The 127,539-nt window shown below is 40.5% G+C and overlaps 1 protein-coding gene across 5 annotated transcripts; it reads right to left on the bottom strand.

Annotated features, from left to right (window-relative positions):
* Nucleotides 1-12,355: 12,355 nt before the first annotated feature.
* Nucleotides 12,356-124,433, bottom strand: PTPN13 (protein tyrosine phosphatase non-receptor type 13). Of its 5 annotated transcripts, none has more exons than XM_084205011.1 (48): nucleotides 124,346-124,433; nucleotides 99,266-99,385; nucleotides 91,489-91,658; nucleotides 87,737-87,802; nucleotides 84,936-85,121; nucleotides 81,879-81,972; nucleotides 69,855-70,418; nucleotides 60,178-60,273; nucleotides 58,410-58,509; nucleotides 51,932-52,151; nucleotides 50,901-50,975; nucleotides 50,617-50,791; nucleotides 50,253-50,406; nucleotides 49,981-50,119; nucleotides 49,404-49,556; nucleotides 47,897-48,079; nucleotides 46,765-46,927; nucleotides 43,178-43,601; nucleotides 42,913-43,010; nucleotides 41,039-41,095; nucleotides 39,620-39,712; nucleotides 38,227-38,334; nucleotides 37,413-37,544; nucleotides 36,735-37,189; nucleotides 35,602-35,745; nucleotides 33,792-33,885; nucleotides 32,923-33,008; nucleotides 32,221-32,383; nucleotides 30,549-30,763; nucleotides 30,369-30,467; nucleotides 27,948-28,309; nucleotides 27,573-27,747; nucleotides 26,157-26,315; nucleotides 25,743-25,914; nucleotides 25,430-25,640; nucleotides 24,324-24,394; nucleotides 23,623-23,684; nucleotides 22,786-22,942; nucleotides 22,283-22,459; nucleotides 20,872-20,954; nucleotides 19,603-19,658; nucleotides 18,372-18,475; nucleotides 17,124-17,272; nucleotides 16,461-16,551; nucleotides 15,462-15,799; nucleotides 14,730-14,945; nucleotides 13,974-14,036; nucleotides 12,356-12,808 (listed from the first exon to the last, which is right to left on the bottom strand). In XM_084205011.1, exons 2-48 carry the CDS (start codon nucleotides 99,378-99,380, stop codon nucleotides 12,728-12,730), a joined length of 7,548 nt encoding a protein of 2,515 aa, XP_084061137.1. In that variant the 5' UTR covers nucleotides 99,381-99,385; nucleotides 124,346-124,433; the 3' UTR covers nucleotides 12,356-12,727. The 5 variants fall into 5 exon arrangements, with proteins under 5 accessions (XP_084061137.1, XP_084061139.1, XP_084061140.1 ...); XM_084205013.1 differs by having other exon boundaries at nucleotides 20,872-20,951; XM_084205014.1 differs by having other exon boundaries at nucleotides 35,617-35,745.
* Nucleotides 124,434-127,539: the final 3,106 nt, after the last annotated feature.

The following is a 127,539-nucleotide window of genomic DNA, read 5'->3' as shown; positions in this document are numbered from 1 at the left end:
GTCCAGTGGATATTGTCTTTCCCGGCCTGAGGGAGCCGTGGGTGGCCTTTCATTTGCAAAGGGCACTTCTGCACCGGGTCAGGAGGCAAGGACTGTGCTCCATAAAGCCTCTGCTGCCCCAGCCCGCTAGAACAATCCCTGACCCCTGAGCCCCTCTGGCTGTCAGTGCCCTTCTGCCTTGCATCCCCCTGCTGCCTCTACAGAGAGCCAGAGGCTGCACACCTGCGGAGTTGCGTGTGTTCTGGCAATCCCAAACCCTACACAAGCCTGCCAAGGGCTTGATTCTCTTGTGTCTTTCCCCACCGGTAGGCAAGGAGCCAGCCACACTACAGATGTGTGTGTTGGTGCTGTAAAGCAAGGGCTGCAACCGTAATGCACAGGGTTTCAAGAGTTCCACATATTTGGAGGAGTTTGTTAATCTCATCCTCAAACTCCTGCCTCCAAATTTGAGTTGGAAAGTGAGAAACACTCAGAAACCCATCCAGGCAAGCACACACAAAAACCAGTTCAACAAGGTAAATGAAGCTGTGAGAAATGATGAATCTGAAGAAGGCTGAGGCAGCAAAACTCTCTGTTAACCCTGATTCAGCAAAGCACTTCCCTCTAGACTTGTTTTATTGCACCTCCTTAACCTTAGCCCTTTCCAGAACCAAAGCTGACTGCCAGGAGCACATCCTCGCTGGGCAAATCCTGGAAAGCATTTACATTTCACTGGGTCTTACCCACACGGTGTAGCTGCAGTGAGGTTAGAGGAGCTGCAGGGCAAAGGAAAGAAACAGCTAAGCACAACGCTGAAAAAAGGGGCAGGGAAGAATACAACCAAAAGGATATGTTGACTTTAAGAAAGAAGGCTAACTTGGGTACAGTCTGTTATGCAAGTAATTGCTCTACAGATGTTAGGAATCAAACTTTTCTGAGAAGAGAGGAAAACAAGCCTTCATCTTTCAACATCTAAATTGAAGAAAACAGATTTTAAAAAGAAACCACCTTCTTACAGGCACCAGACTGTACTAGAGGCTACGCCCTACTAGCTTTTGGCAGCCAACAGGAGCAATTTCCATCATCTTACTTGGCATTACTCACTTATCACTCAGAATGCCTTAAAATGTTCCATAATGCCCATGAACTTTCACAAGTTAAGGTTCATTCCTTGCAGATGTATTGCCAAAAAAAAAAAGAAGTTAGATGTACTTTGGAGAGTGATAGCAGGTGGTATAAGTGGAGAGCACACTGGCAGCTGTTAAGATCTAAATGAGAAACAAATGGAAACTGCATAAAAATTATCCTTGAGAGGGTTGGACAGGGACAGAATAATAAATTTTGCAAGTTATATGTGTGTAAAACCTTCATTGTCCAAACTCCCAAAGAATTGTTCCTGCAAGTGCTGTACCCTAAGCATTACATCTGCCTGAGGATCCCTCTGAGACCCAGTGTCCAGCACCGGTAATTTCTCAACAGATTCAAATTACAAAAGGCATCAATTGTTTGGTAAAGGACAGCATGTTAGATTTAAACCTCTTTCCACTCAGTGGTTATGCTTCTTGCATTGAGGGGGAGATTATTTTGTTTAAACAATCTCAACATTTGTCACAGCACCTGGGAAGCCAAGATTTCAACAAATTAATTCCTAGTTATTGCCACTGTTCTGCATGTCTGTAAATTCCATTCTGAAGGCTCAATTTGGGTCAGCTTCTCTAGAAGAGAAAAAGCAGATATTCAACATCTCTTTTACAAAGGAGCAGCATTGTACACAATAGATGCCACCCAAGCTTTGCTTCAACAGTTAAAAATGTCAATGCAAAATGCTTTCTTGGAGTCAACAGTGGGAAAAAGGGAAAGTTAAGCAAGCAAACATGAAAAATCTTCAGTTTCCAAAGCAGCAAGTCATTCCAGTAATTGCCACAGCAAACAAAAAATGGTATCCAAACATTTATTTCCTCCCTCGATGTGTGCCTGTGGCACACACTCTGCATTTAGGTTTGAGTCTGTTACATCAGAAATTTCCATTTTAAATTAACTCTCCAAAACAATTTTGTACTGCAAAATTAAAACACAGAATACTCGCCCCAACACTCCCACAGAGATTTTCAGAGTTGTGTGAATCCCTAGATTCTCCCTAGCATTCTAAATCATCATTCAGTTGTGATTATGTTCAGTGAAATACTACTCAACAGGAAGGTTAGATGGCACCTAAAGAACAGATTGCTTACCTGAGGCAGCAAATAATTTGAATTTTTGATGTGTACTAGGTTGACAGCTTTTTCCACACATAATTCCCCATACTGATAGGCTGAAGCACAATTTTTGCATCAAACACACAGCTCGAGAAGCTGAGTTCAGGAAAAGCTTGTGAATGCTGGGAATACTCCTGTAAACACTCCTTTTGGTTTCAGAGAGACTTCTTAGAGCCACACACACTCGTCAGTAGATCATAACGAATGTTTGCAGAATTTTGCCTTAACTGTCAAGAAACAGCAAAACAGATTTAGCAATCGCCTCTCTAGAACTGCAAGGCAGTGGAAGCTGCCATATGATATTGGCTCTCATGGCAGGTTTTTCAAAGGACCAGCAGCTGCCAAAGCCAGCATCTCTGCTGAGCTCTTCAGAATTCCTCACAGGGAACCCAACTGCAACAGGATGAGGGACACTGGCTTGAGATCTTCAGGGACATGCTACACACACAGAGAGCCTGGAATGTCCAACTGGCAGTCACCAACAGTGCTCCTAAACATACAAGGCAAACACGTGCATCATATGTAGCTAAGAAAGGGAGAACCAAGAGATCCCTTCTTCCCTTCTCCCAGCAGTGATGCTGCATTTCAGGTCACCTCCTAAAGAGAACCTCAGGCTTGGCCAAGAGCATGACCAACAAGGCTACTGCTACGGCTCTAGGATGTTTTGCTCAACTTTAAAAATAAATGTGCTGTTAGGGCCCCCCCTTTAGACAACCAAATAGGCCTCCAATGAATGTCAACATTCATGACAAGGGGAGAAGAGAAAAAACAAACATTAAAAAGACAGCTATAGATTAAAAGGCAGCACTGGTTAAAAATTCAAAACAATGTTCAGGAAGCAAGGCGGAAAGAGAAGGGGAAGGATCAGGATTAAGCTCTTCATGTCACTGTAGGAGCAGTTCCACCTTGTAGGGTCCTCAGACACAGCTAAGTTTCAGTCGCTACAGAATTGGCACCATTTTGGCTCATCACAGTAAATTAAAAAAAAAAAAAAATTTCCCCTTGCTTTGGTCCATGCAAATAGGGTGAATTCACTCCTACAATGCTGTTCACTCACAATATCCACCACCTATTTCTCACCATCCTGTCTGCCCCAAACTCGTCTTTGGTTCCCAGAAGAGCAGAACTGATGGCATTAACATCATTGTCATGAGGTCTGGCCTGGCCCATGGGTGTGCCATGTTCTACAAAGACCTTGGAAGGGAATCCTGCCTGGAAACATGTTAAAGAAGCCTTGATTAATTAAGTTCAAGACCACCTCAGCAAAAGCAAAATCTCAAACAAGAAGAAATAGGACAGAAAATGTTTACATTTCATTTTGTGACATTCATTTGCAGCATGCCACGCTCCTGATGGAGTAAAACTACTTCTGGCAGGGGTCCAGGCTACAGGAGCTTTATGTGGAGCCTCATGAACCAACCCACTTAGAGCAACTGATATGAAACAGGAGCACAGGTGCTTTGATGATTAGATGAAGCAGCTGAGCTCTAGGTCATGGCCTTAACACAGGTGAGGGACTATCAGACAACCATTCTGCAAGCCACAGAAGGAGGGGTTTCCTCAGCTGAAGCACAGTCCTCACATTGTAACAACATGGGCAGATGGAAATGCACGCACACGTGACTGAACAGCATGTGGGGAAAGCCTGCTCTGCTGCCAACTCATCTAACACAGCTAGAAAGCATGTGAGCAGCCAGCAGTGAAATCTAGATTTCACTAAACAATCTACAAGTTTGACAAATGCTTTTGACAGGGTCAGGTTTTCAACCACACCGATGCCCCATGGATTTGTGGTTGTGTGGGCATCACTAACCTGACGTATTTCCCCAAGTTACAAATGCTTTTGCCACCAAGTTATGTTTCAGTTCCTGGGAGAGTTACTGAGAAGTCCTCCTAAGGCTACCACAAGAAAAATTAAGCAGGGGATTTGGAAAAGCCAGGGTGGATTCACCAAGGGCAAATCGTGCCTGACAGAGCTGATCACCTTCTCTGGCAAAGGAACTGCTCGGTCCAAGTGGGGAGGGTGGTTGGACGCTGTTTACCTGGATTTCTGCAGGGATTTCCATATGGTTTCCCACAGCCTCCTCCTCCTGGACAAACAGACACATTATGATCTAGACAAGTGGTGCTTGCAGTGGGTGGGGAACTGGCTGGCAGGAAGCGCCCAGGAGGTGCCGGTAAACAGCTCCTCTTCAGGCTGGTGACCTGTCACAAGTGGGGTCCAAACCATTTAATATCCTCACCAGTGACCGGCATGATGGGACCAAGTGCACCCTGGTGAGGTTTGCCAAATGGGGAAACAGGCACTTGGGAGGTAAGACTCACCCTGCAGGAAGACCTGCACAGGCTGGAAGAGTGGGTACTATGCGTAACCTGGGCTAACATGAGCCCCATGAAGTTCAACAAGGACAAGTGTAAGGTCACAGAACCTGCTTGAAAGACCAAGGTAAGAGCTAGACAGAGGATGTTTTTAAATAAATATTTCACTTTGACTAGACCCTTTGTAAGGGCTTTGTTAGAATTATGATTGCTCAGCACAGTTCCCTTTTGGATTCCTCTCCTGGATGAGCTGATTCATACACAGTGAGTGAGGCAACTTTATGTTCCAGAGGAAGGGGAACATTTTGAAATACCCTTTGTGGAAGTCACTTCTTTCCATTCACCTCTTTCAGCTATGCTGAGCTCCTTTGGACTCTAAGGTGAATTTTTATAAAAACTAACTGGAATGTAACATCATCTATTTCTCCACATACATAATATGAAAAACTTCTTATGTCAGGTGCTGATTTGTGTTCTTACCTAGGGCCAAGAACACGGGCAAACCTCAAAATATTAAGTGAATGAGACAACTGGACAACATGACACAGTCAGACTGCGCAATAAATTGTGCAAGGGAAGCCAGGAGGTCTTGAATGATAAGGTACCTACGTGCTTCCCTTGGTTGCACTTGTTTTCTTCCCAGTTCCATAACCTTGGAGTGCAGAAGAAGGTTATTGTATCTCCAGGAGCCTCTGATACCATGCCCAAAGTCAGAAAAGTTCTGAAAACTGCATTATCCCTATGTGCCATAAACCATCAAGTCACTGGTGATACAAGAGACATGTAAATAACGTCTCTCTCACAAGAGGGTAATAAAAAGAGAAAGAAAAAAGATAAAGTGATTTGGGGGTGAAGAAGGTAAGTGTTCTTGAGGTAAAAAAGGCAACCCTCCCTAGTAGTACACCCATGTGGCTGGACACAAAAATCCCACTTAGGCAAATATTTCTGTTGAATCCTGTGCTGAGAAAATGCTGATTTCTAAAGCAACCATCAACATGCCAGGGCTACACATCACTGGACAAGGAGTTTATATCCAAAGTCCCAGGACCAAAAGGCCCAAGACAAGTAGCCTGAGCTGCTGGGAGCACAAAGCAGTCATGGTAAGGACTTAACACAGCAGACAGAATTGCTGAATGCTTACAGCAATACAGGGATTTGAAACAAACAAAACAAAATTTAAGCTCTGCTGGGAAAAAAATGCAGCTGTGCATAAAAAAGCAGGTTACAAAAAAGGGATGAATGCAGAATAATTATCATATGAATGGAAAACCTTGCAGGGCTCACATAACTGCTGCCTAAATCTAACCTTGTTTGCTAGTGCTTTATGATTCCCTGAGAAAAGCAAAGCAGGTAGCTGTGCTTAGGGAGTTATTTCCAGTATGGGATTGGGTAGCATAAGCAGATTGTGCTGATGGGAAGACTGGCAGTGCTCTAGGAACACTACCATTGAGGAATGCCTTCTGATAACCTGTTATCTGTAGCATCAGCATGATTCTCTTTTCATAGAAGAACTGGGAACACAGCCTTTGTGTCATTATACCAAAACCCAGCTTTAGGGGAGCCAGGCAGTGTCACCTCTGCTTCAGAGCATTCAGCACCTGTTGAAGACATTGAGGGGATAAATGGACGTGACCTTACTTTATCATTTAATTTAGTGTAAATAAACATTTTTTCCTGGATGCATCAAGATGACCCAGACCAGTTATTTTAATTACCAGGTCAGAGGTCACTGCTCTTTGAGACATTACTATTCCTTGTTAGAAGAGCTAACTTTAAAAAAGCCTTGTCACATACTAGGACTGTACTGAACACTGCAGAATCTCAGGACAGATTTGAAAACAGGAAACCCACAACAGTGGGGACCATGCCTTATGGCATGTCTTCATTCTCTATCCAGCAGTAGGCTACATGCAGGAGATACAAGGAAATGCAAGGAAAGTTCTGCTGCACTACCCAGCACATTACCTCTCAAGGCCAGGGTATTTTTAAACCCACAAATGTTTGACAAGTGAAAATTTATTTCCTTGACAAGTGCTAAAGGAGCTGTGGAGAAAGTGACCCTGTTCTACAGTGCATGGCCAGGAACTCTCTTGCTTTATTTTCTAACCCTGTCCAGCTTCCAAAAGGCTACTGCAGACTTGCTCAGCACAACAAATTTGGCTTACCCACCTCAAGGAGACAGAGAGTTGTTACACACCAAATGCTCAGCACACTCCAATTGCAGTAGGCTTGATCTGGAAGCTCAGCAATGTTAGAGGTGGAACCAAAATCAAGTTTCTTTACTGAAGCTTAGAGTTCCACCTCTGTCAAGGCTTCAAGGAAAGGGGGTTTTAATGGGATATCTCCATGTATCTGTTTTTGAGGACAGTGCAGGAATATCCAATATGGCTTTAAAGAGAGCTGAGAAGGCAAAACAGACCATACAAAGCTCCTTGTTACTGGATACCAGGCTACATCTGTGACCAAGTAAACTTGTTTAGAGATAATAATTTGTTTGGGAATCTGGCTATTGTACAGTCAGAGAAAATTTTTGACTATGGAGGTCATCACAGTACAAGGAAGAAGAAATTAATTTCCTAGAACCCACTTGAGGAAATTAGCACTTAAATCTGTTCCCAGTCCAGTGATTTATCCTTCAAGTCACGTTCTCATAGCCAGCAAGACCTCTCCAGCACTTCAATAAAACAAAACCAACCACCCTTTTCCTAACATCTCATTAAGAAGCAAAGCTCCCTGCAGAGCCCACTGGGCTGGCCAACACAAAACACTAGGCATTAAGCCCAAGAAGGGATGCTTAAACTGAGGTCTGAATGTCAGCCACAGGACGTGGTGTTCTGCCTTTTTTTGTTGTTTGCTTACCCAAAGCAGCAGTGGAAATTCAGTCATCATGTCCACAGCAATACAAGATTTTCTTTCCATAATGGCTATTATTAATTTTATCAGAAGCTGACATGAACTGGATGAACCAAGATGTGTATCTGCAAGAGCTCTATATAGGCCAAAATTTCAGACACAAATGGTCCTTTTCATCCTCACTCCCTCATGGGAGAGGCTGGTGCGAAACATCCCACTCCACAAATTCTCCAATGCCCAGAAGATGGGACAGATTCACCACTGTCAAATATAACACCTTCATCAGTCAACACTCTACTGGACAGGTCACTTGAAATTGAATAGGAACTCCAGAAGGAATTGTCGGGGTCTCTAGCTTGTCAGAGTGACCCTGAGAAAAGTTGGAAAGTCTCTTTTCCCAGCCCAGTGCTTGAAGGAGTCAGGACTCTTCATTTCTCGGTCTCAAGGTTGTTTATTGTATCTTATCTATAAAATTCTTTCTCCTGTCGTGCTGAGGTCCACTCAGCAGGACAGTTCCGGGCACTCTGCCTGCCCCCAGGGTGGTGTTATCTTTATATACTAAAAACTGTGTGTAGCATGTTTACACTTATTTTCCAATACCTATCACCTATGTTAGACAGTGAGCTTCTACTCTAAACCACCCTAAAAGTGCCAACAGAACCAGTGAAGATGGAGGTAGAGAAGAAGAAAAAAAGCTAGACACACCCAAGTCCCTCATCTTGTCCCCAAAACCCTTATACTAAAAATCCCAAAACCTACATTTACAGCCTGTGATAACTGTTATTACACTGTTTAAATTGCTGTGGCTTTTAGATCTTCAGGTAAAGCTGGCAATTTGTTCCACGGCCCATAATCAAACCCACTGGTGTTCTGGGCTGTGTGCCAGGGTCTCTGAGCCCCCTGGCAGGGGTCCTGGCAACTCCAGACTCCCAAAGGGATGTCCTGAGTTCCAACAGGAATCTTCCAAAAAACAGAATCCAGAAGTTTAGTTTACCTCCAATTCCAACCCAGTGGCTGTGCTCCAGTTTGCAGCAATCACTACTCAGAACCATGTGCCATGGGAGCTTGTTATCTCATCATGTATGTGTAAGTCTGCTCTTCATTGTCTTTTCAGTATATCCAATAAAGCATTAATTTGTATTGGCTACTTTTTGTCAGCATTTTATTTCCCAGTGTTGAGTTGGCCTTTTCTTCTCTGCTGGCTTGTTCATTCATTTATTTGCCACTTTACCCAGCCAGGAGAATGTCATTCTCTGAATAAATATTTGGTGAATGAACGCTCTTAATATTCAGAGCCCTTGCTAACGGCCCTCTTGGAGCTGCTTAAATGCTGAGTAACGTTTCCCTGAGTTTACCCCTGAGATAACTGCACTGAGAAGGTAGCACAGGACAGATTCTCCACTTCAGCTGTGCCAATATCCACAAGCCACTTGATGTTTGCCCCAAGTCATTGCCCCAGTGACTTGCCTATCAGCAGATGTCACAAATTCAAACTTCCCCCCAAATAATGTTTTTTTTCCCCCCATGCAGGTAAGTTTTAGAAGGACTTCAGTTGTAAGGAAAGAAGCTGCTCAGAATCATTCAAGTAACAACAGCAATGAACCACCAAAACAGTTTCCAAGGAGCCACTGGAATCCCTCCTTTGTTGCCCTTCTCTGGCAGGCAAAGACCAGCAAGGAAAACTAAGATATGATAAACTACTAATGGCACAGGGCTGCTTGTGTGGCAAAGCATTTGTGCTTCTGTCAGCTAATTCTGGCTGGAAAAACAAAAGGATCCTTTCTCTCTTGGGTTAACACACAGGGTCAGTTCTTTAATTAGAACTATAATGGATTATATGTCAGTTTTTCCCCTAGTCTGGTACACTTCCTGCTAAAAATCAGATACCTATATAAAGGAAAATCCCTTTCAGCTGGAGCATGTCCTGGATGCTTACTCAGCAAGGCATCCCAGTTCTATATAAAAAAAGCCTCTCAAGATTTTTTGCCCCTGCAAATCATAGAGTCAGCATAGTAAGAAAACACACAGCAATTTTCCTTTCAAGAAACTAGGCTGCTTAATAATTTTATTTCTCATTTGTTCAAAGAGGGCATAATGATTTTAAGTAATCTTTGAAGAATAAGATTAACATATTTCCAACCAGATTTTCCACAGACATCCAGTTTAAGCCATCCCACAGCATAAGCACATCCATTTTTTTATAATGAGTTTTGAGCTGTGGGATCTGTTTCACCCAAAGTGACCATACCAGGTGTCACAGAGAAGTTCCACCTGCTTACCAGAAAACAGACAACCCTTCCAGTGTCCTCAGCAAGTGTCAGACCAGAGAGCATTCAATCTTTATTCAATATGCTATCCCTCAGCATTGAGACAGAAGCCCAAGTGTCTTGGTTTGGAAAGACAGGTGCCTGCTAAAGGAGACAGGAGCCTCCCCTGAAATGGAGAATGCAAACCCTCCCCACCCCTCCGAATTGCTATGAATTTTAAATAAGGGGTTCTGAGGCAAAAATATGGGAGCAGGAAATAACAGTTCTTTAATAGGGAAGGGAAAAAAACTAAAAGGATAAAATAAAACAATGTAATACACTAGAACAAGAACTCGACCTGACACGCTGTTGGTCAGGGTGTTGGTAGCAGTCCAGTTGGAAAAGGGGCTGCAGTCCTCCTGGAGTGTCAGGCGTGGTTCTGTTGGAGCAGGGGAGTCTTGTAGGAAAGGGGTGTATTCTTCCTCTGCAGATCCCTGGAAGTAGAAGCAGCTGCTGTTCCTCTGGGGAATCCAGTGGAGAAAAAGCTGTGTGGTGTGTCAGAATCTCCAGATTATATCTGGGTGGGAATGCTTGACTCCTCCCTCTGGGCGGAGCATCTCACAATGGGATGTTATAGTTCTTATCAGTCATGGGGTGACATTCAGTAGCCTGTTATCAGCAGGTGTCCCCTGTGAGGGAGGAGTGATTGTGATCACTCAGAGAGAGAGATAAGGAAAATTGCCCACTTGACAAAAGACAACTCCCATACAGGTGGTAATAGAATACATCTTGCCTTGCAATCTGGAACACCAAGGAAATTCAGAGTACTTCTCAAAAGAGGCCAACGCCACCTTTCACGATACGTGCATGATTTCTCAGCAACACCTGAATACTTTGTGTGTGCAAGTGTTTCTTTTCTTTTTTTTTGGTGCAGATCTCTCCTTTTTTTTTTATTTGTGTGTGTGTATTTGTCCTTTTTCTGAGGAAGGGGAGGTTAGGTCAAGTTAGTTATCCTCTGCTTTTTTGTGTATCCACCATTGAAAGGAAATTTGGTATAACACACCACAGATCATCATCATATCAGCGAGGACAAGCAGCAAAATCTGGAGTTGTTTACTGATCTGTGTTTCCCATAAACTGTAATCTGATGCAAGCTGTTTGAGCTGTACTTGCAGCACGCTATACAAAACCTGTTCCTGTTTCTACATTGTTTGGCATGTACCTGAAAACATTTAAAAGAAGAATTTAACTGCCTTAACCATGCTATCTGGTTACCATAACACCTTCTTTTGTTTTTAACACCCAGACATGCCCAAACCCTCTGAACTCACCATTTATGTTAAAGCAGCTGCAGTGTATTAACTAGCTGTGTTTACTTACTTTGCCTGTATACAACTGTTGTCTTGAAAAATCTTCTGTCTTCAATTTATAGCTCTTTCACATAGGTATACTGCCAACATGGCTAATCAATTTACCTCTGCTTCTATCTACACAGAATTGATTTTCCTTCCTCAAACTATGGTGCTCTGAAAAAATGCACAGTTTTGCTGTTATGCTGGAGGGAATAAAATACAGAGTATTACTGAAAAGTGAAAAGGCTCTTTCCTTTTTTAAGTCATGCTCTTGCAAGGCAGTGGTCACCTCAGTTTTGGGACACTGGAACACTACAGACTACCATTTTGAAGAGTCAAAACCTTGAATAATAACCAGCCTCTGAACTTACTTCTACCACTTCAATGCAGAATACAGTTAAATTAGCACTCTTACACCCTTCCTGACAGCACAAAAGCTTCAGTTTTGTCAAGCTTTATTAGGACAGGAATATTGCCCAAGCCCTCAAATGACCACTGGAGGCTGATGGCATTTATTCCCACAGACCTTAAAATGAAAATTTTCTATCAGAACAGTTTTGACTGTTTACAGTATCACTAAACCACAGAGCTACTTAGAATCTGGTATCTTGCCTCCAACCTCAAGCCTGGTGGCAGTAAGCAGGAGGTTACACTGTTGACAGAATGCTGCTGTAGCAGTCCAAACACACCCCCTAAAAAAGTGACAGGGTCTCAATGCTGAGGTGTGCTGAAAAACAAGGAGGGAGGGAAAAGAAATTCTTCACCATAGTGTGGAAACTCTCCAGAAAGGAGCCCACAGTTCTGCCAGATTTTTCAAACAGATACTTGAGAACAGTAGGACACTGAAAACTTAAAATGTGCACAGCCTTTATGTCTTAGGGGCAGCAACCACAAGGAATGATGCAGTGGAAGGCCAAGAAAAATCAGTCACAAGGACACAAAAATACCCAGACCAACTGATCAGTGTACATTAGGTATATTTTTATTTACAGAGCAGAGATGCCTAATCAATTATAAGGTTAGACACCCAATAATTCAGCTTTTTTTTGTGTAAAAGTATATAAATATATACATAAAATTTGATGAAGTAAACATTATTAACTGTGATACAGTAAACATTCACTACTATCCTTATGCTAACAGGCATCTCTTAAAGCTTAAACGCTGATTTCAAGATACCCTCTATAAAATACCTCTAATTGTACTAGAAGGGCAAAAATTCTGTGCCATGAACACACTTTCAAAAGAGACTAGTAAAAGGTCTTTGTAATAAAGTTTACAAGATAAAAATACTGTTTCATCCCTCCCGCTTCCCCACCCTGAAAGACACAAATACCCCAAAACAGTTGCAGAACTGCAGGAAGTAGTATAGGATTACTTTTTTCTTCTTCTTTACTTTTCTTTTTAAATTAAAATATTTTTATTTCTGTATTTTTTGACATATTAATGGAGCTGCAAAAAAAATGCAGCTTTGTTAAATATTGTTATACAAAAATCTCACATGTTCATCCATGGGGTTGAAGATAATAGTGGTATTGTATGAGCTATCCCTTTCCCTTAAAACTATATACCTTATTTGGAATGATGGAGAGATTTCATAGAAAAGGCATTGGACAGCAACTGAAGAAAGGGATTAGAAAACTATTGGCAAGACAAATAAAATGCTCCAAAGCCTCTCAATCTCCTTGCTTCCACATTTTAAATGCACTTGTGCTTCAGTTTTTTATTTGTCTCTCTGTTTTTCTTCCTCCTGGAGTTGGTTCAGGACATAAAGGACAACTTGATAGCAGAAAATGTACTGATCCTGTAAGGAAAAGGAAATTACAGAACATGTGAAAAATGCCTACACACCTAAGTGCTCTCACTTGCACTTCACAGTTGTACAGCACTTTTAATACTAATTATACTATTAAATAAAACCACCATCACCAAATCCCAAAGAAAACAAAAGACCCCAAAAACCAACAACAATAACAAACAAAACAAAAAAACCCAAAAAACAACAACAAAAAAACCCCCCAAAACCAACCAAAAAAAACCCCTAAAAAAACCCCAAAACAAACAAAAAAACACCAAAAAAACAAACCCACCAAAAAAAAACCCAAAAAAACCCCAACAAACCAACCAAAATAAAACCAAAACCCACCCCAAACAAACAAAAAGGCCACAGTGGAAAAATATGCAACTTCAACTTAAAGCACATACAGACACTCCTCAGCCACTAAAGATAATATTTCATATGGGACATTTACCTTTCTTTCCCACCAAAACTACCTAAAGGAAACTAGGCACTTTACATAAGCAGAAATGAAGACAGCATGTGAATTTCAAGGACTGCACCAATGCCACCTAATACAGAACTCAGAGGACAGTGGAACTTCTTAGCTTAATCTGAGTGATAGAGGTATGGGGGCTGATAGATGTTTTGGGGTGTGAGGTGGGGACAGGCTGATAGTTTACTTATTTGATTTCAGTTTTTTTTTTTTTAACTATGACTTCACAATTCTTTCCCATTCAAAGAAAAAGTTCAGATTTTAACAAGACCCTGAGATGACCATCTCTAAAGTTAATTAGCTCTAGATGCAGATTATTCCTAAAAGACTGAACTTCTGGATGAATATATTACCAAAAGAGATCTCAAGACATATCATTGATTCACGGCAGCTACAGTTAGACCTTCTCTTCAGTTTATAATGCAACTTCAAACCAAAAAAGCTTAGCTGACCTCCTCTATAAACACATGCTTTTGAAGATGAAAGCTCACTTTTTTAAAAAAACACAGATCAAAACAATACAGCATGTTAAAAACAGCTTGTGTTTATAAATGTTAAATACATCCTGCTACTCATCTGATCCAATTCTTGTGACACAAGTGTCACATTACAGTGCACAAAGACATTGCTGTGTGCATCACAAAGCTCTCTGGCACTTCAGGTGGTTCAGTGAATGCCTGGGGAATCCAGACCCACCTCTGTCTGAACCATTCCGTGTCTCTGCAGACGCATGGTGCGCACCAGGTCCGAGATGTCGAACTACCAAAACAAACAACAAGTTAAACACACAAAAAAGACAGACATGAAGAACAAAGGAACATCCCCAGCATCAAACCAGGGAATAGAATTAGGTACATCAGTAATGAAACAAATAATTCACTACAGCCCATGTTTATCTAGTAGACAACCAGTATGTGCTGTCTCTGGGCAATCTGGGTGTGGCCCTACATCTGACACTCCCCCCTTTTCTTGTGTCTTTTCTGGACACAGGTTCTCTTGTTTACTCTAAGCTAAGCCTGCAGAAAAGAGAGTTTCAGACATTCAGAGGGAGCTTAGAAACTCTGCTGAGCTAAGCATGACATAGCTCACCTTCCTTGGAAATTCACCAGTTTTGCTGCCCCAGGCCACTGAAGGGCATAAACATAAGGCAGCTAGCACCCTCCTGTGGATCACCCTAGAAAGCAATCCCTGGTTGTGCTGGAAAAGTCAGTTCACACACTCCTTCCACCAATTGCCCGAGCCATCATGGCAACACCATTTTTACCATGCCATGCGCCAGAAGTCCACTTTGGTAGAAGATGTCCTCGCAACATCAAGCGGCACCTGGCTGCTGAGGTTCCCTGAGCTAACCCACTGGATATCAGAGCTCTCCCTGCCTGGGATCAGGGGCAAAGAAACATAGTACTGCCTACAGTGGAACAGACCCCCTGGGCCATCCCCTGGGATACTCACCTCGAGGTCTCTGCTGATCAGCCCCAGGACCACGTCTATGCAGATGAGGGTGCCCGACCTGCCGATGCCCGCGCTGCAGTGGGTGACGATGGGGCCCGCCTTGTGCACGTGCCGCATGTAGGAGATGAAGGTGAGCAGCTCGTCCGGCTGCGAGGGCGTGTCGTGGTCAGGCCAGGCCACGAAGTTCAGGTGGGAAATGTGCCGCACTTCACCCGTCTGAGGTTCGGAAACGACACCACCATCGGGCACGTGGCAAGAATAAAAAGAAAAAAAAAATGGAGCTCCCAAAGAAAAGTCTCAGAACACAAAGAAAAGTCTCTTTTCTTCCAAAGAAAAGTCTCAATACAACAAGAGCTAAACTGGAAACAACTAGTAAGTAATTTACAAGTGTGACTGAGCTGATCACACAGAGGAGTCAAGCAGCCAGGCTGAATTATTAGTGAATTCATACCCCTACATTTGCTTCTGTGGCCAATGGGAGCCAAAATTTAGAGCCTCATTAGTGTAATGAAATCACAGCCTGGCCCAAATGCTTTCTCCTGTAAAGGTCACAAAGCAGCACAAGCTGCAGCAAGGAACAGCTGCCCAGTGATGATCGCTGGGCAAAGAGGAGAAGCCCTGGGTTGCCTCTTGATGCAGACAATGCAAGTGAAAGCAGGAAAGCCAGAAGTATAAAGATAAATATGGCAACAGAGAAAAAACTCTTAAGTGTGCAGAATTAGATTCACTCACCTGAATCTCTTTGAGCTCCAGCACTCTGATGATGAAGCCCTTCAGCTGCTGAAATCCCACAAGAGCGAGGCGCAGTCTGTCATTGATCATGGTGGTTTTATTGAGCACATCTGGCCAGTAACGCTGACACTTTATCTTTTCTCCCTCGACCTCCTGAGTCATCATGGCAATCACAGTACAGTTCTGTTCCCAAACCATTTGCCAGAAATCTGCTACAGTAGTAGGAAGGGGTCCTTGGCACGCAATGTAAACGAACTCCTCGTTCCCCACGGGCATGCGGATGAAGCTGGCATTGATGTACCCACCTTCCACCCCAAGAGGGACTCTGGTGGTGTCATCTGTCATCCCCACACAAGAGAGAGAGAGACCTCATGTTAGCTGTGCACCACATCATCTCACCTTCTCACAGTACAGGTGCTGAGCCTTACGCACTCACACAGCACTTCTCTCCACTGATGCTTCCACAGCTTGCTTTAGAAGAAATAAATCACTTAAATACTTAATTTAGGACACTAAACAGTGCCTTTAATAAAGAAAAACATGTCTGCAGGAGAAATATAAATCAGCAGACAGGTGAGATAAGCGATTTGAACTGCTGCAACGCTGAAAAACAAAGGTTGAGTTTTCCTCACATAGAACTAACCTCTCAGTTCTTACTTCTCAACACCTAAAACACAGAATTTTATGGCAGGACATTTACTGAGAATAGTACACGTCTGTTTTTCCAATCCTGTATGGGTAAAACTGAAAGAACCTTGTCCGCTTCCACATGTATACATCATTTAAGACATGGGATCTGCTCAAACAACTGAAAAATCTGTGAACATCCATCCCCACCTACCACAGCATAGTAGTATATTGCTCACTGATCTTAAACTGCTTCATAAATGCTTGCTTTATTTTCCTCCTTACTAGGATCAGGAATCAAACCATCCACCATCTTACCATACAGGGGGTAACAGAGTGTCAACTGTGAATTTCAAATGAGTTAGGACTTACAAGGAAGTATGTTTTTATATCTGTTCTTTCTCCTGTTCTCCTTTGCTTGTCCAATCAAACACTGATCCAGAGGTTTTAACTCCTGAAGGTTCTGAAAAGAAGCAATTACATGTGCATTAGGAAACACTGATTGGTAAATAACAGCAAGAGTGGTTATGTTATCAAGTCATTAACAAAAAGAATAATTAAAAATTAAATCCTAACGTGGATATGCAAAATAATGCAGTCACAGGAAGGAATCTTTTACACAGCCAAGAAAATGAAATGAACAAAAAAAAAAAAAATCAAACCCTATACACTACAGTATTTTACCTCATTCTCTCAAAAAAGAGATCATGTAACACGGCTGACTTAAGACTTTGAAAAAACTGATTTCACATTCAGCAGCTGGACTTTACAGCCTTTGTCTATGCCTGTTTACATTATATTCACTTGGTAATTTACCAGAAGCAAGAATGATGCAAAAAGCACCTATGAACTGAATTCAAACTGATCTCATCTCTCTCTTGTGGGAGAAGGGAGAGAAGTCTTTGGTGTCAAGTCTTTTCATCTCTTTTGAGCTTCCAATTAAAGAGCTGTGGAATTCAAGGCAGTGATGATCCAGCCATTCTATTTTTGTTTCATACTGGGAAAAAGGACTTTAAAGGACAAATAGTTACTCACTTCAATTTCTTTAGAAGGGACTCCCTGTTCCAGCAATCCACGCAACATCCTGATCACTGACTTCAATTTGGCTCCTGAATATTTGCCTCCAGGGAGCACATTCACAGTAGGGAGTGCAGAGATCTCTTCATTTGTCACTAGGGGGAAATCTAGCAAAAGATATAAATAAATAGCTAAAACCAGGGAAACATAAACTGAAGTTCACAGTTGGATTTGCATCTTGCTGTTCACTGCCTGTTTTCTCCTGAATGCGCCCATACACAGAGAGAACACACAGCTCTCCTCTTTAGTTTCACAGGCAAAACCAAATTAACTAGCAAAACCAGTAAGACAAAATCACCTCTGATGAATCCAGTGACTAAGGGGAGTATTTTCCTGAACTTCTAATAAATACATTGAAACAAACTTAAAGTACATTTTAAATTTAAGTTCTTCACACAATAACTTCACACAAAAACGGATGGACATGCACAGGGATAATTCAGAACTCTCTACATTACAGTCTGTGACTTGTTTTTAGCACTAATACTCAACATGTATACAGCACATCTTACAATTATCTCTTGGAAGGACTTTTTTTTCCAAAACAGCTTGCCTCCCATCAGGCCTTCAGTGCTTCTCTGAAGCACAACAAAGTTCATAAACCAAGAATCTCTCTGGTATTGCAATTAGAAGTGTCCTAAACCTACTGACTTAGTCTGAAGTATCACATGGATTATCCTTTCTGCTTTAAATGAAAGCAAAGGACTGTATACAAACTTCAGGAACTTACATTTCTAATGCTAGCTCAAAAAAAATGAAGACTAAATTCTGCCAAACACATCAAACTGTACAGATGCCACTCTGCCACATTGACCAGCACTGGAAGAATGACAGTCAAGATAAAAGTAGTGCCTAATCTGAGCATGGGGTAGCTGGGATGTGAAACACATGATGTATCAATCTAATCACAGTCAAACATATATTTATTGTTGCAGCTTTTGTGAGACAGATACTGAGGAAGGAAGTATCTCAGCTGGTCCCAGCTTTTTACAACTACAGACACATTGCCAATTCTTGTTCCTATTAACTCTCACACACTTACCACACAAAAATGTAGAGATCCTTCCCAGAGCATTGCTGAGCTGTTAGAATCCCCCTTCTACCTGTCATGACACCCCCAAAACATATCCAGGATGTCTCAAAATTCACTTCTGTTTATATAATGTGACCCTGAAGTTTCCCAGTGATGATGTAAAATGTCCTTGCCTTTATTCACACGTTCCTGGCCGACTGATTCAATCGGCAGCTCATCGCTTCCCCACGTGATCTCCTCCTCATCTGCCTGGCTCAAGGAAGGCTGTGGAGGGGATCTGTAAGAGGACAAGGTATGGAAGTAAGAAATAACACCTAGAACCAACACATTTGCAACCTAGTTAAAAAAATAAAAAAACAAACCCCACCAGAAAGTAATTTATAGCTACAACTATTTCTGGACGGGACCCCTATACCAGTGATCTCAAAAACCTAACTTTTTCGCCCCTCCCCGCCCCCCTCCCCCCCCGCCCCACCCTTTTTTTTTACATCCCCAAAGGGGATGTGAAAACGTAGCAGTGGAAAAAGAGCCAGGGATATACAAATCTAGTAAAAACTACCACTGCAATTATTTTTCAAAGGCTAAGCAATTAAATAGCATCCAACAGCAGATTTGTACCACTCACACAATTCGCTACACTTGAGTACCTATTTTCAATTGCAAGTTTTCTAGCTTTGTTGAAGATACTGATGAATGTATTAAGTATTTTAGGTCATAATGTCACCAAATCTCAACCCCAAACTTCCTACAAGTTTAACAACATAAAACCATATACATTTTCATTGAAATTTCACTTGGACTAAAATTATTTCACTAAGAAAAACAACCTTGGGAATATCTAAAGTTCAAAGTGGCTCAAAGGGATAGCTAGCTAGCAGCTTGGTCAGTCATATGCTTCATGCTCCATGGAAAGAACAGTAATCCCCAGGCATCCAAATGGGAGCTGATGGAGCAGAGGAACTCTACATTGGAGTTGCAGTGCTCTAAAATCAGAAGATGCAACACTAATAAAGGTTGTATAGATTTGAACTGAAGACAGCATTGACTGAATGTTGTCTTCACATTCAAGTACCCAGCTGTTAGCACAATGTAAATTATGTTATTTGGAGACATCTGAACACAGTCCAGTTACCTGCTACAACCACATATGAAAGCAACAGATAACAGTAGGGTGTAGTAAACCACATAAAGCTGACTAGTATTCAGGAAAATTACAACTTTTAAATAAGGAACAGACCAATAGAACAATTCAACAAGACATTGCACAGATATTTTATTTGGTTTGTTTTGGGGGTGGTTTCTTGTTTTTTTCGTTGTTGTTTTTCTCTCATTCCAACATACTACACTTCAGACTTCCAGACTTCATGGGTTTGCTTTCAAGCAACACTAGAAAAGAAATTTTACCTTTCTGGCACAGCTTTTACTTCACAATAGTCTTCACAACCATTTACATGCGTTGCCTAGAAGAAGAAGTATTTCAAAAACACATTAAAAGACATAGTTGCAACATTCACATACTGCAAATTTTAAAAAATTAACAATTACAGGGACTATTCCTGAAGGGTACTAAGTTCAAAGCAGCACATAATGGAAGGCTTTCCTCTTTCAGACATCTCATTAACCCAAAATAACAGAGGTTGAGAACACTGAGCACTTGGAAAGATACTCTACTGTAACAAGGCCAAAAAGCTCTATTAAAATCACTCCTGACTCTCAGCAGCAGTAGAGTCACCTAATCTTTCCCCAGCTGGCTTTTTTTTTGTTTCTAATACTTAGAAACCCTTTATGAGCTAAGCTTGATAGTGAAAACTTCTGCCTCAGAGCTGTCAAGCCACAGTTCCTACACTGTGGATATGGAACACACCTCTAAATGACACACACTCCCATTCACACCTTCCTCAGCAGACAGTGAAGACTGTGCAGCACAGAGGAAGGCATTTCCATCCTTCTTTCAAGAACAACTCTAGAAAATCATTTATACTTTTTAGGCCAACTTGCTTTTCCACTGCCATACCGGGACAATTTTACTCATGGCTCTCCCTAGAGCACATTGACACAGAGCCAGATTCCTGATTTGATTTTCAGCTCTACTAACTGGACAGAAAGCTGCAAGAGCCAGGACGTGCGGGAGAGACAGAGTTCTGCTGATTTAAAACAAGAGACAAAACCCAGGCATCCAGTGACTGATGTAAAACAGGACACACAATAACATAAGAGTAAACCACATATAGAAGTTATTCAAGCTAATGAATTTATCCTAGCAAAAAGCAGCAGGAGAAGAAATTTTCAACCCACATTTTGGACAGTAAGGTCTACACAGCATTCATTTTCACTGTGACTGCTTCCCTTCTTTGAGCAGGAATCACTGAAATCTTTTAGATTAAAAAGCTGAAGTAGCATTTACAAACTAGTTTTATTACCACTCTTTTTGAAAAAAAAAAAGCTGATGGACTTCATATGATAGTGTAAAATAACTTTAAGCTTTGTTCTCTTACATAGGTAATTTATGATAATCATATGCTATTTAAAAATAAATGTTTACACACCATTTGAAGTTACTACCTCTCTCCTTTATATGCTCTCATTTAAAGGACATGTAATGTTATTTCCACCAATTCTATGCCAATAAGGAAAAAAATTGAAAGAGCACTTGTCAGCTTCTTGCCATCCTACCTCTGAAAAATCTTCAGGTAAAGATGACCCATCACAGTCTGTGTCCTCAGACTTATCTTCTGTCACCCTTCCATTCATCTCTGCTGAACAGGAAAATCAGGAGATACAGCATAAACACACCAGAAAATGCCCAGGAGCACAGATGTGAATCCTGTTCCACCTGTCTGGCACCAGACAGGGAATACAGGCGCCAGAATAACCAAGAAACACTTTTGAGGCCCTTTGCTACCAGTGTGTTGGAAAATAGTTCTTACTGTATAGGATAAACAGACTTTAGGTCTCTTTATTTTATAACTAGAACAGCTGCCATGTTATGTGAGGTTGTTTGCACAGAGTATCTGTGTCACAGCATAACTGATGGACAGGCTGCAGCTACTGAGTTACCACATTCCCCCTGCCCGTGGTTTTTCTGCAATTCAGTGAGGTTTAGACCAGCAGTAGGTCCAAACCAGGATTCTACTCACTCTTTGCAATAACAAAATATAATTAGGACATGCCAGATAAAATCTGACTTGTATCTCTCTGCTGTGGAAGAACCCTGCTGCCATACCCTATGGATTCAATTCAGTCACAAAGGACAGTCTACAGGAAACTGGAAGTACTGGAGCTCCAATGATATTCCTCAGTTGAGATCCTGGCTCCAATGATATTCCTCAGTTGGGATCCTGGCATGGCCAGAACCTCAGTGATCCCTGACTTCTAATGCAATGACCAATGACAATAACCCAATGACCTTGTAGTCATGACCTGAAAGAATTACAATTTTGAAAGGTGTATATTGAGTTTTAGAAGGAATCTCTACAGAAGCAGCAAGCATCTTGCTTGAATTTTTGGAGCATGCATACAGAGTGTGACACTACAAAGGAACTACAAATCCTACTCCTCACTACATTTGAGTGAATAACAAGTAAAACTGAGGAGATGGAATGAAGCAAGAAAAAGGTGTACAGTCAGAAGAAGGTACTGAAAAAAGGCCAATCTTTCTAAAATAGACAAAGCAGGTTGGTGAATTGTTGGTTTTGAGAGATCTCAACACATTTCCAAGTTGTGCAATCTGAAGTCAATGAAATGCTGAAATGCTTCAGCACACCAACATGACTGCAACTGCAGGACCAGCTGCCCAAACAATAGGAATTTCACTCAAGAGACAACTCTAGAATAGGAAAAATTTTTTTCCAGATTACTTAAAGAAAAATTCAGATTTTTCAAACCAGAACCTCACTTAATACATTGCATCTCAAATTCAGGGTAATCAGCAACTATTTGCCTGTGTTCAGCTTGGGAAACTTCCAGTTCAGATATCAAATCAATGTCAATCAACTGCCCCTGTTGACAAATCAACTGCTTACTTGGCACCTTGTTTCAAAGTGATTTGCTGTCAGTGATGTTCTTTTCTAATGGCTCACATTACCTGGCAGGTGATTTTCTGATGCAGCCTTCTTGAGATGTAGAAGACTCTGAGCCTCTGAAGTTGCATTATTCTGATTTAAGAGGTTCTGGGCTTCCTCATCTACAACATCTAACAGATACTGGACAACTTCATTGTGATCATCCTCATCGTAATACTCATCATCTGGAACCTCTGTTCCTGAAGACAAATAGTTCAAAATGACAAATTTTCCCAGTACACAATGGTTTGCAAGAACTAATTTAAGGGGGCAGACACGTGGCACTATTTCTAGCTGTTACCATGGCCTTCCTTTATTTCTCTCTAACACAAAATCCAATTTCTATAAATCTGCGTTCAACATCAACTAACTCCCATAAAGCAAAGCACAAGACTTGGAAATGATATTCTAAAAGTGACTGCCAGCCTAACATTTGCTTATTTCAGCATATTCAACCATGTTGTGATTCTCTTGCACTGGTGCAATAAATGCAGAATGATGCAGTGCCTATCTCAACTCCTCTTACCTGATTTGTCAATGTGTTTAGGAAAATCTGACGTCTGGTTGGTAAATCCAAGGGAAGGTGCATCTTCTGCTCCTGAGAGGTTCATCAGTGCTTTCGTGTGATGGATACTGTTTTCTGTATTTCCCTGAGAAGGTCCCAGGATGCCATTGCCATTGAGCTGAGGAAGCAAAGAACAATTAACAAATTGTTACAAATTAACTCTTTAAGTGCCTGACAGTTTGTTGAAGCAGCAAACAACCACTAAAAAGTTCTCTCCTCAGCAACAAATAAAAACCTCTATACATATCATCTGAGGTATCTGAGTGATGGGTGGGAAGTTTCACATGACAAGAGCAAATAAAAAAAAATTAAAGCAACTAAGAAAAAAACCCCCACATGGTGATGAAGCAACAGCTTCTACAAGAGAACACGTGGTAGTACTTAACATTATTTTAATCCCTATAAAATGTATGCAAGCTTCAGTATTTTTGGTCCCACTACAACAGCATTTCTATGGAAAAACTAAGGGGGGAAAAAAGAAAGAAAACCACCTAGCAAATGTAATACAAAAACATCTGCAGAAACTGTGGGCTGAATGGAGTATTCTGGATGATAGCCTTACATCCTTCTCATAAGACAATTTGTCTTCCAACAAAGCAGTGTCAAAAGAAAGAGCAGATCAATTAAAAAAACTTGCATATTTATTATGATCACTGCTTATTCATGTCAATTGATAAGAGTGGGTTTGTATACTTTGATCAACAGATTGTTTCATTCATTTATTTAGTTTTAAAAGTGTTTGAAGTTTAGATTCTTTTGTCTGGTTAATGGTAACAGGCACAAGAGAGGAGTGTTTACCTTGGGTCCATAAGCATCAGTTGACTTCTCTGTTTTATCACAGGGATCACCATAGGAACAACCTAAACAAAAATGGGAAAAAAACAACTTCTTCTCTGAAATTAAATCAGCCCCCACTGATCATTTTTATAAAAGAAGCAAGTATTATTTAATACCACATTATGACATGACTGGTGACGTGATTTCTGTGAATTGCCAAACTTCTGTCTGAATGACTACGCTTCACATAATGGCTTTTTGAATGTTCTATTTAATGTGATCAGAAAGCATGAATGCTAATACAAATAACCAACTCAAATCAAAGAGAAATGCTGATAAATAATTTAACAACTTACAGTGGAAACGTGCACCTTTGACAACCTTGTTGATTCCCTTTTCCTCAAAATGTACAAGATACAGCCCCACAAACAACTGTCATTGACTGTTATTTTTTTAAAATGTCATCTGACACTTGAGTCCTTCTTCAAAGGAACCCTTCTGCTGTATATTAGAGAGAATTTCTAAATTACACAAGAAATAATATCATAAAGCACTATTGGTGAATCTCTTTTCATGGAGCTTTTAGAGGAAAGATCAAGCAAACTCCTGTAGGAGCTGGTCACAATAAGCTGGACTAGGATAGTATCTTATGGTCCATATCATTCCTTTATTTTTATAAACAGGTGAATTTCACTTGGTATGAGTAAGCACACAGATCTTACCATTAGCTTTCATTGGCCATGGACTTGAGTTCTCGGGGCTTTTGGATTTTGGGAACACCGCATTACCATCTCTGTGAAAAGAAATATTTACAGGAATATTTATTTAAAAAATAAGTAAATCACAGTAATTATTTGATATTGAAATAAACAGTACTACTGGTAAAACTGCTAATCATTCCCAACCAACTTGGTGTAATTGCAAACTGAGTGAGAACACATCCAATCCCCTCAGTAAAGAAATGGAACTGGACTGGCCCCAGTATGGAGCCTTGGGGAAACCCCACCAGCACCATTCACCATCACTCTCTCACCCCAGCCAGTTTTTAACCCAGTGAAGAGCATCTCTCCAAGCCATGGGCTGCCAGCTTCTCCAGGAGAATGCTGTGGGAGACAGCAGCAAAGACTTCACTCAATCCAGACACATCCCCAGGCTTTCTCTTATCCACCAGATGGGGAGCCCATCATGAAAGTAGATCAGGTGGCAAGGCAGGATCTGGCTTTTCTGAACCTCTGCTGGCTGTGGCTGATCCCCCTGTTCTGTACATGCTGTGTGGTCACACTCCAGGTGATCTGTTCTGTAACCTCCCCTAGCACTGAGGTCAGCCTGACAGGCCTGTAGCTCCCTGCATCCTCCCTGCAGCCTGCAGATGGGTGTCACACTGGTCAACCTGCAGTCACCTGGGACCTCCCTGGGGAGCCAGGACTGATGACAAATGATGGAAAGTGGCTTGGTGAGCTCTCCTGCCAGCTCCTTGCATATCCTTGGATGAATCCCATCCATCCTCACAGACCTGTGAGTGTCCAAGTGCCACAGCAGGTGTCTGACTAATTCCTCCTGGATTGCAAGGGGTCTATTTGAACACTTGGAGTTCATAGGTGGACACAGCCTAGCGTTCCCAAGACACACAAAGCACAGCAAGTACCAGGTACCCTTGTGCTCCACTGCAGCACAAAAGCTGTCAATTTACAGACCCTTCCTGTAGAGTCAGCCCTCAGTAAAATGTGGTGAATCTCCTGTCATACCAGGAACAGGTTTTACTCATACACTCATACAATCATGCAAGAAAAACAAAAAGTACAGGGAAGCATCTGCTTCCAGAACACACCTGGTTGCTTTGAGCACCACTGTTGGGAGGCACGTTTCCAGCATTCTTTTGGCTTCTTTCAGGGTCATTCCTTGTGTGCTTACTCCATTAATGTAATGGATAATATCTAGTACATGGAGACTCTCCTCTCTGGCAGCAACTGATCTGGGGAGAATGTCACTAATATACACAGCTTGATAAAGGCTGTCATGGCCCCCTGATAAGGACAAACCTTCGTGGGGAAAGAAGGGGAAAACAATAAAAATCGAGGTTTATTTGTAACTGAAGGGGAAGATTTTCCTTTAGGGCAAAAAGCAGGTTAATTCCATGTTACCTAGCTCCTCCTTATGGCACATCAGTGTAATGTCAGGCAGCAAATGAGGCAACACTGGCATCTTTGGTAACTCCAGAACACGCCCTAGCACTAATCTGACAGTCCTTGGGGCAGCTCGCAGAAAGTTGACAGCGTCAGTATGGCTCATGTTGGTGACATCGATGTCATTCACCTGCAAGGACCAAAGCAACACAGGTGTCCTGGTTAGGTCCCAAGTAAGACAGCGTTACTGAGGAAGAAGGAAGGAAGGAACATTGCTACTCTCGAGTGCTACTGAATCATGCCTCTCAGAAGGTGCATATCTTTATCCTTTAACCACATTTGACTTGGCCTACAACACAGTTCACTTTTTTTTTTGACTCAAAGTTGTCCTTTTTGTGCAAGCCCTGCAGATGAAAAGGTGAGTTCTCTCACTTTTATGAGTCGGTCTCCAGGCCGCAGTCTCCCATCGCTTTTGGCAGGATCCTGAACGATGTCATGAACGTAGCAGCCGACACTGTCGCTACCTTTGGTCACTGTGAAACCCAGACTGCCCTTGTCTGACTTTGTCAGAGTCACTTGGAGCTCCACCTCCTAGGGGGACAAAACAGCACTTTACAAACAGGCAATCAGAATTTATTGAATTTAAGACAACTGATTTACCTACTGATTTAAGTGTGACACAAGCCTGGAACAACATTTCTTATCAGGCTCAGCTTAAATGCTTCAAATAAGCATCTCTAATGAGTTCCAGACAGAACCAAATAATGTTTTACATGGAAATAACATGGGGCCAAAAGTCTATGAATTAAACAAAATTTTGAAGGGACACAATAAAACTCACACCTTATTTTACCCTAATCTAGCTGCCATATATAAGAAAGGCTCTGTATTTTTAAATATCTCAACGCATCCATAATTATTCAGAACAAAGTAAGTGAACATATTTTGCTACAGTGAGACACAATACCATAGAGCTTATCTGGAAACTGAATATATGCACGTGTTTTGCCCACTTTAATTTGCATTAATTTTGATTTGAAAGATATGGATCCGTCTCATTTGCATTAAAAAAATCACAGAGTACCAGGAAGGAGAAAAACTTCTGAAGAAGGGACTAAGAAAAATACAGTTTCTTGTCAAAATGGGATATTGGCTACCTATAACATGGAATACCCTCACAACCGGGATGTATCAAGACTCCATTTTAAATTTTTTCAATCTTTGAACAGATTATGTGGGGATATGGAAGTCCTTTCTGATGCACAAGACATTTCTGTGGTGTCAAAACCTTTCTCAGAAGAGCCTCAAAAATAGGCTCCATCTGGCAGCAGAACAGAAAGTCTTTGGTATTCATATTTATAAATGTAGCAAAGAACGGGGTCTCCTGATGCCCTTGACGCCTCAATTTATTCTCTGACTTCTGAACAACCACCTAAAACTAAAAGAGCAGAAGCAAGATATCTGCCATTTAAGCTTCCTCTGAGTACAAGGTTGAGAGGTGGATAAATATTTAATGCCAAGGCTTCCAGAAAGAAATGACCCATGAAATGGACATACACACATCCACCTATGTACACATGCATGCCTCCACATCCACAGAGGGATATGTATCAACTCTTCAAGAGCCACACAGAAAATACTGGCAGACACTGGTATGAGCAGCTGCCATTGATTACAACGGCAATGTATGTGCCATTTATTAGGCACACACCCAGAGCAGTGCAAGTAAAACCTACAGCTATCCCATTTGTAAAATAATGTGCCTAATTTCTATCCACTCTCAAAATCACGGCTAAAACAACCACAGCAGGACATTTATGCTCCTGAAAGACAGAAATAGTGCATTACTGGCTCATATTCTTCAGCATTTTTTTCCAGCTGGGTGAGTAATGAATCTATTTCTCCCAGGTGTGAAGTCAGCTCAGAGACAGGAGTAGCATAACAGTCATTTATTAACATGGATGTGGTAACATCAGGTACAGTTCTACAGGTTGGGATCACCGGCAAATCCAAAGGCAGATCACTACAGATAAAGCAGGAAAAAAAAAAGAAAAACAGGAATAAGTACAGTGTGGCTGTCATTCATAAATTAATATATGAACCAAGGCTGACTTTATGCAGCTCTAAAAAGCAAACCAAGAGAAGCATTTCTATGAATAGGTCCAATGAACTACTTCTATAAACATTTCTGCAGGATGATGAGGATCATTATCAGCAGCATACCTGTCCTCCAGCTCTGCCTTGCTGGGAGCCTCCTGATCAGGATACAGGATGGTGCGCACAGTGTCCCTCTGGCCAGGGTGTGCCTCGTACTGACCCTGTGCCCGCGCCTCAGCTTCACCTGAGCCCTGGTACAGCGCTGAGCTCCAGCCCAGGCCCACCTGGGCTGCTGACTCCATCACCTCCTCATCACCACTTCTGCTGCTGTCACTGTAGCTGTCTCTTCTGGAGGGAGATTTTAGCCTTTTCTTGCTCAGATTAGTAGTTTCATTTTCATCTGAGCTGTCACCTTGTTCTCTATTTGATGGACCAGAAACTTCTCTGCCGACCTCTGGAAAAACTTGTTGGGGCGAATGGATGGGGGTCTACAAAAGCAAAAGCATTTAATTCACAATAATCCAGTTCTGATGACAAAAGAAAGTTTCAAAGACTGCATAAAATTACCAAAAAAACAAGGAGTCAGTGGCTACTGACTGAACTGTTGAAACACATCACAGCAGGCTTTCAAAAAGTTCAACGCAACTTGGCCAAGACAAAGTGTGCAAAACTCTGAAACCTACACTCCTAAAAAATGTTGAATTCATTTAAGAAAAACAAAAATACTTTAGCTTCAGAAAGCCTACTGACAGATGCTTTTAAATGATGCCCAACAGTCTTCTATGCAACCCTTCCAACCAGAAGCTGAGGCTCACAGAGCTACTGAAGACAAACCAACCTCACAGAGGAGGGAAACAGAGAAGCTGTCAACCAAACAGCAACAGTAACAGACTACAAAAACTAAGATAATTTATGCCAAAGAGTGACTGTTAACCAAGTTATTAACCACCACCAGACTGAATAACAATTTTGCCAATTGTCACATATTCCCAAGAATTACGTCAGCCAGCAGACAGAAAAGATTTAAAAACTTCATTTATGCTTTCATGGTCAGATTCTTGTGTGTATGAACACATCAATCTGTGATAAAGAAAAATTTTGGTTTTCCTCTTCTTTTAATCTGCGTTTTATTAAAGTTCCTGTTAAAATTTGATAAAGTTCTAATATAGTTCCTGTTATTCCACATTACAAATAGGTCTATTATAGGAATAGTTATTTGTGTTATTAGTTTGCTCAGTTGATTATCTCTCACTCCAATCCTAACGTCACTTAAGTTTGTATTTGTCTATTTAAACTTGTCTCATCAGACTTGAATGATTTTATTGTTTGAAAATAATGTTGAAGTAACTCAGAACCACAGAATCAGAGTATCCTGAGATGGAAAAGACCCACAAGGATCATCCAAGCCCAATTCCTGGCCCTGCACAGGACAGCATCAGGAATCACACCTTGTCCCAGAGAGCCATGTCCAAATGCTTCTTGAACTCTGGCAGGCTTAGTGCTGTGATGAATTCCCTGGGGAACTTAAACTGAAGAGACCTGTCCCCATTAGTTTTACACTTTCCTGTACTATGGAAAGCCTAATTTTCAGGCAATTTGTCCTCTACACTCTCTTTTGCTGAAACACATTTCATTTCCACTTCTTCAAGTATCCTAAAATGGCCTTCTGTTCTTTCAATTTATTTACTGGAGCATGTTGAAAATATTCTTTGTGATACCTCTAATTTCCAGGAGGTAAATGTGACAACCTTTTCTCTGTTTTTACATACATCAACACCAAATTGGTGTTTTGCAGAATATCCTTCACAGAAATATCCAATTTCTATCAGATACCAACTTCAAAATATTGGGCTGCAAAGAAATTTCTGCTCCAGAAACACCAGAGTAAACCAATTTCTCATGCCTTAGTGTGGTGGTTTCTTCGTCACTCGGGGTCACCAATTGTGACAGTGTTTGCAGGGTCCCAGGATGAGGGAAGAGATGAGAATCCTGACTCCATGTTTCAAAAGGCTTGATTTATTATTTTATGATATATATTATATTAAAACTATACTAAAAGAATAGAAGAAAGGATTTCATCAGAAGGCTGGCTAAGAGTAGAAAAAGAATTAATAACAAAATGCTGTGTCTGCTCAGAGAGATACACAGCTGGGCTGTGATTGGCTATTAATTAAAAACAACTACATGAGACCAATCACAGGTCCACCTGTTGCATTCCACAGCAGCAGATACACATTGTTTACATTTTGTTCTAGAAGCTTCTCAGGAGAAAAAATCCTAAAGAAAGGATTTTTTCATAAAACATGTTGGTGACACCCTAGATCACAAAATGGAGGAAAAAAGCTTTTGAAGCCATACATTCTTTTAACATCTACACAAAACAGTGCACTTCTAAGGGATTCATTCCAAGAACCACACTTTTGTGAGCACTCTCCCCATTATTCCATGTGCATCTTGCATCTAACCAACCCACCCACCCACCAGATTGTATAAATGAACCTTAAATGGCAAATAATGTTTAAAAAAATCCCATGCCAGACACCTCACCAGCAAGGAAGGATCGATGTCCGGTAGTATTCCAGATGGTGGCCGGCAAAGGAGAAGAGAGACCTCTGGAGACGTTCCCCTCAGAGCAGAGATGACTTCCTGTGGCCACAGAGGGATTCACTGTCAGATGCAGACTTGCAGGACTACCCCAGTATCAGTTTCACTACCATAGGTACAAACCTGCTGGGACAAGCCCTTCAGGGAGGCGCCGTTCACCTTCAGGATGACGTCCCCGATCTCTATCTGCCCGCTCTCTGCGGCTGGCTGCCCAGGGAAGAGCTTCTTCACCCGCACAATCGTCGACCCCAGCTGCTCTGGGGTCAGGTTGTCCTCACGGCAGAAACTGAACCCGAGGCCTGAGCTGTTCTTCAGGAGCTTTACCTCAAATGTGTTCTCTGTAAAAGAAACATTAACTGTGGGTGCACCAGTTGAGGGTTTCTCTGGGTTGGATTGAAGGCACTTGAGATGGTAGCTCATGTTCGGATTCAAGTGTTTATTATTTCTTATCAGTAAAACTGTCTCACTACTGTGAGTTCGGCAGCTTTTCATTAGAAGGCACAAAATGGCTAACAATCTCCTGTTACAAGGTCTTTAGTTTAAGACTAAACTATCCAATTAAGAACTGACACCTAGATTATTTTCCCTTTTAACCCAATTACTGACCCCAAAGAGCCTGCAATGCAGACTTTTCCACTCAATTGCAAAATGCCACCCAAACCCAAGAAGAAGGAAGAAGCAGCAACCCAGGATGACACCCTGTGCCCTCCATCTTGCTTCCATCCACTACATACTAAAAATCCTTAAGTGATACACCTACACTACTCTCTACAATCTACTTCACACCCTAATGGATTCTAGTCTATTCTGGAGTTTAGGAAACCTTCTCCATGAATGAGGTCAAAGTCAGTGCTCCCCTGGGGGTCATGGCACCCCAGAGCAGACAGGGAAATATTTCCGGTGCCCTGGGTTTCCACAATTAACTTATTATTTCCTATAGTACATGGCCATGGAAAGAGCGTCCAGTGCTCATATTCCAGACATGACAATGTGCAATCTCCCCCTCACATGGTTCTTTCACTGAGTTGAACAGAAGTGTTACCCAGAAGATTCCTTCAGGTTAAAGAGGACAAAAAGCTGATGACGACTTCTCAGTCGGCTTGCTCGGCCTGACAACATCAGTATGCAGGAAGGCAGAGTGTCTCCAAAGGACTTATTCCCTAGGAAGACCATTAAGGAACCTTTTAAAGCACAGAGTGACACCACCTTTCCTGCCACTGATCAGGCATTAGGGAGAGCTGCAACTGGAGCTCCTGGCAGACAGGAAAGAGCCCATGCAAGAAGACCCAAAGGTATCTGCAGGAGTTCTGCCATCTGGGTAGGCTTCCCTTCTCTTGCACAAGTCACCAGCAAGAGAGGCTGAGTTATGTCAACCTCTAGTCAGGGGCACAAATCCTTCTCTCTTCATCTAGCTCTTGATGTGTTCTCTCTTCTAAGATAGGAGCTGCAGGACTCACAGAAGCACTCATTTATATATAAATATCTAAATTCCCACCAGATACAGCAGCAGCCCCTTAACTCCAAGCTTGCTACAGCCTTGGCACCTAAGGTGACACTGGGAAAGAACTTGAAACAGCGAGAGAGCAAAAAGTGAACAGCAGTTAAACAACGTAACCAAGATGGGAAAGGAAGTCTTAAAAAGAAACACAACAGCACAAAAAGAAAGAGACTGCATTACGTGCAAGGGCTTGGTATACATTCTTACCCACTCCATTTCCATCCTAAGAAGTAAAGAAAATATTATGAAACTACAGGATGCTGTGACAGTTAAGAAAATTGTTCTGTGGGACCTGACCTGCAGTGACAAAGCTGTAATCTTTGGCATTTGAAGATTCTGTTGCTGGCTTCTCCTGTGGCTCGCACTGCCCCACCTGATTTGGGAGTGTGCACTGTGGTGTCACTGGAGCATGAGCCTTGGCCCCTGAAAGCTGACCTTTTTCCAACAGCAGGTGCACCACCTAAAGAGATGAAACATTCTCCAGTCAACTGGCAACAGAGACAGCACAGTTTAGAGTATATGTTTCCTTCTAAGTTCTCAGGGTCCAAATTTTTACAGCAGCAAGTTATAGACACTTCCCTCCCTATATATGTCTTCCAATTATTCCTTATTTTTTAAGGGCTGTTAAATGACAACCTCCAAAATACACTAATGGACTTGCAAGACACTAGCCAACAGAGTAAGAAAGGGTGTTCTTCCTATAAAGTTGTGAGGGTGTTAAGAGATGTCAAAGATAGTGTCACTTGCACATTTGTACAGGGAATTAAGGTAAAAACATTTTATAAGGTGAACACAAATAGCAGTTCCCAGCAGTTCTGAATGTGTACACTCACTGCTATTTTCAGGTGTGCCAGGAAGCCAAGGAGTCCTAGAAAGCAAATCTAAAATAACCACGACAACACTATGGAGGATTCCAGTCTTGAGGTTCTTTCACCTCTTTTCTCTGATAGGGAACTGGTTTACCACAGTCAGGAGTAGAAGCAGCAGCCACTCACTCACCTGGCCTGTGTTTCTCAGGGTTTCAACAGCTTGCTTATGGGTAGCTCCTTCCAAACTGATCCCATTGACAGAGAGCACGCGGTCACCTACATTAACAATTTAAGAAAAAGTAGGCAAAGCATCACCTATAAAACATCTATGATGCAAAGAAACTTTTCAAGTCTGAGCTAACAAGGACAGTTATTTAAGGAAATTCTCCCTCCCCTCCATGTTCTGAGTCAAGAAGAGAACTTTGCAAATAAACTATATGGTTCAAATCAAAGGTCTTTTCCAATCTAATGATTCTGTGGGATAATCCCATGTCAAAACTAGTGTTAACCATCAGAGTGACAGCCTGCCAGAAAGCTCAGACTCTTTATTCAAAACAAATCTTAGTCCACAGCAGGAATGCACACTTCAGTGAAGAATGTGGCTGGGCTTACTAACAAGAAGAGCCATAACAATTACAGCATTTTCTGTATTGTGCTGCCAGGCGTGCCAAGCAAGAAGGCCACAAATAACACAAAGCCCTCTCTCTCTGTGCCTGGAACAGAGAAGCATTCTCCATTAACATAGACTGCTTTAGAGAACAAAAATCCCACAAGCTATCTCCTATTTTTCCCTTCCACAGCCTCAGCATTGCTGGTTCTGCAGTTGTTCTACATTGGTTTTTTAATCTTCACCTGCAAAATTAGCTATCAAGTCAATATTTAAAATGACAACTGCAACAGTTTGGAGAAATAGTTCTTCTTCCCAGGGAAAAAGGTGCAAGGACAGGAGGCAAACAGAGTGCTAGTTTCCAGGCCACAGGATAATGTCAAGTCCCCCACAGACAGTCCTCTGCCCTTTTTTCACATTAAGAGTCCCCACTGAAAGAATGGAAATCCTACCTTTTTCTATTCTGCCATCTGCTTCAGCTGCTCCCTTGGGAATAATTGCTTTCACATAAATACCACCATGCCTTATGCTAGTATTTACACCACCCTAAACAGAAAACAAAAATTGAATTGTTAGTCTTTTTGCAGTTAGAATACTTAGCCATTAAACACAGTGTCACACAAGGAAAATTGTTCTTAGGAAGCATTTGGGCTACTGGCATGTAGAAAAAACAGAGAAACTATCAAAACCAAAATGTTACATCAAGCATGTTCTGTGCAGTCATGCAATTTGCTATGAATGAAGTTGGGGTGGGAAGACTGTAAAAACACAATGCATCACAATGCAAATGCACAAAACACAAACAAATGTCCTTCAGCAGAAACATGTCTGCATTTTGTTGGACTTTACATGCTTGCATGCACACCAAAGCTCAGAGATGTGCAAGAGCACAGCATGCCAAAGCAGGAGATGCACAGGCATGCAGTGTCCTACTCCAGCACAACTTCTCTGATGTAACAGGAGATTAAGGAGCGCTGCTTTCTCTCAGTTCAGACAAGTTTGAAGGTCTAAGCTGCTCAAGCTGAACTGACATTGTTTTTGGAGGGCCTTGGCCTTTCTGCTGATTGCAGAGGGGGTAGGACTAGATGGTCTTCAATTGTCCCTTCCATCCTAAACCATTGTGTGATTCTGGCTCACTGTGCTCCACAGACTTGGAGGGAAGAGGAAGACCAACAGCGTGTTAATGTTCACTCCCAAAGCACCCAGGTAAGGCACAGGTAACTGCACACCTCTCCTCACCACCACTGCACAGAAAACCATGAAGGGGCAGAATGGGGGCTGGAAAGGCAAAGGGCAGTGAAGACACCACCTGGTCACCCCTCAAGGGAGATCTCTGCACTGGCTAGCATCTTCTAGCAGCTCTACAAAGCCAGTGCATGCACTCAGCAGGTCTAGTGCTACTCAGTAAGCAACTCCTGCTCAACCACTGTTCCTCCAACTCTCTCAAGCAATGGAACATGACTTTGAATAGACTGGGATGCCAAAACAACAGAATTTCCTTCTGCTCCTCTTACAGTCCTAGCCATATATATGGAAACAGCACTAGGCTTCCAAATCTTTCCTCCACCGATAAAAGGTGAATATTAAAATACAATAAAATGTATATTTTAATACAGGAACAGACACAGTGGAAAATGTATCTAAATTATTCTCTTCTTCCCTGACGTGCCACTGCAGTATGACAGGCCCTAAACATAAAACTACCTTCAAAATCTTATAGCCTGAAGAGAAATCAGTCTTAAAAAATATGGCTTTGCCTCATATTGCAAGAAAGCAGTGTCAGCCAGGTCTCAGTTGGGTTTATGTATTTTGCTTTCTGCCTTTTCTCCAGCAGAGGGAGAACACTGAACATGGTGAATATGACTGAGTGTGCACAGATACTCTTAAATAACACTACTGCTTCCACTGCCTGCCGTGCCAGTCTGGGAGGGTCTCCCTTCCTTCCTTGCAAATCTGCCACAAGATTAGGTAGCAAGGGACAAAGAAGACCATCTTGCCTTTTGTACTCACAAAGCAGCATCTGTGATAAGAGTATTAGGACTTTGGGGCTCCACCATAAAACAAAAAACAAGAATTACTTAAAGGGCAGATGACAAGAAAATGAATATAAACTAATAATATTACATTTCAGCTTTGGTAAGATTAACCACACATCAATAAATCTTTAAATTAAAGTGATTCCAGAAAATATTTTGCTTCCTTTTAATTTAGCAATTTAATGGGTTGCTGGGAGTAGAGAAAAAAGAGAAAACATCTAAAAACCTTGTCAAACAGTACCGTGACACTTATTCCCAAGCCGTTATCTTTTTTTGCTAGTTCAACCTCAAAGATATCTCCAGGTTTAAGAAGTGTTGTAGAAACCTTTTTAGAATTCACTTTGTTTGCTGTATTCGATGAGGAAGAATCCTTTATTTATTAAAAAAAAAAAAAAAAGAGAAAAGAGAGAGAGAGAAAGAAACAAACAAAACAAAAGAGACAATGATTTGCCTTTTGCCTTTGGAACAGATGCTTACAGCTAAGACCCTAAAGGATGGGGTTTTGAGTCAGACACAGCCAGCAGGAGTCCACCTGGTAAAGTACCAATTAATAAGACTCAATGCTCACTGGCTTCAACTCCCCCATTCCTGCCATTGAACAGGTTTAGCACACAAATATGCTTGGCCTTTAGCAGCCAAGTCTTTACTGTCCAAGTGAGCTGGTTACAGAACACAAACTTCAGTACTTCAGCAGTACAGCAGCCTTGAGTCTGTTGGATTAATTAGCAGGAGCTGCCACAATTTAATTGAATAACCTCCATCAGATGAGCAGAGAACACTGCAAGCTGGAAACAAATTTGCAGTACTTGTGATTGCGCCCTTTTGGAAAGGTGAAGCAGCAACTGTGTCTGCTCAAGAGCATGACTCACTGCTGAATTTTAATGCACAACAGCAGTTTTTCAAGGATTAGATCAATCCCAGAAGACAATGAGTTCTGCTGCTACCCACTCCAGATGTATCATTCCTATTTTCCTTGAGGAAAAACTTCATTTATCTGTCAAGTGAGTAAACTTACCTCTAGGAGTGGTCACTAGGTTAGGAACATATTGGACAAACACATAGAATTGAAAGGAGGTTTCCTACAGCCTCAGGAAGTGCACCGTAGGTTGATCCCAAAGCACAATCTGCCTCTAATAAGACACATCTTGTGACATTGGAAAGCTGGAAAGTTGTTCCAAGTTACAGAAGTGATTTTCTTCATTTATTTTGAACAAAATCACCATGCTAATAAAAACCAGCTACGGGCATTAGCTGCAGGCTAAGCCAGGCTGCTCTTCCCTCACATCCTGACACCCAGAGACAGCTATCTCAATCCCACTATCACACTGATGGGAAATATTCATATGAAATCCACTGTGCCTTTTTAGCTGGCTGCTGCTCCTGACTGCCAGAGTAAGTTGCTTCATCCATGTCGGAATCCCCTCGGTCAGAATACTCCACAGGCTCCACGACCCCGGGCCTTTTATTTTTCACTCGAGCACCATCCGACGAGGATCTTCTCTTCTCCAGGGCTTTCGAGGCCCCAGCCTGGGACTCGCTGCAGTGCTGAGCATCCTGCTGGGCTCTGCCACTGGCATGTTTGCCCAGGGTGGGCTGCCCTTGGGACAGGCTGGCGCTCTCGGTCCTGGAATCCTGGGAGCTCAGGCTTCCATCCCGCTTGGACAGCCCGGAGAGGCTCCCCGAAACGGGCCCCTGGTGAGCACGGCGCCGGCCGAGCTCTTCCGAAGAGGACTCTGCCTCGTTGTCCTGCACTGAGGAGGGCCTCCTCAAGTAACCCCTGGCTCCATTACTGATATGAGCAGTGTTAGACGATGCTGCAAACCAGGAGACAAGACAGCCATCAGCTTATCTGCAGCACGACACCCTTTGCTCAGCTTACAACCCAGGAAGGCTTCGCCCGCCCGGATATTCCGCAGAAAGCTCGCCGCTCACACTGCACCCCCTCAGTGGTCACCCTCACAGACCCCTCTGCCTCCTGTCCCTGAACACAATTCCAGCTAGCTGGGGCTGCTCACAGGGCAGACTGCAGATCCCTACCTTTGGACAGCTTGTCCTTGGGCTGGGAAATGACCAGTGTCACATCCTCGGGAGCGTTCTCCAGGATTTCCAAGGCTGCGTGCTGGCTGACGCCTTCCAGGCTCGTGCTGTTTATGGATATGAGGCGGTGCCCTGCACAAAAGGGGTTGCTCAGACACAGCCCAACACCTACATTTTTATCCATCAGTGACAATGTGGGTCTGACAACCTCTGCACGATGCACAGATTAAAAATTACTAAACTTCAAGTGATGCTGGAATAGGCAACTCCAATAATGAAAAAAAAAAGCCAAACCCCAAACCACACCACAAAACCTGCTTATATTTCCTCTTTTTAAACCTGCCAAATCTTTACATATTCTGATTTCTACCCTTTCTTTTACTGTAAAAGAAAAAAGAAAATGCAGAAATCAGAAGTTAAATGAGCAATATGCAGTTCAGTTTAAGACACAAACTAAGATGAGAAGAAAAAAATAAATACATTTTTCTTCTCCCCCCCACTATAGTTATGGTTATAGTATTCCATTTCACTTTTTAAAAACTTAAAGTAGGGATACTGAGTTTTAAAAGCTTTAAATTACAATGCATCTGCAAGACAGACAATGGAAAATAAAGCCCTTATCTTTATGTCTAACTTCAACTTTCGGCTACTTCAAGCTTTATCATTTTTACATTGATTTGTAAGATTGTTGTTTTTGCATAGTATAAGAATGAAGCATCACTAGTTTTCAGAAACTGTCTGGAAGGTGACTGAAGGTCACCATTGTAAGGAACTGTGATACCCAGAGCCATAGATGGAATTTTATGCTATTCACCTGGTTTTAGAGTCCCTTCCAAATCAGCTGGCCCTCCAGGAATAACTGAATGAATAAAAATTCCCAGATCAAGTTTCCCTGTCTTCTCTCCACCGACTATTTGAAAGCCTAGGAAGAAAAGGCCCAAAACAGGCAAAAATGTCAGTGATCACTGTGTAACTTAACACAAGTCCATCTGCTAGAATAAACAGAAACTTAGTCATTCTAATAAATGTGAAGTAAAAAACCCCCGACATCTCAAATTTAAATCTGCATGGAAACAGACAGCAAAGCTTTTAAGCTTTATTGTATACTCTTGTTTTAAGCAATTGATTTAGACTTTGTCTGTCTGTCTGTTCAGGACACTCCAGCAAAGGCTACAGAACACAACTCAGGCAAGAGAAACACACAAACAGATGACATTAAATGTACATTTGCTGAGCAGATAAAAATTTCTGGTTTTCTCCATTGTTTGATGTTTCACATAGAAGTTTGACCCTGGTCTTAAGATCTGAGTTTTCAATGTCCCTGTTTTATTTTGAAGCTTCTAATCTAATTCTGTTCATCCTACCACATAAACCCAGGACAAATGTTCCAGAGGGGGGAAAAAAAAAGTAGAAGATATCAGGTCTTCTCCATTCCAGCTGAAACAGCAAACTAACATAAATTGCATGGGGAAGAAAGAGGAGAAATAATACATTGGTTCTAATGGTTTTTTTTCCTTTCTGCCTAACTTATACATTACTGTGCAGTGTAAACACTAAGTATGACTCTCTTGTAGGTTTTTTCCCCCTCTCAAATTTACACTCCAATCTGATTTTGAATGACAGAACAATGTCCTTAAGGATACTTTAGAGAGTCTTCCTAAAGCACAACACTGACGTCAAATTTTTCATTACTCATACAGGGAAAAATTAGGTGGGTTTAAGCAAAAACCTCAGTGGCAGAGGAAGGAATGTAATGCAAATATCTCATCTCCCAGGCTCATTAAACATCAAATCAGTGTTCCCTCTGATATTACAGGAATAAGGAAAACACTCCACAATTAGCACATAATGCTTTTGGTGTGTCTTTTTTTTTAAAAAAAGCATTCATTTAAAGCACTTGTCACAGCTCAAAGCTGTGAGATTCCACAGAGACAAAATTCTATACTGAGCACAAAGATAAACTTAAAGGGCCAACTTCAAGGATGACTAGTTCACAATATTAATATTGTCCTACACTTATATGGAAAAACTGAAAAACAGACTTGCTTAACATCACAGAAACTGCATTTCAAAAACCTTCAAAATCCAGCTACTGCCTGCACTGCTTTGCTCAGTTCTACAATAAGTGCTTAAACACAGACCAGAAAACTTTATTTTGTTTTTAGCTTCTAGAAATACATGTCAACAGCAATTTTAAAGCCACTTACCTAAGCCAAACTTTTCATCCTTTTTCAAGCTCACCAAAGTGATCTCTCTCTCTGGTGTGGCAACTCTGTTCTGTGTTGTTTGAAGAGAGTCAACTGTAAAGCCAACATCTCATGATCAGACACTACCTCAACACTTCCCTTCAGGTTTACTTTAAAGTTCTTTTCCATTAAAAAATATTACTTGTCTGATAACTTGAAAAGCTGTTTTGATCTAGTTGGTTCAACTTTCATCTTCTAAGCCATGGCCAAACACAGAAAAAAACCTCTAATAACCCTTCTAACCCACTTCCATCTTCAGCAGTTAAAAATCTTTTATTCCTCCTAAGAAAAGCAGCTGGCACAGTCTTGTGGAGGGACAACATAATTGAGTCCTAGAATCTTCAATTTCATTAGTCCCAATTCAGGAAGATGTTTAGATCTGTGTTTATGTGCTCTGCTCAGAGGTAGGGAGGATGCAAACACATTGGTAAAACTGAAACTGAGGGTCATAATATGGAATTACTGAAAGGTTACTCAATGAGTTCTCTTAATGGTGTCTCTTCATTAAAAAGCAACCAAAATTAGAAACATCTACTAAAACTTCTCTTGCTTCAATTTACTTCCTCATTTGCAACTCTACAGGCTGCTGTTCCACCTCTAAAATTTGAGCATCTTCACAATACAACTCTGACTCCTGAGGTTTCCCATCAGGCTGAAGCAGACCCAGGCATTTAAGAGACCCAAGGAGAATAATTTGATGAAGAAAAAAAAAGCCCCACAAACAAACACCAACCAAAAAACCCCACCAGACAAACAAACAAAACAAAATACAAACAAATAAACAAGCACAATCTCCTGAAACTTCAGGAAACCCAAATATACTGCAAGTCTGAACTTAGGGATTCGCTTCCTAGAGAAGACATTCACTTGGTCCAGGAGTGCCTGGGATACTTTTGCCCTAAGTGGAAAAGGCAATCCACAGCTGCAGAAACCAATGAGCTCCATCCACACACTGGTACAAGCACAGAACAAGTGATGCAGGAGACTGCAGCAGACTGCACATCACCCTGAAAAGGAGCTTTTTCCTCCCTCAAAACCACATCAAGCCTGAAGAGTGAAAGAACTAAAAAGAAAACACAGAAGCAGTAACCTCCTAAGTAAGGGAAATGAGCTTTCAAGAGCATGATTCTGGTAGGAAAGAGCACTCTTCAAGTGCTCCACCCTTCAAGACACTATTCATATCTGAAAAATATTACACACAGATGTCTAAACCTCCCCCAAGAAGCAATCCAAAATAAATACTAGGAAGGGAAATACTAGGAAAAGGTCCTATCTAGCTAACTGGCAGACACACTCAAGAATACCAAAGGCACAGGACAGGTGGAACAGTGAAACATTTGCAAGTGACAAACTGACTGAATTAATTACTTATCAACTTACCACTCTCTTTTAGTGCTGCTGATGACAGAAGATTTTCTGAAGTATTCATGCTAACACCTGTGACATGCATGGAAGTATTAGACACTGCTATCAATTTGTTTTAAATACAAAAGCTACCAAGAATTATTTCAGTCTTTACACTAGTTCCCATGAGCTCATTTACAATATCAAACTACTTCTTTTAAAAATGAATAAAAACTAGCTTTGTGTTAGCAAATCCAAATTACTCATGTACTCCAGTTCAAGGCTCAGATAGATGGTAGCTCATGCAAAGGCAGTGAATTAAAGGAAGGACAGAGGTTTGGCCTTTATGACCATGCTTAACTTCAGATAAAAGTAATGGATCTTGAGCAATGAAGTCAAAATTTTCTAACAATGCTGGATATTGAACATGCTGAACCTAATAAACCAACACACCAGGACTCTTGTAAGATTTTGTAAAGGAACAAATAAGCTGCTGCAGTAACAAGCAATTTGAACTACTTCTACTTAAAATCGTTTGCATGTAGAATCATGTTTTCTTTGAAATTAACAGAGCCAAGCAAATGTGGCCCTACTTTAAAAAGGATAAAATAATAAATTTACCAATATATGAAAGTAAATGAGGGAAGAAAATTCAAGCTTCTTAAAAAGGCAACCCTGGCCTTCTCCAAACCTATGAACCCCCAAAGTTGCACCTGATGTGTTTCACCATGCAAAGAACCTATGTCCCTCAGCACAGGCAGTGTGATTCAGCAGGACTTTCTGACATGTGGCTAAGACCCTCACCAGAACCTTCTGCTGCCCACAAGATTATGGGCAAGCACATGATCGTATTAATCACAAAACTTAAGCTACAGAGTAAATGGCTGCAATCAGTCACTACAGAACCTGCACACCTCATCTCACTGCTCAGCATTTATGCTCTCAGCACTGAAAATGCATCATTCCCAAGTCAGTCCTGGTTCCACATGCACTGGGGGCAGACAGGGATGTCATATACTGCTTTGTTTGCCTTTTTAAAGTTTGTTTATAATGACCCCATCCCCAAAAACGTAACCATCTTCCACTTTTTCTGATGTCCTGTAACTACAGGAAAGCTAACCAGCAGCTAAGGCTGCAAATATTCTAGTTGTAGTTTCTATTGCTATAACAGGGAACCTTCAAGAACCAGAAACTAGTAACAAACAGATATTAAACATTCACTTTTAATAACCCAATGTTAGTTTAAGTCTATTTAGCTGCTCTGAATGTTTGGGGTTTTTTTAATGTGAGCTCTCTCTTTTAGTTAATAGTAAGACTACTTGTGTGAACTCCAATCCTTGCCAAGAAAATGGAGTAAATGCATCTGGCTTACCTCACTACAAAAGTGCTTTTGTAAAACACCCAGTGTACTGCAAAAAACATATTTAACTAATTTATTACATCTGAAAAAACCCCCAAAAATAGAAGAAAAAACTCCAAAGTGTGGAGGTACTGCACAGAGGCACTGGTCAATACCCAGCTGATGCAGAACAGTCAATTCCAAAAAAACACTCCCTACATCCTTTCCAAAGAAAACACTAAAGAAGTTCAGCCTTCACAAACAGACTGTGAAGACTAGCAAATTATTAAAAGATCCATACAACCCAATGGCACCCTGAAGTGATAACCTGAAAGCTGTTTTCTGCTACAGCTTTTACTTTACACCCCTGTGCACAGACTGGAGCCGACCAAAGGAGGATTTGTTTGGATTCACTGCAATAATGGCCTGGATTGCTTTAACAGCTGATACTCTGCTCCCACTTTCAAATCAAAATATTACCATCAGTTAATAAATATATCAAAGCATTACACCCCAAACAATTTTAGAAGTTTGTTAGTAAATACAGTAATATTATTTTTTGCATGCTGACCTACAACATAGGCTTGACCGGTATCTTCAATGGATGATGAGTCTGATTCATTTTTCTTTCTTTCAGGGCTTCTACTTAAACCTGCATGAGATTTTGAACTTAAAGGGGAGAAGGAGAGAAGGGGAACCAGACAGAGGGAAGAGGAAGTTGGGAGAGGGAAGGATCAATGTAATAAAATAATGGCATGAATAATAAATCAAAACTGATGCAAAATGTACATTGACTGTACACAAAGATACTGCAGGGTGGTCAGAGAGACTCTTACTTGCTCGGTTTTAATGCTCCCGTTGCTGATCCAGTATCAAATTTTGGCATTTGCTGAAAGACCCTTCCCATTATATCTTCTATTTTTTTGGGGGAAGAGTCCAAAGCAGTAATAACATTCTTCCTTGGGGGGTAAACAGAGATGTGACTCTGACTCAGATCGTGAAATGACTTGCTCATAACTCTGGGTCTTTCCTCCCATGGACTCTTCTCGTTCTTGTCCCTTGCAGAGCCAGGAAGTGGCTGGAAGAGTGAGAGCTCAGAGCAGGACAGTCTCTTTAGGATCTCTGCCTGGACAGACAGGGGTCGGACAGCGAGTCTGTTCAGAGTGCTGCTGGCCAGGCTGCCAGTGCTGATGGCTCGGCCCATGTTGAAGCCTTTGACAGAATCTGCATGAAGGTTCAGGCTCCTAAATGAAGCTCTTTCTGTGGAAATTTAAAAAAACAACAAACCAACAAAACCCAAACAATTAGTTATTCGGTAGAGCTAGTGTGGCCACCTTGTGCAAAGCATGCTTTTCAAACAACCAACTCACACAAAATGTATTTTCTCAAGATGCTTAGCAGAGATATATAATCACCCACCATGGGGTTTGCTCAGGAAGCACAGTTTGGAGTTCACGACACTGCACTAAGCTGAAGCCCAAAATCACAGAATATTTATTCTCTTATTAGCATGGGGACTCATATTCCCTCTCAGGCTGCTGTGCCTTATACACAGACACATCATCTCCTTCTGCAAAACAAATAATATCCTCAAGCCAAGTGACCTGGAACACTGCATCTTCCTTTAATTTGCTCATAAAAACCTTTTCCAGGATTTGAACAAATAGGTCTCCCTTATGTACACACTATCAGATGCTACCAACCTTCCGTCCATCTATTGCTTAGTTTTCTTTGCCTGAGCACCTCCACATTTACAGTACAGCTGCAAGGCCATGAGGGCTTGGCAGCATCTCTGCCCAGTTACAGAGCACCGTCCACTCAGGTGCACTTAAGGACCTCCCCTGCCACAAACATCCTAGCAGGAAACAGAAAGTGTTGACAGGGGTTTGCCAGCATTTTTGACTCATTAGCAAGGACTCCCTTAAGCAGCAGTGAGAAACAGGTCCTGGGCTGTAATTAAATTACTGTCAGCTGAGTCGTGGGAACTGTCTGAGCGGCTGTTCTTAGCTGAAAGCAAATTCATGATAATACATCTTAGTCTAAACCCCTCTTAATTCGCAGCAAAGCTGAGCAGGGCTCCTTTCTATTACCTTAACTGCCTCCTAAGGCTAGCAGGCTGTGGCTTGGCTCTCACACAGAAGCCTGATAAGCTGTGGCAACTTGTTGGCTCTTTAGAGACTTTAAAGGAAATCAGGCCACCTGGACCCTTCATAAACTTCACTGATGTCTTGGAGTCAGTTCACAGGGAAGTCTCAGGAAAAGCAATCCTCAACTGCATATATATTTCTGATTTAGGGTTAACCAGTGGGGGGGTTTTAATCCTATATACAAGCTGCTTTAGGAAGCTGCACTATAAGTCAAAGGGAAAATGATACTTTTTTGGTACATATCACCCATTAGGTTTAATGGTAAATACTCTGGCATTTAGAAAAGAGTGTATTTGACAAATGCAGCCTCAGTCCTACCATTCCAAAAGACTTTACTGCCTCCAATACCTCAGGCAGGAATTAACTGCCACAGTAACTCAAGCTTCCTCTGTAACAGGCATAGAGATGGTGACGATTTAGTTGTGGAAGGTATGTTTTTATGTCCTTTCATCAGGTGAATTAGAATACAACCACCACTTCCTTACCCACACCTCTTATAGCCACAGCCACCAGACTAGATAAGCTACAGAATGATTTTGCCCAATCAGACCAGAAATCCACAAATCCCAATTTCCTGACTCTGACAGAAGGCATCAATGACAGCTGCACTTGCTGTGTTGCCATCATGGGGAAGAGTACCGTAATAAAATGTGCTGAGATCTCTTCTCTTGACATCATATTTACCCTCTGAGAACATCAAACAGAATTTCTATGGATTTCAGATTAATACTTTCACACCATTAACTATATTATATAGGCATTAGGCTTTTCAAACCTTCTGCCAATCCCAAAACTGAGAATTCTCATGTGCTCAAAACTCATCATCTCTAAGGCTGACTTAACCCTCACTTCTTTTTATTTGTTTTTCCATATGCCCTTTCTGGAATCCAGAATGCCCTTTTCTTTACTGTTATATATGTCCTTTTCTTTACTATTTTGCTGAGTGCTTCCAACTACCAGTTTTTACTGACATATTAAGGGTTCGATTTAGATTTAGCAAAGCTACGACAACAGCAATTTTTTTGCTTTATTTGTTTTTACTTTTAATAATCAGCATTATGGTTAACTCCATGTGCTGGAGTTAACCATAATGCTGCTTTGTTTGCTTCTGATTACAAGGGATTGGTGGAATCTGGGACCTCTGATTTCCAAGTGATCTGCACTGTACAGAAGCAAACTATTGTTTTCCAGACTCCTGCAGCACAATACATTCTCCATCTATTAAGAGCAACCAAGTTTGCCCAGCCAAGAAAGCCTTTCCTGTATTGCTTTTCTCTAAAATTCAGGATAAGCAAACCCTAAATCAGAGAACAGTAAAAAGGCTTTGAGTCACTTGGTCTTATTTCTTTGCCTGAAGTCAGCTGAGCCCAACAGAACAGAAAAAAGGCTGGATAGTTGCCACATGCCTTTTTCTACTCCCACCCCTCCTCTTTTCTTTTTATTTTAAACTAGAGATCACAATGTCCATAGCAATGTGGTCAAACTTCATCCCAGCTACACTGGTGGAAGTCTGGATTAACAGCAACTGGAATGCAGACAGATAACAGGAACAAAGAAAGCATGAGCAGGCAGACTGACCAAAACAGCACTTCCAGACCACACTGAAGGCCAGTTAGCCAAGTGAACTCCAAACAGTGAAGAAATTCATGCAGAGGATTTTTTTCACTGATTACATTATCCAATTAATATTTTCAATCTAAAAAGAATGCCTTTACATTTTTCTGTTATGCACACAAGTTATGAAGGAAATGGGAATTATGAAGGAAAGATTAGTATCCATGTTGTTCCTTACCAGGTCCACCCAAGATTAAGCAAAATAAAGACAGCTGTACCCAAAGCTTAAAGATGGAGCATCATGGAATGTCCCCTACTTTACCTGCACTCCCATGATCACAACATTAATTCCACATTATCAAACATTAAGCAAAAGGTAAAAGTCCCGTTATTGAAATACTTTCAAGATACTTTTGAAACAAAAGGCAAAAGCCTTTAATTAAAGAGGGAAGTACTATTAGTGACCTGTTTTTATATTCCTTTTAGTTTAGAGGAGTTGCTGTGTGCCAGCTTTTCTGTGTTCTCCTAACTGCTTTCCCACCCCTTAAACAAAATCTAAACAAGCTTAGCTAGTAGAGTTTCCTCAGAGTATAAACCCTCCAAATGTAGATCTACACATACACAGCATTCAGCACAATTACTGAAGCTGCAGTTCAGTTTTCCTTCTTACAAAAATTCACACAGATCACTAATACAAACTAACACAGCATCACAGCCCTTACCAATGTCCTGAGTGTCTTGGTTGCTCTGTCTGGTTCTCATCTGTAGCTGGAACTTATGCTGGGAAGAGCAGAGATGCAAAAGGTACTGGCAAGTCTTACTATTGTCAGTCTGAAAGGCATGCTTGATGCCATCTGATGTGTTCTGCAAAGTTATTTTCTTCTTCTACACAATGGAGAAAGAAAAAAAGTCGAAGAAAAATTATTCCTTTTAGCCTACAAAGAATTCTGTGTTTGCTTGTGCACAGTTACAGCATTCAAACTTTCCTGAAGCAAAAAGCACTGATGAGAGAGATTTCTATTAAAATAGGAGTCAAAGGTAATGTGAGATTTATAAAGTAGCTCTTTAAAGCTACTCCTGGGCTAGATGAGAAGGTGCTTTATTATTATTTAATCTGTCTCTGTTACTGTTAGTGCTGAGAAATGACAACCAGAACTATTACATTTTGCAAGATGGGATTTTCAAACACCCAAGGAAGTCACAAGGGATGCTGCCATTTAAGAGAAAAATAACTAAATGCTGATCTAATTACCAAATCTCTCAGTTAATGTTCCAGGTCTTGAACTTTTCTTTTCAGTAATTTTTAAACTTGAATTTATCCATTCTAGTTAAAACCCCATCTCACAGATGAAACAGGCTGTAGCTTTTCAATAAGGTATCAGACAGAACTAGAAGTGCTGTTTTCAGTACCTGTATAAAGGTAAGCATTTGAAGCTCAATGCTTCATTAAAAACTGACACATGATCACCAGATTACGGTGCACCCACTCAGGTTGGCTGGTGGTGTCCAGATCAAGTGTCAGCCTGTTATCTTTTATCATTTAACTTAACTACTCTTGGAAATATAACTTGAAAGCAACATAAGTGCATCTCCTAATTATACTGAGTGCTGGCATTTGCCTGTACCCACTCCTCTAATGCAGGATTCTCAGTCTGGTACTCCTTTACTTTGCCTGTCCATGCAAGCTAAGGAAAATAATAAAACCTTTAAAACATGAACCATAATATGACAGCCACACAAAACACAGTCAGACTATGCTGTAAAGCAGCAGCTTAATTTGCAAAAATAACCAACAAAAAACTCAGTGACTGGAGACACAGATGTGTACACACAGAGGAAAAGAGAGCAACTCACACTAAAGGATATTTTCTTTGTCTCTCTCCACGGGAAGCGCAGCACAGGTGTACGGGCACCATTGTGAACTTCAAAAATGACAACTCCTTTGCAGCACACTCCCAGAAGGATTCCTGTTTGGGATCTCTTCTCAGGCAGCACGTGATGAAGGTGAACCCCATATTCTGTGAGCCTCTGACACAACTGCACAGATCAATGCAATGAAACTTCTGTGAGTACGAATTAGGACCATTACAAGCTTCCATAGCACTATATGAATATTATATATCTCCCTATAAATGTTCCCAAGTGTGCATATAAATTTATGGATTTTAGCAAAAATAATTGTTTTTGCCTGGTGATTCCACTTATAGCTTACAGCTATTATTACAGACACACATCAGCTGAGGGTTTTAAGACTTGGTGGTACCTCTTGACCTGCCAGACTACAGCAAATGAACCCAATGTTTATTAAGGGAAAGCACAAACAGAGAACACATGTGAGTAAATCAAACTTGCACAAAGCAGTTGTTAGCAAGGAACTGAAACTAGACAGATGCACTTGTTCTTCACATATTTTTTACAGCAGAATTAACGCTGCAATTCTGTGACCATATTAAGGTACTATATGCACTTTGCACTCCCACTTATTCACCCCTGTTGTCTCTTCAGTACTGGTGTAAGAGAATGATAGAATTAATCAAACAAGGGAATCTAACTGCTGGCCCCACCACACCCCCTGCCAGGCTAGGTTTTAGCCAGGATCATGTCCCCTGCTTTGTTCTCTGTGGCTAAGTAACAAGAACACTCTATAAAACGAGCAACAGACTTGGAATGGACAAAGTCAGTTGAGGGCCTCTTCCATCACATACTCAGAGATGATGGAACTGTAGTGTGGCTGTGGAACTACAGTGCAATGATTATTTGGTGTTTCAACAGCAATCCTTCGCTCCCTGAAATCATTTTGATCAAGGGAGAACCTGATTATTATCCCACGAACAAACACCATAATTAGATTTCTCAGTGGGTCCCTTTAGAATAATCCAAATATATCTGTGGATAATGGCTTTCCTATCATCTTACATAGAACCTGCACAAAGAATTCCCCTTGGCAGTACTTCTGGCTTGCTTCATACCAAGGATCACACAAAGTACTAGCTGTAACAAATCTTTTCGTAATTTACAAGCTTCTTCCCCTCTACATAAACAAAAAGACATGGGGAATACAGGATGTGCTGCCTCATAAACACTGCTTCCTTTAGAGCAAACAGAGGATCAGTAGTTGCTTTTAGCTAGCTTGAGCTAAGACTACTGACTGGAAAAAAGAGAGAGAACTTCCCATCTGTTACAATTTTGGCTTGTTATGATGTGTCCTTTTGACAAAAATCTTTTCAGCTTTCTTCCTTTCAGTGTTATTCAGAGCCTCAGTTGTTTTACTTGTGTGCTTTCACTTGAAGTCCATGCACCCACATTCCAACAAGGGAATTTTTAAGCCACAGCTGAAGGAAGCTAACTGCTGCCCACTTACCTTCAGAAATTCTAGCTCTGTCTCTTTTTCAGAGGCACCCACGTAAGTGCTGTGCAGTTTTGGCAGCTCTTCCTTGATGTAGGACAGATCCAGTTTCTCCATCACTCTTGCTGGGACATAGTGTTCTAGTCTGAAATAGGACAAGCCGTGCACCTGCAACACAAAACATTTTAGTGATGGCACCTCCACATACCTCCATACCCTATGAGCACATCTGAAGCCCAAACACTCATTTTTACAAACAACTGTACATTACAACTCAGAGAATCATAAGATTATGAGTAAGGGGAGGGAACCACAATCTCCATCTTGACCCATAGCCTAATTTTATATCAGTTTCTCCATATTCAAGTGTGACTCTAGTTCCACTGGGAAAAAAAAGGCTTTAACACACAGATCTTGCACTGAATTCTGCAACTAACTGTGTTAGACTTTAGCAAGACCTGCTCACAGTAGAACCTGCCAAGAGCATTTCAGCTGAGCTTCCAGTGTGGGGCAGAGCTGCAGAGCACGTGTGGCAGAGCATAGTCCAGTCTTTAATGAAGCAACAAGATCAAAGGTGAAAATGATGATGTACCTCTGCCTGGTAATCTCCATACTCAGCTTGGAGAGCTAGGGATGCTAATAATAAGGCTGTCTCATCATCACAGTGCATCCTGTCTTCTAGGATGTCCTTCCTCAACTGCAGGTAGTACTGGTGACATGTCAGCGTGTGCCTAGAACAGGAACACAGAACAAAACCATGAAACAAACCCACACACCACCTTTGGTACTCCAGGACAGATTAATACTCAATTTCTGTCCATAAATTTAGGGCCTAAGGGGCTATAAAAAATTTCATACACTCACTGTATGAGACTGACATCATCCACGAAAAACTTTATGCGAAAAAACAGAGTGAAGTTGACAGGAGGCTTGTTCTTCTTCTTTGGTTCTTCTTTCCATCCTTCTGGAGCTACTTTACTTAGCTTTATGTCAGGATCCACAAAGAAAAACTCATTGTCTGCCACAAAGAACAAAGAGAAGCACAAGGTTAAAAGCATGAGAACCAAGTATTTGCACCAGATGGAGGATAAAGACCAGATTTATAACTCTGAAACTGGGCATTGAAAAGAGAAGTCTTCCATTGACTAACAACGACTTAATAAGCACAATATCTCTTAAAGGGAATATTGAATAAGAGCAGAAGAAATAATTTAGCAGTTATTCTTACCTCTTAAAGTAGCCAATCCAAAGAAGTGATGCTCCACCAAGCCAATATGGGCAACAACCATATCAAAGACATCTTTACATATCGTTTTGGTATCACAGGTCAGCTCCAGCTTCTGCCCACTCAGAAGCATCACATTTACTTTTCTCCTGGTGTCATCACTCTTGCCTTTCTTGGTCTGCATTTTGTGAAATGAAATCTCTCAACATTCACACTTGTGATAAAAATACATTTGTTGGTTTAACACACTTCCCCTGCCACAGATGGCTCATCAGCCCCTTTCTTACCAGGATAGACTTTGGCAGATCCAAGGAGATGAATGGCTCAATCGTCATTTTCACAAACTCTGGGCCAAAGAAATTCTGCAAATCACAAAAGAGCATGAATGAACATTGTCCTGCTGGGACAACAGGGTGGGGCACAGTTAACTCCCACCCTGCAAATGCAAAAGAGGGAACATAGGCTAAAATTTGGCAATTGCCTGCCACCTAGTCTGTATTGTATGCAAAACATCTTCACAAACACCTCTTAAGGGTGGGGGACAGAGAGGGAAACCAACATGGTTAGTTAAAGCCTACATGAGCTAACTCATCTTAATGTGATGGACTGGAGACAGATACAGGAGTTATTACCCTGCATTAGGGCCACCAGTTCCTGAGTCTTGCTGCAAGTTTTCCCATTCTTACTTAAAAAAATTAAAAATATCCAGTTCATGGAAAGCAGCAGCAGAGGGCATCAAGCCATCATCTATTTCACACATCAGACACTCTGTTTACCTCAGTAAATATACCTATATACCTCTGTCTCCCTCTTTGTGTGTAATTCCCTATTTCATCCACATACCAAGACAGCTGGGAAAGCAAAGGGGATTTGCACAGGGTGAACTTAGGAGCCAAATGAATGCTCTCTCTCTTTACCTTCCCAGCTTGTTCATTTAATAACCTGATGCTGGCAGGGCACATCCACATTCCATGAAGAGAAATGCAAATGAAGTGGGGCTGAAAACACCACAGAACAGAGGAGAAAACCTACGCCTTACCTTTGTTAGGATGCTATACAGTTTAATTGATGCAATTGTCGAGCCTTGCTGTCTGTTTTAGCATCTCTCGATGCCACTTCAGGCTCTGTAGCCACTAATGCCACAAAATCTCAGAAGTTTTACCCTGTGAAACTAGGCCAACACCACACACCTGGTGTTTCATCTCCTGATGCCTGTTTATTACAGGACCCGGTTTATGAATCCCACATAAGAGAGTTTCAGTCAAGACACCGCCGTGTTTCAATGAAAACAAGAGTTCACCTGAGCTCAGGGCATTACCCTCAGTTTCCTTTGTGTCATGGCTGTTTCCAGGGCTATTTCCCTCAGTGGGTCTCTGGTGATGTCAAGCATGGAGGATCTAATTGCATCCCCTGGGTAGAGGTTAGGCCGGGACTGCCTCAGAGCCATCCTAGCTTGCAGTTGCATCATTTCTTCTTCCTGCCGCTTCAGCATCACCTCTTGACTTATTAGCTTGCCTTCAAATGGTGCTTCATGCTGCCTGCAGGAAGGTCAGAGGGGATGACACATCAGCAGGTATGCCTAAGACATTCTGCTGCTTGAAGCACATCCCCAGGTGGGAACACAGAGCAGCAAATGCTACCTTGAACACATTTATTTGGCAGCCAGGAGGTTGCCTCTGTGCAGAAATCCATCACTGCAGAAAATAACACACCAGGTTTCTGCAGCTGCCTGCAGAACTTCCTCATTTACTCACATGAAAAGAAAGGCTCAGCTGCAGTCTGAAAAAATAGTCAGCACTACAAACCCAGTGAATCACTGCAAAATTAGTAGATGCACAAGAAGAAGAGAAGTATTAATGCTTTGCAAATGTCTTAATTTCTGCGTTCATGTGGGGACTGTGAAAAAGGCATGCTCAAAAACATGCCATTAAAGAAAAAATTGACATAATAGTGTACTTTCTCTAAGTAAATATTGCTTCAACACTTTCTGCTTGCATGGGCCTGCTATTTATTCCCTGATTTCTCCTGAGAAGTAGTACAGCTTGAAATATTTACAGAAAAATGTTTATGTCATAACATCCTATATACTAAAGTATTCTAAATATCATACACTAATCTTTCCATAATCTTATTTTGCTGAAAATAGTCCCTTTTTTTTCAATTCCCAAGAATGGCCTGGCTGATATACAGTCACCCCAATTACTAAATTAAGAGTCTAAATTTATATTCTGAAGGAAAAATGAGAAAAACAAACAAAAAATGTATCACTATTAAACAAAAAAACAACACAGCAACATGTCTGCAATTTAATTTCTGCAAGAATTGATCCCAAACATACTATCAGTCTCATTCTTTACATATGGAAAGAAATTCACACCCTGTCTGGGTAAACAAAAGCCATTTTTTATTTGAAAAATAAAATACCTAGTTAGGAAATGTGAACAAGTGAGAAACAAAAAGAAAAAAAAAATCTCCCCAAAAAACCCCACCAACTTCCACTCCCCTTCTCTCTGTCTCACACATACAGAAAAACACCTTCAAACCCCAAACTAAACAAAAATCAATTGTGCCTTCTCTAGAAATCCTAAACCAAGAAAAAGCAATGTTCTCCCTGTTAACATAAACTATACAGAGGCAATTCTTAAACAAAAATGGACAGGGGAAACTAAGGTGGCTTTCATGAAATAGTCAATTTTTTTGCAATTCTGGACTGAGTGTTAAGCATAGCACTGAAACTGAGTAATGAAAAACATACAAAAGCAAAGAAAATGTTTAAAAGACTGCGTATCATTGCAGTCAGGTTTAGAAATATACAAAAATAGAGAGCAATTGTGCGCTGAGTGACACAGGACCCTTTGAAATAAGGTACCATATAGACTTCTAAAAACACATTACATTTATATACCTACTTCCTAGGAGAACCTAAAGATATGTTTGATGAGTGACAATCTGTTAACAAGCTAAGAGAAAAATGCACCTGTCCCAGACAGTACACTTGCTAAACTGGATGTGATTTCAAATATTATTTTCATCTTTTTACAACATTAGCAGCTAATACCAATACTTTTTAATACTAAAGTGTCATTGGTTAGCTTACAAAACCAGCCTTAGAATAAGAAGAGTTAAATATAAGAGAACAATGCTAACATTCCTCAAAGAGAATTTCAGGGAAGACACAGAGTAGTTATGGAATAAAGGATAATGGAAGCCCATTATCCTTTCCCCAGTGCAGGGCTTTAACAGCATTTATTTCCCATCTCCCTCCTCTGTTTTTTTTCTACAAAAGCCTGAATAATATGCACCCAAAGGGACAAAGAAATGAGAAAAGGCCTCAGACCTGCCAACACATGTGCACATGCTCAGCTTTTCACCGTGAGGAAACTTGTTAGGATTGACATATATGGGAATATTGACAAAACCCTAAGTTAAATACACCCACAAGCACCCTTCAGATCAAGGTCTAGGATGGGCTCTGAAATAAAACAAAAACAAACACTTTCTGAACATAAATATCTATGAATTATCAAAGACATTTTAAAAAGACATGTTGCAACTGGCTCTATCTAAAAACTTGCTACTGTGAAAACACCTACTGCAGAAAAATATCTCATCTTTTTAAAAACATACAGCCCTGTGTAAGAGCAGCAATGAGAAGTTTTTATCACTAGGTTGGTTTTATCATCTCTGTTGACATTCATTTCTTTGAAAATTGGGGTGGGTGTGGGGTGTCCCTGGAGGAAGCTCAAAAACCTAAGGGTTTACAAATTTTCCTGTCTTAGTACATGAGCACTATCACCTAACATAAATCTGCACATTTCAGCACCCTGGGTCAGTAAAATGAACTCTGGCTTGGTCAGGCTGCCAGTTTTCATGGGGAGAAACATGATTCAGTCTTTAGGTTCCAAGACAAGGAATGCATCTCTCCTACAGAAAAGGAAATATGTTGAAATGAGGAGAGCTCATTCCTGAAGTTCTGAATATGCAAATGTTATTACTGGAAGAATGAAGGAAAAAAAAAAAAAGTCAAGAGTCTAAACTACATTCCTAACAGATAGCATCACAGAAGTGTGTTTTGTGTGGTGCTTCATCAGACAAGTACTTGGCTACTACTCTGTATTTTCATCAGTGTCTGACTGCAAACCAGAACCTCACAGCTGCTTATTGACCTGCAGATGGTAGGGGAGCACCAACCTGGAAGGCTGACACTTGAAAAAAAAGGGAAGTGAATTCTCTCTTCACCTGGTGTACTTACCAAGAAATTAGCAGGTATTGGATCAGAGAAGGAAGTTGGAAGAAGGGAAGCAGGTAGGCATTCCCTAATGATTAGTGCAGTGGGAAGGTCAGGAATAGACTGAGAAAGATGGATGCCTTTTGGTAAGGCAGGAAGGGTATGAAAACGAAATCTACTGGAAGGAAAAGGCAACAGAAGGAAGAGATCCATGTCAGCTGCTGCTCCTAGAGAGAAAAAGGAAGAAATAGTAAAGGAAGAAAAAGAAACCAGAAGTAAAAAAGGAAAAAAACCCAAGGACTACAAGCAGAGAGGAAACAAGACACAAGCCATTGCCACAAGGAATGCATTCCAAGAAGCTTAAAGGATAACAACAGTCACAGACCACAAGAAGGGTAATACTGAATGTCTATGGCTTCTGCTAATTTAACATCAGGGCATGCCCACCCAAACAGCACAAGCTGCATCTTCTGATAACTCTGAGCAGCTTTGCCGCTTCTCTTAAAAGAAACCTCCCTCAAACACAAATCCTCCTATTTGATTTACAACTCAATTTTATCAGGATAATTCTGTGGATAATTAAACAGACTGGCTCTAAGAACATGCCACAGGAGCAGTAAAATTAATATGTACTGAAGTGCAGTTGGTGTCTCTTGAATGCAAGAGAGACACTGAAACACGCTCCCCGGTGCTGATGGAATTTAAGTCAAGGATTAAGTTGCATATACTTCCCCAAACTGTGGAATCAAATGGCCAGCCAAAGCATGTCAACTCTGAGATCCTGCTCCTTGGAACTACTTGTTATCACCAGTTTTACTTTGAGACCTGAGGTTTCTGAGTCTATAACACACCTGTATGGTGTGTTGCAACACAGGACATCTTAAAGCAGCAACATGCAATGTCCTGCATAAAATTATTAAGTTATTTTCTTAGAAATCCCCCATTTAACTAACTACCATATTGGATGGAATTCCTTTTACATGTGTTAGCACTGGAATATTTTAGGAGCTGCTGTAGTAACACAGAGAGAGCACACTGTTTGCTATTCAGCCCACATTAGTAATGGAGGTATAACATAAGTATTAGTACAGGGACTGAATTCTGCTTGTGGCTGCTGTCCTGTTTCTCAGCAGGTTTGCAAAAAAAACTAGTAAAACTAGCTGTCAGTCTTATTTTTTTCATCTTGGATACATGTACTGTCTGGTAGTTAGATTATGAAAAAAACCCAAAATTCTTCACCTATAAAAATGGGCGAACAATTATGAAAATCAGTAAATAACTACCTGTGGTACCCTACCATGATATTTTTGTGCAAGTGCAGTGGTATCACAGTGGAGGTCAAGGATACAGGAGATTTAAAAAATACTAAAAAATACTGTATAGTTACATGCATGTAAAATTCATTCCATTGCTAAGTACAACAGGTAAGTCTGTGCTGTGCTTGCAAAACATATTTTCCTTCTCTACAAATTACATCCATTAAAGGTACCAGTCTTGAAAGAGGAATATAAAATAATGTGAAACAAACCATGAGAAACTATGTGCTGCTTCACCTCAGCATTTTCCCTTGCATAATAAGCCTGATTCATTACAACAATGACTCACTCACAATGTGACTCATTTACATACCACATACTACTTTCTGTTTCTGAAATACTTTGTAAATAGAAACAAAAGTTCTCTATCAGCATCCGCAAATTGCTGCCGGTTTATTTGGAAGCATAACTACGGTGCTGAATGGGCAATTTCCTGGGTTCCAGGCAAAGCAGAAGGAAGGATGACTTAGCAGTTTTCAACAAAGGGGAAAAAAAAAAAGCAAAGTAAGTTAAGAAATCTATATATTGTTTCTGTACATACAGTGGCAATAATCTGATTTGCCTTTTTAGTGTGGTGCTAAAGCAGCATGAAACACAAAGTAAAAATGTAACACCCGTTCTTTATCAGGGTTACATGGAATATAAACCAGTAACCCTTAGAAGTCTGCCATAAAAGCACATACATTATGTGAAGACAGGCTGGATTCCCATGACTGCTTGGACACCACTAACACACACAGCATTACACAGATATCACATTCCTGACAACAAAACTGTGTGGACTCAGTTAAGCTGCACCCAAATACTTCTTCCCTGCCCGAAATGCCAATATATAGGTTTTTAGATGACTCTGCATTTCCCAGGGAAAGTGCAGGTAGTAAGGAAACCCATTTATCAAACGAGGTAACCAAAAGCTGTATGACCTCCAAGGAACTCTCCTGGTGCTCACCTGCCCTGAGATGCAGTTCAACCTGCCCTGAGATGCAGTTCATTTGAGACCCTGCCTTACCCAGATCCACTTCTGGCACACAATACAGTGCAAGGAGCAGACTCTCACTTATTTTCATCCTCATGTTCAAAGCATGGCTCTAAGCCCTATTTACCCTTTGCTTTAAGGACACATTCACCAGCAGTGTCACATCACCCAAGACAGGCCCAATCTACACACATTTCCAGGTTTCCTTAATAGGATAGAGCAGGGTTCTCCTCCAACATATGCCAAAAACATATAAATATCCTATAATATTGAGCACAGCAGCAATATTGCTCCTGATCTAAGCATACAAAGCAAAAAGCTGCCAAGGGAAGGCTTTGTTGCTGTGATGTGATGAGGGAAGAGGGCAAGAAGGAGATGTGCCTTTATTTTTTACCCCTTGCTACAAAAATTATCTGCATAATTTTGATAAAATCTTCCAAGGTGATTAGCTATTTGTCAGAGACCAGAAGAAACTTTTAAATCCAAAAGGTCAATGTCAATAAAACTAGTCAAACCTTTAGAGTGGAACCATTCTCAAAACGTAACAGATATGGCAAGATATGCTCCTGCTGTACTAAAAAGATGCTGTATCAAAGGTGATGTTCAAAGTTTCAAAGAATCTATTTTTTAAAGCTGTACTGGTGAATGGCATTTGGAAAAATGAAACTCATACAGGTGCTTTATTTGAATATGCTACACAGCAAAGTAATTTTCAAAAAGCATAAACTGTTACTGAATTGGCCTGCTTAATAAGTGCTGAGGTATTAAAAAAAATTAATCCAAACACAAAAACATGAACTAAAGATTTTGCCAAAACAATCAAACCAAATGTATTGCTTTTGACATATTTCAAGGAAATAAGCATGCTTCCATTTCCTTATTAAAAGAAAAAAACCCCACAAATAAATCTGTATTAATATCAGTAATTTCAAAAACTTTGTTCTGGAAAAGTATGATTAAAAAATAATTAAATATTTCCAAGTAGAACGCAGCCTCTGACCTTCTGACAGTTATAACAACCCTGACTTCAACCCAGTCTCCATTAAACATGGGAACTGAATGTGGACACCCAACTTACCTCTACATTACAGTGCATCATGAGACTTTTACTTCAGAAAGCAATATATAATTCTGAAATGCTATTTTCATTCAAGTATTACATGCCTTGCTTTTTTAATCTTAACCAGAAGCAGGGATGGGAGTGAAAAACTTCACTTGCAGATTTAGAATACATTCTTTGATAAAGAAAAAGCCATATTGTTTTCAAAGGGTTTACCTTGTTCTCTGAGAATTAGCTTGACTTGATGTGGAGATATCATCAGCACCTGATAACACACCACTGGCATCATCTCTCTTGAAAACTTCATTTCTTCTCGCTAGCAAACCAAAAGACAAATTAATACCTTGGGCAACAAAGCACACAGAGTAATCCCATCTAAACCTCAAGGATTTATCAGTCATATGAGATTACTCAGAAGGAATCAAATTGATGTGTTCTGCACAATGGCACTACAGTATCAAACAAAGTAACATTATGATGTTGATTTCAGTTTTCAGAGCTACCTCACAGTTTTACCCCAACAAAAATAGCTGATAGTCCCTTGAAGAAGAATACTAAGGAAGGCCTAAAAGAAATCACAATAAAACTCCACACAATTTCATAGACCCATTCCCAAGGTAACAAATATTTTTGGTCAGCCATGAGTTGAGACAAACATGGCAGAGACATCACACAAAACTACTCCAGACCAGAGAGCAGCCAGTTAACTATGCATCCAGTACACAAAAAAAGGAGTTAAGAAAGCAATATCTAAACTCCTAATCATTATCTCTGGAATCTGACTCCTCATTATAATTTATAGGCATTTTTTTTCCTTTTGGCAATACATTAACCTGTGATTCTCTTTGTAAAATTACAGCTTTTGCTGGGGGATCTTCCTGTGGCAGCATCTGAGATGCAACACTTCAAGCTTGATTTTGCACAGCACTTCACTTCCCCCTCTTACCATAGCCTCAGCAAACAGAGCTGAGGAGAGCTCTTGCAGAACACACTAAAGCCACATTAATTTAGAAATAGGTGGTGTTTTTTACAGTCATTTCACTGAGCCCAGATATACTTCTACTAGAAGGCAGCAGGAGGCAGCTCTATCTTGCCTGCTCAAACTTAGGAGTTGTTGACTTTGGACCAGAACACACATAAACAATCTGTTCCAAACTACAAGCAAGCAAAGGGAAATTACAGGAGCCTCAGTATTTGTTACTGCTCCTCAGGCTTCTGGCTCAGTAAGCACAAGGACAGACAATGACAAAGAAGGTTGAGAGGGCAGTGAGTACAAGGGAGGCTGGGCTGGAATTCTGTGCATACAGAATACATATACTGCAGCTATATTCCAGCTTCCTAACTATTGTTTTCTTTCCTAATTTTCACCAAATGATTTGTCTCCATTTTTTATAATGATTCTGCAAAGATGATTCTTCCTGCCATACATCAGCAAACAATCTTTCATATCATCCCCTGCTTTTTCAAGCGATTGGTTAAATATAAACTACTTAAATTTATCTTACTAACAGCCTGTACTATGTAGTACTTTAGCATAACACTGAAATCCATGGCATATAAATTATAAACCACTTAACCCTCATAATAAAACCCACTGATATAATTATTCTATGGAGGTCCCACACGAAGCTTTTGTAATTCACTGTTACTGTGCACTAACAACAACTCCATCATTTTTCTGCAGCATTTTCTATTATTTAAAAAAAAAAACAAAAACACTTCAAGTAAAAAGTTAACTATTTCCAGCTTTTCCTACCAAGTTTCCTCCCAAAGTGCTAAATGTCAAACTCATTTCTGAACAGACTGCACATTATGCTGATCTGTACATCATAATTTCATCATCTTAGAACTTTGCATCAGGACAATTAAGAAGACTCCTAGTAAAGGCTTTTGTGGTCTGGTTTTCATCTCAAACTTTTTCCTTTAGGTTTTTTGTTTCTTTGTGTTTTTGGTTGGTTGGTTGGTTTTTAAACACAGGTCTTACCTTGCCTGAAATCTGGTTCTGAAGAAATAACAGATGGACTTTCACTCGAAGTACTATAAACATCGCTGTGATAAGATTTGTACCTTCTCAAAGGCTCTGAAAGTTTAAACCAAGGTATCAGAAGTAGAAAGCAACAGTCATAATGTAAAAATCAAATACAAACATTTGAATTTGTAAAAAACATTTTCAAACCATCTAAAAATGCCTGTGGCTATGGAGTCTAAAAGCAAACACCCAGGGGATGCTGGGCAGTCCCATTCTGTTCCCATGGCCTGTGGTCAGGGTTCTGTGGTCAGCCTGGCCGCTCCTGGATACCCCAATGCAGCCACCTCCTCTGAACTCCCCTCAACATCACTTCCAAGTTAAAACTGGTATTAAAAAAACCCCATTGAGACCCAAGACAAAAACAGATCCCTCCTGCAAACAAACCAGGTGCAAACATTTGGTGTGTACCTCATGCATGTAAAAAGCAATCACCAGAACTCAGTCCCTGGCTCCTTTATGATGTAAAAAGAAAAATATCCAGAGAGACAAAGCAAGCACTGGAAAATTATAATTCAGCTCATCTTTGACATCCACAAAATATGATTAACAATCAATTAGTAAGCCCCTAGAGGATATTTAATTAACCAGAACAGCTAAACTGATGTGATGAGAAATCAATGCAACAGTCTCAGTTCCTACTCTCAGGGGATTACATAAATAACATACTGGAGCAGAGGACTCCACAGAAGGGGGTATGTACTTGACATTTGCAACCATCTCCCAGAACTTTCCTAAGCACAAGCCAACAACCATACACAGAATGTACATAAAAGCAGAAAACACACACACACACAAAAAGAGTCTCTTCATCTTGGGAATACCAATGCTTCACTGTCAAAATGAGACAAAAAACCTCAGGTGTCCTCATTTGCAGAAGGTTGTTTCTGGTCTGACTATGGTTAATGTTCTTGAAAACAAAAGCAGTGCTATAGAAAAAACACACACGTGTTTGTAACTTCTGTGAAAACAAGTGTCAGTCACTACAGCAAGGGACATGCAATGCAAGAATACAAAATGGAGAACACATGAGCAGATGCTTCTGGAGGCTGCAACAAGGAAATCAGAAGTTCCAACTTTTCACAGCCAGAAAACAAAACATGGTGAAAAATGGAGGGACCAATAAGCCTTCTGCATAACTTCTGTTAGGTCAGATGACAGGTTAGTCAACAACATTACTCATACAGAATTCCTACAGAAGTAGGAAAAATTCCAAATAGGAAAGAAGCATGGAAAGAAGTAAGATAATGCAGTACTCCAAGAACTAAAGACTAGTTCATGTTCACTTTGGACTGTTTCCAAAACCCTCCTCTTTAAAAGCCTTTATTCCCCCCATTTTTACCCAGCTCACTTGCTCACTTGAGCTGCGTCAGGAATCTTTAAGAAAACTGGGAAAAGTAAGCAAAGCTACAAATCAACTCATGAAACCAACAGGTCTCACCAGCCCATTGTGCAGTTTAGCAGGATAAAACCCAACTTATCCAAAGAACATTTTACCATTTGACTCTTAGAAAGGAACAGTATGGACCTACAGCAAGATGAAAAGAATCCACTGGGGCTGTGTGGGAGCAGTGAGGTTGCTTCAATCTTCCACAGTGGCTACTTTCGACGTTGTGGATTTTACAACAAAGAAATCTGCCCCCAGTCTAGCAATTACTTGCCTACCATGGGAAATAAAAACCAAATTCAGTGGGTAGCTTTTGGAGATGTGTTTTCAAAATGCTCCTAGCCCTTAAGTGAGGCATCAATCCACACACAACACTGGAGCTACAGCACTGAAATGCTTAACTAAAACCAGACCTCGTTTCCCAGTAGTTTTATTAGCTGTAGGTTTTTCAAGTCTGCTGAACTGACTTTGAAGCAAGATGATGGAGAGGGAACAATAAAAAATGACGTGAGATTTTAAACAGACTTATTTTTTTCCACTTAGTCAGCAGCCAGGGCTTCTCAAATTGCACACAAATTATGGCTCCATTCTGGTTCTTTGAGACATTAAATTTTGAAAAGACCAAACCCGTGGTAAAACAGAAATATGCAGTCAGACCACGAGACAAGTGTTTGTAGGTGGTGGCATGCTATGGGACTCTGCAGGGTGTTTGATTTCTCCTGACTCATCCTGTTAGCAGGGGCTGGTGCCATGCTGTGGGACAAGAAGTCCATGAACCAAGAAACAAAAAGCAAAATTTCCACACACTGTTTATCTCAATGTTGTCACAGACCCTCGCATAAGGCCCAACAAGGCTCAAACCTGTTCACAAGTAGAGCTGTAGATAGGACCACACTCCTGTCTTGCCACATCCTTCCCCCTAATCAAGACCACACAACTTAACCCAAGAACACAAGGAAATGTATTCTCATCTGCTGGAAGCATTCAACAACCTTTCCATGCTGGGCTATCAGGCAAAGTTTCAAGGCAATTAAGAAGCTACAACCTGAAATTTCATGTAAGTCCTCTAGATTTATATCCATTTTCCTCAGTTTAGAGAAAACACATACAGATATGGAACTGTTTGCTGCTGGGGCATCTTCCTTCCAGTTCTCTGCTGGCCCACACAAACATCTGTGTACACCCCCTACATCCCCCCAGCACTGCAACCCCTCTTAACCAAGTGCCTTCCTTCCTGGGCACAGACAGAATATTCACTGCAGACCTGCAAATACTCCATTAAATGTAAATATTGAGAATATTCTATCTATAATTCCTGCATAGTCATCCAAATAATTTATGCTCTCTCCTCTCCTCCAGCAAGTTCTCCTCAATTCTAATGTATCATATTAGGATTTAACTTCAAAGAAGGCACTTGGATCATGTCCAAGCTAAGCTTCTAATTAAGAATTGCCTTCCAAAGGTCACAAAGTCCCAGTTCTGGGATCAAATTAAAGTTTAGTTTTTCATATAGAAGTTCCAAAAGTAAGGGCAAAATTCTAGACAAACTGGCTGGCTGGGAAGGAGCTGAAAAACGACAACAAAAGCAAAGACTACAATAAAACAACTTATCTCCCATATTTACAATGCTCCCTGGGAATTCTAAATGGCCTTGGGTTTGCTGTCTTAGTTTCTTGGGTTTTTTTGGTTTATTTTAAAAAAAATTTTTGGTGACTGAAGAGAGACTTCAGAACTGATCTAACTTCTATAAACACCAAGCACATTGTAGCAAAAATAATGGCATCAGTTACCTTCCTTAACATTTCACTGTTTAGATTACATCTTTTACGAGAACACTTTGAATGATTTCATTCCTCAATAGAAAAAACCCATGAGTTTAAGCATGTTTTAAGATTGTGTAACTAAAATTAATATATAGAATTTGTACTAATAAGCAAAATAAGCACGTGGTAGCTCCATGATGCAAAGGTAGACGATGCATTACAAGTTGGAGAGTCTGTCTTTGTGCTGCTTAGTGCTCCAGTGGTGCTTTTACAAGTTCCCTATCAAAACCAGCAGAGCACAACCTCCCAGGCACATCACGCAGCATGAAATAACAAAACATGCTATTTACGCAAGGCGAGACCTGCAAGCCCAGACAAGTCATTTACAGAGAGCCTCACCTCAGCCAACTTCAACAGAAATCAGAGAACCACATTCAGCTTGGAATTTCATTATCCTGAACACCAGTCACATCAGATACCCAGGCTTTCAAATACACATCATTACAGAATTATTTCTGGCGGCACAGAGAAGGCGGAGGAATTGAACCGACGGTTTCGTGACAGGGAGAGAGCTCTCGTTTGCCCTTTGAAGTTCGCTGGTGGGTGCCTATTACAGGAGAGTGGTACTATAATACCACTTAAAACACATTAACTGTCCTTCAGGAGAAGCTGGCACTCACTTCTTTCCCATGAGTTAAATTATGAGATTAGATTCATATTTGCTTTTCCTTTTTTCCTTTTCAGCTAAGAAAACTTGAACTGTCTTATGCAAGCCAGTATAGGTTTAACAGGAAGGACACTGAGATCCAGTTCAAATTCCTGGTAGGGATTCACATCCAACAACTGAAAAAGGAAGCTATCCTATTCAGACTTCCAGGGGAGCAGGCTCATTTTAACTTGCAAGATTTCCACCACTCACATTCCACATGAGAAAGCTGTACTGCACATGCAGTCCAAGTCACCAGCTATCCAGGCAACCCCCAGGGAGCCCCATCTGGTGCAGAGGGTCTGGCAGGACCTAATGTACCTTAGATTAGATGTAATCTAATGTAGAAAAATGTAGCCTTGGAAAATTGCACATCTCTAGTGCTAGGCTGGAAAGGAAAACAGAGAGATTAACAATAACAACGCCAGGGTCTGGTAGGAACTCAAGAGTCCTGTATTTAGAAAGACATCCCTGTTTTCTGGATCTGGATCATGCCATCTGGGATAAGGTATGTAAACTAACACAGGCCCAGACAGAGTTTGTCTAACAAAGTTGTTTGCCTGTTTCAATTTAAATGTTTTATCCAACTGAGAATGCAATGTATTGACCAGAAATTGATAATCTCAGTTTGTGTGAGCTGCTGAAAGCTCGACAGACGAGATAAAGCAGATGCCATTCTGCTGTGCAATTATGCAATTGTTAGAGCTGGTTTACTACCCAATGTCTAGCTGTGACACTCAGCACAAAGTAACACTTGCTGATGCCATAGTACTTGTATTTTACAGATATCCCACAAATACCTTCTTCCTTGAAAAGCCAGCATCTCTTGTCTCAGTAAAATCAACAGCTGGAGTTCTCTAACTAAAATAGCATCAGTCCCTTATCCTACCTCTCAGATTCATTAAAATTATTTCTGAGTATTGTTCTAACGGACAGACCAACTACATGAGAATCTATTTAGCCACAAATGAATTTAAATCACACTGCAGCACCACAGAGACATGTGCAAACTGCCCCTTCCTTTGCTTTCACATGCAAACAGATGTGCCATTGTGTGTGACTGGAATGGCCCACAGTGGACTCAGAAACCCAGAACACAGAATTCAAGAGAAAAAGGAAGTATGTGCACTTCGATGATTTCACAGTGCTAAGTTAGTAAAGCAACTATTCACCTTTTCACCCCCTAAAAAACTATTCAACTATTCACCCCTTAAAAAAATCTCCCATTTAACCTACGTCTACAGAAGCTCCCAAATTCAAACCTCTGGGGCTTAAATCTGCTGGGATAAATTTGCTACCAACAGCTGCCTGATTACCTGCAAAAATTTTCCCTTATTCAAAAATGCACCTTTAAACTAAGAGAGGACCTAAAATCCAGGCATTTACAGTATCCCTAACTGTAATCTTTAACTGCAACCTTCCCAGCTAAACACAGGCTGTCATAACAGGGAAATTTCATAAATGGGGTCCAAATGAGCCTTCAAGGTAGCTAATGAGAAGTTTCATGAGATAAACACATGGAAGAAGACTTAGGAGGAAAAGACTCTTGTCTAGAAATATAGACTATTGCTGCCTCTTCCTGCTGACTCTATGAAGCAAGAGCAATAATTGGACAAAAACCATAAAATCTGAGGACATAATAATCTGGGGTTTTTGTTGGAAAAAAAGTAAAGGTAGAAATAGAGAGGAATAAACACAACTTGTGGGTCTGGAATTCACATGGTTCCCAACTGCAAAAACATTAAGCAAAGGCTTGAGAATATTCCCAAACCACCCCCACTTCCCCACCCCTGGATTCAGCATTCCAGAGCTTCAGCAAGATCAACTTTTTCAGTATTCTCCCATCTTTGTTTGCCCTGTAAGCTATTTCAACCCACAGCCAGCTATATTACTACTCTCATACCTGGATTTGTCCTCCTGTATTCCACAAGGACATGGGCAAGCTTTATGCTCCCTCATGTATCTCACTTACAACATCCTCATAAACCACACTGCATTTAAAAAAAACATTTAAAAGGATACTCATTCACTCAAGTAACACATAAATTCTTTCACTTTGAATTACACATTCACTCAAAACAAAGAGTGGGGGGAGGAGCTGCCCAAGTAAAAGGAGAGGTTCAGACAAGGCTACCATTACCATCTCACAGCCTTGTGCCTTGCTACTGAGCCCTTTGAAGGCAGGCCTGGGATAGGAACACTTGAGCATGTGTACACTTCACAAGTGTCAGGAGATACAATCAGTTTGGTGTGAGAGAAGGCAAAAAAAAAACCTGGAGCACGGGAGAAAACAGTTGACACCTTCACACTCTTGAGCTGCAATGCAAGATTGCAAAATGTAAAAGAATATTATTTTCTCTCTGAAAGAAATGGGACACTAGCAGCAGGTGTCAGGCAACAATTTCTAAGTTTCAAAAGAACACCAAAACCAAAAGCTGCTCTCTGGGTACAGGTAAGATGTTTGGGTTTAACACCCAACAACTTCTTAACTCTAATAAATTCTAAGGTCACAAAACCTCCATAACAAAACAAGAATGAAGAAAAGGGCAAAGGCGAAGAACTTTCGTGGTAAAATTAACACATACTTTTGGAGTCTCTTATTAGTGATCAGAAGTGGCTACACCATAAGTCAAATAGCAGACTCTTGGCCTTGCCCCCATCTGCCTAAATGGCACCTAATCATAAACAATCATCTTCAGTATAGAAGAGATAAACAACCTCAACCCTGAAACTTACAGCAGATTAACATGAGCCAGCAAGTTCAAGAGCAAGGCGGTCACAAGGACACGGTCCTTGGAAGCCTTTTGAGGCTAAATCTGAGATGTTCTAACAGTGCATTATAGTGCAATTTAGATGCTCTGCAGCTCTCTACAAAGTACTACAGCACAGCTGTAATTAAAGCTCTGTCATTCTTTCCACTATAAACTCTGCTTTTCATGAGTTTATAATTTAGATTGTAAAAATCTGTTCTGAGTGAAAGCTTGGCAAACCAGAGCCCGAGCATAAGAACATTTTCTTTTTCCAAGGCAGTCAGCTCCTTAAGGTTTTATGAATAACAGAAAAGTTTTTCAGCTTATAAAAAGTTAAAGAAAAATAAGCCATATGTCACTTAAATTCCTTTGTAGTTTGATGAGGGAAGTTTTATCTCGCCAAGTTCAACTCACAGAGAGTCCAATGTCACTTCACAATTCAAAAATGGAAAAACAATGTATACAGCCAAAAGCAGAGGCTTAATACAATTTACACAGGCTTAGCTGTAACCTAGACCTGGGCTCAACTGATCTGAAAATATCCCCAGACCTACCAAAGAGAAGGCAGATTGTCTCTCCTCTGCTACCCAACCATAACCCTGTTTCCCGTGACTCCTTGCCCATTCCTCCCCCTCCAAACTCAACTGAACCCTTATTCCAAACTGCATGAACTTTTGAAGTAAGTTATTCTCCTTCTCTATTTTTCACTCATGCCTCTCAGCTGCACTGGTCAGAAGAGTAATTCCACACACACTTGACACTTGATAGTGTTGGATGTGGAAATATCTGTCCACCCACTAAGTACTTCAAAATTACATACAACAGTAACACAGAAAACTCAAGACTGTATTTTTCATTTCTTTGACAGATGAAACTGGCAATAGACTCTTTACAAAAGATCTCAAGAGACATGTCTTGTGTAAAAAAATGTAAGATGAGGATCAGTAAGGAACAAAAAAAGGAAAAGGGAAAGAAGTCTTAAAGAACTAGCAGACTTTATGTTTTAAGACTTTCGTGAATCTGCTTACTAAACCAGAATAGACACTTCCAGTCGGGCTTCTCAATCCCTAAAAGACATAATAGCAACTAACTCCTATGTGAAAAAGCATTCATCATCCATCTTACTAGAATACTCCTTTAAACTGGCTCATTAAAAATCCACATTCACAACTAGTTTCTGGTCCAAAAGATTTGCTTTAAGTACTTAACTGACCGAAGAAAGAGAGCCTAAAATATAACAGTAAAGCACACACTCCGACCTTCAAGAGTGAAACACACCTTGGTTGAAAATAGAAAACTTGGAAACTCGGCTACCTGTTGAATAAGTGTCTTTACTTTTTCCCTAGCAAGTAATTCAGAAGGATGGGCAGTGAGTCACTGGCTATTGCCTCAGTCTTCCCTGTACAGGTTTGTCACTCCGCCTCTGTGACTATTAAGGCCCAGTCCCCAGTTTACTTTGACTGCACTTTCACCCATTCCCCTTGTGAACTGAGTAGTTTCACACATCTGACCGATCTCAGTTTGCAAGGCACGGGCATGTTTTGTTTTCTGCCATCTCCCAATCTGCCTGAATGAGAATGATAAAGCCATTGCTCATCAATGGGTTTGGCCATGCTTTTGGTTTTGCTCTTACACAACACAAACCTGCACAAAGCTGCACTCCTGAACAACAAGGCTACTGAGCTTTCCCAATGCTGGGAGTGGCCTCCTCTTAAATTCTGTCAGCTGCTTATCCCCAGCCATCCCAGTTGACTCATATACTTGAGATAGACCCTGTTGATTTCAGACTCTTAAACCAAAAGCCAACCAAGCTTCCCTGGACCTCATCAAACATCCTGGTAGATAACAACAGATAATAAACCTCTATAGAGATAAACAATGGTAACTCCACAGTGCTGCTTTCATCTATGTTCATTTCTTCAGCGATAACGTGACCCTCATCCCCTCATTGGAAGATGCTGATCTGATAGCACAAGAGAACTCCAGCTGTACAGAAATCACAGCAGCTTTTTAACCTGCCTATGCCATTTCAGTAACACTCCTCCTTTCTGGAACAAAAGGCTCACATGACAGGAGAAGATCAGCTTCCTGTGCTAATTGCAATACAAGCATCTCCCAGGATTGCTACAAAGGGCATGAGCAGGCATTTTCAGAAATTCAGCCTTGACAAAAGGCTTTATCATCTCTCCATAGTATGGAGATGTTTACATCTCAGGCAGAAGAAGGAAGTCAAGGTAGGGTGTGTTTTCACAGTTACTTCTGTCACACAACAGGCAGGGTAACTCACAAGTCTTTGAGTGCACCTGAGTATTGCTTGAGCTCTATACATACAGCTCTTGCACCTTACACCTTGGATGACCAAGCAATGCTTTCTGGCCCAGCACAAGCAGGATCCAGCTCTGCTCTCAGTTTCTATCCAACTGCCTCAAACTTACAGACCCTGAAAATCACCCCACAAACAAACAAAAAAACCCCATGCAGTTCCAGTTACAGGGCTCTGCATCAAGATAATTTTATAACTTTCCCTACAACAATTACGAAGACTTGTTTTTCCCCCATGCGTTTTCTTAATGAACTGATGGAACTTGTGTGAAGTGTTCCCACTGAAGTAAAGATCTGAACATGAGGCCAAAAAAAATTCATATTTAAGGGCTTAAGTCCAGAGTTATACAGCACAAAAGCAGAGATCTAGAGACGAAATTCTGCCTTTCCTCAGGGTCATAAATCCATCTCTAATAGCTGGAGATGAGAATCTTCCCTTGAGAAAAATTGCTTGACAATTGGCTGTTACCTGCTTTTTTTTTTCTAATTGTAATTGATGAGCTTGAAACTGGTTAGAGATCAACTATTCAGAGTGAGCAATCTGGACAAGCAATTTGTCTTCATTGACAACAGACTTTATGTAAAAAAAAGATGAAGAAAAGCTCTCCGCTGTTTCAAGAGCTGCTACAAGAGAACTCAAATTTATAATAATGAGAAATCTTTGTTTGACGAGTGGAATACTGAGAAAATCAAAAAGCTTCACTAACCTTCTACATTCATAGCTTCCCTCAGAAGCTGCAACTTCTTCTGTCTCTCTCTTATCCTGTCAAAGGCACTTGATATTGCTGCAGAAGTTGATGTCTCAGGCATGTGGCGTGTTTGGTCCAGTTTTTGTGGTCCGAAGACATCCAGTGCTATGCTCCCATCAGAGTATCTTGCTTCCTTGTTCCTGGCAGCAGTAGAAGTCCGTACTGTAAATGTTTCACACTGATGGCTGTGCCTGTGAGGGCCTCCAGCATGGTCCCTCTCAGCTGCCTTGTCAGTAGTGCAAAGCAAATCTGTGGAAGAAGCCCATATTTTCCGTTTGGGAGGGACATCTGTGTGAAGGTGACCTTTTTTCTCAAGCTCACTGGTTTTACACCTATGAGGACAGAAAACATCTTCCTGACCCGAACTGTAATCTGCAGAAATGCCCTGGAAAAACTCTTCCTCGTCTCGTGTTCCTCTGATGGATAGAAATCCCATAGACTTGCTAAGTCCTTTGTTAAGGGTGGTCTGTTGAGAGAAGTGAGCTCTGGGTCCATCAGGCGCATCAACCGTCAGTGTTTTTCCTGGAATAAGGAGACATTTCATACATGTGATTTTCTACCTAATACACAGGAGTCCAACACAAATTGGTCAAAGGGTATGATGAACACACACTTGGGCACTGGTTTTACCACACAAAGCATTGAGAAGGCTGCTCTAAGAAGGGCTCCCTCAGACAACAAAGACAGAAATACAACTGCTTCATACATGATGACCATTCTATTTCTTTTATTTCTAAAAAGCTCAAGAAAAAAAACCCCTATACTATAATTCTGCATTAACAGTAAAAACCCCCAAACTATCTTGTAACTGCTGAAAGCTGTTTTCTCATTAGTTTCATTTTCAAAATAGCCTGGACTATCACCAAAAATACTACTTAATAATCAATCTGAAATCAGCCATTCCTCTCACACCCAAATACACCGCCTACAGGTTTTAATAACAAGTCCAGGTTTGTTCTACAGATTCACAGATGCCCTGCAATAGTCAGCAATAAGAAAAGAATGACTGTGTACTTAGGAATTATAAAAATCCTGGATCTTCCTCTAATTACTAATTTTGGTGACTACAGTATCTCCTGGTAAAGACTACTCTGAAACAAAACCAACAAAGGTTAAAATGATTCTATGAGTATGCACCCCTTGAGGTTCACTAATACATGGACCTGCCAGTACTTAGGAAGTTTCTCTTCTCCCTCCCTTCTCATGAAATTACTTCCAGAATAAAAGAAACTGCCAGAGGTGGAACCATATCAATGAAACATGTGGTCTCTGAAGAATATCATATCACAGTGACCAAGAAGCTTTTACCCAGGTGGAGTCAGCATGGCATGTGACTGATGCCTTCCTTAGAGCTAGCTCCATCTTTATGGTGATATTCCCATGTACATTCTTTAAGAAGGAGCAGCCTTGAAGATTTCACTGCAAAAGCAAGCAGTCATGAGTTCAAAGTAATCATGGTGCTGTATCTACTGCTCTTAAAGAATGCAACACAGTCCTGCCTCCATCGATTGAAATTAATTGCCCCACTTGCACAGCAGGCTCCTGATGATCTTTATCTAGAGTGTTATCCTTCCAAACAGAATTTCACAGAATGCTTTAGGGATGTTTGGAAATGTAGCCACTAATGCTTTAAAAGCTTATGGCTTTTAAAGGTGCAAACACCTTTCAACTCTGATATTCTTCTTCAAGAAGCGCTGTGCTTTTAGTTTGTAGTTTTTGTTTCTGTAATATTTAACTAACAATCAAAATCAGCAAGACTCAAGCCAAATGCAACCAAGTAGCCCCTTGCTTCCTACCACCATGCAAACACATGATGACAAAATGTTAGGGTTTGGATTGTCTAAAAGGTGTCTTGTAAGAAATCCCAAACAATTCCCACATGTCCTAGCCAAGAAAATAAAAAACACTTTTGCCAGTAAGAACAAACTAATCTTCTAAAAGGATCTGATGCCTCATTTCGTATTTTACAAAGATAGCTTTAAAATTAAACTAAACATAATTATCTTTGTGGTCAAGTAAATATTACATTATTACCTTATTCTCAGACTATACATCATCCAAAGGCTGGTGAACTACGTATAATTCACACACAAAAAAGCCTTTTAAAAGTAAGTGCTCACTGTGAAGTTCCCACTATCCATCTAAAGAGGTGGGATGATATCCACTCTGCAAACACATACTTCACAGTCATGTACATGCACCAAGGACAAACATTCCTGAACAGGATTTTAAGTCAGTCATTTGTGAGACAAAAAACTAAACACTGCAGTTGGCTTTTTAAGATGGCCAACAGAAACACAAATCAAAAGGAGCTCTGAGAATCCTCCCCAGTAATGAGAGTTCCAGGATAATTTTAGGCCAGAAAAAACCAAAACAACCTCCTCTACACACTTTAAAAAAAAAAAAACCCAAACACCCACTTCTTTAACACTGAAAGCATTTACATGCAGGGTCCTTACTGAACAAAACAAAGACAGACAAAGCAGAAAAAGCAGAAGCAGGCAGCTGCAACTCCCATACACTACCACAGCTATGCACACAGGATTACTTGCTACGGCATTGGTCATGACTCAGAAGAACATTCCTGCTTCATTTAGGTCTCTGCACACTGATCCAGCTGCAGGATCACATGCAACAGGAGTCACAGGTACTTTCAGCATCTGTGGGTATCCTCACCACAGCACTCCAGAGACACAACCCTCTCTTGCTGTGGGCTGGTGAGAACTGCAGCTAAAGAGCCCTGTCAGTGAAAGAGTGCTGGGGGCAAGGAGCATCCTCCTCTCCAAAGCTGCGCTTCCTGCGGACCTGGATATACCAGAAGCTACTTCCTGGCTGCACAGGAGCACTGAAGACCCAAGCTCCTTTGCCTGAGCACACAAGAGATGCTCTCTACTCCCCACATCAGCCATCCACTGGGCCTCCCCTAACAAGAGAGGTGAAGGCCATGAGCACTGTCTCATGGGCAGTGGCCAGGGAAGCGCTCATGGCTACAGCTTTGCCACTCAGCCAGCCAAGGGCATGATGAGACAGGAGATGAGCTGTCCTGCCAGGAAGCAGTGCAGGAGGCGTTCCACTTCCACACTGATCTTCACTCTACACGTCTAACTCAGATCCACATTGACTTCTGCAGTCAGCGAGAGATTTCTACATAGTACCAAAATGGATCTACAGCTGGCCTCAGTATTCAGGCTTGAGACTGCAAACTCTCTTGGAAGTCTTTCATCTGTCCTTTATTACTCTTCCTATTCCCACTTCTGCTTTTCGTCAGCCTTGCCAATTCTTCCCACCTCTGCAAAACCCATCCCTCTCTACAGGACATTATTTCAACAAGCTCTGCCCAAACTGACTGACATTGCAAACATGAGCTGATTAAAAATCATCCTCAGAGAAGTGGAAAAAATCACACTTTGGGGCAAGGAGTGCACAGCCTGTGTATCTTGAGAGGGCAAACTGAAACAAAGCAGCAATAGAGAACTTTCAGACCTGTAGTTTATCCCACTGCATGCTGCTTTTAGCATCAGAGCACAGAGACCACGGATAAAGGGCAAGACTTCTCAATACAGAAGTAACTAAAGCGCAAACACCAGTAGTAAAATTGGATTAGGCAACCAGCAATCAGTCCAAGCCAGTATTTCTGTTTTTAACGAGATAAATCTGTCCTCATTCCTTCTTCCTTTTTTGCAATACTATTAGAGACTTGGTAAGTCACACGAACAACTGTTAAGGTATTTTCACTTTTTTAATCCTGGACTTCCTCCACTACTTCAGCACTACTTGGATCAAGAGTCTTAAATGACTGCAGGAAGTCTCTTTCAGCACAAGGCTCATGCATGCAGATTCCAAAGAATGGTAAAAACAGTACCCTTCCAAAACAGAGCAGACTGGAATAATCTTCCTTCTTAAACACATGGGTTTTCAGTTGAATGGCATGCTCAAGTCGAAATTCATTAAGTCAGTATGTGGTTTATTCTTCAGCTTTACCCCAACCCCCCAACACATTTTATAATGAAATGTGTTGAAAAATGAGGAAAAGCACTACTAGCAAAAATCTCTATATATGGAATAATAATTAATGATCAAAAGGAACCTGCATAAGGGAACTATGTCTTTATAATAATAATAAAAATAATAACCTGCATAAGGGAACTATGTCTTTATAATGCAAGACTCATTCTACGACCTTCCCCTTTAAAAAAAAAAAAAGTTTGTATTTGTAGTGGAAACTCTGGAGACCTATCCCAAGTATCTTGGCTCGACTGAAGACATTAATTACACCACCTGAGACCACACAGAGCTACTGCAGGCTTCAGTTACCCAGGTGTGTAACAGGACAGAGCAGTGCCTCCCTGTTTGTCAGTGAGGGTGACAGAACAAGCCATTAGCAATTAAGATGCTGCAGCATGTAAGCAAATTCAAAAGGAATACTCTCCCCTTCCCCAGTTACTTCTCTGTTGCACTAAACTCTCCTCCTTGCTCATCTGAAGAGTGTATGGGTTCTTGATTCCTCATATCGCCCTTGGGTGTTTATCCTCCACTGTTGTTACATTAGTGCAATTATTTATAATTACTGTAAATAATTCAAATGCAATTACAGTAACTGTATGATTCCAGTGTATAATATATAGTGAGGGAATAAATACAATAAAAATAGCAATTAATCACCAGGCGTTCCCGATTAAATTCCCTTGTGGTGCTAAAATGAAACTCCAGTTTTCCACACACACCTTCAACTGCCAGATTTTACATTTGCTAAATAACCATAGATCTGCTTCCTTCTTCCTTTGTTATTTTCAGCTCTGAATGCAACTACACCCTTTTACACCAGTGTCATTCACTGACCATCTTTCTCTCAGGCTGACAGTAATCTGGCTGATTTTCCTCTGAGAGAGAGCTGTTGTCTAACTAAATCCAGTCTGTCTGATTACTTGTGGACCAGCTTGATCATCCAGGGAATTAATCCAAAGTTAAGTAAGCACAAACACTGTTGGTATTACCACATACTGTATCTGTTTTTGCTGCTTAAACTCAACTCAATTTTCTTTAAAGTCTTTCTGCCTGCCCCTTCCTTTAGTTTGCATGAAACAGAACACCTTTTTCAACACTGTTATGGATTTTGACTTGTGGATGTATGTCGATGCACACATATGGGAGTGGGGAGTGGTTAGGAAGAGGGTCTGGGGGGAGCAGGGAAAGACTGCCCACATGTGCATGAGAAGACACACCATCTCTGCCAGATTGGAAGGTCTCAAGAGAGGAAATTATTATACAGGAGTTTAAAAAACATCTCCCACGCCATCTTTGTGCAGAAAACAAAGCAGTAGAAAAAACCTCTTTCTCCCCAGACAATGCGGTTAGTTTCTAAAATACGAGTGGGTAGCTGATGGAGGAGTTGGGTTTGCAATCCCTTTGGGGGAGGCTAAAAGCCAAACAGAAGGCAACAGAGCCAGATGGAGCCTGTGGGTTGACTGCTAGGAATGGCACCCCCTCTTTTCTTTTCCTTTATAAATTGCTGAGAAAAATCCAAGTTTCAGACGGAAATACTCCTAAACAATGCATTCTCTGTGAAGGAAGAACTGAACTGGACACAAGTTGAAAGCACTATATGTAATGGCCAAATTATAAATCCTGTATAAAAATCTGCATTCTGCTTTCGACTGACAGCTCTTCTATCAAAAAACACCAAACAGCTCAAAAAAACAGGCATCTTGTTCAGAACAGTGGTAGTGAGCCTTGCCAAGCAGCACTTCATATTTCATAAATGCAACATTTTACCTCTTCCCTTCCTCTGCAAGAAAAGGCAACCATTGCTCTTTCCCACTCAGCTTTATGGGCAGATTTTTTGTGGTACCTTTCTCAACCAAGCAGACAAAAGATCCACCTAGCTACTCCCTTCCTGGATTTTTGTGTATCCCAGGAGAAGCTCAGTGATACAGCTGCTTTTCTGCAGAGAGACAGCATTTGGCATCTCTAGATTGGTTTCCTCACTGATCTTTGTGTCCATTCTTGTTTTAGCTACAGAGTTCTGAGTTTGTCCTCAGCACTGCTCTGGAAGCATTTCCAATAGCACCAGGCTGGAAGCTCACTATACCTGGAGAAACTATACCTAAATTTAGAAGATCTCCACCAATTCCAGCCACCAGTACTACTAGATGAAAACAGGAACACTTATTGGAAGAAAACAGGCATGGCTTTTGGAGTGAAAAAGAATAAAATATTTTCTTTTTTTTTCTTTCAACAAGAAATCTTCATCTGGCTTTCATTTGGTTTTGCTGAACTCTGGAAGTTATTCTCCACCTACTCAGTACTTTTTTTCTGGAACTGAGGAGCCAGGGGAAATAAAACGAAAAAAGTAAAAAAAAGTATATTTAGCAGATTTACAGATGACAGACTTTCAAGCAAATGGAAACAAGCTTGTGCTGCAGTTTTTGATAATTTAAGTCTATGTGTTTACATTTATCAAGATAATGTTTAAGCTACTTCAGTTATCACATGGAGATAATCAGTATAAACCATTTCTTTATGAAAAAAAGTGGTGTTTTCACCCAGATCAGGAAAGAAAACATAATGCACAGTCAACTTCCCAGGATCAAGAGAAAAAAGGGCATATTTTCATTTATTTGACTTTTTTGTTGATATTATGGAGAGTGGTAATTGAACAGTGGAATATTGTTAAAATTAAAAGTTGCACTTAGCATTTTTCATTCAGTTTACAACACCTACTATTTTTGTTACACCTGATAGTGCATGCAGTCTAATTAAACAGCGAGTTGACCAACCTCCACAATTTTGATCGCTATTTCCAAATATTTCCTATTGTGTACAGTTAAGGTGAATCTAAATGATCTTTTAAATTAATTTCAAGCCTTCATTCATGTGGCACATATTTCTGGCAGAGAAAAAGGTCAGAATACAACTGTAATATTGTTATATATTAGTTGGACTTGTGACAGTCTACCACATTGTAAAAGTCAAGTAAAAATACAGGATCCTCATGGCAGGAAAGCCAAGACACCTCTTAGCTGCATCTCTTTAGAAGATGAAACATCTCCAGCAAAGGTTTGTCCTTGGTGGTCATGGATCATCAACTTAAATTGGAACTTTGGAAACAAACACACAAGGTGCAGGATTTCAGGTATTAGATGGTTGGGAAGAAGGTTTCCAAGCAAGTACAAGTTAGGGAGATTTCAACTGAGCATTCAATAGCCCACATATCCTTTTCAAAGATAAATTATGGCAAAGAATAACCAAGTGAAATAATTCTTGCTTTATGCTTATGGAAGAGTTTGACAGCTATTTAATCTTTTGTCACACCAAAAGAACTTTATGAAGCCAATTAAGTAACTTTCACCTATAATTCTTGATGTAAGAACTCTTTTAAGGTCTAAGGTGTTTTTAAGTACAAAAATTAAGTAACTCACTGGTTCAGATGACTCATGACAGGTCTTACTGCTTTTATTTCTGCTGGCTAAGTCAGTTCCCAAACACTGTGTTCCGAATATGACTTGACTAAAACCAAACATTCTGTAATATTAATTTACAATAAATCACTTCTGCAGCCAACCCTGCTGCAAAACTCATTCACCAAGATAGCCACAGAAAGTGAGTCACAAAAGAGACAAAACAAAATTTAACTGGGGAGAATATTAATACAAAGCTATTTATAAATTTAATAATTATCTTGAAGACAAAGATGGAAATGAATAACTGAAAATATCTAAGCTGGTTACATAAGGTGAGCAAAATATTTGATTTAAGCATGTGAGGTGAAAAAATTTCAAAACATTTATCCTAAGTCAACAATAAAGTCCTGGCAATTATAATTGTGGATTAACATGGTATGGAAAACTGATCCTAATAATAATGAAATTCAAATAAAGGACAAATCTTATAATTTTAAAAGACTGCAAATATCTAAGGCATTAGTTGCCTACTCTCCAGTTAGAAGCACATCTCTCTTACTGAACCATCTCTTGTATTCATGAACTTAGCAGGACTTAGCAGCACGATTTATTTTAAGTTACATGCTCCAAATAACTTTCCAGTACTCTCAAGTTCACAATAAATGCCATACCCTTTATGCTGCTTTTTGTCCACATGACAGCTATTCTATTCAACATGAATTCTAAGATTTTCACAACTCAACAGAACTTCATCTCAGTGAGCATCAGACAAGTCCTCTGTCCTTTCCAGCAAAGTTTGCTGCTCACTGTATTTACATATAATGCACTAGAGAAGTGACTAGGAAAGTTAAACACATTCTTATGTGCACCCACCTTGCACCCTCCAATCATCCCCACGCTAAACTTGACCCAAAATGTGTTCTCAGAGGCAGTTAAACCCAAGAAAAGAGTAAAAAATGACTCACAGAACTTCTAACTCATTAGAAAGATGAAGGTTCAAAATGATAATTGTCTCTTAGTAGCTTACTGACCTATTAAATGTTTGCCAACTTTCAACTGGAATAAGAGGCATTTATTTCAGCAACAAACAGCAACAGAACAGCACAGTGACAAATCAGGGAAAAAGGACTTTGTGCCTTCCTGAGCTGTTCTGGTTTTGTTGGCTTTTTTTTTAATTTTAACATTTTTCTTAAACCTTCATCTGGCCTTCTACCTGTGGCTCCTCAATCTATGAGATTATCAACCAATGTAATCACTACATTCTATAGCTCACTTTCCCTGAAATTTACAGCTGCAGCTGCTCTGTGCTGTTATTGACTGAATTTGCACCAGCAAACCAGCACAGCATAACAGAAAAAGAAATAACAAGCACTGAATTTCCCTGAATCAAATGCAAGCTGTTGCCCATTACTATCAAACACCCATTTCACTGGGTCCTCACTGACTTCCAAACACATGACTCAGTGTACTTAACATCAGTGTAAAAACAGAACTGAAAACAGCAAGAACTGGTTTGGTTATTTGGGGGGTTCTGTTTTGTATATTACCATTCCCTGAGGTCTCAGCAAAATGAAGATCAAGCAATGGATCAAAGATCAAAATAAAGAGAAGATGGTGCTATTAAGGCATACTTGGAAAACTGATAACATAAGCAGAATTGGGAAAGGTTTTGGAGAAGCTAAAAAGGTAGAAAAGCTTCTAAGGAAAAGGTGAAATAATAAATAAATAATGTGATACAGAAAATTTGGAAATGTTTAGGTGGAAGCAGGTCAGGCAACACATAAAACAAATGAACAAGTGATTTCCCTTTTTTAAAAATGAAAATAGACTCTCAAATGTCAGAAAACATGACAAATATTTTCTACTTCTGGGGATGAGGGGAAGACAGAACCATAATATCAAAATATCATCAACCCTACAAGGTAAGTGAAAAGCAGTTGTGCTCATTGACAGTTCACCTTAAAAAGAATAGAAAAAAATCAACTATTCAAGAGCATCTCATTAATAACTTGTACCTTTCAGACCAGGCTTGGAATTATGCAGACAATATAAAGTTTGCACTGGAAGAGTGAAGCACAAACATTTATTCCCTAGGCTGCCACACATTTTCTGTAACACTCTACACATGCAAGCACTTCCAATGAGCTTCACAGGAACAGGTGCTAAGGGATGAGGACTATTCAGCCAGCTTTGCAGTCTGGGGGTCATCAGGCTCCCTCATTTCACAAGTATTGTTTGAGTAAAGATTCTATTAGAATCTTTACTCAATAGAATCTATTAGAACTCTTCAGATAGTATGAAGTTCCCTAAAAATAGAACTTGACTTTCAGAAAGTAATTTTGACTGAGGCTGCTTAAAACTCTCAGTTAAACTTACTGGTTGATAGCAGCTGAGCCAGGTGGAGTCAGTCTCCAAGAAGAAGAGGAAAAAACCACTCTACCCATGACATTTTTTTCAAGTTAGAGAATACAGTGAAAAACAGCAATTGGATCATCTAGTCTACTTCCTCTGAGTTAAAGACAGAGTCCTCAGAGGAAGTTTCAGACATTACATCTTATTCAGCCTGTTGCTGACCCAGAAAGCCATGAAGATATTGGCTGGAGCTAATACAGCGACCTCCAAAATTTAGCACAACCTAAAACAAAAGGATTTTTGTTAAGATATGATGAAGACACTGGGGACAAGCATTACTTCAGGAGAAAGAAAAATCTGCCAAAATGTTTAAATGAAGTTGTGGGAAGGAAAACAAATGGACAGAGAAACAAAACTCCTCAAACCACAAACATTTAAAAAGAGCTAAAGATTTGCTAAGAAAATGAATAACAAAACAGCAAAAGACTGGTCAGTCGTATTGGAGAACAGAAAACTAAAACAACAAAGAAAAGAATAATCATAGTTTGCAAATGCAGTGAGAACAGATTTGAAAGACAGACCTGCTATGTCCCCAAAACTTTAGAAATATTTTGATCATTACCAAAACACAGTTAACTATGGTTAAAGAACAAAAAGTAGAATAGGGGATGGAAGGAGGGTGAAAAACTTGAAGTAGTAAGGCATTGTGCTTAAATAAAGTTCTTGAAAAAAATACAGAAAAGCATACTACTGGCAAAAGGACAAAGGTGTATAAAGAAACAGTGTTGTTTATTGGACAACACTGGAAACTGGGAAGCATAGAATTAAAGAATAAAAAAATTAACAACCAGAAAAAAAAGGCTCAGGTTCAGACCTTAAAATTAGTGGGAACTAGGGAAAGAATTCATTTTAAGAAAGCTCTTAAGAAATTCACATAAGGCAGACACGACACAGTTTATTAATTCAGTCAACTAGATTGATCCAGTCCCAAACCCTATATTTCTAAAAGATCTCCCAGTAGGGGATCTTTCTGGGGGAAAAAAAAAAAAAAAGGGGAAGAACCAGTAAGAAAACAAAGCCCCTGAGAAAGCAGTCAGAACAGTGAATTCATGCCAGAAAATAAGAAACAGCTTGTACCAGAAACTGTTCCTAAACACATAGTGCTGTAAGGGAAGGGCTGACAACCACTGCCATAAGTGTGTTATACCAAACAGTAGCATAATCTAGCCTCATCTTAAAAAAAATAAATTTCTATCTATCTATAGATCTCAATAAATGAAGACCACCAATCCCCTGCCAGACTAATTTCTGCAGTTCATATTGTCACTGACAACTTCATGGGTTATTTCAGTTCCTGCTTTTCACTGCACTGTTGCTTGACACAAAGCCAAAGAACAGCGGAGCACCTTGAGCACATCTGCAACATAATCTTTGTTGCAATGACTTAGACTGGTCCAAGCTGATGCCTTATGAAATGTTCCTGCTCAGCTCCACAATTCTTCCAGAAAAATTAGAGACCAGCCTTTTGGAAGAATATGTCCTCTTGTTTGAAAAGCCCAGCACAGAGCTGGTGCTGCTGATGCTGCCAATGACCTTAAACATCATCTGTGATCTTAAAGAATAAAAAGTCATGGCAAACATCAGCATTCAACCTACATCACTTTATCCTTTTTCCTCCAACAGCAACCACCTGTCTCCTCCCTGGTCTCCCAGTTTCCTCTTTCCTTACTTCCCTGAAGTAAAGTACAACCCTACCTGGCTTCCATATCTACCTCACACTATCAAAGCATAGCAGAACTGTGATAGAATATATACCACTTCTCTTCAGAAAAAAAAAAAACCAAAAGGCAGCAGAAGAGCTTTGTGTGCAGGGAAAAGAGTCCAGGGCTCCTTGGGATGCTGGAGATGTTTTGTGCAATTAGAGCTACGATGAGAGAGCAGAGTCCACAGGAAAGAGGGAACAAAGGAAAGCTGCTTCCTGTTCCTCTCGCTGACCAACCTAAAAATCTCCTTTCTCCAGAAACAAAACATTTGGCTGAGAACCTTTAAAACCCGTTCCTACCATAAGGACTGAACTGAAAAACAAATATTTTCTTGAAACCATCACCAACTTTTAGCTATTCACTGAACTATCAGAGTTCTGAGAATGTAAGCAAGTCCTCTATTTGATTTCTTTGCTTGCAAAATCTACCCAAACCTGGCCTTCCCCAGGCTGCAGTGAAGCACTTACCTGTGGGAAGCCCTTTTCCCCTCAGCCTCTCCCGAATAGCCTGGCTCCTGTCTGGCTGCAATTTTCTATCTCCATTACAAGACAGCTGATCCATCTGCAAAAGAAGGCAGTAACAAAGTCAAAAGGTAGAAAGAACTCATATTAGTATCAAACAAGCATTGTTTTTATGGAAATGCACAATATTAGTCAGTGACAAAGAGTTAAGTGCAGAATGGGAGCTCAAACTTTTTAATAAAGAACTGATTAATCAGTGAGAATATCCCTGGAATTATCCATATTTGAACAGTGTGACCTTTATTTAACTATACATTTGGTCTACCTCTTTTCCACTAAGAATAAATTAAGTTCACAATTTAAACACATTCCACCCCTACAGCAAGCTGAAGGGACAGCAGCACTCCAAAACCATCTCCCATGATTACAGCATGACTAGAACTTGCCTAGTTCTACTTAAGACTTTTCTGCATAACAGGAAGAACTGTCTTGTACCCTCACAGGACTGACTGCACATGTCAAACCACATGCAGCATTTGTGAGCAGCCTCTTCAGCCCCTCAGGCACATTCCTTTCACGTGTCATTCCTTTTACTCCCACTAACTTTTCACTTAACCTTATTTTTTTTAAATCACTACTTCCCTAGGAAAAAAACTTTCACACGTACAATCATTCAAAGAAGAGTTTATTTTCTACAACAAAACATTCTCAGTGAGATCTTTCCATATAGTGGGAGTGTAACCTGGACAGCAGGAGGGAAGGAGAAATCAAGCAGGCTTCACAGTTAAAATACAACTCAGTTAACATGAAAGAGCCTGAATCAGCCTGGGGCTATATTGCCTTTCACAAAGGACATTAACATGGCAAATGAAAACATTCAAATGGGACCTCTCAGCTGAGTTTCAGACACCACCAAATGACCAGTTACAGAGATAAGAGCCCTGGAGCCTTTGATGAGGCCCATCAAGATTAGAGCATGCCAACCTTGGAATAATAAGTTGCACTCTGACTCTGAAAAAACAAAATTTATACATTTTTATTGTTAACTTACAAAATTCCAACACACATACACAGCACTGAACATTAAAACCAGCAGGGCTGGCTGGCTAAGGTGCACAAAAACCGAGCAGCACAGCTATGCTGCCATTGCTCAGTTTACTCTTGGTTCTATTCAGCTAGTTTTTTTTGTCTTCTTGCAAAGCCAATGCAGTGACACGTTCAGAATTTCAAAGGTCGCTGGCAGAGGAAATGAGCAAGGCTTCAGCTCTTGACAACTGCTGGCCTCACTCCTTCATTAACAACATGGACAGGGGACTGGCAGCACGCTTGCTGGATTCAGGTCTGCACTGCATTTCAGAACAAGTACTTGGGAGCACTGTCACTGTCTTGGGCAGGCTGCTTGAGATCAGTCTGCCACACTAACCCCAGACTCCCTGGAAGCCTGCTGACAAGAACAAGAGGAGGGAAAACAGAAAACTTGTTACCCTGAAATGGCCATTAACAACTTGGAGAATAATGACTCACTTTCCAGAGTGGCTGTTTCTGTAGATTGTGGCCTGGTGTAAAATTTGGATCTTTATTTTAACAGCACCACTGATGAAGGCCCTGTAGCCTTTCATTTCACTGAACCACAGACTAGTTCCACTTGGCAACTACACAAGACTTCAGACACTACAGTGAGGAGCGCTGGACTGACAGACATGCCTCACACTGACAATGCTTTGTGGAGCTCAGGCTCAGCACCATTTCTGGAGGCCTGGCATAATCAGCTGCAGTCAAATATTAGACAAATGCCGGGACCTCTTGCTTTCTGCAAGCATTTCCAAACCAGATATATGAAGAAACTATCTAACAACTAGATAGTACCTTTTTATAAAAAAAAATAATAAGGGAAGCATCAGCAAATAAACATTTTTATGCAATTACAGTGCTGTCTCTCTAGACAGCAATTTTTAATGTACATGAACCTGCTGCAGAGAGTCCAGAGAAAGGACACCAAGTTGCTTAGAGGGGTGGAGCACCTCTCCTACAAGGAAAAGCTGAGAGAATTGGGGTTGCTCAGGCTGGAGAAGAAAAGGCTTGAGGTGACCTAATCATGACCTTGCAGTACCTGAAGGGACCCTACAAGAAAGATGGAAAGGAACTATTTACAAGGGCATGTAGTGACAGGGCAAAGGAAAATGGCTTCAAACTGAGAGCAGATTTAGATGAGCTATTAGGAAGAAGTTCTTTACTGTGAGGGTGGTGAGGCACGGACACAGGTTGCCCAGAGAAGTTGTGAATGCCATTTTCCTGGAAGTGTCCAAGACCAGGCTGGATGGAGCTCTGAGCAATGTGGTCTTGCAAAAGGTATCCCTGACCATGGCAGGGAGGTTGCATCTAGCTTTAAGGTCTCTTTTAACCCAAACCATTCTATGATTCTATGACAATTTATGGTCCTCCTTGATTTAGTTAAAATAAACTATTCTGAAGTTATGCTGTAATGGTTTAGGTGAGGAGAGAAGTTGCCCATCAGGAATAGTAACTTTGCAAGATGAGCTCATGTTAATTTCTTTCACTTCTAAAAACAGTTTGGTCATTATTAGACAATAAAATCCTACACAATTCTCATATTCAAGAGCTGAGCAGAAGTGCAAAGAATTGGCACACTGCCTAAAGAGTCCTCCTTTTTGTTAATAAGCAACTTTCCAAAAGTCAAGCATAACTTCAAGTTAAAGTAAACTCACAGCAATAATTTCTGAAGCATTTCAAGTAGCAACAAGTCTAAGCCTTGCCCTACAGTTCATCACCTTATTCTGTTTCTCCCTAGTTTTTTTTTTTTCAATGAAGACAGTTCATGAAATGACCTCAGAAACTCATGAATGCATGTTCCAGGAGGAGCTGTCAAGTGCACAAACTGCTGCACAGGGACAGAAGCTGTTCTCTCCTTTCATCACTCACCCTCCTCAAAATTGCAACATACCAAAACAAGAGGAAGAAAGACTGCAGAGTGACTCTGAATTAGCACTTTTGCTCTCTTCCTGCTCACCTCTATTGTTTCCTCAAATGCTGACACAGACTTACCCCAGACAGGCTTCCCAGAACCAGTCTGACCAACTGCTTCACATATGAGAAAGAAGGGGCACAGTTGCTGTTCCTGATGTGGGCACTGCAGGCGTCCAGAACAGTCCGTACAGACACGCGGGCATAGATGACATCCTCGCACATGCCCAGGAGGATGCTGTTGAGGTGGTCTCCAAGCTTGATGGGCTAGTGACAAACAAGAACAGGAGACAGGAGAATCAATTTTAACAGTGACTTGGGGAACACTCAGAAAAGACACTCAACAAAGCACAATAACTATTCATGAGATTTGTTGCCTACATTATCTGAGGGCCAGTTTGAAAGTCACCATCTAGGAGGCGAAAACATAGTGGCTGTAGAACCAGGAGAGAGGCATTCAGCCTCTGGATTCAACCCCTACTCTACAACAACCTGGTATAAACAAGCTGCCTGATCTTCAAGGTCAGGACACCAAAGACTTTCTCAAACATTTAATGAATAAGTGAAAATAAAGTAAAAGGAAAAAGGTTCAGAGGAAGTTTTAATCCTTAATTTTGACCATTCTGCCACTAACAAATATAAAATTCAAACCTCATCACAATAATTTTGTACAATCCTCTGTGCTCATTTTCTGCAGTTGCTCACCTCACCAATATTTTGTAGCATTAAATTCCAGTGATATCACCAAACAGTATCAACAAAAAAGGAAGGAATAAAACAACCAAGCCACTGCTTAACGAAGCAGAGCTTCATAACTGCAGGACAACATACATACAATCTAAAAAAACCATAAATCCAGATGTCTTTCTGCTCTCCCTGTTCAGTGAATGCAGCACACCGAACTGGAATATCCCTCCCCAGGGTATGCAGCAGTCAGTGATAACACTTGTTCTCAGGTGCCACAGGCACTTGGGACCTGAGCTTTCTGATCTGCAGCTCTCCCAAAGTGGGTGGTTACCCACAAAGTACAAACACTGTCAAGCTTTTTGCATCACAGAGTGCTTCAAACAATTGCAATCTTTCAATCTTCCCTGTGTGAGCACTCTTAAGGTGAACCATAAAAAAGGCATTCTGGACCACCCCAATTTAATTAATGTAGGCTTTCCCCATCTATCTGTTTATCACCTCTAACTAATAATAAAAATCATGTATGTGAATAAGATATGAATCTCCTGTTCAGCCACACTCCCAGCAGAGAAGCAGCTCATTAACCAACACAGGCAGACAAATACAGAAAACGTTTTAAAAGAGGGGAAAAATCTGCACATGCAAATTAACACACAAAAGTAATGCCATACACAAGGTTGTCCTTTTGCCAACACCAACTCCACAGGACACAGGATCCACATGACAATGTCCCAAAGGCAAATTCCTTCCAGGCTTACCCTCACCACATTGTCTTTGGGAAAATACTCTTTTATTAGCAGGTAGAGCATGCCTTCCCACTACATTACTGAGAAACTGTTGCCGCACTCTTGACACCAAAGAAAGAAACAAAGAAAACAGGGACTAAAATTTATGCCTACATTCCTCTCAACACCTACCTTCTTTAAGTCACCTACTTTAAGGCACTCTCCTATTACTGTTGAATACTGCTCCTTTCATCTCCTACAAGACAGGAGAGTAAAGAAAGAGAAAAGCCCTAGTGTCTAAAAAAACTCTAAGGATTTTGGGCAGGCACAGTAGGCATTACGAACAGGTAGCCCTAAATAGTCAGAGCTGCTAAGTTTTTAACCTCACTTAGCTGCATTCAGGCAGATACTTCCGAATAAGTACAGCTGAGATCCCAACTACCACTCTGTTAAAGAAAATATCAGGAACTGAACACCTAAAATGCTGAAGTCTTTCAAAATTTTCTTCCTTAGTCTTATATACAACATTTACTAGTAGGAACAAACCTAAACCTGAACCACAAATTGCTTCACGCACAGCTGCAAGTCCATCTGAAAAAGCATTTCACCTTATTTCCAGTATTCTAGATATTTACTTCTTAAAGTTTAACTGGGGGCAGTGAAGGAGCACTGAAGAAGATAATGAATCACATTTATCTTCAGTTATTTTTGGCAGGACAGTCTAAGAGTTCTGCTGGGTGTGTGAAATAACCACATTGAGCAATAACACTCAGCTCTAAGCAGTCTGCAACTGTGTCTGCATTGACTGACAAATCAATAGCAAGAGTCTACTCCCTGTTCCACACAATTAATACACTTTTTTGGCCATTGTGAAAGGAAGTATCTATATGTGCCAAATCCAGACTCACAGAATCTACAGCAGCATGGAGAACAAGTTTATTTTGTGTAAAACAACCACGTTACTTCAATATTTATTTTTATATAAGCCTAAACAAAACCAAATTATTTTCTCCTTCATCAGCAGCTTAAACCACTGTCTTTCAGCCTGTGGCATTACAGGATAGACCAGCTCAGATGTATCTTCATGGAAACTAACACAAATGTGCTATCAGCTCCTTCTCCCTGCAAGACAGCACTACACTTCACAAGAAAAAGCTCCAAGTATGGGAAATGAAACTTCTGTACTGGGCAGTGACTGGAACAGACTGCCCAGAGAAGCTGTGGAGTCTCCCTCACTGAATCATCTGGATGCAATCCTGTGCCATGTGCTCTGGGAAGACCCTGCTTGGGCAGGGAGGCTGGACCCACTGTGGTCCTTTCCAGCCTGATCCACTCTGTAAAATTCTGGGAAAGGCATGTTACTCCTCAGTGTCTCAGTATGAAACCCTGCCATGCAAACTCAAATGCAGAGTCAGTCAAACAACATCAAGTCTGAAGTTGCAATATCAAACAAAACCAATCTAAACTTACCTGACTTTGAGGAACTTCATGGTCAGCTCCCCAAAAGAGCGCCATACCAAGAGAATAGATATGGACCTGCCATAAGACACAAGATATCTGTCAACTCATTGAACAAGACTGGAAATGCAAAGCAGATTTCTTAAAGGAGAGCAACTAATTTAACATCATTTTGCTTAGAAATACATTTCTAGTATTGAAGCTCAGCTGTCTTTCACATCCCACCTCCCCTTTGCACGAGGTTCAGAGGAACAAATCCTAGTGCTACAAAACATACAGCATCCAACCAGTGCCCCCATCTTCTCTGCTCAGTTTTAAGCTTTCATCTCATACTGATGCCAGAAACTCATGTAATCCATACAATCAGCCTAGTGTGGGGTAAAGACTGCATGGTTGTGTCCAAGGATCCTTAAAACTTGTGTCTGAAGGCAAGGCAGACCTTAGCACGACTCAGGCAGGGGGCTATCCTAATGAGAGCACAAAGATTGAGATCAAAGGAAAAAGAAGGAATGAACAAAAGAATATGAACATTGAAAGCAGTACCTTAATCTATAAATAATTGATATTTGAAGGTACAAGTACATTAACCATTACACATATAATTAACAATTAATGTATCTTCAACATAATACACCCATCAGCACAGGGAATAAAACCTTTAAATACTGCAGAATTAAGAGCACACCTACTGAGCCAGCATGTGCTTGACTGTCAAAAGAAAACAGATGAGTGAAGAAAGAAAGCACAGTTTTTCTAAACTGTGTAAGTAATATACACTAGTCATGGGTCTTTATACCATATTATTAGTAATATTTATGGTACTTAAAGCAACAAATATATTGAAAAATTCTGAAGGCAATGAACAACAATTACAAGGACAGCAATAAATTAAAAGCTCACATAAGTCAGCTTCTTCACCAACTAAGCAAAACATCTTACTTTAATTCTAGATATATAAATTGACAAAAATCTGAACAGATTAGGACAGTAGTCAGAAAAATGCATCAAGAGTTCTAAGTCAATACCACTGCCCTATCCAATCAGAAACATTATTTTTCAAATACTGAGAAAATTGCTCTCTATCTGGTTTATTATCCATTACCCTTCCAAGTGAAAAGCTACAAAGTCTTCCTTACATATCAAGATATACCACAGCTACACAGAAAAAGGTGAATATGCTTTCATGGCAATAATGAATGCAAAAAAACTTTTTCAGAAAAAGCCAACAATACACAAAAGACACAAAAGCAATCCAGAAAAAGCCTCAACTAAACAAAAACTGAAGTTCCCCAACTCTTTCAGTCCCCCCATAATGCAAGAACAGCAATTTAAAAGACTATTATAAAATTAGTTAATTCTAATTAGAGACACTGTCATAGTCCTAAGCCTGTCAGTGTTCAAGAAAAATTAGGACAATGGTCAGATACATTTCTGGGTTACCCTCTTTGGAATATGGAGCTGGACTTGATGATCCTTGAGGATCCCTTTCAATTCAGGGAATTCCATCATTCTATGATTCTGAGCTTCAAAATACCCAAATATATTTCCAAACATGAGATGTGCAATCAGTCCTCTTAACTAAAACTTGCTACTCTACTAATACATCTGAAAACAGCTTTCAAAATAAAAGCATTTATTCAAAAATTCTAATTAATGCTTGCACTGTACTTAAAATATGTCCCACAATATATAAATCAACATGAAATTAATTTCCCAAATCAATCTCCATTCTAATTTGGAATGGTTTGGTTACTCTATTTCCAATAAACCTCAGACATATTTTGGATTCAAACTGACTGTGTCTTGGAATAAAAGGGGCACTCATTTCTTGACTATAATTTATTTTTAGTATTTCTCCTTGAATACACTGTTAATTTGTATTAGCAAGTACAATCATAACTGAAAAGACAAAGGTAATTCTGTCACTGTCTGACATAAGGCCTTAAAAAACAAGGTGTTTTTCTTCTGCCTTCAGCAGCTTTTAGTAGAACAATCAAAATGGAAAACACCAACAATTTCCAGAAAATTAATTCAGTGAATTACAGCTAGTTGTGACAGAAGAAAAAAAAGTTTAAATGTGTCAAAAGCTACCACAGTCAGCAAAGCAAGATTGGATTCTGTGATGTAAGAAGCACAAAGTCAACATATTCCTTACAAAGAACCAATGTTCACTTGATCCAGAGTTTAATAGGAATGCAAAGGGAAGCAGTCAAGAAAAGAGAGGTGCACATATAAGCTATTTATCACCCTTACCAACTACAACTAATAAAGCCATAAAAGGACACCAGTTTTTGTACAAAGCTAGGTTTCAGGGAGCTTTCTTTTTCCACATCAGCAGCTAAGTGGATCACCTTCCACCCAGCAAGCAAGGCTATGCTGACACCAGGGCAGAAACTCACACAGCCCAAATGAGCAAGGATTCATGAGCACTGCACATGTACAGAGTGTACATTTGGCCATGGCCTATTGACATGCTCTGTGTTGGCATTTACAGGCCACAGAGGACCCTCTGAGTGCTTCCTTCCCAAAGACTAAGAAACATCACAGCATGGCTTTTCACAGTAACAGTCCTCCATTTATTTCAAAAAGAGAAAAAGCAGCATATTGAATGCTGGCAGAGAACAAAGAATGCAATCAGTTCTGACCCCAGTCACAAGCTTGTCATTTCAGAACTATTTTTTCTGCCATTTTTAAAGGCCAGTTTTGTACATTAACTTCAGAATTGGCACTAGAGGTAACGTTATTGTCTTCAAAAGTGTAGTCCCTCTTGAAAGCAAACAAACAATTCCAAGAGTATGACTACAGGATTTGCCAGCTGCATCCTACATAACTGAACCTAAGTCTTCATTGATGTCAGTGTTATTTTTACTTCTCCATTAACTTTCAGCTTAGGTTTCTAATTGCTTATAGCTTTGCCATAGACAAAACTGTAAACATATTTTATTACACCATTAATTTTGACAATATGCAGGGCAAGAAGGATGTCTAAATGGCTTGGGAGTAACTGAGGATTTTCAGTAGGTGTTCAGTGATACAGCCCTGAAGAAAACTGACTATATACAAAAAGCTTCTAAAACAAAACATTCAACACAGAAACACATGTTTTAATGGTCCTTGTGCACACAACAGCAAATGATGCCAACACCACTTTCCTCTGATGTAAGAGCTGTTTCTTCCTGGAGGAACACTGCCAAGTGTCATAACTGTTCCCAGATTACAACACTGTCTGTGGCTAGCTTCCCTCCAAGGATTATTGATCCAGGGAAGCCAAGGACATAGTAACACCTCAGCTTCCTTTTCACTCCCACTGCTAAATATCTTTGGCTAAGCCAAGGGAACATTTCCTGAGGAAAGTGTTACCATTTACAACAAATTCTTGTCAAGAAGACAGCTGAGAAGATAATCATTCTGACTGTACCTGTCAGTGACCTGGAGGACACCCCGTATACAAACCTCACCTGTCTGAACATTTACTCTTGTGAGAGAGTTAAAAAGGAGAAGTTAAAAAGAAATTCTGTGCAGCCATTGTCCAAGTATGTACGTGGCCAGGGCTTGTACAGACTCTTCCTCACAACTGCATACAACTATAATCACTATTCCACTTCAACCAGAAAAAACAAAGTAGGAGGATCCCTCTCCCACCTCACAAAAGAAATTACATGAATCACAAACCATGGGGAGACAAAAAGGACAATTTAAAGCTGTTTTGTGAAGGGATCAACAACAAAACACCAGAGCTGTCTGCCAAGGAAGAGGCACTGTACCTTTTCAACATCTGACAGGGATGACAGCGAGTGGTTCTGCAGAACCTCCGGTGCTGTGAACGCTCGCAGGTCTTGCTGGGACACATTCTCATCAGTAAATGACACACTGCCAGATGGAAGCAACAGCAGAGACCACGGAGAAATGATGAATCCCAGAGCAGCAGGATCAGCTGGAATTGAAAAGGGAAAGAAAAACAAAAACCACCCTGAAAATGAAGCAATGTTGTTTGATGCCCTTGCTGGATGTTAGTTTATTATCAGCCTACATACTATTAGTGGAATAGATTCATGCTTCCTTTTCCACCTGTGGTGTTTCATAACCACAACAACAACCTCAATTTTAATCACACTGGGGAGTAACACCTATCTTTTATGATTATTCTTCGCTATTATTCACAGCAGCGAGCTCAGGAAGAGCCTGCTAAAATACTCACAATCCCCTGTCCTGAAGTTTTTTCATTTATGTTACAGTTGACATATAAAATGTTCCCTTTCTGCAGTGCACATGTCATTAAGGCTAATTCCTACAACAGGAATTCCATTCCAAACTCCATTCCTACAATGGAGTTTGCTCCTATCCTAACACAGCACTACTGCAGCAGCAATGCTTGGAAGAGAGTAGACAAAGTTAGTGGGGAAGGAAAATACTCATTAGAGCAGCTAATAGAAGGGGACAAAATAAAAGAGTTTTGGGGCACAGAAGTCCTTTTTAGTCTAAAGTGAAAAAATATTACAAATACCTGAACATTTCAAAACAAGCACTGAAATTGCAGAACCAAAAGTAACCAAGATATGCAATTTGCCAGCTAGGTTTTTGATATCTGATGATACTGCTGTCAAACTAACTAAAAAAATCCCAAACAAACAAAAAACCCCAAAAAACAAAACAAAAAAAGAAGGTCATTTTCTTAAGTCAAAATATTTTACATGAATCAACCCAGTTTCACTGAAGGGGGCATGTGGTTTCACTAAGTAAAACTAAATGTAACTTTTATTTTTTCATAAGGAAAAAGGCAATAGCTCTGCCTTCTGCTATACAATATATCAAAGACCTGAGGAAACACATTTGAATGATGTCCTTTTCCCTTGACATAGTAAGCCAAACCAGCAGAATAATAATTTCCTCCATTAGCACCACCACTAACATTTTCCATTCTCCAGCTCAGGATATTCCTACAGTGCTGGTTCCTAGACTGATGAACTATCTTGTAATCTAGATTATTTCTAATCTCCTAGGAAATGTATTAAATTACTGCTTGCAGGTATCAGGTGTAAAAGGATCTCCCAAGTAAGTCCTTCAATTTTCTAACCCCATTCCTCTGAAACAAACAGAACAAGTACTGGTTGCTGTTGTGGCAGCAAGTTCAGATGTTAAAAAAAAGAAATATAAAGTTGGACAGCCCATTCCTATTATATGTAACAAGAAAATACCACATTATACAGCAAAGTTTCCAAAAACATTTTCAGGAAGACTACCTTAGTTGGCCTTTGACTTTCAAAAATTATCCTGTGGGTAACTACTGGATTCTGCACCACTTCTGTGTGTATTCACTACTGATATAAAAACCCCAAACAACCAACTCCTTATAATATTTTAAGATTTCACCTTATGAGTCCCAACTCGGGAACCTTAAGAAACGTTGAGGCTTTAATCTTAATTTAACATGTTATATAACAAATACTTGAAATACATAAAAACTCTTCATATTCTGAAACATACTAAGACAAAAAATTGATTTAGTTTTGAGAATTAACCCCCCCAAATTAGTCTGAAGTCTTCCCAATATTAATATCAACAAACTTTAGAGCATTTGTCCTCTCTACATATAGAGTCTGAATTTATTGATCCACCTCCACTCAAGAATCTTCATGACCTGAAGCAATGTAAAATTAATGTGAAAAATGGGAAGTTTAGAAAAAGGACTGATTTTGCCAGGCTCAGTTTACTGACATTTTCTCAGATTCCTCCTTCAGTAGCTTATAATTTATGTAGCAGATCATAGTGCCTACATCACAACTCCAGGGAGCCTCATCTATTGTTATGAAGGATGAGGATAAAACAACTAATTCTCCAGTTTCTTCCTTAAGGCATGCATCATAAACCAAAATAACTATCTCAAAGCTCCAACCAGGTAGATATACCTGAGGAAATACTTCTTAGTAACACTACTCTAAAGCGTTTGCACCATGGATAAAAAAGTAGCAAAGATGCAATGCATCAAACAGCCAGCAACTACAGGAAAACAAAATAAACTATTTTCCAGTGATAATATTCATGCCATCTTCTGTTTAGGCTTTCAGAATCATTTGCAAGAGCAGTAAGGGTAATATACTCCTGAAAATACTGAGGAAAATGACAAAAAAAAAAAAAAAAGGGGGTTTCAACCCCTTTTTTAAAGCCACTGGAATTCAGGATATGGCTCCTGGTCAATTTTCTATCCATTGGGCTTTCAACTGTGCTAGAGCTGCCAGCCTTCTGAGTTAACTCCAGAACTATGCAACTGGGTAACAAAACACTTGTGAGAGCACAGCATTTCAAGCAGTGCCAAGACAGAGATAAATAGCATGGTCTTACTTAAAGTGAGAGAGTGAACTGGCTTTAAACACAATAAAACAGAAATAATCTTCAGCTAGAGAGCACCTGCCAAACAAATGAGAGAGGAAAAAAAAACCTTTATGTGCTTCAACAGCATAGAAATAGCCTAAGATAAAAAAGACCCACCACATTCTAAGAAACATGAAGACAAATATTTGAAATGGATCTACTTTACATTATTGATGGCAGGTAATTTTGAATTCCCAAGTTACAGTCAAGTCAGTCCTTTAGGATCTTTTCCCCCCACTTCTCTCTTAAGCCACAGCCATCAGAACAGAACACACAGACACACACACACATTCTGAAAAGCACAGAACAACCCCAAAATACACACAAGGCTTTCAACACACGTCTTTGTTTCCCCTCCATAGCCCTCACTGAGACAAGTAATCTGAAAATTTGTATGCTCAGGCCAGAATGGAGGCAGCCAGACCAGTGACTCCCCTGCAGCCTGGCCAGGAATGCTGCAGGATTATGCCAGCACATGGGACCACTTCTGCTGGAAATGCTCTCATCCTTGGGCTGGTGCAGCGTGTCCCTGCACGCCTGCTGCACAGGGCAGGCAGCACTGCAGCGTCTCTGCCTCCTCTCCCTCTGGCACAAAGGGCTAGGAGAGCTCTGATGGGACACTGAACCCCTTGGAAAACTCTTTCCTGAGGGTACTGGAGCAGGGAAGAGAGTGAACAATTAGTTTCTGAGATCAGTTTCTGTTCCTGAGCTGCCCCACAATCAAACACCACACACAACACTTCCCTGTCATGCTGACTACATCCAGCAGAGCTCTGCCAAGAGTGCAGAGTCACTGAGGCTCTGGTGTGAGTAGGGTGGGTGGAGGAAGGGATGAGGAATAGAAACTAAAACATTTTTAAAACCTCAATAAAATTACAAAAACTCAATCTCTCTCCTTCTCAGCAACCAAAAGATCAAATGTCACCAGATGATGAAAAAAGGAAAATCATACCCCAACAGTTACTGGCAAAGGGAAAAAGCAATCATTTATCACCTGCCAACAAGGGTGAGCTAGGAAATGAGGATTTGGGGTTTTACCCCTTCCTATTGAATTTTTCTTCTTGTCAACTAAACCAATCCATTTCCTGTTCCATCCCACCTAGGTCTGTGATTACTCTGGACTCACCACTAGTCCCCATCAACACATTTCACACTTTGCCTTCCTTTTTTTCATTACACTTACTAAAGCAAAGCAGCTCCAGTAGTTTGACTGTCAACAAGATTTACAGGTCCCTGAAAACCATAATCTTCCTTCTTCACATCCACTTTCAGATGACATAACTTTTCTTTACATAAATAATTTCCCATATGCAAATTTTCAAGACAGCCAACTTGCAAAGACTTTCTTTCTTTGCTCAACCCGTATTTTTAATATCAGACTCCCTTTCCCCCTTCTCTTCCCCTTCCTTTAGGTACATGTCTCCAAACTTAAGGTCCAATTATTTTCAGAATCCTCAACGCACACTTTAGAACAGGAGTGGCCTAAGTGACATATGAAGGCTTTCCCAGTTTCCAGTTTAGATAAATCTTTTCCAGTTAAACCTAGCAAATTAGAGGGACGCCTGTTTTATAATTCTCAGCAGCAGCGAGCACAGCATTCTCCTTATGCTTGTAGACTCACATTTGAGATTACTTCAAAGACTTGTTTCTTTGACCTCACGGAGTTGTGAGTGCAAGATACAGCACGTCTGAAACAGCTGATACACCCTTTCAACAACAAAATAGTTATTGCAGATAATTAAACAGATGTAAGAGAAGGGCAGGTCTGGTATCGGCCTTTTCAAATCTCCAGATTAATCTCAACATTGCCAGTGCAACTGATGTCAGATCTGCAACTGAGTCCCAGATTGCCTTTCTCCTTCATTTAACAGCTTATAACGTGCTGACAAGACAGCTACCAGAGCTGATCTTCTAAACTGCTGATTAGCAACTGGGCTCTTCAATCTGAGCTTTCGCTTTTTATAATGATAGAAATAAATGTGTGAAGTATTTTTAAGGAGTTCAACCTCTGTTAGAACTGTAAATACAAAGAGGGATAAAAATTTGCACATTTCTGTATCTATTGCTGAATAAGGCATGATGTGATATGCAATTAACCATGAAGACACTGGATCTCCATCCTGTGCTTCTCTTATTCAGTGCTTTGATGGATAAGAAGATAGACTCACTAAAATACATGCACAACTTCAATATATCAAGAAGCCCTCAAATCTGTAACAGAAGCTTGTTCTGGACTTTCTTTCTAATTTCCAGAAACTAGCTTAAGTAAGAAATTAATTGAAAAACAGGTTCTCAGTTGACTGAGTGATAGCAAGATTCCCAACTTGAAACAAACTACCAAAACTCTACCAAGATCACATATATAAATAATTACTTGGGCTGGTAATTCCTTTAAGTGTCTGTGGTTCCTGGGGTGGTGTGGGGAGGCTGCCAACAGATGGCAATTTAAAATTTGGCTATTTCCACAGCCTTTTTTATCCCCCTCATTTCAAAACAGCTGGTGCACAGACCATTGAACAATATGCCTAATTTATTTTTTTTTTAATAAAAATTTACAAAACACTCAGCAAAGCTTATATTTTGTTGCAGAGCAGTGTGTTCAGGGACTGCAGGACTCTGTACAGGGAGGAAGAACACTTCTGAGAGCTGGTCAAAGCTGAACATGCTGTCATCTTGTAGAAGCTAAAAGCTTGCCCTATCTCCCTCTGCCCAGGAGTGATCAGTCAGTTCTGAAGAATTCTGGAAACACACCCTCTGACATAAAATAGCTCTTCCACACCAAATGCAAGAAAGAAGTGGGCCTGAAATGACCAAGGAAAACAAGATTCCCTGTTTGCTACAAGCCCTCCACAAATAAAGAGCAAAATTGAGTCAGACAAGCCTAGAGGAACCTCCACATTTTCTATTCCTGCACGTCAACACCACCTTCATAAGCCAGCACAGAAACTGATATTCAAGATGACAAAAAAAAGTTTGTAGACTGCTTCCTGAGTGAAGACAACCTTCATTAAAGACTGTCTGGCTATCCAGCTCTTGCTGGGAGGAATGAGATTACCTTTATCAACCTTAGCTACACAGAAAAGCTCTTTCATTTGAGTGTCTCTTGAAGTGCGTTTTACCAAAGGCTATATCCCAGGTTAATTATTAGCATGCAACTGAAAATGGTTTGCTGAACTAGCAGAAAAACAACTCAATAAAACAGCCTCATCTCCAAAAAAGAGACAGACTCTTCTGGCACTGATTTTATCTGAATTTGTGTTTTGGTCTTCATGGATAGGAAGTAAGATCAGAAGCTTCTGCCACCTTAGCCTTGCCTGGCAAACATTTCCCTGCCTTAAAAGCACATATCAGAAGTCCTGGGGCAGATTTCTGGTTTGTGCTCTCATCTTTCAGTACATGTTCTTCTGAAGGAGGGCTGGCTGTGCTCTTGTTGTCAATGCTTGCATGCAGTCTTCATAGAGATTATGGTAACTTCTCTGCACTACTCTCAGCACAAGAAAGGGTGAGCTCTCATTTTCAGTGGAGACTCCCTTCTAGAAAAAAATTTAGACCTACGATAAAGTTTTAAGTGGAAAATTAGTAGTGAAACCACTACTACGTGCTCATACAACTGTGATCTTGCAGGTGGATTAGAAGATGAAGCTCCATGTGTCAATTCCTGTAAAGTTTACAAGAGCAAACCTCTAATCATTCAAGATCCCTCTTAAGTGAAGGTCTTAACAATCTGCCCTCTTAAAAGAAATAATTCTCTTGGCTGTCTCTAATAGGCAACAAAGTGAAAGAGAGGAAAGCAGATGCCAGCCTTCCTTTTCTTGCAGTATGAGAAGCAGCAGGACGGGTCAGCTGCTCAAACTGCAACAATAAACTCAGCACTCCTAAAAGGGAAAGCTTTTTACTACACATAGGCTGTGAGAACGCTGGTAAAGGGAAGAAAGTAAATTTGAATCGGATGTCAAAACTACCTATAATTCACCTGACAAAAAATACGTTGGACAAGTTGATAAAATTCATATTTGTAAAGCTAAGTTAAGTGTGATCAGACATCAGGCACCACACAGCAGTTTCTGCCCACATCTGCCCTCTCTGGAGTCTGTGAAGCATCCAACAGAGACCACTCTCAGAGGCTGCACAATGCATAGGACAGAGCCAATAGACTCAATAGGATTGTCTAAACCAAATCTTTAAAACACCAGCCAAAACAACCTAAATGTTGATTCTTGATAAAATTCTAAATCAAATGCCTGCAAAAAATACAAAATATTTTGCTCTAAATAACAAAGATGTAGCAAAACAATGATTATTTTCAAAGTGTGAGCCTCTGATTTATCATTAATAAAACTGAATAAGCTCACATATGCATGCTTAGCTATAAGGAGATAAGCCCCCCATAAAGATGCTGAAATACTAGGATGCATCATGGGACTTTATCTGAGAACAAGTTAAAGATGTTACTGAAGTTCAATATGTGGGTTAAGCATTTATTGTATTAAAAAGTAAAGGGAGGGAAGGACCTTAAGGACTTGCAGATTTTAAAGGAAAAAAAGGAAAACATAAGGAAGGAGAAAAGTTCCATATGCAGACCTAGTGCTAAAATGTGTATTATTAGCAGTATTGCAGATGCTAAGCTTGGAGCCTACTGAGGGGGGAGGGAGAAGGAATACTTTACTCCTTTGAAGTACAAGTCAACACCACATTCCTTCAGTAGCAACTCGGGTGCTGCCACTTGCATTTTGGGGAAGCATACCTAGCTTTCTGGTGAAGTTTTCTGTTTTTCACCTTTGAGACAAAAATCTCTTCAGACCACACCAGTCATGACTGCACAGTACTGTACCCATTTCCATGTCCCCTTCAGTACCAAAGTGTGCCAGTGGTCTCAGACTTATTTATCGCTTTTTTTCTTATGTTTCCATCTCACTCCAATGGGTCTAAAATAACTGAAGTTACCACCACAGGAACTGGGATGTGCCACAGGTTCTGGCAGAACACGAAATGAAGGTTGAAAGCAACCTTTGGGCTGAGGTGCAGAGAGGCACTTACCCAGAGACAACCTAGGAGCAAGGTATTGTTTGGGTTTAGAGCCTAGAATGACAAGGCAGTTTACTTGTAAGGCACATTAATATAACCAAGATGTTTCCAGTTAGACTGTACTTATCAGTCTTAAACAATGCTTACCTTTTCTGAATAGTTCTTGAAGGCTCTCTGCACTTTGATTTAAAATAGCCCATATTTCCTCTTCTTGCAATGGTCCCCCCCGCACCTCCAGAGCCTCTGCTAGTGACACATGCATGTTACCTGGGAAATAAACAGACTGATGTAAGAATAAATAACATCTTTTCTTCTCCATGCATGCAGTATTCAAGTAGTAATAACCCATTTTCAACGTTCAGTCACAAATATTCACCAGCATTAGCAGAACCCATCAAATATCAGTAATACAAAATGTTCCCTATGGCAATAAACAATTTTGAGCACCTCAGGAAAACTCAGGTTAAGAAAATAATGACCCATATTAATATTGTAGGCTCTACATCTATAAATTGAACAAGCTAGCATTAATCCAAATACTATAGGCAAGAGCTTGCTTATAGCTTGCCTTGTTTATAAAGGTGACAGATGATCAGTAGTTACAGGTTTATTAAAATAAATCAGCTATTGATATGATTTTGACAGGTTTAAGTCATGAAGCTGTTGTTAGAAAAGGAAGTTCCTCCTCCTTTCACAGAGTTGTTGAGAGCATCTCATGACCACACTATGAGAACACTGCCAGCAAAGATGCACACAAGCAAAATAGCTATGGCACTGATAGACAGCTATGGAACAGCTTCTCCTCACAGTTAAAAACCAAAAACTGTTAGCAGGACTATACATATTACTTCCCCAGAAAACAAATAAAGATTTCTTTCCCCAGATAAACGAGGTTATGCTTCATTATTTTTTGGAAGAGCTAAACCACCATTTTCACCACACTACAATAGGATATTCTGTTGTCCAAGACCATCTGAAAACTGAAGACTGCATCCCTAAATATTCTGGAAAAGCAAAGCTTCATCTGTTCTATAAGCTGAGGAGCAAATAAACCATGTGTCTGCTTAATTACTCCAGCTCTCTATGGAATGTTCTCAGACTGAGCACTCATGCCAATTGTTATTTCTGATTAGGATGCAGCTGCAGTGGCTTCTCTCTGTGCTTCTCTCCAAAGCCCAGAGAATAAAATCTTGAGGCAGTGAGCTGCAGTAAGAGCCTAAGGTGTACTGTCACTCGTCACTGGTAAGTTTGTCATATGTCTCAAAGGCTCCAAAGTTGCTGCTGGAAATGGAAAACACAGTTCCACCAGCACTGCTTATGGTCTGGAGAGCAGCAGCTGATACCAACAGTTTGGGATGACTCAAGGGTACTGCTGGAAGCTCCTGCCCCTTCCTGTAAATCACCTCCCCAGACCTTTCCCATCACACCATAACAATCCTGGCTCAGGTGCAGGATACTAACCTAACAAATCTAAAGAGGAACAGCTTTAGTTTCAGTTTTAGTTTAGTTTTTTTAGTTTCCCAACTGTCTAGGCAGCTTTATGCCTTCCACATGTTTTTAACTACAGACAACCAACCTAAACACATATAATGGCAACATAAAAGGCTGCATGTCCTACAGTTTCTAACTGAAAACATGGGGTTTGACAATACTTGCTAAAACACTAGCCTTTTCACCTAGAATTCTATACTACTACTGAAAAATTACATATTGTTGTAATGCTTTTCAGCACAGCTTATTTTTCCTTATTTCACAACTTGCCAGTTTGTAGCATTCAATTACTGTGCATATTTACTAAGCCAGATATATTTTCAAAAATTAATGTTCAAAAGTCCTCAAAGGCAGTGGAAGGGAAAGCAGACTCAGATGCATTTAAAAGAAAGATGAAACATGAATTCCCAAAGGGAAAAAAAAAATAAACCAGGCAAAATGGCAAGGTAGGGACCAACACAGACTTGCAGTAAATGGATGGAAAACCAGAGAAAATTGTGCTTCCAACTCAGCATGAGATTCACATACACCAGGCACAGAGTGAGTGTCTGGCCTCACTGTTCCAGGAAATTCTGTGATTTCATGCCACTGTCTCAAATTTCAGTAGGTACCTCTAGAATCAAGCTGTCTGGATTATTCAGATTAAAAGATCTCATCCTCTCCAAGAGACTAAAAGTACATGAACTCCAAATGAAAACTTTTTGTGACAAATATTCTAAAGGAGAATGCCAAGCATAAGAACAACAGTCCCCTCTCCCCCACCCCAAATCCTTCCCTGCCACTCCCCTTCTCCCCATTCTGCAAAACGCTGCATCCTTTCAGCCGTTGCTAAACAACATGGACTGCTCTGCAGCAGATAGAAGCCAATTCCATATTTAACAACAGGACAGAGACCATAAGCATGTCTGCTCCAACTCCCAAACACATTACATCAACAGTAAAAGAATCCTACAGCAAACAATTCCTTGATCACAGTGAGAAGCAGCGTGAATATACACACCCAGCCACCCAGGCCTCTGCTGTAGCAGGGCAAGCAACAAGATCTGCTTGCATTTTACAGATAGCAGGAGCTTGACAAATAAAAATCAAACACACAACACAACAAAACCAAACTATTTCAAACTGATTTTGAAAGCCCAAGCAAAATCTGTCACAAAACTAGTCCTTACAAGCACAGCCACGTGCAAAATGCCACAAGCTGGGATTTGAGTGGGATTCCCATTGAAGCAGATCTGTTTCACCAACTTTTTGGTAACTTTCTCTTTTCTTCCTCAGAGTTATCTTTAAGCTGCAGTGCTTGTCTGTCTAGGCTATGGGCAGAGCAACACGCTGGCTATGGGGATTAAAGGACCTCCCACAGAAAGGTTCTCTAGCACCAAGGAAGTGGCTGAGGGAAGCTGGGGTGAGGCTGCTGGCAGGAAAATGCAAGGCCAGGTTTCTCCACCTGTCCAGCCCTCCTGTCCTCAGCCAGGCACCGATTTGGAGCTGACAGTGGAAGTGCCTGGCTCAATGCGTATTTCTCCCCCACCAGTTTGTCTGTCTTGGATGTTTTCCACAAGAAGATATTTGTAGGAATGCTGATGTTTGCAATACACAGCTCCTCCAAATTTGCTGTCTCCTCAGGCAACCCTCAGTAGTGTGTGGTCCTTTGTGAATACAGAAACCTAAATGCTCAATTCATACAAAAGCTTTTGGTTCTATGCAATACCCAAACATTATGATAAATTAAAATATAAGGACTATATTGAGTAATTTTTCTAAGAGAAAAACATTTAAAATTTTTGTAGAATACCATATCAAAACAATGCTCCTGGCAGTCCCTGTGTTTTTCAGTGTTCCAGGCTGACCAGCAAAGAAATCCAGATGCACTGGTAAAGTTCTCTATGGACTCATAGTTCATGTCAAGCCAATTTTTTGCTACAAGTCCTCTCCCTGTCTCCTCTTTATCCAAGGAAAGCAAAGATCTGGAGCCCTGTTCCTTTCACTCCTTGTAATAAGGACAGACTGAAGAACATGGAAAGGTACACCTTCCAAGGATGAGTTCACTTCCCCTTTTCTTGGGGCAGAATTTTGATGGCATCTTAATATGAAGCCAAACAGAGATGGGATTGGAGCAGGCAAGTCTCAGGGTTAGGTGGTATGAACTCTACAGGAACTGCTAGAGCATGGAGTACTCACACAACCAAAACTCACATGAGATCACAGCCACAGGACATCCAAACAGGGAGATTCACACAGCAGAGAGCACAACAGTGTAGGAAGGCAGTGGACAAATTAAAACAGTTAGCACTGGAGGTGCATAGACATGAACCTGACAGACTGCTTGTTCTGGGGCAGAATTTACTCCCAGACCACACAGGAATACTATTTCCACAGGAAGGGAGTTGCATTGTACAGAGGCAACTTTTATGCTCCAGGACAAGAGAGTAAATTCAGGTGTAAATCATTTGTATTAACAAGCTCTGAGTGCAAATTTCTTGGCATCATTCAGCCCTAAGCCATGCAGACAACACAGTCACGGGGAAAAATGTTGCCTAAGCCAGAGGCCTCTCCCATATTTCAGAGTTTTTGAAAAGAGCCTCTCTACCTCATGAGGACCAGCTGCCAGCTCCTCCCTCTAGACAGGCAGCTCTCACACTCCCCAGCGAGCGGGATGGGGCTCTGGCTCTTGCCTGAAAACAAGCTCAGTGACCTCCTGGCTTAAAAAGTCTCATTTTAAAGTCCCAGCAACCCATGTTAAAAGCACACCCTATGGAACATCCAGCCAGTGCCAAGCCCATGAGGCAGCCTTCCACTTGTTCTGTCCCAAGGAAGACAGAAAGCACAACAGGAGCAGCCCTTCACACTGAGTAATTCTGTCAAAATGACTGTAATTTTATTGAACTGTCACCAGCCAAAATATTAAGAAACTTTTGCTATAACAGTGATCATTAAAGACTGCAATACAGTAATTTTTGTCTAAAAGTTCCTAAAAGCAGACTAAAAGTCAAAAGGCTAAATTGCTTCAACTTAACTGATGCTTGACACTTGGTGTTTTGGTTTTAGTAAGATATCCCTTGCTTTTTTTCCTTACCTTGTGCATCAACATTTTTCCCCAATGTTGTAACTTCAGAACAAAAACTTTAAGTCAAAAGCTGTGCTTTAACATCAGCTAACTGAAATGCTTGCACTACCTCACACTTGATATTTCATAGGGATATGATGGCAAGAAACATGAAAAGCAGCTGCTCTGGCATACACTCTGCAGGTGTTCTTAGATGTGCAAGAAACTGTAAAAAAAAATCTAGAATACCAAACACTGTCAGAATTTCTCAATGATCACATAAAACATTCTGATACTAATTTTTTTATCAGTGACAAAATTCAAAAACTAAGAAGAGAGAGCAAGAAGGCTCTATATACATACAAAATACTTTCTGTGGAGAAAAAACCCACCTTATTTGTCCCATGTAAAACACTGTTAGCTGACCTGAACTGTCCTGAATATGAGCAATATTGCCCCCTTGCTCCACAGGCACACTTAGGCAAAAGCTGGCAGGTTCTGAGGAGACTTTCCTCTTAGCAGATGAGCCAGGAGCCCCTTCTTGGAGGGGCCCTCTTCCTCTGGAGATATAAATGCCTGGAGGCAGAAGTACATGTAACAAGGCAATTCTATCCAAGAGAGCCTCTTAAAAAGCACCTTTCTTATGCCATGATTAGCTGCCTGAAAATACAACACTGACACTTTCATTCAGCACTCGATGAACACGAAGTGCTTTCTAAAAGCACTCGACAGGCACAAGGCTCAGTGACACTGAACTGGGGCTAGACCTGCACACTTTCCAAAGTCTGGTCTCTCCCATTTCAGAACCTGAGCACCTTAAGCCATTACCATGCCCTGTAATTTCAGAATCCTGGCATCTATGCTATTTATTTACATTGGCCCACATCTTACATCCCTAAACAAGATCTGGACTACGTATACCAATTAGTTTATCCCCAATAATACTGTTGCTGAAACTGGGCTGAAGTGCAGAACCCTGGAGCCAAGTTAGAAAGCTTGCACTTCAGTAGTCTTTGAAATCTTATTTTCAAATCCACCCATAAAATGTGGTCTTCCTATAGCTGCAGGTTCAATTTGCATAGACTATCCAGAAAATAAGGCATTATTTGCAAATAGTCAAGTCAAGCATGCAATCAAGTCAAACACACAAGCTAATCAAGTCAACTGTGCTTAAAGTGTTTTTTTTCTTTTAGAGTCCTGCTCTCAAGTTAATTACTGCACATTATTCTCAATTATTGTCTTGAAGGATAAGGAAACAAACCCTTGTGTCACATCCACTTTTTTCATTTCTCCTACAGATACAAAGAGAGAGGACACAGCCCCACAAGATCCAACTACCATTTGCCCCCTCTTTTTTAAAGTATTTAAAGAGCTGCCAGAAATCAGGTAAACCAAATTTTTTGTGAAAAAAATCCCACAGTCCCATGGTGCTTTTCATTCAACCTGTGACCTGATAATAGCTCTATTCCTTCTCTTTCATTTTAGAGAGGCCAGCAGAGATTAGTATTACCACCCAAGTATTTCTCCCCTCTTCCTGTTATGGAATAGATTAGCTTCTTCCACTCACATATTTTCTTTCCATGTTCTCCTCTTTCTCCCCCTCAGCAGACAGGATGAAATGTCAGCAAAACAAAAATCTCATGGTCCTGGGCAAATCCTCAACCTATACCAAGAAAATTTCTTTGAAACTGCATTTCCTCTTCAAACTGATAGTGTGCTGCTTGAGCTCAGACTCCCTAAGTAAGGAACAGAAACTAGCTCCAATTTGTGTAAAAACACAATATGGAAACACTCCCAGAAGTATAAATCTTGGCCTTTTATCTAAGCATACACAGATTAACAGATGAGATGCTAGCATTTCTCCTCCCAAAGCCTTAAATCAGTGTTCTATTCCCAGATCTGGAAGACAGGAGAATGTGACATACTGAGAATCTTGGCTCACACCTCCAGAACAAGCAGTGTTTATTTTACTCAAAAAGTGCTTGCTTTCTTTCCTGGAAGGTGGAAAGAAATCAGCTTTTGGCATTGGCCTGAACACACAATGGAAGACAAGCTAGGGTTAGTGTTGACTCCCTCCTTTGCTCTTCTGTCTCCATCACCAGAACCAGATAAACTTGTTTATCTGAAGCTTCGTGTTAGGCAAACTAGTAAAGCCAGTCCAAATTGCATATAATGATCATGAAAGTCATGTTTTCTAGGCAACTGCAGAATGCTTTTTTATACATGAGGGTAGCTGATGTTTCACATTTGATATTAAAATTTTATTCAGAAGAGCATATAATTATCACTACAAAGTAAGCTTAATCCACATAAATCGTAGCATGATTCTTGTATCCCTCTCCTTGTTTAATTGTCAGTGTAAGATTCTTGGGCAACTCCCTTATTTTGCTGTTGATCTGCTCCACCTCGGAGAGGGCACGTCTCCTTGATGCATTTCTCATACTTGCAACTTTCATTTTAATTGCTAAGTAGCAGCAGCAGACCTGTGACTAAGGCAAGGTTTAGGAAAAAAAAAAAAAAAAAAAAGAAATTTCAGGACTACAAAGCAGCTTGGCTATAGTGACACTTTTTAAACAGCACATGCGCCAGTAACACCCTTATTCACACGTAACAAATTAAACCCTTCTAATGGCCTGAAATAACCAGAAGCAAAAAGGCATCTTGCTACAGGATGGAGTGATGATGTGCTGTCTATCAGACAAAAGGCACTAAGAATGGCACCTCCAGCTTTAGTCCAGCAGTTATTCCATTGTTGCATTCGAGAGCCACACATTCCTCACATACTGGGAAAAGGTCATGACTGAAGTCTGTCCTTACTCATTCAGCTCTCAGCACAGCTGAAGAGGGAATGAAAGCTTTTGTCAGGGGAGCAGAAATAGTAGCAGGCACCTGATTTAAATGTCATGGAGCCACTGGAAAGCATTATTCTAAGTCTGTAAGTAGTGCTTCCCACCATCTGTGACATTCTAAAGCTGTCTACAAAAATAATTCACTGGGGCTCTGGTGAGCAAGTGAAGGAAGCAGTGATAATTCCCTAGTACAGTAACTGCTTTTTCATTCAGTACATTATTTTATAACTATATTATAGTATTATTCATAATCACTTCCCAATGTTTGAGAAGACTAATGCTCAAATATTTAACACCAAGATAAAAATTGCCACAGACAAGACATTCAGGGACTCTACTAATAAGTTTCACTAATGGATCAACTTACTTCAGAGCAGATTTTTAAAAGCTTAGCTTAAGGCCTCTCCATGATAATGAAGTGATAACTTTTACTACATCAGACAAATTCTCTAGTTCCAAAGGGCTCAAATTCTGTTAGAATCCTTTCAGTCTCAGTAACAGAGAATGGTATCTTCCTTTAAAAATGCCTCTTCTTGGTAGGGCAGTCCCCTTGCAGTAATGTAATAATCAGTGTCACAAAGGCAGCACAACTGGATCAGCAAAAAATTAAGCCAAGTGACCAAGAGTTCTCTATTTTCTTGGATGTTGCACTTGAAAGTCCTTCAGACAGGTACAAAAATAATAAGTTAACATGCTACAATACTGGGGGAAGCATTAGCACCCACCAACCTTAGTCATAAAGAAAAGTGCTAGGTTTGCACCATATTTGTAAATAATGTAGAAGTCAACATACTCTTAAAAAGTGTAAAGACTGACCCTACCATATGTTATTTCAAAGTCTGACTTTAATTCTGTATCTTCACATCCAATCCTTCCACAAATGGCTTTTTAGGCTGTCGAGTAAACTACATGGTTCACTTGGGTTTTGAGATTTCTTCCTTTCATGGGCAAAAGGTGGATCTGAGCAAAACAATCTTTGTTTATATTTGACTATCAGACACTTTGGAAAAAGAAATCAGCACAGAAGATATACCACTATGGCATACCAAAGCAGTTTTTCCATGGTTAAAAATGAGCTCATGTATGGTACTAGTTAAGAATGCAATGGATTCAGAAATAAGGTTTGTGTTCTTCATTTGAAAGCAGCATCCTTACACACTCATGAGAAAAGAGAGAGCTGCTGACTGGTGTACTCAACCAGAAAAAAACCCCTGGTATTCAGAGGACAGTTCATACTAACAGCTACCTCAGGTCCTCCCTGGAAGGGAAATCATATTCAACAATGCAGATAAAACTGGCTGAATAACAGAATGAAGTCTGAATGACATCTACCTTCATTTGATTCCTCCAGCAGTGCTTTACCTCAGATGTATACAGGTAAAAAAGTTGCACTGCTAAAACACCAGGAGTTTTAAGCGCACATTCAATTTGAGAGCTGACAAACTCCCACATGGACCACCCCACTTACCATATTTCTACTAAACTGCACTTGTGTGTTTCTCTGGGTTTTGCCATGAAAATGAAAAAAAAAAGAAATCCAACCAATTTAACAGTTACTATCCAGCCAGCATCCTCTGCAGCTACTCGTTTCTTACTAATACTCCAATATTTGTAATGGCTTTCTTACCTGATGCCCTAAGCTGAACTACATCCTCACACACGATTTTTTCTGCCTGTGACTTGGTGAAAATAGTTGATGAGTCCAAATAATTACTGATGGAGAAATATCATCTGGAGGGTCTACTGTGCACCAAGTCTTCAGTCTTTGATGCTCAAAGAAGTAATATTTCCAGCTCCTGGAAAATTTAGATTTCCTTAAGCAATTACATATGCTCTACGACACAGAAGTTGCAGCAGAAAAGAAAAAAAAAAGGTGAGTTGCCTTCTCAGACAGTTATGATTTCTTAGGTTCATTTCTGGGGGAAAAAAAAAGGGAGATATGGTATAAGAAACAGAACATTACAAGGTCTGCAGATAGATAACACCATGGATATCTTATCTGTGAACTCACTGTCTGGGAGTAAAGCTATTATTCACACAAGTGATGACTAATTATTATTGTGAAAGTCTGAATTTCTAGACTGAAAAACAGACAAGATGGAACAGAGGCCTACATTTCAGCTGTCAAGAACTGTACACACAAGAAAATCTGTGTCTCTAGGACCAAAGCATAAGCTGAGAGATTCTTGCTCAGCTTTCCTGTAAGTTGAAAAAAATGCTAATTCAAGCGCAATAGCAAATATCAAGTCTCATTCAAAGAGTACTTCATTTTCCTCACTGCTCTGTAACAGAAGAAAAAAAGTAATTTTGCTCTCAGACAGAGAGCCTCTCTATTCAGACATGGTACTACAAGGTGTGAGATTTACACTTTTTTACATGCATGAAAATACAATTTAAAATGCCTGTGATTTGTTATCCTCCTATTAGGTGTGAAAACCTTTACAAAGATTTAAGCAGGGGAATCAGTGACTAATCTTGTAAAACAACTTCATATACTCCAATTGAGAAGCATAACTGACAATGCCCTGGTGCCTCATCAGGAAACAAGAACACTCCAAGGGAATGGCAGAGATGTGAACAGGCAGCTGGCTGGATTTGACTTGTCCATGCTGCCTCAAATGAAGGAAGGATGATTCCAAGGAAATGAGAAGCACTGGCAAATGTCACTACACACCTGGCTCGCTGCACTTTATGTCTGTCAGCCTTTAGGAAGGATCTGCTTTCGACAGTGCCCACTCATGTTGAGAGAGAGTGTGTGCATGTCCCCACACATGCATGTGTTCCCCACTATCTATATAAAATGTGTGGGTGCATGCATCTTCTCCATAAAGACCAAATATTTCACTTCTGTTTTATGTTTCTGCTGAAGGACAAGAGAAAAGCCCTGAAGGACAAAGAGGGTTACAAATGGGCAGGAACACTGATCTATTTTGAGAATCAACATGAACTACCTGAAAGCCTTGTTAGAGGGTCCCTAAAGCCTATTAAAGGTTTTGGCCAAGGCAGATTTAAATAAGATTCTGTAAGCATTTGGAAAAACAGATTTGATACCAGCAGATGGACTGCAACTCTAGTAAGAGGCCTCCATCTGTCCAGAAACTAGCTCTTCACTCTACATGCACAGACAGACACAGGGTATTGATATTGCAAGAGCAGCACCAACCATTTCCTGCAAAGAACTTCAAAAGCATCAGTCATCTTTAAAAACCCCTGTCCTCATAAGAGACTTCACAGCACTTCCTTTTCTTCATAAGCAACTCATTTTCCAGAGGAAAAAAATAATCTAGTCAACTGCTCTATCTTGAAAGCACTTAATTGCTGTTCAAGTGATAGGAAAGATATTTTTCTTTCAGAGATGCTGAGCTGAAGAGCAGGCTGTTGGAAATTGTCCTTGAATAGGATACATCTCAGTTTTTCCCCCAGTAACTGAGAATCTGTCTGTGTAATGTAATTTAGGTGACCTACCAATAAGGTCCAACACACCTTGGATGAAACAGTATTTGGTTAAACCATAATACAGAAGATACCAGACCTCCGAGTTAAATGCACACAGTGCAAACATGGAGATCTCTTCTTCTGCCTAACACCTGCTTGTCCCACAGGAACTGTTTCCACATCACAAGGTGATCATTTCTCCTCTCAGACTGCAGATCCCTTCTTTCTCCACTTCCATACTCAAGCATACAGAAATGAATTTAAGACTAAAGCTGTGCTTGGTCTCTGCATCTACACTCTCAACCAGTAACCAATTTACAGAGCACTTAGAAATCTGAGAGCAAGCAGAAAATATGCTGTGTACTCTTCCATGCTGGGAAACAGACCCACTGCCCAGAAAATGGAAGAAAATATTTACATGAAGGATATTATTCCCTATGGGGTCATTACAGGATTTCCCTAAATTCTCAATTTCCTGCTGCTGGTGATTTCATATTTCAGCATTTCCAAAGTTCTTTGACTTCTCTGTTAAGTCTATTATTAGCAGGGTCTTTAAGCATATTACCCACAGCCATCTTGCAAATATTGAAAAAAAAAAAAGGATTTTAAAGGCAGATTTTCTTTATCCAACCATCCATTGCTGATCCATTTCCTGCAAATGACAGCGTACATCAAAATTTACCTATTTTTCACCCACTCAAATCTTTAGGTGTGGCATACACCAAGTACTGAGAACAGCATGGTCTGTGTGACAACTATTTAGCAGCATGTCCAGAGACAGCCATCAGTTCAAAGATTCCACATAAAACATGGAGATTTTTGGTCATGGAAACTTGTTTTTTAAATGAGCTCTTTATGGAGTCCAAAACCTTCCCGAGCAGCTTATACTGTCTAGTTTAAATCCTGCAATTAGGAGGTTTTAGCTCCAGATTAATTAGTAGACAAAGCCACTTGAAGACTTGGAATGCCTATGGTTAGGAAATCATGATCTTCCTTCAAAACATGAGTTGACACAGCACATATGGCTTTGTGCCAAAATCATATGGGTTAATCAGAACCTGACCAGTTAACTCGAGTCCCTCAGCCTGCCACTCTGCTCCCCACACTTCAGAAAAATATATAATTATATACTGCATGATTCAGTATGTGTTTACAACTGAACAATTGTTAAATTGACTATATTGTCCCTTGAACAAATTTCTAACACACATCCAATTTATGATTCATCTTAAATTCAGCGGTTACGCATGATTTATTCAGTCCTACAGCCACGATATTCTCCGTGGCGTAACTGCCCTCAAAGGTGGTGTGATTATTAGTCCATTTCCTGTTAGCTGGGAAAACTTGGCATTTCTCTTTCACAAGAGATTCACCTACTTGCTATTTCTGCCCAGCTTCAAATGCTTACCAAGTTTATGGTTTCTGAGCCAAGAAATTGAATGGGATGTGGAGTGTAGAGAAAGATCCTCACCACAAAGAAGTCTCAGTATCATTTGACAGCAGCATGAAAAACCTGCAAGAGTGATTTCTACAACTCCTCAGCAGACCTTCCACACAAAACAGACAGCCTGATCTATTGCAAAGACAGATAGTCAGAGATGTAACAGATCTGATTTAGCTTCACACACCAGAATGGACAAAGAACTCCATCCGATCACTATCTGCACTCCATAATGTTTTGGTACTTGGACAGATTACAGGACAGAACAAGCTACAGAAGATGCCATTGCCAAAAAAACAGGAAAAACAAGACAGCAGCACCTCCTCCCATGACATAATACCAAGCCTGCTATCACCAAAAGAACCCTCAGAGTTCTGGGAAGTTTTGCTTTGTCTGGATGATAAACATTCATATTAGAAGGACAAAAATCCATATTACACCCTTGGGCTGCATAACAAAGGCAAACTAGCAGAAACTTTTCCTCTACAGGCCTACAAACTGAGAGGGAAGTGATTCACAGCATCATCCTTCTTTCCTTTTCTTTGAAGAACATTCCTACATATAGCAATGGAAAGTTAGTCAGAGTGAGGACATACACAGGTACTGCCCATGTACAAATTTTATTTGCTGTATTGGAACAGAACCAAGCAGAAGGTCACATTAATCTCTGAAGCCATTGCCCAGAGAGGGATTAAGTGAAAGGAGAATAGAAGGATAATATAACAGCAATCCTTGAATCTTTTATTCATACAACTGGCCCAAAGGGAGTTAGACCAGCTAAAGAATGCATCAAACTTTGCTGCCTTCACAATCAATTTGATGATACTATGTACCACAGCTTAACTCTGAACTGTTACTGCATGGAGACCCAAGAATACAGTAACTACAACCGCCTCAAATAAACAGAAAAACCTGACACTAAAAAATATCCTCCCTTCAAAACATTAGAGCTCAAGTTTTACATAATCTAGTCTGCATACAATGTACCAAGTTTCATCCTTTCCATGTATGTCTAGAACTTTGACAACAATCCAAATTTTCTTCCAGTCCTGACTTTAGTATTTCATTTTTTATACTTGCAAGCTTAAAAAAATGGGTATATTATTTAAAAAGCATTACTTACATTTTCAGTATATAAATGGCATTAACTCCTAGGAGAAAATTCAGCTTTTATGAAAAAATTTTCACAAATGTGCAAAAAAATCCATGGGCTGAACCTCTTCAACTTCCATTTCTATCTTTCATTGCTAGCTAAATACTTTGGAGATTATTCATTGATACATCAACATAGAAAAATCATAAATGCAACATTTTAAAAATACAACTTGGAGAGTAGTCTGAAACAGATTTCAAAACTTTCAAATGTTTAACCAATAGTTTCAAAACATCCTCCCATAAACTTTGCTTACAAAATACTGAATTTGAATGAGAGTTTATCAAACTGGACCAGTTGTACTGGTTTACCTCAAGTTGCATACACACTTAACCTGAGAAAAAGCAGTAGCAGCAATCAATGAGAAGCATCAAGTGTTCACCACTTATAGAAACACCCAATTTGGTATTAGTGTAAAGATGCAAGGAGGAAATTAAAAAAGGAGGGGTGGAAGAAAATTTTATAGTCTGGAGATGGAAATCTTAGAGACAGGAAAATGTATTATCTCAGTCCACATGGGAAGTGATCCATGGGTTCCTCACTGTGCACAAAAGCTGGAACCAAGACTTCATCAGAGAGCTGAGAGAGAAGAACAGAGAGTGTGCCTGCACTAAAGCACACACAGGCTGTTTTAGCCAAGGAAAAAATACCAGCTTACAGACAAAGGAGCAGTCAGGAACAGAAACTTTCACACAAGAAAAATTAACTGATAAATTATTATAGATACCAAGCCTTGCTGGCAAAATTAAGGGATTCGGTGGACCATTACTAATCAATTCCAGAAGAAAAGTACTTTTTCCTCCACAAGTTGCTTTACCACTTGGTTTTACACTACTGACCTTTTTTCATCCATGTACCTAGACACTGTATTAACCCAGTTATTCAGGGGAAATAAATGTATAGAACCATTCACAACCTGCATTTTTAAAGGTAGAGATTAAAATTTTGAGTTTTGGCAAAACTTTAACTGAAGACAGCTGGCATTATTAACTTATACTTTGCTTCCTACCATGATGATGAGTGACTTCTCCCATTTTCTAGGGATCTTTTACAATAATTACTTGCATAGAGGTTGCTTAAGGCTTCACCCTTGATTTTAGATCATCAGTCTACAAAGAGGTAATAAAAACCATCCCAATTTCTCCCATTGGTAGATGGGAATGGAGAAAAAAGGAAGGTGAAAGAAACCCAAAATTTCCCAACCCAGATGTCAAACACACTTTACAGCTGCTTTATATACCCAGGAGCCTGCTGGTGACTAAGTAGAGCTTTTTTCACACAGCAAAATCTGAACTCCACAAATTCTTTGAAAAGAGCTGGAAGACTTTATACTTTGAGGCTCCAAAACTATTGTAAAAAGCAATAGCTCTTTTTAGATGCATATTACTTCTTGGCACAAACTTTGTGTTGTTTGTTGCTAGTTTTTTTCTAACTGGCATTTATAGCCTTTCACTGAAAATACATCATAAGCCTTGAAATGAATGTTGTCTACATTAAAAAAAATAAATATATATGTATAACCTATTAAAGTCTAGACAGGCAATAGTTTCTCTTCCATTTCTCCAAAACCACTGAAGAGGGAAGCAGAACATGCTGATTTTGCATCAGCAGCAGACTTCCCAACCAGCAGTTCATATTACAGTGAAAAGTTAAATTCTGTGATCTTCAGCTCTTTAATATTCTCAAAGCAAAGACAACGGGTGGGACAGAATCGGTGATAATTAACGTGCATATCAAAGAGTTCAGTTCATGTCAGGTACAAAAATATTTTCTAGAACATTGCAAACTGTATTCTGCACTGTGCAAGCACCAGGGAAATTGCCACATATCACATTAAATTCAATTTGCTGATTCTGTTCTGCTCACTAATACTGAGCAGTTGAAGACACAAATTCCTTCAATGTCTGACAATCTCAAAACTAAGGGCTTTGTACTGAAAAATGCTCTGTTCACCTACTCTGTGGACAGCCAAAGAGCACACACAGCACACAAAGTAATATCAAGAGAGTACAAGAATCTAATGTTGAGGGAAGAAAGACCAAAAATTGCCTCTTACACAGCATGTCCTTCCCTTCTTAAGTAACATGTTTCTCATCTGTAAAAGGAATCCAGTTATTTATGTCTCCACAAGTTGGTTTCTGTTGTACTTTTCATGCAATGCCATTTAAAATGACAATTTGCTTACATATTTTACCATTTTACCTAGTAGTATATTTTCACTTTCCTGTTCAACAACTAAAACTACAACCTAAACTGTGATATCACCAAAGTGTTCCTTTCTCTCCTTTCTTCATGAGCAGCTATTTTACTCTTAAAGAGTCACATGCATGAAAATTAATTCCCCGAATTCCCTTGACCATCCATCATTTATTCCCTCCTTGAGCAATCTGAACAAAAGGGAATACAGATTCCAAGAGACAAAGGATGAAAACACCAGGAAGGAATTGCAGCTGGAACCAGACAGCTGTTCTTCTCTGAACATCAAGTCAAGCCCATCTGCTCACACATGAGCTTCAGAGGCAGATCACAAAAGATTTCTTATTAAGTTTTTGGGCTTTTTTTTAAAAGGTTTAAAGAAGTTCTCAGTTTGGAAGAGCTTCCAATTTCTGTGGTTTCAGAAACTTCAGCAATGTTTAGTACAAGAACTAAACTGGATCAGGCCAGCTCTCCCATCCCCTTTCCTGGCAATCACCAGTTTATTGAGCTCCTGAGCTCAAGCTGCACAGTCAAATCTAATAGTCACTAATGGTCTCTGTTCTGTTAACTTCTCTAATCCCCTTCTGAGCACATTTACACTTTCCCCCCACATGACATTTTGTTCCAGTAACACAGCTGCAATTAAGCAGTTCACAAAGAGTATTTTCTTTTGTTTGCTGTAAGACAGCAACTTACTTCTCAAATTTCACTAGAAAAGAACATGCTAAAGGTCTTGAAGAATCCAGTCATGCCTCAAAGTTGCCTGACTTTTACTAAACACCAGTAATTGTTTGCAGCTATCAAAAAGAACAGAAAATGGTTTCTTCCAACAAAAGCAATAAATCTTCCAGCATACTGAATATTTTCTCTTCTTAAAGAATTGCATGGATATGGAATTTCAAAATTATTATAAAACCATTTTTAGGATTTTCCTTAGTATTTTGTGACAAAACAACAAAAACCCAGCTTAAAGTTTTCTTCCTTTACACACTATATTCCTCAAATACACAGAGGATAGAACCAGGTCAGAGATGAAGGAAAAGCAGAAAAATTATTCTTACCAAAACTGTTTGGCAATAGATTGAAGCAAACTAATGTGATACAATAGTATCAGAAAAGATCTAAAAATTAATAATTTTTTAAAAAGACAATTTTTATAATGCATCACACTTCTGAAACACCCAAGTCTTGTGCCAATCATGGTGAGCACACACATTTTAAATTGACATAAAGGAGCTTTACACAGCTATTTCAGTAATTCAGTTCTACGTGTTAGCCCATGTGCTTAAAGCTCCGGGCTGATTTGGCTGCTCCATGTTATCCACACATGTGATAACCTAACTGCAAACCACTCAATAAATGAGTCTATATTTCTGATGAAACAAACTTTCAGCACTGCCAGCTAGCAAATCTTTTCTAATCAGATAATCTTTAAATTCTTTATTAAGGTCATTCAAGGGATTCAATGACAGGGCACACTATAAAAAGGAGCTGTTCAAAATTTAAGGTTCTTTACTATTAGCTTGATTGCTAAGCCTTGTCCGATAGCATCAGAAGAAACTTCTTTCAGGAAATCTAAGTCTAAAGTTTTGGGGTTCTTGAGAAACTTATAGCATATATTTTTTGCAAATCTTATTAAATAGATCACTGTAACAAGACTTCCCAGACAAACTTCTTATTTTCAGAGTCTGAACAACCTTACAAATAAAAAGGGGTAAGAGGATAAACAGTTCTAAATAACCTACAAAAAACCAAGAAAACAAACAAATAAAAATCACAAGATAGAAATCAGGTAATTATTAACCCTTGAAAACCTTAAACATAACCACTAAGCTGGGAACACCAAAAGTACTTGCAGCTATGAAGGCCTGAAAACTCATCCCAATCTTTATGAGGAAGAAGCCTCGGCTCAAAGAAGCCTCCACCACCAGCACACGAGATAAGGACATTTTTGCAAAGCCCATAAATCTGAACTAGATAGAACTGAAGGTGTGCCAGCACATCTTGAATGAGCCCAACCCTTTCTTTCTGCCCCCACTTCTTTACCCCACCTTTCTTTTGTTCCAGACTCTGTGCTCCTCCAAAAGGTAATGGTTTTCTATCAGTTTTCACAAGCTAGACCTAGGTCAAAATTTTCCAGGTGCTTTACAGGTATTCTTGTTACCTTACAAAATAATTTCTTCCTTTTTCAGATACAAGCCATTTGACAGCCCACAACTGCTCTTCTTGTACAGAGCACTGTTAATTTATGGACATACAGACACGTACTGCAATGTTCTGTATCAATAAGGATGTCAATAGCATTTGCACTCCGCTTTCAATCCACTCCAATTTCCAGTGAAGTTAGTAGGGAGAGCCTCATTGCTCTTCAGGGTGTACCAATTCAGACACCAACCATAAATGTCAAAGTTATTTTTATGGAAAAATATCATCAAAATTTAAGTTTTCCCTAGACTGCAAGACATTTTTTTTAATATTTCAGTGGATTCATTAGATGCGCTATTATTTTTTGCTGCCACTTTCTGTATAGTTTTCTAATACTAATTAATAAGTTGAATGTTTGTGCAAGTGTTTCTGAAGCTCTGACTCTAATGGTTAAGAGGAAAGCCCTTCAGGTGCAAGGCAGTGGTCTAAGAACACAAAGGATGATTGAAGTTACATGAAAATTCTAAAATACAGAGTCTATGAAGGCTGGATAGAATCTCTTTCCTCCTACAAACCTACCCAAGATAAATCCTTTACCAAAAAGTGCACAGGGAGCTTATTAACAAATAAATCTCTACATAATGCATGCATACAGGCAGTACTCTCTTATTTTCTAAATGTCAAATTAATGTGAAGAAGTCCAATTTCAAGAGTTAGAGAAGTTGAGAGCAAACTGGCTTCAGAAGAACCAACAGAAAATGCACCTCAATCACTGAAAAATGGTTAAAACATATTAAGGCACTTGAAAGACATACCACAACAAATCCTCTGAAGGAGAAACCAGTACTTATCACCTGTTGAAGCATCCCATTTAAGGAAGTTACACACAGTCTTTAATTAGGCTGCTGGAAGGATAGCTCCACATAAACTTAACCACACAATTGCCCAGTCAGTGACACATCCTACAGAGATGTCTCTCCAAGCACCATGCGTGCTGTTTCTCACTGCCATGAAAAAGCCAAGCATAAAAGCAGCACTTGGACCATCCTATCGACCACTTGCTTGCCTGGATTCAAACTCCCAAGTTAATTCACTGAAGGCAAATACAGCTTTTGCACTGACTTGAGAAAAGAGAGCTATTATTCCACTGGTCATAATCCTAAGCACTAGGAGGGGATTTTCTGACTTTACAGTAAAGGTACTAAAGGGCCAAACTTCTGCTCCATTTCCCTTCTCTATCTTTTCTCTGTTGAAACATTAAATTCTGTGAAGAGAGAAATGGGTAAAATCAGTAATAGCATAATGCTGGCCCTTGATGAATTGTGGTGAGAGAAGAAAACTTAGCAAGATATTTTACAGCACTGATACCCTGATAAGCAGACTAGGTAGAAAAGTTAGACTGTCTATGTATGACATGGTTAAATATCCACATGTTTCATTTTTTCATCCCTCTATTGCTTAAGGCAATATCCAAGTCCAAATCTATCACTATTTAAACCAGGCATGACTTTGCCAGGAATCATAACTACTTCTAACAACTGAAGTTTCAGACTTTAATTTAGCTCTGTCTTTAGTCATTTATTTCATTTTTTAAAATAACAATATATAGAAGTGGTTAGCAGAAAATGTCAACAGTCCCAACAATAAAGATGGAACACATTTCAACACTAAAGAAGGTTGCTTACAAGTTTGAAATTTTGTAGTTAATATTTCAACAACAATGTTCTACAGGGTAAAACAGACAAGGTTTTATGAGTCAAGTCCCATTACCTTTCCCTGGTGACCCTAAGAAAGCCCTGGAACCATGTGCGTCACAGGTTTATTGGGGTGGGTTTTTATTCCCTCCATGTAGCCATTCATGTCCATCTGAAAACTGAAAAAAACACAGTGCAATATGCCCATGCTATTGAGATGCTGAAGAAATTAATATTAAAAGGGAAAAATCCTTATCTGAAGCATAAAATTAATCACTGGGAACCAATTCCCCTGTGCAAACAAGGACATAAATTGTCTATACCCCTAGAGATTATGAGATAAACCCTGTTCTGTCTGCACTCAGCAATAACTTAGAAAACCTTTGCACTCAGTTCCTTGGGTTTTTTCTCTAACCTTCTAACAGGTTTTCTAAACCTTCTCTTTCTTTCTAAACCTTCTCTAACAGGTTTTGAGGGCCTGCCCACTACATGATTAGAACACTGGCTGTAACTTGAATAAAAGTAAAAACAGACTATAGAACAGACGCAAGATTCAGAGAAGCTTCCATCTCCAAGCATGCAATTTTGCTACAAAAATTGTTTACATTAACAAATCTTTATGCCTTTCAATGCCAATTCTGAAACGGCATTTAAGTCAACAAAAAATGCAACAATTTCAACAACATTGGCGTAATTGTGCTACTGCAATGAACTAGTATTTATTGTCAGTTTCATACAGCACACAGCATGGTGCTAAGATTCCAACACACAAGGATATCCTGGAATGTGCCTGGAAGATTACTGTCATCTGCCTGCTAGAGAACATCAGCTGCACCTGTATACATATACAGAGATAACCAAAAAAGCTTTAACAGCTGCTGTCAAACTAGATGTGAAACACACAAGAACCTAGTAATTCCACTGATTTATCCAGCTTTCACCATGATGAAAAGCGCATCAAAAAATCAGGAATTCGTATGCTTCAACACTCTTCTCCCCTCAACAAACAAAACTGGCTTTCAAGGAAAAGTCTAATAGGAAAAAGCCTCTTAAGTTCTTTTACTTGAGAAATAAACAGGGGTGTTTCCTAACAAGCTCAGCATCAATTTCAAGCTTACAGCACAAATATAAGTTACCTGCAACAGCACTGCTCAAGAAAAATCACCCATAAAGACTTCCAGCTCCAGATCTACTTTTCTAAATAAGCCAGACTTCAGATACACCATTTCCAATGTACCCCTCTGCACAAGCCTGAAGCCAAGTACCCACACTACATACAAATACTCAGAGAAGATGTCAACACCACATGAAAGCCATCTTCAGATTCACTTTCAAAAATTTCAGGCGGCTCTATAGAATGCTCCCACCCATATTTCTCCCACAGATACAGACAAATGCTCTTTAGGAAGACATCCTCCAAGAAACACACATACACACACAAAAATTTAGCCAGAGTTGGACAAAGAAACCATGATACCCCAGAAAACCATGTCTTTCTGCTGACAAGGCAGAATCACACAGAAATTAAAAGTCTCAAAGTCTGCTAAAAAAGCATGATGTTCTTGACAGATTAGTTCATTAAGTTTGTCTTCAGTTCAAACTTGTACACTTAAATTTTCCTCATTTTTAGGTCAGTCAGTTCTCCCTGAGCTTTAATTTTAGCTGCAAAACAGGAGAAAAAGCTTTTGTCCCTTTTCCAAGTGCCCCATCTCACCAAATTTAATGACCAATTGTTTGAAGCACAAACCAGGAGCTAACACAGCACCTAGTCCTAAATCTGACATTAATTACCTTACCACCTGTAAATCCTTAATAATACTCAGCATCCTGCAAAACTACAGTGTTCCCTATAAATACCAGCAATCAAAAATCAGCAGTTTTAATACAAGGTCTCCTGTAATTCTTGACATAATACTTGCAGACATTTCTGTGGCATATTAAATTTACACATAAAAGATAAAGGACAAATGAAACCCTGAGAACAAAGCCTTCCCACATCTGTTATTCTTTCTAGAGTGTCACAACTGGAGCAGATCTCTATCCTAACCAATTGGATTTCAAATTCACAGGACATATCATTGTCCCAAGGCAACCTACTCAATTAATTGCCTTTTATGAAAACATTTTAATAGATAATGATGCACAAAGAATATGCCTGGTTCCTCACCAAGTATTTAAGTGGCAGAGGACAAAGAGAAGCCCAGATGAAATAAAAACAGCACCAAAGAGTCGTCTTGTGCCCTTCCCATCTGTAAATGCCAGCTTCCTTCTCTGTACTTCAGGAGGAGGTGGGGCTGGGAAACACTTCTTTCAGAAGTTCCACCCTTCTTTACAGATGCACAGATTTCATTAATAGTTAACTGGCGACATACAACATTAACTTACCCTGGTATTCACAGCTTTCCATCCACGCTTATCCCATGGTAAGCGACAGCTTGGGGCAACTGCTTACCAATATTTTCTGCACCATGACACCCTACAACAGGACTTGCTTTTCAATCTTTTAGTCTCACTGACTAGCTCGCTTTGAAACAGTAAAATTCCAGTCAATTTTTTTCTGTGAGCAGAGGGACAAAAAGTGACAGACCATTGAGCTGATAACCAATGCTCCTTCCAAAAATGCAGCAGTACCTAATGTTCTTAGCTTTAACAAACTACTTGCAAAATCACTTTGAGTTTCATCATAGTGGACTAAAGGTTCTAGGCTTGTCACACAAGTAAACTGGAAAGCCCTTCCAAGGAAAATCTTAAAGAGCTGACCTTACTCTTGTTCAGGTTAATAAGTCTTCACAGGTGCTCTGGAACAGCCACTACAGAGGCTCTTGAGTACAAGGTGTCCTTCACTGTGAAGAACTTTGAACAAGAGAATGTCAATACTAACAAGGCCCTCTGGGCCATAATGTCGTGTATTTCAACATATAAATATTTGAAGCCATTCAAGTATGGCAGCATTCAGAGACCTCAGTGATAAAGAAGAGCTTTGTGAATCTGACAGGCACTTCAACAATAAACTGCATTTAAGAGTCTGCCCAGTCTCATTTTATCTAATTACTTACCTCCCTTGCAGGAATAGCATGCTATTAAGGTTTGCTGATTAAGATTTGAAGGCACTTGGAAGATTTATTGTACCATACAACCACTAATTATTATTGTTCATACCTGCATTTGGTTGGGAGAAAAATAGCTATGTGCCAAATAATTTCTGTTCCAGATGTAAAATAAAAATATTTGCCCTATTGTGCTCTTTAAGAAGTGAACAGCTAAAAGACTGCATTTTTACTTTCAGGCTTTCTCTGTGACAGTCAGTCTGTATGAACCATATGGCTGAAAAAAATCCCACCATCAGGATAAAAAAAAAGCAAAGACACTACAATTTCCTGCCACCAGAACAGGTAACATTTATGCCCTGGTAACTACCCACTCTCAGGAATGCAATCTCCTCCCTTTCCTGGACTTCTTCACTGCTTCCCTTCAAGGCACTGAAAATGACAATGCTTCACACAAGTTACAATGCTATGCACAGGTTAGCACTGGTCATGATGAACAGTCACAGCGGTTCTTTACCACTCATCCACACAGTCCATTTTTACTTTCAAGGGCCTCTGAAGCTGGATATAACTACTGGGTCACATCCTTTCACCAGGCTCTGTTATCCTGGTGAAAAATACATGCAGTGTAGTCACTTATGCTTTAACAGTCTGCCCAATCTTCTCACACAGATACTTCCTCGCTCCTCCATCCACTCAAATATCCTTGAGCCTGGGGTTCTCACAGCCTTCAATTCCACTCAACAACAGTCGTGGAATTAAGAGGCTTTTTTTAATTAAGCTTTTAGAACAACACCCTGTGATACAGCCTGTCTCCTTTTACATCTGGCATATTTGAAAGTGTTTACTTTGACTGTACCTTCAACTTAAAAAAAAAACCAAGCCACCACACTCTGATTAGGAAAAAATCAATATAAAAGCCCTGATCTAAATAAGGTTCTTTTTTTATCATGCACAGCAAAAGGAAAAAAATAGTCCAATTATGGAAGGAATACATTGTGTGCCTTTCCACTCACCAAACACTGTTGTTAGGTTAAAAATGAATAATAAAGTATCTTTAAAAGTTAGATTGTATATTTTTCCTCTTTCTTGCTGTCATTCTCTTCTTTCCTTCAATTACAGCTTAAATTCTAGAACTGTTCATGGGAAGACATGCTTGTTGGCAGGTAAAGAAAAGACACTCCAAGTGAAACACATCTGCTGCATGTGAAAGCTGAACAGATATGTCCAATTGATACCATTAGGAGTGGTAGCAAATTCTGTTGTAACTGCACCACCAAAAGATCCTCTGACTAGATTTACTCTTTCCTCATCAGTATTTCTTGCACAAGACCCAAACTGTTTGTTTTCTCACTTGTACCTCTGTCGTGGCTGATTCTAACTTGCAGAAATGTCTTTAGATCCTACTTCTGGCCATCCAAAGACAGACAGGCAACATTCGGTCAGAGGCCTGATGCTCTGATGTGAACAGCGACAGCAGTCCTGCTCAGGAACGGGCACCAAACGTCATCCTTTCACCAACCTGAGCCCAAACTAATGACCTGGGAGGCATGACACCTCGGAATGTATATATTCAATGACAGCTTTCTCACATGAGGTTCTACCCTCAGGAAAATGTCTGTGCATTGTGACCCAGTTTCGCTGCACAGTTTCACAAAACACGTCCTCTTCCCTGAAAAGGTTTCAGGAACTGATCACGGTTACTGCCCCAGCTAGTTCCACATGCAAAGACTTTCATATTCCCTTCTCCAAAACTCACACCTTAATAAGATGGCTAGACACAGATTACCTGCAACCAACCTTACAGTTTCCATGTCCTACATTTACTTCTGATCCTACCTACAAAACCAAACCGGTTCCCAAATGTTTCCCCAGTAAACAGGAGGGGTACGGAACAGCTCCTGGCGGTTCCCTATGAAGTCACTGCCTTTGTTGTTTTAAACATGCAATTTAAAGAGAATGACACAATCTAGAATATGAGAGAGATTATCCTGCGGTCTGCGGAGGTGTCGATTGCTAGGAGATAAAAAGCCAATGAAACCTACGCTATTTCTCATCACCGGCCAACAGATTTATCCTTCATTTCTGCTCCTCCAAAAACGTTAATGAGGAAAAAGTTTCCTCTCTGTTAACAAGTCCGAGGGCCGCGGGGGCTGCTTTGTTTGGCTGGCGCAGGCAAACCCGAGTCCTTCTCGGCCGGCGGAACGTGTCCCGCTGCTGCCGAGCGCCCAGGCCGGCCCCACGGCACCGGGGCTGCGAGTCCCGGTGGGAGCACCACCACCCCCCCGATGCGTGCGGCCTCTCTTCACCTCTCCCGCACCCCGCCGCGGTCCGAGAACCAAAGCCAGGCGCTCACACGCCCACCGGCGGCGGTCCCTCCGGGAGAGCCCCCTTCCCTCCGGGAGAGCCCCGCTCGGCGGAGGCCGTCGCCGGGATGGCTGCCCCGCTCGGAGCGGAGCCGCGCACCTACCGCCGCTCTGGAGCCGCCGTCCGCGCTCGCAGGGCGGCGAGGGAGCCGAGCAGCGCGGAGTTTCGCCCGGAGCGGCCGCGCAGGGCTGCGCTGGGAGCCAGGAGCAGCATCTCCTCCCCGCCGGCCGCCAGACAGACCCGGCGCGGAGAGGGCGGGAGCGGCGGCGCTCCCCGCCCCGCGGCTCCCTCCTGCCCTCCGCATTCCCTCCCTCCCTCCCGCTGTGCGCGGCCGGCCCGCAGCCGCCCCTGCCGGTGCCCCGGTACCTGCGGGTTCGCACCGCCGCCGCCCGGCCCCGCCGGCCCGGCGCTCCCGCTGCCCGCTGCGCTCCTCCGGTCGCTGCCCCTCGGGGCCGCCAGCAGCGCGGGGAGGCGGGCGCGCACCGCCCACCGCCCCCGAGCGCCGCGCCTTCCTCCCCTCCCTCTGCCTCCTCTTTTCTCTCTCTCTCTCTCTCGGGGCGGCGGGGAAGATGCTGACACACGCCCGGCTCCGCCCGCTCCCTCCGCGCCCCGACCGGCCCCGGCCCCGGCCCCTTCCCGCCCTCAGGGTCCGACCAGAGGCCCGCGGCGACTTCAGGATTGACTCGGGACCTGGCTCTCCTGGGGGCGAGCTTCAGCCCCGTTCTTGGCCCCCAAAGGCGTTTTTTGGTTTTGTTTTCTTTTGGTTTTTTTTTTCCTCGGGGGTGATGTGGCTGCTCCCAGACCTTGGCTCTTCAGCTGGAAGTCTTGCTCCGCAAACGTGAACAGAAGCCTTAATGCCAAACACGGCCGATAGATCATAGCTGTCAGACAAACTTAGGTGAGGGAGAAGGTCCACTTCAGGAGGTGAAAAGTTGGGGTGGGTTGCCCTTTTTTTTTTTGGACTTCTTTTTCCACTTGTGCGGTGGGATTAGAGCTTCCCCGGTGGGTTCCTCTGGAGTTTTTGTAGTCGCTCCCTCCTCTGTGGAGCCAGACTGTGGAGGAAAATAGTCACGAAATAGCACTTTTAGTCTCAAAGAATAATGTCACCAGAGATGTGGCCCCAAATTTGGGCTGTGTGGAAATGAACTTTCAGAATGATAGTCTGGAGGAGTAATTTCTGTCTGAAAAAAAAAATAAAATTGATTTTAAAACACTGGGAAAACAGTTGCTTTAAAGTAAATAAAAATGTTTGACTGTAACCGTTTCCTAGTGAAATACCAATTGCTTTGTCTTAGCTAAAGTATTAAGGCATAAAAGCATAAAAGTCAGTCTGCCATAACTAATAGTGTCAGGGACTTTGTGTAAGTCATAACAAAAATAAAGATGAGTAGTAAAACTAATTTACATAGTAAGAGGCTACCGTAATCTGAGAGGTTGTTAGTTATGTAATTTAAATATAATTTTCTTGTAGTACAAGTTCTTTAAGTTGATAACTATCTACTTGCATTTTAAGGTGAACTGACTCTATTGGTATCCACATTTCCAAAAGGAGCCCATTTTCATCCCTGTACATTTATACATTCTATGGCACCTCCTCTTTCTACAGGTCACTGTCTCACTGAAAGAGAGTTTTTAATATGTGTTAATGATCTGTAATGGATTTTATCTTAAAACTCTGTTTCCACACTTCAGATCAATTCACAGTAGCCCTAAGCCATGCCACTATATATTCTGTCTTCACTGTATTTGAAGGTAGGACACAGAAAGAATTCCTCATAGGAATATGATTTTTTGCAAAGGTATATAATATAATATAGGGTATATATATACCTCAAGGGAACAGAATGAATGAGGCAGGACTTGGGGATGTGTTAAAATCCAACCTACATAATCAGGCAATATTGTGTACTTGTACTAGAATATGCCTCTGAATATAGAAATCTCCTCCCCAGAGAGTCATCTCCCTTAAAATACTGTAAATTTGATTGTAATTTACTTTCCTCAAAAGAAGATTTATTTCCTTGTTCTTCATTCTCCTAATGAGCATCTGTTTGGGACAGCATTTTCCTTGGCCTTGTCAAATGTATGTGAATGCCTTAACAATTATCTCATTAGACTATTTGATTATATTTTTAATTAAACATTTCAACAAGGAAACTTGGAGCTTAGGATCAATGAAAAATATAATTACCATCTTCACCTACTGTGCATTTTACAGGGATGCAAATACATGGAAAACATTGCCATAACTTTAGAAACTTCTTACATCACTGACTAAAAGAAAGGCAGCATGTTGTGCACAAAGACTGATGCCTTGGAATGCCTCCACTGTGGGAAAATGAAATGGCTTTTGTCAGTGTGGTGCCTCTGGATTTGTTGTGAACACAACACATTTACTGCAGATTGACATTCCAGCACTTAAGAGATTCCTGAGTGTGATTTTTTCCTTAGCTGTTCCGAGGAAGTTTCTATGCTAACCAGAGTTGCAAACATTAAATTTTCCTCTGAAGAGATTGTCTGGCAAATAAATGTCCTCCAATTACTTCACCAGCAAAATCTTGCATCATTTACTTATAGCTTATGTTTAATGCAGTGCAACTTTACTTAAGAAAAAAAAAAAGCCAATTTATATTATCTACTGTTCGTGTTAAAACTTCCTTAATACAAAGTTGGGTCTCTACCTATGCCTAAACTGGGAGATTCAAGAGCACCTCCAGGTTCCTGGTTTGGGGTGCATGTCTGGCCACACCTCAACTGTGTACTAGGACAAAACCTGTACATAAACTGGACAGAATCAGCCCTTAAGCTCAAGAGTGTGGGCAACTGAGAACCAAAAATTGTGTGGCCTGCTGCAGTGTACATGTAAAGGTCAGTTTAGAGGGAGACTAAGTCTGACAATTCAAACTTTGTGACTAATGAAAGCCATAAAAAAGAATAAAGAAAAAAGCCCAACATAGGTGCATTTTACAGTAATTCACACACTTGGCCCAGAAGGCACCTTCTGTTTGTCTGTATTAGATGTTGTCCTTACATTATCTAAAAGATCCTAAGCAAATTACATGAGTGGCTCAGAAAGAAGCAGCAAAAGGAAATAGCTACCACAAAGATTAAATCTCTGGGAAATATTAAGACAGTACAGTGACTGTCTGGGATTTTCAAAAGCGACAATTAATTTTGGGTGTTTCCCTGGTTTGGTGCACAAATGGGGACCTCCTTTTAAAAAAGTACAGAAAAGGGGTATCTGAACTTTGGCAGCTTGATATGCAGATCCTTTTAAACTACTGGCCATTTTATGTTCTTTGGCTAAGTGACAATCAAGGGATAGGGAAAATGCTGCCTACAAACATTTGATGAGGCTCAGTGCCAGTGGGAGGAAGTATTTTCAGTCCCCATCTGCAATGAAATCTATTTGTAGGCTAGTGCCAGTGAAGTCTGTAGTGCTCCTGTTGACCCTATATCAGTACTGCTGCAAAGAAAGAGGCCTGAGATATATTTGGGAGTATCTTGTAGGTATTGGTATCTTGTAGGAAAAAGAAAAAAAAAGGAAGTTCACTAGGAAA

This window comes from Fringilla coelebs (genome assembly GCF_963513975.1).
Source record: "Fringilla coelebs genome assembly, chromosome: 4".
NCBI classification, from domain to species: Eukaryota; Metazoa; Chordata; class Aves; order Passeriformes; family Fringillidae; genus Fringilla; species Fringilla coelebs.
This window is presented reverse-complemented; position numbering and strand designations above follow the sequence as displayed.

Coding starts and splice junctions, on each gene's coding strand:
- PTPN13 (XM_084205011.1), bottom strand. CDS start 99,380: ATGCATGTGTCACTAGCAGAGGCTCTGGAGGTGCGGGGGGGACCATTG. Junction 70,419..81,878: donor GGGAAAAGGGCTTCCCACAG/GTAAGTGCTTCA, acceptor TCCTTATTCCAG/GAAAAACACTGACGGTTGAT. Junction 41,096..42,912: donor CGGTCAAGCCTATGTTGTAG/GTCAGCATGCAA, acceptor TGCATGTCACAG/GTGTTAGCATGAATACTTCA.